Here is a 144,179-nt window from a genome sequence, read left to right on the forward strand (position 1 = left end):
CCATAGAGCAGTGACTTGGAACACCTATATATATTTGAGACCCACAATGAGAAAGCACACCCCATCACAATTTCAATTACATTATAGCCAGTGATCGTGCTGAGCGAAAAATTGTGGGTCCCAAAGATCCCTCACTTTAAACAGCTGGGGTCCTACTCCACTATCTCTGGGTCCTATCACATATTATGAGGGGTGAGGGCAGGCAGCAGTTGGGACAGTGCTGGGGGCAGGTAGCAGTTGGTTTTAGAGGGGGTTAAGGGCAAGCAGCAGTTGGGGAAGAGCTGAGGGTAAAGGCAGGGAGAAGTTGGGGTAGAGCTGGGGGTACAGGGGAGTAAAGACAGGTAGTTCAGGGGGTGGGTGGGGGGGCAACAGTGCTGGGGGGAAAGGAGGGGGCTAGGGGCAGGCAGTGTTGGGGGTAGGGATAGGGGCAAGGCAAGGGTGGATAGCAGCTAGTGCAGTACTGGAGGGCAAGGAGTGGGTTAGGGGCTTTCACTGGTATTGCACAGAAGGGTCCCACCACACACTGGCAACCCCCTGGCATTGCACAAATGTGTTCCAGAAAACACTTGCATTGCACAATAGGATCCTAGCAAACACTGGCAGCACCCTCGCACCACACAGAAGGGTCACAAAACACAATGGCACCAGCCTGGCACTGCACAGAAGGGTCCCAACACACACTGGTATTACGCAAAAGGGTCCCAGTGAACACTGCCAGCACCCTGTCACAAAACAGAAGGGTCCCAACACTCACAGTGGCAATGCAAAGATGGCTTCTAACACAGAGTGGAACCAAAAACAAAGCTCCACTACACACTGGGAGCACCCTGGCACCACACAGAAGACCCCCATCACACACTGACAGTCCCAGGTAAGACTAAGCCCATAAGTACCGGGCATGGGTTAACACAGGATGTGGCCCTGGAGAGGGGCTATACACAGTCCAGGTGCTTCTTCTTGGAGCCCATGACCTCGTGGGTGGTGGCCTTGCAGACGATTTAGGACACGGCGGAGCCGGTAACACTGTGCCATGCAGCGTAATGCGGTTTGTGATGCTCTGGCCAGACATAGTGGCTCCGGGCTGGGGTCTGACATGAAGAGGATGGGGCTCGGGAGGAGAAGGGGAGGATCCGGCATCACATAGCCACTAGCCGCGCACCTGAGAATGGAGGCCAGGGACACAGAGTCACACCGTCAGCCTGTGCTGCCCGTCATACTGTGCAGGGTGTCAGGGAACAGGAGCTGCTGGAGGAAAATGGCGGCACAGCTCCACCTCAGAGATCCGTGAGGAGAGATATAACAATTGCGTCATGTGACCGGAAGGCGGAGGTCTCAAACTACGATTGGATAAGGAGAAGCTGTCGCCCGTGGTCGTTGGTTGGGAAGATGCTGAGGATGTTATTGGGTCAGCTGCTGCGTCGCACACACAGCTTGTCCTGCAGAGCCCGCTCATTTATAAAAACGGAGGGCTTGATTCACTACCATACGCAACTGCGATAACGCATGCAATCGGGCGTTTGTTGCGTTGTGTATGCGTATGCTTCGCAGTGTGTGTGCTCGAACTAGCTATTGTGATCAGGACTGCGATCACAGAGGCTACGCAGACCCCTCGCATAGTGATTGATAGGAGCACCACTTGTGGGTGGTCATGGGGCAGTGGTGAGGGAAAGGCAGGCATGCCAGTGCGTTCGCACGACGCTGCAGGGGTGTGCATATATTATTCACTGCGATGCCACAGGCAGTGTGAGGTCTCATAGCATGCGTGGTTGTTGGCACTTTCTGACTAAGGTCAGAGCTTGTACAAGTGTGTGTGAGGCTGCGATGGTACTCGATTGTACAGATGGTTTTACGATGTGTGCAGTGTAAAGCGGGCGTCCTTATGTAGTGCTGAGTTTGCATTGCAATCGCAATGTATTAGCATACTATCGCAGTTGAACTGCGTGTGTACGCAATATTGCGTACTGTAGTGAATCAGGCCCTGAGTCCCTCACTGCTTGTAGCACGTAAATATTTGACGATCACTGTATAGCTACTCTTGTGCCTGCTGTCAGGAGCAAGTGTTTTGTGTAATATATACCAACACTCATCTATTAAGGTTTACTAATAAACTATTTATTTTATATTTAGAAATGACACATTTTATTCACAATTGGTATGCATATTTTAGTCTAGCTTTGACAATTATACCCCTTTTACACCAGAGCTAAAACCCAGGTTATTGCTGGGACTGCCCGGGTCGCGGCTCAGTGCAAAAAGGGTGCCTGAAAAATAATCCGGGTCAAGTGACCCGGTAATCCAACCCAGGTAGCTACCAGGGTCGGACCCAGGATGGACCCGGGTAATGGTGCAGTGTAAACGGTGCGACCCGAGTTATCCCACCTGGGTCATGATTGGTGGCTGTGGAGCAGTCACCTCCCATTTTTATATTTACCTCACAAGTTTAGCCCGGCAGAACCGGATTCAGTTTGAACGAGGCTGACCTGAGAATAACCCAGATCGAGGGTGCTGTGTAAACGGGGTCTGACCTGGGTCTGACCCATGTCTGAAAACCCAGGTCGAACCTGGGTTTTTGGTGGAAAAGAGGTATTAGTAACAAGGCCAGTGTTCAAAGGCAGATGCACATTTCTAACTATAGAGAACATCAATTGTTTACATCAGCATCTGTATTAAACCTTCATTCCAAGATTGTGAACAGCATTTGACAAAAGCAATTAAATATAAATCATATGTAATCCACATATTTTCACTCATAGGACTCCTCAGGAAAAATGTACTCTTCACAACAGAGGGCCCTAGCAGAGACTGGAGGGCTTTTCACCAATTATCAATTTGTGACATCCAGTTATTTAGCAAAGCCCTATAGAATATGGCAATGGTTCCCAAACTTTCTTGAATCACAGCACCCTAGAGTATCAGTATTTTTTCACGGCATCCCTAGGCCAAAGGTTTCTTCATTTAATAATTTTTCAGAATTTCTCAGTAATTCCCCTTTTACACCAAGAGTTAAAACCCGGGTTATTGCAGGGTTAACCTGGGTAGCTCCCCGATGTAAAAGGGCACAGGGTTGGATTCCCGGGTGAAGTCACCCGGCAATCCAACCCAGGTAACTTGCAGGGTTTAACACGGGAATAACCCATGAAACCCTGCACTCCAAACGGAGCGATCCGGGTCACTGTGACCTTGATCATGCCGCATGCCTGCCGATTGGCCCGGGTTCATTGGTGCTTGGAGATTATGTCATCTCCAAGCGTCCACTTCCACGCTGACTTCCACTTCTTTGCAGACACGGCTCCGTTGTGAACGGCGCCAACTCAGGAATATCCTGGGTCGGCGCCAGAGAAATTCCGGGTCTGATCCGGATTGGAACCCTGGGCCTGATTCAGGGTTCCCCTAGCCTAAACCTAACCTCCCAGGGGGGTGCCTAACCCTAAGTCCCCTCCCGGGAACCCTAACACTCCCCCCCCCGCACGGCTATCCGCGCTCGGCGTCCCTTAGATCGGGATGCCGGCGCCGGTCTCCCGGAGTCGGTAAAAGGACAGGCGTCTAGATTTAGATTAGATTCGGTCCGCCGGTCTCCCGACTGCATACCATTTGTAGTATTGTGGACTTCAATTTGAGCACCAGACTGTGACACACCTAAAGGGAGTTTGATTTCCTTTTTCGTCTCCGAACATTATTACCATTATAATTACCAGTTATTTATATAGAGCACACATATTCCGCAGCGCTTTACAGAGCATATTTTGGCCATTCACATCAGTCCCTGACCCAGTGGAGCTTACAATCTATATTCCCTACCACATGTGCTGTGCACGCACACACATACAAACTAAAGGTGCATACACACGGTCAGATGTGTCAGATGAATGATTGAACGATTTGAACGATTTGATGAACGATTTGATGAGCGATTTGAACTACGAACGATTTTTGACTACATTAAAATGAATAGAATCGTTCAAATCTAACTGCAAACACATCAGATGTCAGATATCGTTATCTGACAAGCGGCAACGCGCATCGTTCATCTGACAAACATGTCAGATATGTCAGATTTTCCTTCAGATGTATAAAATCGATATCGTTCAGATCTGAAGAAAATCTGACCGTGTATATGCACCATAAGGTTAATTTTTGTTGGGAGCCAATTAACCTACCAGTATATTTTTGGAATGTGGGAGGAAACCAGGGTACCCGAAGGAAACCAACGCAAGCACTGGAAGAATATACAAGCTCCGCACAGTTAGGGCTGTGGTGGGAATTGAACCGACGACCTCAATGCTGTGAGGCCGTAATGCTAACCATTACACCATCTATGCAGCCCCAATATGTCTCAAACATAGGTCTCATTAACTGCCCAATTTTGTTTGGAAGATAAAATACATTACAATCATTATTTATTTTAGTTCTTTAAAATAATCTGTCAGCATCGGGTGAAACAATACAAAGGCTTGATTTTAATTTGCTTTATCCAAAATCATCAGAAAAGGTGTGGTTACAGTAACATTGGAATGGTTGAGAGAAATACGAAGTCACTCATATCATACTTTATGGCTTGATGCCTGCACCAGATACAGTACATAGATAATGTAACAGCTTAGGAAACACTTCCATAAGGAAAGGAACAAATAAGCACAAGGTCACTGTTTACAGATATTGACATTAGCAACCATTGGGAGTGGCCGTCATACTGACTACACCTGTGCCAACACGTGTACACACAGAATGGATATGCTAATGATGGGAAACACAATGTTGGATAATGAAACATCCATTAAGTTACTTTTAAGCAATTGGAAATGTGGAATTGAAGACTATGGGGTAAATTTACTAAAGTGAGAGTTTTTAGAAGTGGAGATGTTGCCCAATAGCAACCAATCAGATTCTACTTAACATTTAACTAGCACCCTCTAGAAGATAATAGCTATAATGCTATAATCTGATTGGTTGCTATGGGCAACATCTCCACTTCTAAAATCTCTCACTTTAGTAAATTTACCCCTATGGGGCAGATTCAATTAGTCGCGGGATTTACCCCGCGACTAATTACCGGCCTAAATTCCCACGGTGCGGGGAAAAGCTATTCAATTAAAATCGGGACTCGCGTGAACTGCAGGAATCAATGTGTTATTTCCTCGCGCGCGAGGTTGATTTGGTCATTTTGACACGGATTTTACCTCGCACCTACATGAGGTGCGAGGTAAAAGTCCGACAGCAGGGACTCCCGCGCGAGGAATCCCCGCTAATTGAATAGGTCCAGCGCGGCAATTAGCCGCGGGGTAAATCCCGCGGCTAATTGAATCTGCCCCTATGATTCTGAAAAATCTATTTCACCCAAATCCCAAGCATTGTGTAATCAATGTTACATTTTGGGATCAATCCTATTCCTTGCGATGTTCTGGTGGGTGCGAGCCATCGTGACAGCGGCCACGCTTGACAGCAGCCCGTATTCGCTTAAAAGTGCTTGCAGCCCCATAGGGCTCAGAGCAAAAGTAAGCGAATTCAAGTTCGGAGCGGGCCGCAAAGGGTGCGAGGTATCGATCCGTTGCCGGCGTTTTAACGCTGTTGCAACGGCAACTCGCACCCTTCGCATGTAATTGAATTGCCCCCTTTGTATGTAATATGCTGTATTTTTATTCAATGCCATTGTTTGCATAAACAGTATGTATATTTTCATTTCTACTGTAAGCTCTCACTGTTTGTCTCACGTCTTATTCTATCTTTGAGCACTAATAAGTATCAAGCAGCCCTCCAGACCAGCATAGTTTCTCCTCTTTGCTTCTCTTTAGGTGCCCATTTATCAATAAATATTTGCGGCTTATTCCCCAAAAACACCCATTTTTGGGAGGTAACAGCAAATATTTAGTATCCCCCGAATGTATGACAGAGGGACCGCAGCAGATATCTCTGATACCTGCTGCGATCCCTCCATTCACGCCGGCAGCCGCAACCCACATAGGTTTTTATAGGGAAAGCGTTGCTGCCATATTTACCAACTTTGTAAGATTGGCCCCCGCAGGTACAGCGATCTGAAGATAGAGATAGCAGCTGTAGTCTATGGGCTACATATCTTAAAATTAGTCAGCAAAGGGTTCCCCCCGGAATGTATGCGATAATATATTCTAATGCTATGATCTCATCTTGCAATGCGATCATGGGGGGTAGTGTCATGCCCAGATCACATTATAAATGTGATCATTAATAAATGGGCCCCTTAGTAAGTAATGTAAAAGTAAGAGAAGTGCTTTCATACTGGTTACATAGCAGGTTTGTTAACTTGGATGATGATGATTTTGAACCATGTTGAGTAGCCAGCCATAGGTTAGCGGCTCTGTTTGTCCACATATTATGATTGTAAGTCACCAGCACTGGTTTTGCCTAACACATTGGGCTCGATTCTATTCAGCGCGAAGTGAATAGCCCTGGGAATCAGCTCCTGGAGCTATTCAATACACCACGCAGCTAAGCCCGACTAAGGGTTTCTTCTCTCCGGGGATGCGAGCAGAAATCCAACAAAAGTCCAGGCACAAGGCTGTTTTCTGCCCTTCGCGCCTGGAAAACAGCATCGCGTCGGGAAGTTAGGTCCGGGAATGCCCGTTCTCGCGCCTTAAACAGGGTGTTTAGTCGCAAGAACGGGCATTCTCCGACTAAACACAGCACAGAATTGAATAGCTCCGGGAGCTATCTCCCGGCGCAATTTACATCGCGGGCAATTGAATCAAGCCCATTGACCATAAATAATTTGATTTGTTCCTGGACCACCAGCCTGTGACACCCCTGTAAGTGCCCCGCGGCACCCCAGGGTTGCCATGGCATCCAGTTTAGTAAACACTGGGTTAGCCTACTGTTTGGGCTACATGAACACCTCCTGCTGATGCTTTCATATTATATTGTGAACTGATGCTCCTCCAAAATATATATGATTCCTGATGTTGGCACCAGGCAGGGCCGTAGCTAGGGTAGTGCGGCCGGTGCCATCGCACAGGGCACCACAGGTCAGGGGGTGCTGTTTGGGCCTGTCAAATTTCTGATTATTATCATTCTTGCTTGTAGCTTCCTCTTATTTCATCCCCAGCATCTCCTGGGCACCAAAAAGTCTAGTTACGGCTCTGGCACCAGGGCTACATATAAAAGGCCAAAAATGATCATGTTGTCCGCTACTTGTATTGTGCTTAGAAAGAAATGGAATGTTTATTTTGTATTCATTGTGAGAGATTAAAGTGTGTAAAATAATGACATAATAATAAATGTATATATCAGCTCTAGTGTAAATATGTAGACACACAGAGCAGTGATGTGTATTTAGCTCAGTGCTAGGTACAGGCAATCTATTTTCTTATCCAATTTCTCTACAATACTGAAACTGGCAGCAGTAACCCAGATCTAACCCTGAACACCGTGGCAGCTTGGTCTGCTGTAGTGTATAGCCAAATACGCTTATTGGAGCATTTTCCATCTGGACCTGTTTACAGATGCCTGTCGGTGTTCACTATCGTACTGTGCAATCGCGTACACATAGCTGAGCACAACGTCAGTGTATAGTTGTATTCCCTTCAACAATCCAACGGAGCAGCTATCACCCAGCAGTGATCTCTGCACTGCACAACACAGCACTGTTTATATATTGCTACCATCAATCACTCTCACAGTATTCCATGTTAGGCAGATGCACTGATACTGCCACATGGCAGAAAGGAGGATTATTATTAACCTATTGAATGAGTGCCAGCGGATGACTATACCAGCGCGGTGTCAGGTTACTCACTGTTGCAGTAGAGAACTTCCTGAAGAACTGGTTGGCAGCCCACAGCATTTTTGCACACAGCGTTACACACAGTGCTATATCCCAATTGTAGAAAACGCAGCAGCTGCAGATCCTATTGCCTTCCGAGACCCCAAGGGACTGCAGATCCAACTAGACCACACCCCCTACACATGTCACGGTCACGCCCATGTTGCTGTCTCTCCGTGCGGAGGACGGACACTACCTCCAGTCTGCCCTCCTTCCTCACTATTGTTCCTTGTAGCATTGACACGCCCCTTGCCTAGCGTTGTAATTTCACCTGACAGGTCACGCCCATTTGTAATGAAGCACGCCTCTATCCAAGACCTAGCTGCTAGCTAGCTACGTTTATTGGATGCTGCTGCTTGGACTGACTGATGCAACCACACTGATGCAACCGCTGAGGGCCGGTGCGGGTATACGTGGTGTTATCATAATCCACATTCAAGTCACATACACAGTATACATTTCTGTATGTTATGTTCAAACGTTACTCGTCTGTACGATGCAAATGTGCAGTATTGGTCTATAAAGATAACCTGCACATCTATAAATGGAATATTAAATATCATTTATTTGGGACCGTGCCTACTCTTGTAATTATGTAAAATTTATAATTCTCTATCTTTGCACTATAGGATGCTGCAGATATTTGTAAATGTTGATTTAAAAAAAAACTTGCTGCAGACATTTTTTAATTAAATTATTTAAATAATAATAATATTAACATTAATAGCATAGTATATACGATTGTGCTTTACAATTGGGAATATATTAACAGAGGCGTCACTAGGGTTGGTGTCATTCGGTGCTGTAATGCATGGTGACATGTCCCTCCACCAAAAAATAATAAAAATAGCAACCAAAGGACCTGATTCAGAGCCGAACGCTCTGACCAGAGCGCTCGCTCTGATTCAGGGCCCTCCTCCATGAAAATGGAGCGGCTTCCTGGCCGCTCGCATAGCTGTGGGTTACCACCCACAGCATATGCGAGCGTCCATGATGATGGTCTTGACCATCGCGACCATCGGGCTTGCGACGGAGACCCTGCGGTAGGGTCTTGCTGCCGCAAGCCCAGGAGTGATTTTGGCTCTATCAGAGACAAAATAACTCCCACTGACATAACTAGTGATGTCAGTGGGGCCGGCTTCAGACAGTAGGCGTTCCCATGGGAACGCCTCCATCTGGCAGGCACGCCCCCGGCACGCCCACCAAAGGGGGCGTGCTGTCAATCAACATCGACAGCACGCCCCCTTTGGTACGAGACCCGGAGCGATGGAGAGCCCGTCGCTCGCTGGATCTCGCGCATGCGCAGTGGGGGAACATCGACCCGCTTGCGAGCGTCTTGCGCTCGCGAGCGGGTCTGAATGACCCCCCCAAGTACACACACACACATATATATATATATATATATACACACACACACAGTATACACGCTAACAAATACACAAAAAAGTTAAAGAGTAGATAAATGATTTAAAAAATATATTTTTAAATGTTTAATGAATAAAAGGAAAAAAGCATTTTTTTAAACTGGAGAAATATCCATAAAGGCTTGGGGGGCCAATTTATCAATAAATGATATCTAAGCAGGGCCGCAACTGGGGGGGGGCTAGAGGTGCATGTGCACCGGGTGGGGATTGTGGGGGGGGGGGGGGGTGAAAAAAGCTGACTCAGCCAAAGAGGAGACAAATGCTAGAGGTCCTTACTGGACCTCTAGTGTGTGTCTCTTCCTTGGCGGCGGCCATTTTTGGATGGCCGTTTTCAGCAGATTCCATGCGGACTAGCCGTCCGCATGGACTATGCTGAAGACGGCCATTCAAAAATGGCCATCGCCAAGGAAGAGACAGATGCTAGAGGTCCTACTGGACCTCTAGTGTCTGTTAGCAGAGCGCAATGCACACAGCGTTCCTGGAAGTGCCGGCGGGAACGCTGGTGCTGCCGGGAGAAGATGCTGAAAGCTGCATCTTCTCCCGTGAAATCCCCTGGCAACAAGCATAAACCCCCCTGGAAACGAGCATGTAACCCCTGGCAACGAGCATGAAACCCCTGGCAACGAGCATGGCACCCCTGGTAACGAGCATGGCACCCCTGGTAACGAGCATGAAAACCCCTGGCAATGAGCATAAAACCCCATGGCAACGAGCATGTAACCCCATGGCAACGAGCATGTAACCCCATGGCAACGAGCATGGCACCCCTGGCAACGAGCATAAATCCCCTGACAACGAGCATGAAACCCCCATGGCAATGAGCATGAAACCCCCATGGCAACGAGCATGAAACCCCTGGCAACGAGCATGGCACCCCTGGTAACGAGCATGGCACCCCTGGTAATGAGCATGAAAACCCCTGGCAATGAGCATAAAACCCCATGGCAACGAGCATGTAACCCCATGGCAACGAGCATGTAACCCCATGGCAACGAGCATGGCATCCCTGGCAACGAGCATAAATCCCCTGACAACGAGCATGAAACCCCCATGGAAACGAGCATGAAACCCCATGGCAACGAGCATGTAACCCCTGGCAACGAGCATAAGCCCCCTGGCAACGAGCAGGTAATTTTAAAGTAATTAGAAGCCTTACTGTGGGATATAAAATGGTGTCGGGCAAATATGTAAGTGGCACTTTGGTAATAGGCATTACAGTGTGTGGCATAATGTGTAATGGGCATTATGGTGTGTGGAATAATGTAAGTCACTATACCAGGGACGTCTGAGTAGTGCACTGCCTTATGGAGGAGCAAGGACAAAATCCAGGTACAGGAAGGGAGGGGGCGCAAAATTGCTGCCTTGCAACGGGTGATGGATACCCTAGTTTCGGCCCTGATCTAGGCGTAATATTAGTACCCATGATCGCATTGCAGTATGCAATGATAGCTCCGGGATGTATGAACTAGCACCCACAGGGACAGGGGATCTGAATGGAGCCTAGCCCTGCGATGTGCAAGGAATGAAGAGACCGCATCAGTGTTAATAATATATATGGGCCCTTAATAACTGAAAATTGTGCTTACTTGGCATCCTTAGGTTCATTTATGTGGTGTTGAATGAACTTGATCATCTGTTCAGTCGTGCCTCTTTTGATCGCCAGCCAGCAGCTAATGGGTGAGGCTGCAGAGGCACGCATAGATAATGTGGGCAGAGGCACAATGTGGATAGGCAGCATACAGAGGAAAAAGGCACAGGAGCATAGATAGGTAGGGGTCAGATGGGGAGGAGGGGCAGAGTCACAGATATGGGGAGAGGGGGCAGAGTCACAGATATGGGGAGAGGGGGCAGAGTCACAGATATGGGGAGAGGGGGCAGAGTCACAGATATGGAGAGAGGAGCAGAGTCACAGATATGGAGAGAGGGGCAGAGGCACAGATATGGGGATGAGCAGAGTCACAGATATGGAGAGAGGGGGCAGAGTCACAGATATGGGGAGAGGGGGCAGAGTCACAGATATGGAGAGAGGGGCAGAGTCACAGATATGGGGAGAGGGGGCAGAGTCACAGATATGGGGAGAGGGGGCAGAGTCACAGATATGGAGAGAGGGGCAGAGTCACAGATATGGAGAGAGGGGCAGAGGCACAGATATGGGGATGAGCAGAGTCACAGATATGGAGAGAGGGGCAGAGTCACAGATATGGGCAGAGGGGCAGAGTCACAGATATGGGGAGAGGGGACAGAGTCACAGATATGGGGAGAGGGGGCAGAGTCACAGATATGGAGAGAGGGGCAGAGTCACAGATATGGGGAGAGGGGACAAAGTCACAGATATGGGGAGAGGGGGCAGAGTCACAGATATGGGGAGAGGGGCAGAGTCACAGATATGGGGAGAGGGGCAGAGTCACAGATATGGAGAGAGGGGCAGAGTCACAGATATGGAGAGAGGGCAGAGTCACAGATATGGGGAGAGGGGGCAGAGTCACAGATATGGGGAGAGGGGGCAGAGTCACAGATATGGAGAGAGGGGCAGAGTCACAGATATGGAGAGAGGGGCAGAGACACAGATATGGAGAGGGTCAGAGTCACAGGTATGGAGAGAGGTTCAGAGTCACAGATATGGAGAGATGGGTAGAGTCACAGATATGGAGAGAGGGGCAGAGACACAGATATGGTAAGGGCATAGGCACTGATATGGGGATGGGCAGAGGCACAGACTTGGGGAGGGAGCAAAAGCACATATATGGGGAAGGGGCAGAGTAAAGAGCAGAGCAACATATAGGAAGGGGGCAGAGGCACAGATATGGGGAGGGGGCAGAGGCAGGAATGGCAAAGAGGAGGACAGTGGGACAGACTTTACAGGAGAGGGCTGCGGTACCTCTGTGCACTGTGTGTACGACAGCGCTGTCACTTTCTATCACATAAGTATCTTCTTTTGTGCAGTGCACTGCATGCACACTACGTCCAGCCAATGGGAGCAGGAGAGGAGAGCTGGGGGCAGGGCAGCTGTACAGGGTGGCAGAGAAAGTAAGCTAGTGGGGGGGCTGAGAGGGGGGAACTGCATGTGAGAGGGAGGCCCAAGTCTCCAAACTTCCTCATGGGGTAGGTGCCGATGATCCTGGATCCGGAGGGGGGGTTGCGGGCAACGTTTGCGGGGACGGAGCCTGCAACCAGGGGGCGGTGCCTCGTATGAACACTGGCAGGCTGCTGTAGCAGGAAAAGAAAATTCCTGTGTACAGCAGCACAGTGATTAGTGGCCCCGTGGGCTGCGGGCCTGGAGCTATGGCTCCACCCACCCCATTGGTAATTCGGCATGCAGGCAGGAGTGTGTGGCTTTTGGTGTCACCCCATTGGAGGTGGCAAAGAGATGGCATTCCTCTGCGCGCATTTCCGGAAAGGGGGCGTATCCTTGCGGAACACCCCCAATTCATCACACTGTGGGCGTGCCCAGCACTTACAAATGTGCTGGGCTTCCCCCAAGCTCTCCCATCATGGCGAATAATTACCATGTGCAGTAATGAACCTTACACAGTATGCCTTACACAGTAATGCCCTTTATAACACATTATGCCACATGCAGTAGTGCCCTGTATAACACATTATGCCACACGCAGTAATAACCTGTATAACACATTATGCCACATGCAGTAATGCCCTGTATAACACATTATGTCACACGCAGTAATGCCCTGTATAACACATTATGCAACATGCAGTAATGCCCTTTATAATACATTATGCGACACACAGTAATGCCCTTTATAACACATTATGCCACATACAGTAATGACCTTTATAACACATTATGCCATATGCAGAATTTCCCTGTATAACACATTATGCTACACGCAGTAATAACCTGTATAACACATTATGCCACCTGCAGTAATGCCCTGAATAATACATTATGCCACATGCAGTAATGCCCTGTATAATACATTGTGCCACACACAGTAATTCCCTTTATAATACATTATCCCCAATTCAAATTACGCCACACAGCAGTCCCTTATTCATGTTATGACACACAGTGGTGCCCCTTTTACACAATGCTCAAATTAGTGCCCCTTATACACAAGAACCACAGTAGTAGCGCCCCTTATACAATGCCCACAGCAGTGGTGCCCCCCATGCAGTGCCCTCATTAGTAGTGCCCGCAGTAGTAATGCCCCCAGTAGTAGTGCCCCCTATAGTAGTGCCCCCTATAGCAGTGCCCACAGTAGTAATGCCCTCATTAGTAGTGCCCCCAGTAGTAATGCCCCCTATAGTAGTGCCCACAGTTATAATGCCCCCATTAGTAGTGCCCCCAGTAGTAATGCCCCCTATAGTAGTGCCCCCATTAGTAATGCCCCTATTAGAAATGCCCGCATTAGTAGTGCTCCCCTATAAAGCCCCCAGTAGTAATGCCCCTATAGTAATCCCCCCAGTAGTAATGCCCCCTATATAGTCCTGCCCCCAGTGCTGGTGCGTCTGAAAAAAAAAATGCAATTAAAATACAAACACAATACTTACCTTAGGCCCTGCTCCTGTGTCTGCTGCCTTCCAGTCAGACTGCGGCTCCACGGATCTATGGGAGAGACATCACGACGTCCCTCCCATAGTGGTCTCTGTGGGAGCTGGAGCTCAGGAGTGAGCTCCGGCTATCGGCTGCCGCTGCAGGGAGGGAGGCGGGTGCCCGCTGGTAACAAATCTCAGCGGGCGCCCAGCAAATGGAGCCTTCCTGCGGCGGCTAGCGGGGGGGACAGGTGCTGGATTATTTTTTTCTCTTTTGGGGACTCGGTGGCGCCCTCTAGGGGCCGACGCTCCGGGCGACGGCACTGTTAGCCCGCCCCTAGAACTGCCACTGAACACAGCAAAAGGGTTTGTTCAGTATAGCAAATGATTATGTTTTGTATTTGTTTTTTCTGTTATTTAACAATAGTTTTTAATGAGGTCATGCAATGTAAAAAGAAATGATAAGTACAAATTTATGCACAACAAATATATATATATGTATATGTATACATGGTTAATATATAAATACAAGGTATGATATATTAATTGTCCATAGTTTGCAGAAACAAATAAAAGGCAAAATGTTCAGCAAGGACTGATGTGGAGCTATGGGTGGTAGCCCAGGGAGTCAGTTGGCCCTTAAAAGCTGATGGTGGGATCGTGATCTAAAATGTGTATTGAAGCTGTAAGGTCTGCTGCTATAAGGAAGAGAAAGGAGGTCATCTGTCTGTCCTTTAAAATAATGGAAATCTAGGACAGAAAAAAACTCCCAGCGCATAACACCTAGGGGGAAATTTACTAAGATGTGAGTTCTATTAAGAAGCGATGTTGCCCATAGCAACCAATCAGATTCCAGGTATTATCTTCTCGATTCAGGAGGTGCTGCAGCTAGATACACTAAATGAGAAGTAGAATCTGATTGGTTGCTATGGGCCACATCACTTCTTAAATAGAACTCCCATCTTAGTAAATGTACCCCCTATACTCCTAAAAGACAGAGATAAAATTATTTTATCACAGTGATTTTATTATATAGATATTAATAATTTAATATCTGAGAACAGAATATATTTCATAGAACAAATAACTATACATAAAAAATTGTTCTAATTCAATCCTGATACTGTTATACAAACATGGAAAGAGTAAAAGGAGACAGTGCAGAATATATAGATAAAAAAATATTTAAAAAGTGGGATTAATTAAAAAAGTATAAATACTTGTTTCTTATTATCCCTTTAAAAAGATAGCCAAAAAAGTAGTTATATAGTCCAAAAAGTGAATATTGTTCCGTGGTTTACATGTCACGTGGTAGGTATTATGGGTACATTCCTGTAGTGTAACAGGTGTCCAATATTGACTTATCCTTAATAGGCTGTTTGTTGAAGTATAAACTCGTCTGCAACACTCACTGTCTATTCTAGCATACTCCAATAATATACATCCTATATCCCCAGTAGATCGATTTGCTACATGTTATTTCCTCTTTTTTTCTGTTAACTTTCTCTCCTTTCAGTCATCCTTCTTTATATATTATGACATCTGGTAGGCAGTCTGTACTACTGGGACTGGTCTTTTTTATTGTTCTATCAACTGTTTTTGTAATATGCCTTTTCAGTATCCCAGAACAGGGAATGCTGGCTCTTAGAATACCAGCACCGGAATCCTGACACCTGTCAGAATCTCGGCGCCTGCATCCCAACAGCCGACATCAAGAAGGTAAGTAGCGGTGTTGAGGGGAGGGTTAGGCACTAATGCGGAGGGTTAGGTTTAGGGTGTGGGAAGGGATAAGTTAGGTTTAGGCACTGTGGGGAGGTTAGGTTCAGGCACCGGGAAGGGTTATACCTACCGACAGGTGTCGGTATCCTAACCCTGTTGGGATGCTGCTGTCAGGATTTTGACACCCGGGATCCTGAGTCCGGGCATCCCGTACCCATCCCATTTTTGATAGACACTCTGTTTTATGTTATTTTTTATTAAATAAATCTTCTATGAATAAATACATTATTGGCAGTATTGCACTATAGATATATTTTCTTCTATGTCCATACATAATTGGAGTTCACAAGTGTATCCCAGATGGGTATGTGATGCACATCTGAACCTGTAATAGGGTACTTATTCCATTAGGAAGTATGATCAAGTGTGTGACACTTCTACTGTATCTGATATCTCTTATCCGAAGAAAGACACTTGCACCATCTAGTGGTTGAAGTGTTATACACATGGTGGATAATATATTATCAAACCAAGGGGGTGATTCAGCTGCGGACACAGGAGCTATCGCAGCTGCTAACATGTCTGTCACAACCATTTATTTTTATTAATTATTTATTGTTGAGTGTTGTTCTGCTGTTTCTGTAACCATGGTTTAAATTATCTGGTAGTTTGTATTTTGTAGTGAACAAAATCAGGCCATCAATTTGTTTGATACAATTCCCCTTCTCCCTTTACTGCAAAAGAAATAAGACCCCTTTTCCACTGCCGCTAAATCCTTGGTTATTGCTGTGTCAACCCAGGTGGTGGCTCAGTTACTAGAAAAAAATCCCCGGTTGACTGACCTGGTATTCTTTCCCGGGTCTTGAGCAGGGTTTTAGATGGGAAAGACCCGGGTAAGGCTCAGTGGAAACAGGTATCCCGGGTTATCCGACCCGGGACCCATTCACAGCATATGAAAAGCCGTATTCCCAGCACTTGGAGAGTATGTCATCTCCAAGCGCCGGCAGAGTTAAGCCCCGGCAATATCCCGGGTCCAGTCTGCGGTGTAAACAGGGTTCAAGCCACTGTGACACGGCTAAAAACCTGTGTTCAGTGTCCCAGGCTGGACCCGGGATTTCGATGGAAAAGTGGTATAATCTTGCTGGCTCTACTCCATAGAAATAGTGTTGTTGCTCTTTGGCTGGGCAATCTGCACTGATCAATCCTAAAGCAGCATCTTGTGTAAGAGCAATCACATTTTTGGAATTGTTTTTACACATTTTGGAACTTAGGCACACTTAAGGAGGGGGAGGTTAGGGGCACACTTGAGGAGGGAGGGTCAGAGAATCATTTAAGGAGGGGCGTCAGGGGAACACTTAAGGAGGGGGTTAGGGAAACACTTAAAGAGGAGGGGTCAGCATAACACTTATGGAGGGGAGGGGTCAGAGGCACACTTAATGAGGGGGGTCAAAGGAACATTTAAGAGGGGGGTTCATAGGCACTATCATCATTAGGGGGGTGCGGGGCGCATTGGGTGACACCATCCGAATGGGTGACACCAAAATAGCACTGCTGCTCTGCTATTTTGGTGTCACCTCGTGGGACGGTGTCACCAAACAGCCACAATGCCGAGAGTGGCAGGAGAGAGGCTGTGGGCTGCCCCCAGCAGCTGCCAGAGCGATGAGTAATGCCACTGTGTGCCGAGAACGGGGGGAGTGACATGCGGTCATAGCCCCAAGATTCGCACACTCAAAGAGGTGTGGCTTTGTGAAGCGAGGCCGCGCCTTCAGCGTGCGGGAGAGTCCTGCCTGCCACACTGGGTGCCACCAAAGTAAGTGATGCCACTGGTCAGAGGCACACTTAAGGAGGAGGGTCAGAGGAATACTTGGTGAGTGATGATGGCAGAGGCACACATGGAAAGTTCTGTGTGGTGTGTGCCTCTATTATTGTGCAAGCAGGAGGAGGATAATAAGCGATGAGAGCTGGGGACAGGGACACACAAGATGAACTGACTTTGCCAGACAGAGCTGCTGTTTAAAGTGAAGGCTCCTCCATGAGAGGGGTTCTGCAGCTTTCACATAAGTGAACACAGCAAACTGCTTCTTACCAGGGCCGTACCTAGGGGTGTGCGAGCAGTGCGTTTTAGGCGTGCACACTCCCTGAGGATACTCCGGGTATTGCTGTAATTCCCGGTGTTCGTGGACCCGCCCCTCCATATCACATCATATGGAGGGACGTGGACTGCGCCGAGCGCCGGGACCACTCGTTACAGCTCTGCTTCTCACTGTTTCTCCCTTTTTCCAGTCTGACTGTGAACAGGCCGGAAAAGGATGAAACGTGTTAGTCTTACCAGGGACTCCCACTGTGCGCACAGCGGGACCCCGACGGCGCATGAACACATGCAAGTAATCTCTTCTAAGAAACATTTAAGGTGCTCCTTCTCTATTGTTACTGCAATCTCATCGGCCAGGTATCCTATTTAGGAAAGGACACATTAACCTGTCGACAGCAGATGCAGCTGTTATACCTGTTTAACTTAGGCAATCAAGACACTCATTCTATTGTTCACTGCAAGTCTGCTGTAGCAAACCTAGCACACAATGAAAAGCAGATGTGTGGCATTCGTTTTACAGGTCTTTTCCTTTTTCATATCTATCTCCAAAAAGTACAATGCTTTTCTATCAATTATCTGTACTCATGGACAGTGTGACCACTTGTCCAATATCCAAGACAAACAATAAAAAGTCAGGCAACCGAGAAGTGGGTCTTTTCCATCTTGTTGTGTAACTTTTCTGATTTATGTTGCTCTACTGCTACTGTATGATAGACTTTTTTGGATATTATCACCAAGAATTTATAATATTCAAAGATTTCAATTTAGGCCCGTATTCAATTTGAGGCGAAAAGTCCCAGACTTTTCACCTGCCGGATTTTCCGCCTACATCGCGTGTTTTTGGAGAAAACACTTTCCGCTCGCGCCCGCTTTTCGCCGTATTCAATTTCAAAGGACGCGAAAACGGCACACAGCGAAACTTAAACAAGCGGAAAGTCCTGTCAGATTTGGGAAAATCAGCCTGACACCCCCAAAAGATACTCTGACATGGGGGTTCACTATGGTACCCACCCGATTTGGCTTGCTGAAGGTATTTGGTGTTTTTAAACGGGCTCAATAGCTGCTAAATAGCGTTTTTGTATAAGTGGTGCAGAATAGTATTCAGGAGTATTTTTTGCAGAAAATAACTTATCCCAGCAAATTTGGGGTACTTGAAAATGGGGGTCTGCATAAAGTGAAGTTGGAAAAATCATGAAAAATCCACCTGCCACAAGCACCTGCAATGAAAAAACACCTGGGGCATAGTTGGGGACCCCCCCCAGAGTCAAGTTCGCTAGTTTTTATCTTTGTCCCCCAACATTTTTTTTTCGCCCCCAAATTCAAAGTGATTTTTTTGGGGTGTCCTTAAGTGTTTTTGTTTTTTTTGACACAGTTTACCTTTGGGGGACTGTCTGAAGGCTGCACGGGGGTTCCCGCAACGTTGCACCCCAATTCTGCACTTTTTTTTTGCCTGCTATTCATAGGCGAAACTTTTTCGCCTGTTACATTGCATTGACTTTCCGCCTAGGCGGAAAGTCTTTCAAATTGAATGCGTAGTAAAATCCAAACAGGCGAAAATGACGTCATCGGCGAAAAAGTTTTCGCAAAAAACACGCAAATATGGCTTTTCGCTCCAAATTGAATACGGGCCTTAGTCTGATTCATGCTCGGATTAATTAGCAATTTGCTTACTATTGCAGTATTATTGCGGATATTTCACTACCTGCTGAATTGATTGCAATTTTCTAACTCATATATTATTGATGATATTTCGCCACCTGCTGGATTAATTTTATCTAAAATATATCACTATCCAGGAATAGCAAGGAAGTAACTGATGTATAAGCTTGACATTTGAACTTGCTACCTGGACTTATTGATGTATTATTTGACATATACATGTATATGTGATGTTTTGTTTAGTGTTTCGGGGTCAAGTTTTTAGCTACTATTGAGTAAAAGTTAAGTTTTAAACTACAGAAGAGTGCCCCCACAAACAGTTTCTTTTTCTGCCCCTTTGCTGCTAATTTCAAATTCTAGGGGAGCACCACTAGGAGATAAAATATCTGTACCCCATACTGAGGGTCATCTACCCATAGCAGGGGCGTATATATAATGGGTGCAGTGCACACGGGCCAGGGGAGACCATACCGCACACCCTGCACCCATATACTCTTTATACTTACCTGTCCATTGTCTCCAGAGTGCTGCTGGGCCATTTTCCAGGTGACTTGCGCATGCGCAGCACTGCTGTCTCCGGGAAAATGGTGCGGGCGTCATTTTCCCGCAGTCCTGCACATGCGCAGTAGATTCTGGCACTAAGACAGAATTTTCTGCTGCACCCACCGGCCTCACCATCAGTGGCACCGCTAAAGAGAGGAGGGGCCCGCACTGAGTCTACACACGGGTCCACTCCTCTCTTAAAACACCCCTGACCCATAGGGTTAGTATGTTTGTAGAAACCCTGGCTTAATTTATAATGAGCCTGTGCATGGACACATTCATACTTTGACATAGTTAAGCCTCAGCTTACGCAGATTACACAAAAATGGACGCAGACCTTGGTCTCAGTCTGCCTAAACGTAATTTGTGTTTAAGCAGACTGTGCTTGTCTTTTCTAGTGACTTATATGAAGATCAGATCACATTTTATGACCAAATTTATAGAGAAATCTAGGTAATTCCAAAGGGTTCACATACATTTTCTTGCCACTGTGGGCCTGATACAGAGGTGGACAGTAATGCCGGCATGACTGTGACTTTTTATGCAGCGCGACTGTGGCTTTATATTAATGCTGCTGATAAAATTCGTACAGATGCCCACTGGCTGCAGTGCTAATACACCGCTGTGCAAAAACACGCACCATTGAACATTGTACCAGCCTTATGGAGGCGCAGAATGTCCATATGAACATGGGCACCGAAATAAATGCAACTGCTGTTAAAGCTACAGTTGCTGACTGTGACAAGTACGAGTCTGGCAAGCCACCCTCCATTACCACCCAGACACTGCCAATCAATTAACACCTCCCTGCATCCAAATTCACACTGCATCCACCGGCAGTACCCATCGGTGGTATGCGCAGACTCTAAATAATGGCCACTTGTGTTCGACATCCACCTCTGAATATGGCCCTGCTTGTGTAATATCATGTCAGTACATGTCAGTGGGGCATGTAGTCAAAAGAACAACAATGGCAATGTGGCATAATATGTAAGGGGCACGACTGTGTGGCATAATCTGTAAAAGGCATTACTTTGTGGTATAATGTGTAAGGGGCATTACTGTTTAGTGTTAGTGGCATTATGTAAAAGGACATCTTCAGGGAGATAGCTACTATTTCAGGGAGTCTCCCAGACAATCAGGGACAGTTGGCAAGTACGGCTAGTGGTCCACTTCCACTGAGGGTGGAGGTGTGATAAAACATGTACTGAATCACAGCATCACAAATTCGATTTCTGGCACAAATCATGACGTTTGCTAAACGGGAGGTTTTGTCCTCCCTGAAATCGCCTCAGGACACCTGTGTTACGGTTTTGACAGGTGTATTAACCAGGTGTCTCCCGAATCCCGGGCTCCCCACTCCCCCTGAGCAGGACACGGGTCACATCACCATGCCCACCACAATTGCCCACTGGACCTCTATTCCAAGACATCCTGGATGAGCGGGGGACCTTTACAGTAGCGCTGATGGAACACAAATATATTGTCCTCCAAGCTCCAATGGTTATTATAAAAACGAGCAATGTGAAAACTCACTTCATTAGACTACTAACTAAAATCTGTTATAAAGACAACGTTGCTGGCATACACAGTGACTGGTCATTTAGAGACAAACCGCCCCGAGACGTGAAAGGAAATTATACGCCAGAAAACAAATATTAAGGTATTTTTACTGCACGCTAACTGCATTTGCCCGTAGTAAAAATGGCTGCAGATGCGCCTGACCGAGGGCCTGCACGTCACCCGCCTCCCGAGATTGAGCAAGGGGCGTGCACTGGCAGGAAGTCACGTGCAGCCGGGTGTCACAGGGGACAGAGGCGGGTGGGGTTGGTTGGTCTTGGTGGTCATCCATCGGTTGGACAGCGATGGCGGCGACTAACGATGCCGTGTCTCCGGACTGGGAGTTTGATCGTTTCGATGACGGCTCTCAGAGTAAGCGGCGGGGGGCGGGCATGGCTGGGGGTCACCTGATCTGTATTATGTATTATCCCCCCATAGCGGCTGCTGCTCTGTGCTTGTCTTGATGTCGCCGGGTTCTGCCTGTCACTTACCATGTACAGTTCTTGCTGCCTGCCAGCTCTGACCCCTGTAGGGTAATGTCCGTGTCATGCCCCAGGTACTGAGGCACTGTCTTATGCCTTGTACCTCCGAAATGTTCCACTTTTACTCGTGCATTCTGTCTTATTTGTGTTATCACCATATTTGTAGCTGTATCCTCACTGTATAGGTTCACTCTGACCATGTTTTATTTTAAAAACTGGGATCTCTGTTTATGTGACGTTTTATGGTAAATGTAAAAATAGTATGAGTGACAAATACAATCCAGTTTCACGTGGCACATTGGTCAAAAAAAACTTTTTAAAATTTTTTATTTCACTGCGATGATGGAAAAGTATGAGAGAACCATTCCTGATTAAACGTGGATATGAGAATGCACAAGGACAAATGCCCCACTGACATTGAGCTCTCCCTTTCTGTTCTCCCTCTATTGCAGCTGCTCTGTGAATAGAATGAATTTACATGCACTCTGCCTCTTAGATTAATTTAGAATGAATATTAATGGGCATGGCAGCCATCAGACCAATCAAAGAAACGTCTTTGTAGAGACATTCCAATTCTGCAGCTTGGATCTTATTTTTTTTCACTTGTGCAGCTTTTATCCTACAGCAGACTTGGGGCATCAACGAAGGTAAACACCAGCAGCATTTTTCATTTAATAACACTGTGATACAAACGAAAAATCCACTGGTACTTACCAAAACTTACCCCCCGGCAAGGTCCAGCAAGGTCCTCCGCTGGGCTTCTGGCAGCCCAACGCTGCCAGCAACGGGAGTCTTGTGTAATCCGCATGCGCGACTGTTCATATGTGCATGGGACGGGGACCCGACAGTGCCTGGAAGGCTTTGCTGAAGCCGGAAAGGCAGCACAGGGTCCCCATTGTCGTCAATGCCAACAGTAAAGCATCCTGAGACCATTCATGTGTGAGGGTTGCTTCTCAGCCAAGGGAATGGGATCACTCATAATTTTGCCTAAGAACATAGCCATGAATAAAGAATGGTACCAAAATATCCTCCAAGAGCAACTTCTCCCAACCATCCAAGAACAGTTTGGTGACGAACAATGCCTTTTCCAGCATGATGGAGCACATTGCCAAAAGGCAAAAGTGATAACTAAGTGGCTAGGGGAACAAAACATCAAAATTTTGGGTCCTTGGCCAGGAAACTCCCCAGACATTAATCCCATTGAGAACTTGTGGTCAATCCTCAAGAGGCGGGTGGACAAACAAAAAACCACAAATTCTGACAAACTCCAAGCATTGATAAGGCAAGAATGGGCGGCCATCAGTCAGTATGTGGCCCAGAAGTTGAATGACAGCTTGTCAGGGCGAATTGCAGAGGTCTTGAAAAAGAAGGGTCAACACTGCAAATATTAACTCTTTGCATAAACTTAATGTAATTGTCAATAAAAGCATTTAACACTTATGAAATGCTTGTAATTTTACTTCAGTATACCATAGTAACATCTGCCAAAAAGGTCTAAAAACACTGAAACAGCAAACTTTGTGCAAGCCAATACTTGTCATTCTCAACTTTTGGCTATGGCTGTACATACCATGTTGTAGTTTTATTGGTGTATCAGTGGTGCATTGAAAGTTTAAACATGGCTGTTCTTACAGATGGGACAACTTAATTTTGTACTTTTATAGTACAGGTTGAGTCTCCCATATCCAAAATTATGAAATACAGAATTTTTGGAGCGCAACTGAGATAGTGGCACCTTTGCTTTCTGATGGTTCAATGTACAAAAACTATGTTTTAAGCACAAAATTATTAAAAATATTGTACTACCTTCAGACTGTGTGTGTGTAAGGTGTATATGAAACATAAATGCATTCTGTGTTTTATATTAGGGTCCCATTCCCAAGATTTCTCATTATGGTATGCAAATATTCCAAAATACGGAAAAATCTGATATCCAAAGTACTTCTGGTCCCAAGCATTTTGGATATGGGAGACTCAACCTCTATAGCTCTCTTATACCCCTTTTACACCGGAGCTAAAACCCGGGTTTTTGAAGGGTTAACCCGGGCAGCTCCCTGGTGTAAAAGGGCAGAGGGTTGGATCGCCGGGTCGAGTGACCCGGCAATCCAACCCAGGTAACTAGCAGGGTTTAACACTGGCGTAGCACGTGAAACCCTGCTATGGGAACAGCGCACTCCGGGTCACAATGACCTGGAGTGCGCTGCTAGCCGGCCGATTGGTCCGGCTTCAGTGGCGCTTGGAGATGACGTCATCTCCAAGCGTCCACTTTCACTCCGCAAAAGCCGGGTCTATGCAGACCCGACTGCGGTGTGAGCGGCGCTGACTCGGTAATATCCTGAGTCAGCGCTGGCAAAATTCCGGGTCTGATCCGGATAGGAACTTTGTTCCAACTCCGGGTCAGACCCGGAATTTAGGTGGAAAAGGGGTATTAGGTGCTGTACAAAATAATCACTGAATAGCTATGGTACAGATGAGGTATGTATACCAGGTTCTCTGGCCCTTTTTTGTGAGATTTTTCAAATGTTTGGTAAATGCCTGAGTACTGATTCTTCTCTCCTGCAAGCTTATAATGAAACCTTCAATTACTTTTCTTTTTGTAAGAGTGTTTATTGATGCTACCATCAAATTTCCAAATGATGCTTCAGAATCTGTTTGTTTCATGCTCAGTAAAGCAAACTCAAAAACAGGAACTGCTGATTCATTTCAGGAAAACTGCTGGAACGAAGCACTTTCTTTTATTGCAGCATTAGCAATTTCCTTCTGTTTTAATATAAAAGAAAACTGTATTTAATTTTGATAATTTTTTTTAAGTCCATTAGCAAAATAACGTTTCAGTATTGAAAGAAAATGCAAAATTGTTTTATGACAAGTTTTTAATGTTTTTTTTCATAATTAAAAAGTATTCTATTCATTGTATGTTTAGAAGCTATGAGGAAAATTCTATTAAACGCGATGAACTTTGACGGCTTGACAACATTTGAACGTCGGCAATGGCGCCCTACATCATGCATTTTACCTTACAGCCCCATAGGGGTACATAGGTAAAGGCACGATGTAAGCCTACTACAGTATATGGGGTTTGTGCTTACTATAATTAGACTGTGAACTTACTTTGCATCTAGTTGAATTCACCCTAGTGTACGCTGTTAGTGTTCATTCACACCTATAAACACCTTAAAGACAAAAACTTACAGCTTGCTAAGGAAATGAACTGCATAGTTTAATACATACAATACTGTATGTTGAAACTAACAATGACCTCCAAGAAACACTAAATGTAAAATTTGAGCTAGACCAGGCCTGGACAAAGTAACTTGAAAGTTAGGAGTCCGCTGTTTTCTAATAACAAATGTGTGTGCCTTGAATAAATTTATTAGAGATAGTGTTACGCACAATGGCTGCTAACTGTATTATTATACCTTACAATGTACAGAAAATTATTGTTCTAGCCAAATTATCCAGGATATTATATACTGGATTAATGTGCCTGACACATTACACCCTAAGCTACACCAGTCTGTGTACAACACAAAACCTCTGTTTTTTCCCCCAGTGTTATATGCCGGTTTGTGCCCCAACAGAAGTATTACATGATGCCATCTAATGTCCCCGCAAAATCAATAAATTCTCCTGTGCCCCTTCCCCATTCCTGGAAAACGGTAAATTGTTGCATACCATCCTGTATCCTAATTCTACCCCGCAGTCCGTGTACTGCTGGAAGATATTAAAAAGGGCTCCCGACGTTTTCTTGCTTAAGAATACGCTTCCAGAGCTGCTGACTCTCCTATTGGAAACTCCAGTTCCGATTTCACTGACGATTGCTGCTTGATCGGCTTAGAAATGGAAGTAGTAATGGCGATGCACAGCCATGAACATTCTGGCTGTGCTGCCCTTGAATATTTGAGAGCCCGTCCACACGTGCATAAAGAAAGTACTGAGTGTAAATACACATATTAATCAGTGCACTGCACAGCAAGCATGCATGATTTTCTCCTTGTAAATAGAAGTATTTCAGCACTTGCTGATCCAAGATAAAATAATGCCCAACATCTGCGCTGTATCCTGCTCACACTGTCTACACACCGATTTCCTAGTCATAAACCCGGATGGTGTGCTCGATGTACTATATGAGGAAAAATTCTACATTTAGATACCGTTTAAATTATTATTATTATTATTGTTGTTGTTTAATCTTTGGACTGGAATGTTGTTTAATCTTTTGGCTTGGAGATTTCTTTAGTCCTGGATATGTGTCCGTATAGTAATGTTTTTATTCTTCTTTATAGAAATTCATGCCGAGGTACAGCTAAAAAGTTATGGGAAATTTCTTGAGGAATATACATCTCAGCTGCGGAGAATTGAAAATGCCCTGGATGATTCTATTGGTGATGTGTGGGACTTTAGTTTGGATCCAATAGCGCTAAAGGTTTGAATACTATGCTTTTCCTATACATACATCTGTGTTCCTGCTTAGATGCGAAAAGTATCGCGGATCGGGGCTTTTCGCATGCTCGGAACTTATCTCCAAATTCAATTCCAGACAGTTTTCTCCTACGCGGAAAGTCAATACAATGGAATAGGTGAAAAAGATTTGCCTCTGAATATCAGGTGAAAAGTGCAACATTTTTATTTTGGGGTGCAAAGGTGGGGAAACCACTCAGAACCCTTGGGACTGTGGAAAAAAATTTAGAACACCCCAAAAAAGTACTTTCATTTTGGGGGCAAAAAGCACAAATTGGGGGACAAGCATAAAAACTAACGAAATAGACTTCTTGGGGGTCTGCAAGGATGGGTCAGGTGTTTTTAGGATCGCAGGTGCTTGCAACAGGTGTGTTTTTCACGTTTTTTTAAACTTCACTTTAGAGACTTTAAAATATGCTAGCACCCATTTTCAAGTACCCCAAATTTGACTAGATTACTTATTTTCACCCAAAAATACTGCTTAATGCCATTCTTCACCACATGTGCAAAGACGCTAATAAGAAGCTGTTGAAAAAACTTAAGTACCCCAAATAGCTTTATTAGGACTGTTCGGAGTCATCTACATTGATCCCCAATGTTAGTGCATCTTTTTGGGGGGGTTCAGGCTGATTTCCCCAATTCTGACAGCACTTTCTGCCTGTTCTGAATTTTCTGCTTGTCGTTTTCGCGTGGTTTGTAATTGAATACGGCGAATAGCGGGGACGCGCGCGATAAGTGTCTACGTCCAAAACACGCAAAGACGGGCAGGCAAAACTTTTCTGCGGGTGCAAAACTGTAGACTGTAAAGTCACTTGTTGACGCCTTATAAATAATTATAATACTCACACACATATTATAATTTTGTAATGTTTGTATATTTTGTCATATGTTTGTGTTGATATTTTCAGTATAATGTACATATTATTCATCACCTCAAGAAGCGCTTAACTGTACCTAATAATTTTATTGCTCAGTGAAGGGGTGACCTGTTGTTGTGTTCGGGGGAAAAACAGAATTGGATATCAACCTTTAGGACAGACCGGGGAAGAACCTACACAAAATTGAATTATATCTAAGATCTATATCTGTGTTTGTGTATGTACATCATCTATATGTATTTTTTCCGGAGGTATGCATAACTGCCATGTATTTGTAGCTAAACCAGTCCTGTGGGGTGTCTACTTATACAATGAACAAAGACATCACGTTAGCAGTTTGTACCTGAAGACAGTTTTTCTTAAGATCCTAGAATAATAATGTATTTTTCTTACTATAGTTATTTGTAGTATTATTATTTGTATACAGTAAAAATATAATATAACGCAGTGCAGTCCAGGGAATATTGAATCAGTAACATCAGTCCTTGTCTTATTAGAGTTTACAATCTGTTACGTACCATAATAATACACACACCAGGGTCCAGAAAGCCAATTAATCTACCAGTCTGTAGTTGAACATACCAGAAACTGAACCTAGACTTATTTTATATGATCTATTGTTTCTAAACAGAGTTTTGAAATTTGGTTTCAAGGTATCATTGTTGCACCACTGCATTGCAAATGTGTCCATTAGAAAAGGTCGGCTTTCTTTGACAAACTTGTTTTAGACTCTTATAAAGATCAGGTTAATTTCCTGTTAGAAACTGAACGTCCGGTCATACCCTTTCACATGACTGCTTACTTATACCAGGATAAAGAACATATTCTCTTGGTATTTTTTGGGTGTGCTGAAATATGTGTCTTGCTATAGCTAGAGGGAATTCACCAACATCTGTTTATTGCTCCTAGGTCTATTTGTGAAATGTTTGGTTATTTTTCTCTCACTTTTACCTGCTTCGTTTTAGAGGCATATGACGGCAAGTTTGCAGTATTTAGAATTCAATATTTTTTTATGATTTTACTTTAGCTGGTGCCCTTCGAGCAATCTTCTCTTCTGGAGCTCATCAGGACGGACAACAAGGTATCTACAAAACCTTGCACATACTGGACACTATGACATAGCAAATATTGTACAATAGCAGTCTGGAGTTTGTTTTTTTGTAAATAACATATTGGATGGTAAAATTGTTGTCTGTTGTGCTTTAGCACAGATTTTTTTTTTTTAAAGTTGATATAATTTGTCTGTATTGTTACTGGCAGGCTATAATCATGAAGCACGGTTTTGTGCTGTTGAATAGTTGCTGTAATTTTTAACTACCATACGATACACAAACATTACGGGGGGTGCATCAATTGTTTGCTGCTGCCATCTAAAGAGCCCGGAAGCTATTCAATTGTTTTGGGCAATCAGCCCCAAGACTGAACTTCGGGCCTGATTCAGCAAGGAACGCAATTGCAAAGCTGCACGCAGGCATTTAACTATGATCTGTATTGCTGAGGTTCATCCTCAATCCTTAACTCAGTCTGCAGATATCAGGACCTGGATGTTTGCACTCTTGGCTTGAATTAGCTATGTACTGCTTGTAGCACACATTAATTTAATCATTGGCTGCTACGCAAACTATTTTGCAGCATGTAGTTAGCGCCTTATGTTCCATCACTGGGCGGAATTCAATTGTATTCGCGGCCCGCATCTCCCGTCTAAAGTGACAGGAGATCGCGGGCCGCTATACAATTGTCCAAGATGTTCGCGCTGATCGCGCCCATAGAGGTCAGGTTTAGCCGCGTAAAGCAGCTAAACCCGACCAAAGTGCTGGGCGCGATCGCAAAAGTGATGTTTGGGCGCCCAAACATGTCACTTTTCGCACATTTCAGCTCTCATCCCCCAGGGGCTGCGAGCTGAAATGTAGCGCCGGCAGCTCATCGTGCCCGACAGGAGGAAGAATTGAATAGCTCCGTCGGGCGCGATAGCGGCTATAAAGAATTGAATTCCGCCCACTGTGTGCTACATGCACATGTAGGGCAATGTTGGAGCAGCCAAAAGCAAGTGGTAAATTGAATTATGCTGGAGTACTGGCAAAAGTGGAGAGTCATAGAAATCTTTGTTTTAGATCTCAAAATATAACATGTTTTTAAGACCCACAGGGGGAGATGTACTAAGCTTTGAAAAGTGATAAAGTACAATCAATCAGCTCCTGACCTTTTTCAAATTCAGCCTGTAAAGTGATTGGTTGGTACATTATCACTCTTTACTTTATCACTTTTCAAGGCTCAGTACATCTCCCACAGTTTTGTGTGTGAAATGTGCTATTTTATTTTAATTTTTTTATTATTATTAATTGAAGCAAAAAAATCAGGAAAACAAATAACATAGGAATAGTAAATACAGTGCCACACAGGCAAGGATTTGACATGTTTTATTTAGAAGAAAAAAAACCCCAGCAAAAATATTATTTTCTAGGGCATAGAGCAACATGCCAAATATTTCAATTAATATTGTATGATTCCCTGTTAAAGTCTAATATTAGTAATTCTTGCTACACTAGACTACATTTCCAAATATCACTTCTTGGTGGTGTCACTTTTTGTGGTATAGACTAAAAACGTAATATGGTAATTTCCGACAACACAGGTGGGACGGGTAACTATTTATAAGTGCAAATTTTTAACGTTGTAACATTCTTAGGGGTCTATTTACTAAACAGTGTTAGGAGACAGAGTGAAAAGTGATAAGGTGCCAGCCACTCAGCTCCTAACTGTCATTTTTCAAACACAGCCTGTGAAATGACAGTTAGGAGCTGAGTGGCTGGCACCTTATCACTTTTCACTCTAACTGTCATTTCACAGGCTGTGTTTGAAAAATGACAGTTGGGAGCTGATTGGCTGGCACCTTATCACTTTTCACTCTCCTAACACTGTTTAGTAAATATACCCCTGAATGATTTTAAAACTGGCTTCTCAGCATTACTGTGAATGATTAGTTACAGCCTGTGCCATTTTTACCTTTGATGTCATGTGCATTATTGTTTGCAATTTACCAAAGTTGTCTGCTTTAGTTTACGGTTTCTTGAGTTTTATTAACTCTTTTTAGTATTTGTCACCTAATCATTTCTGCATAATGTGGTCATGTGGTTTTTTTTTTTCTATAGGTTTTAAATAAAGTCATAACTGTGTATGCCGCTTTGTGCTGTGAGATTAAGAAATTGAAGTATGAGGTACGTCATATTTCTATTGTGACTGTTGTTGTTGTTGGTCAGACATGGAGCGTTGCCCGCTTTCAGTTCTGGCAAGCTCTTTTTGGCTGTATTTCCCTAAGTCATACATTCACTTTTAACTGAATGGCAGTCATTCAGCTTGCTTGAAAAGTGGGATGTAGCTAAATTCCTTATAAATCCCCAACTTGTTTTCAATATGAGAGCAGTAACAGGCTATGAGATTAGAGCAACCAAACAGATCTTTGCCGTTAGTGACAATATTTATGCAGACAGCTCTGTCTGACTTGTGTGGGGGAAAAGCATTTCTTCAGTTAAGACTTTTCATCTAGTATCTGTTATGAGACCAGCTCATAGTCCTTTAGGGCTTTCTACATCTCAGCTGATGACATACACATGATTTCTTCTGCCCCAACTAAAGGCCCCCATACATCAGCAATTGATTGCAGCAATCGTGCAATTTGCAATCAATTGTGTATACAATTTTTTCCCTTTTACAATCGATTGTGGCAATTCTGCAATCTGCAATCGATTGAAAAAGGGATTGATTTTTATACACAATCGATTGCAAATTGCACGATTTGTGCAATCAATTGCTGATGTATGGGGGCCTTAACACTTTGGGAAGGAGGGGGTGGGGCTCTACTGATCAAAGATAGCAGAGAGCAACTAAAATCCATCTCAAGTGTAATTATTCATGTCTGAAAGTGCAGCCATTTTTTCCTGAGGATGCTGTGTGTGTTTGGTTGTGGGCTAACCACATTACTTCAGGGTCCATAGGGTATCCACAGGATACCTTGGGGTATAGGTGTGACGTCAGTCGCAGGGCACCAAAGAGTTAAGCTTTCAGCCTCCCAGGATGCACAAGGTCCCCCTCCTATACCCCGCCCCCGGGCCAAGGCACCTCAGTTTAGTTTGGTGCCCGGCCGGCGTCGGGTGCACCTGTCGGAGTGGGGGCTAGAAGAGCCCCTGAAGCTTTCTTCAGTGCAGCTGTGGCTGCACATCTGGATGTACAGCATGGACAGTCAGTCCTGACGTCCATGCTGTCTTCCCTACACCCCCGCCGGTACCAGAACGCTGGTACCGATCCGGGGATGCTGGTGAGCATCTGGGGTCACAGCTAGCGGTGACCCCAGATGTTCCGGACCATGGCCGGATCCAAGGGGGAGAAAGGTAAGCAGCGGGGTCCCGCGGTGGATCCCCTCTGGTCACATGGTCCTAAGTCCCCAGGCAGGGGGCTCCCTGGGGACTGGCTGCAGCGTGGAGCCAGGTACTGAACCTGCGCTTTCCACTACCCCCTGGGACAGCGGACCGCAGCAGAACGGTAGCGCTGCGGCGTCCCAGGGGTTAAATGCATGCCAGGGGAGCGCGCCTTCCCTGTCTCACAGCCGGCGCCTCCCCCGCTGCACACAGCCCTCTCTGCACTGTGCTGACTGGTCCTGTGTCAGCGCTCCTCCCCCAGGCCAGCTTCTCTCTGCTCCTCGGCGGCCATCTTCTCTGCAACGCATGGTGAACGCTGCTGGAAGCCTGGAAGGAAGCATCGTGGTCTGGGTCCCCCCGCATACCTCGCCTCCGCTGTGGCTCAGGTCTGTTTATGCAGCGCTGTGTCCTACCAGGCCCTGTGTCTGTGTAGTTGAGTGATCAGCGCTGTTAGTGCAGGAATTGTTATTTCTCTGCATTGCATGTGACTGTGCTAGCGCTGCTGCCTGTAACTTTATCTTCTCAAAACTGTCAGCTTTATTACTGTCCCTGTTCTTTCTGCTAAAGCCCTTGCAGTGCGGTGCTGCAGGATGGTCTCTCGCCTATTTAATACTTAATTGGTGAGAGGGGTCACATACGTGGTGCCATCATGTCTGAAAGTGATTTTCCCCTCCGGCTACAGTGTACCACGTGCAAAGTAACGTTAGCGGAGGGGGAGGGTAGCGCGGAGGGCCTTTGCCGGCAGTGTTTGTCCATGGCGCGGCCTATTACGGTTACAGCACCGGTACAGGAGCCGCCCTGGGCTTGTTTCGCTCAGGCGTTAACAGCTTTAGTGGGCCAGTTAGCTCCGCAGCCCGCGTTTACTCCGATGGGTTTGTCCCAGCAGTCTGTGGTGTCGTCACCCATGCAGGGGTTCCCACGACAATTGGTGGTACCCCACAGTCTCCCTATTTCCCCGCTCCCGGGTTCTCAGGAGCCAGCGTGGGTTAACTCCCTGACGAGTTCTGTACAGCACTTGTCGGATGTGTTGCAAGGGGAGTCTGTGATGCGGCCTCATAAAAGGCCGGTGGCGTCTCTGTCCGCTCCTTATGAGGATGACGAAGGGACATCTGATGATGGGGAGATTCTGGATCCTTACGATCAGGAACCTCTCCATACTAAGGACGCTGATGCTAAGTCCAAAGTATATATTCCTGGACTTATTCGGGCGGTCCGCACAGCCTTGGTGATTGAGGACGAAGTTCCCCCAGCGGCTAAATCTAAGTATGCCTTTTTCAAAGATGTGAAGGGCGATGCCACAGTCTTTCCTCTTTCGGGTCAGTTGGTGGACCATTTAGAGGAGGCGTGGAAACAACCTGGCAAAAGATACCAGCCGCAGAGACGCCTGGCGGTGGCTTATCCGTTCGCGGATAATTATTTTGCTAAGTGGGAATCCCCTCCACAGGTGGATTCTCACGTGACCCGTCTTGTCCGTAGTGCCACATTGCCGATGCCATCCATGTCCTCCCTTAAGGATGCTACGGACCGCAAGGTAGAAATCTGCCTGAAGTCCGCTTATTCCCTTGCAGGGGGGGCAGCACGGCCGGCTATGGCCATTTGCTGGGTTGCCAGAGCGATGGAGCGCTGGGCGGATTCATTAGAGGCTTCTTTTGAATCCGACTGTCCAGCCGAACAGGCGGAGTTGATTGGCAAACTCCGTGATTCGGCCACCTACATCAACGAGGCGGCTCTAGACATTAGTACTCTGGTGTCTAGAATTTCTTCAGCAGCGGTAGCTGCTCGTCGCACCTTGTGGCTGCAATCCTGGAAGGCGGACGCAGATTCCAAGAAAGGTCTGGAAGCGTTGCCGTTTACCGGAGAAGTTCTCTTCGGTCCGGATCTGGATAAGATTGTGGCCACGCTGGCGGCAGCCAAATCTGCTTGTCTCCCGTCGGCCGCTGCTCCTTCTGGTTCTGGACCATCGTCCTTTCGGTCATCTAGGGCCCAGGGCAGGCCCAAACCACAGTCGTTTCCTCGACAGGCTGGCCCTAAGAAATCGGTCAAGCCCCGGAAACAGGCATGGAGTACCAGACGTCCGGCCCCCAAGCCAGATGACAAGCCTGCGGCCTGACGGTCCGGGCCTCCCTTTGGGGGATCCCAGGGTGGGAGGCCGCCTGCTGCAGTTCTCCCGGTGTTGATCGTTCACTACGACAGACACTTGGGTTCTGGAGGTGGTCTCCCACGGGTACGCCCTCTCCTTCCGGCACAGACCCCCGGCTCGATTCTTCACCGCGGGTCTACCATCAGACCGGAACAAGGCTACGGAGCTGCGGAAGGTATTGCACACTATGCTCCAGGCTGGAGTTATAGTGCCTGTTCCATTCTCCCAGAGGGGCCAGGGTTTCTATTCAAAACTATTTTTGGTACAGAAACCCAATGGGTCATATCGTCCGATTCTCAACCTCAAAGCACTCAACAAGTCTTTGCGGGTCCCGAGGTTTCGGATGGAGACCCTACGGTCCATCATTCTGGCGCTGGAACCTGGGGACTACATGGTGTCATTGGACATACAGGACGCTTACCTGCATGTCCCTATTCTTTTGCGCCATCAAGAGTTCCTTCGGTTTGCAATCCGCAGCGACCACTTCCAGTTTCGGGCGTTACCTTTTGGCCTGGCGACAGCACCACGTGTTTTCACCAAGGTGATGGCGGTCATGGCGGCTTCTCTGCGGCTGCAAGGAGTCCGCATGTTGCCGTACTTGGACGACCTGTTATTGGTGGCAGGATCTCCAGAGCTCCTGTTACACCACTTGGACCTGACCATTGCACTGCTGCAACGGCACGGCTGGCTAATCAACTGGCAGAAGTCCACTCTAATCCCGTCTCAGAGGATTCTGCATCTTGGAGCCTTATTGGACTCGGGACAGCAAAAGATCTTCGTGACGGAGGAAAAGATCTCTGCTTTACAGTCAAGGGTGCGCAGTTGTCTGCACAGCCGCCGGGTGTCTCTACACTCGGCGATGAGGTTACTGGGCTCCATGGTGTCGGTGTTCGACATGGTGGAATATGCCCAGTTTCACTCCAGACCTCTGCAGCACCTGATCCTGTCAAAGTGGAACGGGCTGCCTCAGTCTCTGAAGTCCCAGACGATTGTGTTCACCCTGGAGGTTCGCCTGTCCCTTGCCTTGGTGGTTACAGACGACCTACCTCAGCGAGGGACGTCCGTTCTGGGTTCCAAATTGGGTCCTGTTGACAACGGACGCCAGTCTTCGGGGCTGGGGAGCAGTTTCGGGTCCACATCTGTTCCAGGGCAGGTGGACGCCGACAGAAGCGGAGCTTCCAATCAATATCTTGGAACTCCGTGCGGTCTTCAATGCTCTCCAGCAGGCACATCGGTTTCTCCAGGGTCACCCGGTACAGGTCCAGTCGGACAACGCTACCACCGTGGCCTACATAAACAGGCAAGGAGGAACCCGAAGCCGGGCGGCTCTCGTAGAGGTGTCTCGGATCCTGGTTTTGGCTGAGCGCAATCTTCCGGCCATATCAGTGGTCTTCATCCCGGGAGTGCTCAATTGGGAGGCGGACTTTCTAAGTCGCCAGGACGTTCATCCGGGGGAATGGTCCCTGCACCCGGACGTTTTTCAACTACTGGTGGACAGATGGGGTCTTCCAGAGATCGACCTCATGGCGTCCCGGCACAACAACAAGTTGCCGGTGTACGGGTCTCGCACAAGAGACGAAGGGGCGTCTCTGGTGGATGCTCTGTCCGTCCGGTGGACGTTCCGGTTCGCATACCTGTTCCCTCCGGTCTCCCTTCTTCCACGGGTAATCCGGAAATTCAAACAGGAAGGAGGGACGCTCCTGTTGATAGCTCCCGCTTGGCCCAGACGGCACTGGTTCTCAGACCTTCAGGGTCTGTCCGTGGACAGTCCTCTGCGGTTGCCGCTACGACCGGACCTCCTGTCTCAGGGTCCTTGTCGTCACCCGGACCTGACTCGGCTGTCTTTGACGGCGTGGCTGTTGAGACTGCCATGCTGAGGTCCCGGGGGTTTTCCAGCTCTGTGGTGCGTACCATGTTGCGAGCTCGGAAACCGTCTTCCGCGAGGATATACCATCGCGTGTGGCATACGTTCTTCCAGTGGTGTCGACCTAGAGGTTATGCACCGCGGGAGTTTCGTCTGTCTCGGATTCTCGCCTTCCTGCAAGCGGGACTATATCATGGGCTTCGCCTTGCTTCTTTGAAGGTACAGGTTTCGGCCCTGTCTGTCTGGTTTCACCGTAGGATTGCTACAATCCCGGATGTGCGCACCTTTATGCAAGGTGTTGTCCGCATTCAGCCGCCCTTTGTTCCACCTGTTGCGCCTTGGGATTTGGCTGTGGTCCTGAGGGATCTCCAAGGACCGCCGATTGAACCACTGGGATCAGTGGATCTTAAATGGCTAACAGCTAAGACTGTTTTCCTTCTGGCTATTGCTTCGGCCAGACGTGTTTCTGAGTTAGGGGCTCTTTCTTGTAGACCCCCTTTCTTGGTTTTTCATGGGAACAGGGCAGTACTCCGCACTCGGCCCGAGTTTCTTCCCAAAGTTGTTTCCCAGTTTCATGTTAACGAGGAAATCGTTGTTCCGGCCTTTAACTCACCGGGTCTTTCCGTGGGTGAGGCCTCTTTGGATGTTGTGCGGGCCTTAAGGACTTATGTTGACCGCACTTCTTCGTTTAGGAAGTCGGACGCTTTGTTTGTCCTCTATGGCTTCCGTAAAAAGGGTTGGCCTGCTTCAAAGCAAACTTTGGCAGCCTGGATCCGTATGGCTATTTCTGAAGCTTATCTTCATGAAGGCCTACCGGTCCCTCCTTCTCTGAAGGCTCATTCCACTAGGTCTGTGGGTCCTTCATGGGCAGCTCGACGTGGTGCCTCTGCAGTCCAGATCTGCAAGGCTGCTACGTGGTCCTCTGTCCATACCTTCGTGAGGTATTACAGGTTTGACACCTTCGCCTCTCAGGATGCTTCCTTCGGGCGGCGGATTCTCCTTTCTGCACAGGAGCGTCTCCACCCTTAAAGGATACTGCTTTGGGACATCCCCAAGGTATCCTGTGGATGCCCTATGGACCCTGAAGTAGAAAATATGAGATATGGTAAGAACTTACCCTTGTTATTTCTACGAAGTCCATAGGGTTCCACAGGACTCCGCCCTGTCGCACCTGTGCTGCAGATGGGCTTTGCTATGGTCACCGGTTTTCCGTCTCCCTCTGGTGAGAATGTGATTCTTGTATGTGTCCAGATCTTTGTTCTCTCTCTTCCTTCTCCTCCTCCGGCCTATGGCTTGGTAACTAACTGAGGTGCCTTGGCTCTGGGGCGGGGTATTGGAGGGGGACCTAGTGCATCCTGGGAGGCTGAAAGCTTAACTCTTTGGTGCCCTGCGACTGACGTCACACCTATACCCCAAGGTATCCTGTGGAACCCTATGGACTTCGTAGAAATAGAGATAACAAGGGTAAGTTCTTACCATATCTCATATTATAAGTTGAGAATTTTTCTCCTCTAAAAAATATAACGCACCCTTAAGTGTTGGTTTCTCCAAGGTATAAAAATTATAATTAAATTAATTTATAAAAAAACATGCCGTGATTTAAGGCCCCCACACACCTACGCGATTTCTAGACGATCACACGATTTTCAACTTGACGAACGTTCAGTCTTGTTGAAATCGTGCATTTTTTTCATCCGATGCACGCTCCGGTGGGTCCCTCAATCGTATCTTATGATTATATGTGCAACACATATATTCCATCGTATCGTGTTCAGAACGTGGGATTTTTTTTTTACATCCGATCCATCGTGTGGTAATTCAAGTCATTTCAATGACTGTTTGTCCCTATTCCCTTAATGAGCGCGTGAGGCACAGAATCGATCTTACGACAGATCCTGTGCTAAGAAAAAAAAGAAATGGTGACGACGGGACTGCAGGGTAATCTGATGTGAATCAGATCGGATGCTGATCGTGTAGGTGTATGGGCCACTTAAGAAAGTAACAATTGTCAAAAAAGATTTTTTTTTTAATATTTGACCTCTATATATTGCAGTATCAACATTTTTCATGTTACTATAAACAAAATGTTTTATAAATGCAATATCCCATTGAGATCCCAAGATAACATTTGGTACAGTCAATCCTACAAAAAAAAATTTTTTTTAAATGTATTCAGAATTTTTTTTTCTTGAAATATTTTTGTAAATGGTCGAGTCTGTGGCCTTGAAACATTGACTTGCTTAAACCTAGTTGTGTGATACATCAAATTAAAGCCTGTTATTTTCCGAATTTTTATATTTTAAAGATCTATTTTCTGGCCTTAGAAAACATTTTTATCTATATGATGTAAAAAAATTATATAAACAATATTTGAGGCCTTCTTTTATAGTGTTGTGTGTAAGGAATGAAAGTAAAAGAACAAGGCAAGGTCATTTTGGATTGGATTACTTGGATTGACCTGACTAAGCAAAAAAAGTGGAGTTTGTCTTTTATGCTGGAGTTAGTCTTTTTTTGATTGTTATCAATGTTTTAAATGTTTAGAAATTTAATTACTGTTTTTTTTTTTTATATGCAACAGGCAGAAACAAAGTTTTATAATGGACTTTTATTCTATGGGGAACCAGGTAAGCCCTCCTGTTTAAGTTATGCTACTGGTCATGATTATATATATAATATATATATATATATATATATATATATATATATATATATATATATATATATAATACTGTCCACCACAGACCTGTTTCATGGTTTTAAGATCATTGTTAATTGTGGCCGATGGTCTTACCTTACTACATTGTCTTTGGGAGGGGTGTTTCTGACTATTTATCCTACTGTCAGTAACTTGTCTAATGATCACTCTTATTGGTGCTACAGGCCCACCAGCCATCCACTGTTTGTAAGTGTCAACTGTGCATCAGATTCATGTCCGTAGGAGTAGGAGAGTAGTCGTTGCCACCTTCAGGCTCCTTACCACTTGCTGCTTAGTAGTGTGACTTACTGCAGCAGCACATCTTTTCTGGTGACTGTGGCTCTTTACTTCCTGACTTGCTTTGGATTGGAAGAGTGGATGGATTTGTGGTTTAGCTTTTATCTATAGGTCCCCCCACATACATAAATTTTTCAAGGACAGAGCAGAAACATAGCTCTTAAAAGCTGTTTCACATTTTACCCAATAATAGATTATAAAAGATCTATTATGTTATAATAGTATACCATGTTACGCACACGTTGGCAGTGGGTAATCCAGACCCCCCTTTTTTTTTTAACTAGTCCAGGTTGATTCTGATATCTCTCTAACCATACACAGCTCCTTCTTCTCCCTGGTTTTTACTAAGTCTGGCCTGGGAGAATCTTCCACCAAATCTAACTTCCAGGACTTTGGTCTCTGAACCACAGTAACAAATTCAATAAAATAGCAAAGCATAAAAATGTGTATATAATGTGCAAACATAAATTAACATTCACATTATTAAAAGATGGAAAACACATCTATATAACATACAGAAGGTGCAGACTGTTTGTCAATGAGCTCACCAGCTGGGAGAATAAAAAGATATTGAGGAAAATGTATCAAAATGAGTCTTGTAACACTTCAGCCGGCTGATAGATTGTGTCCACAGTGGGTAGAATAAATCACCTAGGGGCAGAGCTAGGGAAAGAATCATGCAATCTGCATCTATAAATCCGGGAGTAGTGTGTGTCCAAATGCAGCAGTGCCTTATAAGAGTATAAAGAAAGGGATCTGCTCACCCATAATTAAAGCAGTGTCTATATATCTAATCACTGCTCAATCAGCTCCCTTATTGAATTTGTTATTAAATCATTGTGGTTTCCACATAAAAGTTTTTTGGTTTAATTAGAACATGCAGCGCCACCTTGTTTTCTAGTTACTGTGGTTTTATGGTGAGCGATGTAGGCATAATCTCTTAGGTGTGCGGCAGCAAGTTTAGAGCTTGGTGTTTCTGGTGGTTTTTCTATCTACAGTATATAGTTTGCCTTTGGTCTCTGAAGTCTGGTGCCCATCATCAAATGTAACTCAAGAAGGATTGAAAACAGATCACCGAACAGCATTACTGCAACCCACTGCATCCAGAGCGCTTACAGCTCTCCTGCGGTGCTTTGCTGTTAGGACCCCAAAGGGGCAGTGAAAGGAATTGCGCATGGTTGCCCTCTGATTAGCACATGGGTAATCAGTTTGCAGCAACCATAGTATTACCTGACCCTTTCCCATACCCTTGCTCTTGCCAGTTTCATGAACACCCTGAATGGAGTTCCTGTAAGGCTTCCAGCACTACCTGCAGGACGCCTAATCACAATCATTTTTCAAATATTAATTTTATGAAAAACACTTAAGTCTGCCAGAGGTTCCCAAACTTTTTTGAATCACAGCGCCCTAGTGTATCAGCATTGTTTTCAAGGCACCCCTAAGCCAAACGTTTGTTATTGAGAAATTCAGAAAAAAAAGTATTGAAGTGAAGTAAATTGTACTTACCTGTCATCCTTAGGCTCAGTTATGTGGTGGTGGACAGGTTTGTGCTTCTGTTTTGTCAACATTTTTACATGACATTGACCATAAATAATTTGATTTGGTGCTGGACCACCAACCTGAGGCACCGTGTCCGGGGGCACCCCAGGGTGCCACAGCGCACATATTTGGAACCACTGGCATAAAGGATAATGTAATCATTTTTAGCATTTTAGCCCTTCAGTGGGTATAATCTAAACCTGCTCTAGGTAGTAGTCTCAGTTTATAGGAAGAGGAGTGTAAGGAAACTTGGAGAGAAATTTGGGTATGAGTTCAACTATTTGGAATTCTTGAGAGTTGTGTTTTTCCATCACTTTGAGTACAGTGCCTAAAATCTAAAAATGACCTTTCCCCCCCCCTGCCGAGACTACATATAGATTCTCCTCATGAAATTGTTTAGCAGAGCTCTTTGTAGTAAGTGTACAGGGTCAGCACTTGTGATCATGTTTGAGTGCATACCATCATTGCTGAGTACCAGCAATACATTTTATTCTGCTTACTAGCTTGTGGACCTTTCTGAGTAAGAGATGCCACCAATGCGCAGCGATTTTTTTTCTAGATGAGATTGAGTTATAATCATCTTGAATATCAGACAGGCTCTGTTTACTCTGAAAACCATTGATAATGTGCGTGGTGGTGCACTGTGTCATATATCTGTCTAGCATCCATAACCAATTGTGAAACAAAATGTTTATTTTGACTTTGTAAAAGAACTGACCAGAGTATTTCTAATTTCTTTGACTTGTCTTTGCTTTCAGTATTCACAACAGGGTTAAACTCATCTTTAATCATTCCGCCTATTGTTAGTTAACAAAAAGTAGAATAATGATATCTTCCCTATACTATTAGCTTCTGTTTTGTTTTTGTTTTTTAATTTATTTCCCCCATTACATTTGACAAATGTTAATGAATATAAAATGTATTCAAGCAAACATGTAAATGTCTAAGGGGTCTAGTTACTAAGCAATGTTAGGAGACAGAGTGAAAAGTGATAAGAAAGTGATAAGGTGCCAGCCAATCGGCTCCCAACTGTCATCTCACAGGCTGTGTTTGAAAAATGACAGTTGGGAGCTGATTGGCTGGCACCTTATCACAGACTTATCACTTTCACTCTGTCTCCTAACACTGCTTAGTAACTAGACCCCTAAGTAACTAATCAGAGCTATAATGCCGCACTTTCATATGCAGCCTTATACCACCTGTCTGTCTGGAATGGATTGCACTGTTTTCGCTACTTGTACAGTCTGCCCTATGGTTTGTTTTCTCTGATTTGAAAATCCTGAATTGGTTGTCACTGATATATTAATGTTTCTCTCCTGTCTTCCTTCCAAAGCTGCGGACTCCAGCATTGTAGAGGGTGATTCCCAAATCCAGATGGGGAGGTTTGTTTCATTCTTACAGGTAACTTTCCTTCCTGATAGGCCGATATCTGGCCCAAAGGGATGTCTGCTCTCTTTTAGCTTTTGTATTCATAGGCCCCTATCTATGTCTGCACTTTTATGTAATTTAAACATATATGGTGAAAAAATATATTTATATCGAAATAAAAAAAGAAAGTGCCATCTAATATGGTGAATAGTGTAAAAAATATCAACTTCTATAGTGCTGTAATTAGGGTCTTCTCTGAACTAGTCATCTTGTCTTATTGTTGCCACAAAGAAATATTTTGTCCATACATTAAAATAGAGTTTATCAATCTAATCTAAAAAGGTTTTAAGGAGGATACGAACAGGACAAATTATTTAGTAATATGCTGGGGACTCTTCATGAAGGTATGAAATAACTCTGTATAATAGCAAAGTCCTCAAACTTTGGCTTCCACAGCCTTAGAGTAAAAGGTGTGGTTGCTGCAAGTCACATGTCAGCAATATAGGGGAGCTCTGCGCCCATCCCCAGAAGCCAAGTCTCCAGGTTAGCTCCCATCCCCAGAAGCCAAGTCTCCAGGTTAGCTCCCATCCCCAGAAGCCAAGTCTCCAGGTTAGCTCCCATCCCCAGAAGCCAAGTCTCCAGGTTAGCTCCCATTCCCAGAAGCCAAGTCTCCAGGTTAGCCATAGAAAGGGATCCGAGAGTAAATGTGCGCACGGGTGAGCAAGATGTGCACAAGCAGCTATGCACCATGTAGATCTCATTGCCCAAAGTTATAGACCTGTATTCTGCTATTAGACCCCTTATATTTGCTGATCTTTATGAACATAATTCCTGATGTCTCATGCTTAAAAAGGTGTAGAAACACGCCATTAATCCCTTAAAATACTGGTGGTGGCTTACTACTAGGATTAGATCAGTGTTCATTTCAAATTTGTTATTTTTCATTCAAGATTTAAAGTGGAGCTACAAAGGATCTAAAACATATGTGAATGGATGCTTAAAGTGATGAATGGATATATTTACAGATTTGCTAACTTGCAGTCATATTGACAGTAGATTTTGAGGAATTGTGCAGTTTGATGGAAAGACATTGGTTATATGATGGACCTATTCCATATCATGCATGGCTAGAAACCTGCCAGCTATTGTACAAGTACATTTCTTCCTATGTAGACAGACTTTCCAAAAATAGTAATACATAGGGGTATGCAGGAGCAATTGTCTCATGAAAGCTGATGGGATGCTTATTACAGTATAAACAATGCATTTTGTGTTTCATCATCATCTGAAATTTATATTTGTTTATAAAAAAATAAATAAAAAAATCCTTATTGAATAAGGCAATTTTTTAGGCTTTCATTGAATTCCTCTTACAAGTAGCCAGGTATCCTTAAGATCATGCATTTGACTGCTATATGTAGCATTGCAGTCCTTTATCATTAGAGGTGCACATAAATTATATTAATGTGTAAATTAGTTTACAATACAATAATGAAGGCAAGACAGTCACGTTGCTTATAATATATAACGGTAATACATGATTGGTGTCTGGTATGAGTTATAAAGTAATACACATTTATGAGAAGTAAAAACACAAATGCGGATGGCTAATTGTCCTTGTAACTCCCACATACTAGCTGGTGGGATACTTAATAATAATTGGTTTCACAGAAGTAACAGAAATTGAGTGCAACATATAAGACACATCTGTGCGAGAATGTTTCACAGGAATATAACTGCTCACAAATGAAGCATGCCTGTGCCAATCAATACAAATCATAGGCACATAAGTCCCTCCTAAATTATTTTGCATTATCAATATGAACTTGTATGATTAACTTCTATCAATTGTATATTTGTGTTATTTTTTTTTACATTTATTATTATACTGTTACTTTGCATGTTTGCTCTGCTTTCTACTTTTAGTAATTTTTTTTTTTTCTTTCCAGGAACTATCCTGTTTTGTTACTAGGTGTTATGAGGTAGTGATGAATGTTGTGCATCAGTTAGCAGCTTTATACACAAGTAACAGGTAACTTTAGAAAAATTATGCTAGCTTGCATATTTACTTATGTGTCATGTACCAATTTAATATTTTCTACAAAGAAAGTGAGTGAAAGTAACTGAGCTATTGCCTGTATAACCACATGCAACAATTTACCCCTTAAGGATTAATCCACAAAAAACTAACTAAAGTATTTCTAGCATGACTGACAATAGCTGTGAAAATAGCCAATTCAATAATTTATCAAACGTTTATTTGTGACTAGTTTATTTAAACATTCTTTATTGAAATTAAAATGTAAATTTTAAATACTTTGTTGAAATTGCTTTTCTCTATCCTATGGGTGACATTTAGACCCTGAGAATAGTCGTCTTCAGGTTGTTGGCACTTTAAATTTATTTAAACGAGTGTTAAGGTGCCCACACACATAGCGATCTGCACTCGATCCCACGATGTGTGCGATTTCCCCTGAACTCTCCCCAGGCAGCTCCCCGGCAGTGCTACTAACAATTTGGAGTAAAAAATGTCCAATCTGATTTATCGTGCATCCAGTACATTGTGTCCCAGATTGGCAAATCTGCCCTACAGCCAGGCAGATCTGAAGATGCGATGTACGACGAGCGGGGACGCGCATTGGCATCGTGATTGTGAGTGGACACTCACGATTTGGCCATATTTTACACGATTTGTTGTTACGATTCGTCGATATTGGCCAAATGGGGTAAAATATCGCTATGTGTGTGGGCAGCTTTAACTCCCTCAATCATGAACCAATCAGGCTGGGCACAATTTTTTTGTTTTATGCTGTCCACAGGACAGGGTGTTTATTAGGCTGCTGCTGGCTGTCTAGTGTACTTTGTTATAATTTTATTTTTTATTACTCTATTTGACTCTGGCAGGGCTGAGCTGTCTGAGAACCTAACCTAAGGGTCCAGTCACAAACTTTATCCTGCTGCCACCTCACTCTTGTTGTAGCATGTCTCCTAGGTGCTCCATTCACTAGTGGCATAGGTAATGACTGCGGGACCCGCAATGACACTGCATCAGCAGGCATGAGCAGTGCCACATCACATTCTGAGGAAGTGGTGCAGAGTTATCAGCTATAACTAAGGGTCTGGGACCTCCAAAGCCCTGGGCTCTGCTTTGCAGATCGAGTGAATCAGTGTGTCTGATTCAGTACACTAGGCACTGAATCAGTATGAGGGTCCGTCCTCTAGGAAGTCCTGGGCCCTTTGAGTGGTGGATACCCTTGGGAGAATGGCACCTCTTCCTGATCATTTTGGAGCTATGCAACTAAAATTAATTATTAACATATAGTGCGCTGGTAGCTCCTGCTCTGCTCTACGTCCACAGCTGCATGGAGACCGCTCTAACTGGGCTGGGATTGCATATAAGATTGTGTTGGTATTCTTCTGGATTCACTTTTTTTTTTATTCTGTACACTATATGCTTTTATTCTCCTAGTTTCCAGGTAGGACAGCTAAAGGGAGTAATTCCAGGACAAGGACTGGCAGGGGCTACATCTGTCTTTTTACATTTGTGTAAAGTGTAACATTAAGTTGCCTTACGCTGGTTACACCCTATGCGATATGTGGATCGATCAGCCGCCGATGAAATATGGCCTAGTGCATCTGTATATGTGTACAGAAGATATGTCTGTGAACAATGTCATTCGCATAGGCCCTACAGCACAGCCGATGCCGATATAACTTGCAGATGGCTGTGTGAATGGGCGACCCACTGACCGCCAGTACACATGCTGCAGGGACCGTCGACTCTTGACAACTCAACTGGCCGGATAACTGGCCCTGTTGTTATGTCACCCAGACATATTGAGCGGTAGATTGGCAATTGTGTGTTGACTTATCAATCGGCAGCTCAGTCTGCGAATCCGTGGGTTGGTGGACATATCGGCCAGGTGTGTACCCAGCCTTAGAAAGGATTCTAGAGAACATCTCTCTTGCCAAGTCTCGGAAATGTCAGTCTTTTAAATTGGTCTGGTCTAGAGGAGAGTCTGGTTCCACGTGGTCCTCTCCCAAAAAAAGCAAGGTAGTGGAAAAATTAGATGTTGAGGATTGCGCAAGGTGGAATGTGGTAGATGATTTAGTGTAGGCAGTTTTGTAGGTGCTACACATTCAGAATAGCGAAGAGTTGAGAGAACCTGGCAGCACGTTTTCCTTTTTCTCTGCAATTAGCACCCTTGCTCTGTGCATTTCAGGTTACATGTAGATTGAAGACCCTTTATTTGTTGCCAAAAAAGGACATTGATAAATGGCAGTCTTAGGTCGGAATTAGCGACCTGTTTAGAACGGGTTGGGTATAAATGATCTACATTAAAAAGATGGATAATGTCTAGATAGACGCCAAATGGTAGACAGTGACAAAAGGTCGACATGGGTGAAGATAGACAGGTAAATAAAGGTTGACACAAAAATAGTCTGCACATATTTTTTTTTCAAACTCTAATCCTCCCCTTGGTGGCTAACCCTGACCATCCCTCCTAGTGCCTAACCCCCTGGTAAGTGCCTTACCGTCCCTCCTAGTTCCTAACCTTAACTATCGGGGTAAGTGCCTAACAGTCCCTCCTAGTGCCTAACCCTAAAAAAACCACTTCATTCAATGTCGACCCTTTGACCCTGTCAACCTTTTCTATTTGACTGTCTTTATTCATGTCGACATTTTGTGTCGACCTTATGTCACTGTCTACCTACTGACCATTTGTTGTCTATCTAGATATTGTCGACTGTTTTTTAGTGTAGATCTACTACACTACTGACTGGAACTCTTTAGAACACATCCAGGAGTAGTCTGAATATTTGGAAATCAGCTCTGGATGACTACCAAAATTCTGTAAATTAATAACAATCTGCAGTTAACCACATGGTGTCATGGCATACCATATCTGTATTACGCAAGGAACTTGTCCATTAAGGTGTCGGCCTTAATGATCATAATTGCATTGCTCTTTGAAGTTTGAGTGCCAGAAATTCAATTGTGAAATTTCAGATCATGTGTAATGAGCCTTAATGGGACATGTGAAACTGCAAGGTTTTTTTCTATGGAATTTCATAGCTTATCAGGGTTTGGAGGAGCAAACCGGGCCACCTTCAGGGGAGAAGGGCAACAAAATGGTACACTAGAGCAGGTGGAAGAGGGGCCAGCACACAGGAGGTGGTTTGGGAGGTGCAGAGTGAGAGACTGCTGTATGGGCAGGCTGTAGGCATGCGGGGTAGCGGCAACAGCAATGGTGCAGTTGCAGCGGTGTAGTGCAAAGGGGCATCAGTGGGCGACAGATGGCTCACCGGTACTGCGCATGCACCTGAGAATATAAAATCAACAAGTCACAGATGCGCGAACGCAGCAGTGAGATCCATCTATGAATCTATGTTCAAAATTGAATGTGTAAAATAAAAAAAAGGTGCCCCACCCCCCCCAAACACAACTAGCACCGGGCTTTTAACGGCCAGTCCAGGTTGTGCATAAATACAGGATACTAACGACATAGGGGTCCCCTGTACTTAAGCACAACCAGCACTGGGCTAGTCCGAACCAGCCCTGGATGCCAAAATACGCGGGACAAATGACGTAGGGGTCACTCGTACTTTGCCGCCGCCCACTAGGACTTCGCCTGGCGGGCGCCAACCCGCCAGGGTTTCGGCATCCTCACCTAGTGGGCGGCAGCCTGTGTCAGCTCTTTTTCGTGGCTGCCGCCCACTAGGACTTCTGGCGTCTTTGCCTGGCAGGCGTCAACCCGCCAGGGCTTCTGGCGTCTTCGCCTAGGGGGTGGCAGCCAATTTGCTCTTTTGCCTAGGGGTGGCAGCCTGTGTCAGCTCTTGTGCATGGCCGCCGCCCACTTGGACTTCCGCCATCTTTTTTTTTCTTCAGGAGTTCTTCTCTGCTCCCTCCCAGCAGTCAGACTGCCATGCTGCCTCCTCACGCTGGCTTATATAAGCCATCCGAGGGGGCGGGGTGATGACGTCCCGAGCCATGATTGGCTCGCGGCGGCCATCTTTGAATTTCAAAAATGGTGCTGAGGCGCCATTTTTGAAATGGGCGTCACTGCCGTACTCTGCATAATGGCTGGCAGGGACTGGATCCTCTCAGATCCAGGCCCGCCGCCGGGTCCCGATGCTGTAGCTGATGACGACGCGAGCCATCTTTGAATTTCAAAACTGGGCTCTGCTGCCGAACTCTGCAAACTGGTAGGCATGGACTAGATCCTCTCGGGTCCATGCCCACTGCCAACGCCTGCACCGCCGCCGGTTTATTTTATATTTCTGATTTCATACATTTACTGAGTGTGATATTTTTATGTAATTTACACTATTAAGTGCTCTTTTTGAAGTAGTTCAATTATTGGTCTTTTCAGTACCATTGAGTATTTACTAAAACAAGAGATATGGTAAGAACTTACCTATGTTATCTCTGTTTCTACGAAGTCCATAGGGTCCACAGGGTTGACCTTGGGGTATAGCTGGATCTGGATCCACGGGCACCACGCAGTTAAAGCTTTGCTGCTCCCAGGATGCACTTGGGTCCGTCCTCCTCTATACCCCGCCCCCGACCACAGGCATGTCAGTTGGTAAGCAGCCAAGGCCGGAGGAGGAGACTAAACAGAGAGAAGGAAGACTGGAACACACAAGAAACCATACTCACAGAAATGGGAGACGGAAAACCGGTGACCACCCACACAGCCCATTTGAAGCCAGGTGCGTCAGGGCGGGCGCCCTGTGGACCCTATGGACTTCGTAGAAACAGAGATAACAAAGGTAAGTTCTTACCATATCTCTTGTTTTCTACTTCAGGGTCCATAGGGGGTCTACAGGGTTGACCTTGGGGATGTCCCAAAGCAGTTCAACTAAGGGCGGGGACGCTCCTGTGCTGAAAGGAGTACCTGGCGCCCAAAGGATGCATCCTGAGAGGCGAAGGTGTCAAACGCATAAAACCTGAAAAACGTCTGAATTGAAGACCAAGTAGCCGCCTTACACAGCTGAACAGCGGAGGCGCCACGTCTAGCAGCCCAAGAGGGACCCACAGAACGAGTGGAATGAGCCTTAACAGAGGCTGGCACAGGTAAACCCTCCTGTGCATAAGCCTCACAAATAACTGAACGAAGCCAACGGGCTAACGTTTGCTTGTTGGCAGGCCAACCCCTCTTGTGAAAACCGAAGAGGACAAACAAAGAATCCGACTTCCTAGCCGAAGCAGTCCGGTCCACATAGATTCTAAGTGCCCGGACCACATCCAAGGAAGCCTCACCAGCAGAAAGATCAGGTGACTGAAAAGCTGGCACAACAAGTTCCTGATTAATGTGGAACTTTGAAACCACTTTGGGCAAAAACTCAGGACGCGTGCGGAGCACTGCCCTGTCCTGGTGAAAAATCAGAAAAGGAGGGCGACAGGAAAGCGCCCCCAATTCTGAAACCCTCCTGGCAGAAGCAATTGCCAGGAGAAAAATGGTCTTAAACGTCAGCCACTTGAGCTCCACCGACTCAAGCGGCTCAAAAGGAGGACCCTGCAAGACCCTCAGTACCACCGCCAAGTCCCACGGAGCCACCGGAGGCACGAAGGGAGGCTGGATCCTGAGAACACCTTGGAAAAAGGTGTAAACATCTGGCAGTGTAGCAATCCGTCGCTGAAACCACACGGACAAAGCAGACACATGAACCTTCAGAGAGGCCAGGTGTAAGCCCGATTGAAGAAACTCCAAGATTCTGGAAACCCGGAACACCTGCGGATCATAGTTTCTGGATTCACACCACTGAAAATAAGTGCGCCACACCCTGTGGTAAATCCGCGCGGAAGCAGGCTTGCGTGCCCTAAGCATGGTACCAATGACCGAACTGGAGAAACCCCTTGACCTCAAGACGGCTGTCTCAAGAGCCACGCCGTCAAAGACAGCCGACCCAGATCCGGGTAAAGGCAGGGCCCTTGAGACAACAGGTCCCGACGCTGAGGAAGAAGGTACGGAGCGTCGATGGAGAGGCACCTCAGATCGGAGTACCAAGGACGTCTGGGCCACGCCCGAGCCACCAGCACGAGCGTGCCGCCGTCCTGCTTGAATTTCCGCAGAACCCGAGGAAGCAGGGATATCGGAGGAAACAGATACGCCAGGTGAAACGTCCATTTCACCGACAGAGCGTCTACCAGACAGGCGCCTGCATCTCTTGTCCTTGACCCGTAAACGGGCAACTTGTGATTGTGACGGGAGGCCATCAAGTCCAGCTCCGGCAGCCCCCACCTGTCCATGAGTAGCTGAAACACCTCTGGGTGAAGCGACCATTCCCCGGGATGCACGTCGTGACGGCTGAGGAAGTCCGCCTCCCAATTGAGGACTCCGGGAATGAAGACTGCCGAGATCGCTGGAACGTGACACTCCGCCCAAGCAAGAATGCGAGACACCTACGACATTGCTGCCTGTCTGCGAGTTCCCCTTGGTGGTTGATGTACGCCACTGTGGTGGCGTTGTCGGACTGCACCTGAACCGCCCATCCGTGAAGAGCGGGGCCGGACGACTGCAGGGCCCTGTACACAGCCCGCAGTTCCAGGATGTTGATGGGGAGAAGTGCTTCTTCCGCGGACCAACGACCCTGAAGCGATAATGAGCCGGTCACTGCCCCCCAACCCCGGAGACTGGCATCCGTCGTGAGCAGGACCCAGTCCGGGATCCAAAAGGGGCGCCCCTCGACCAGATGCGCTGTCTGAAGCCACCAAGCCAAAGACTGCCGAACCTCCGGGGACAACACCAGCATCTGCGAGCGGATCCGGTGAGGTAACCCGTTCCATTCCGATAGAATCAGCCCCTGCAGGGGCCGGGAATGGAACTGGGCAAATTCCACCATGTCGAATGTCGACACCATGGACCCCAGAACTCTCATAGCTGAATGGACCGACAGGCGGCAACTGCTCAGGCAACTGTGTATCCGCAGCTGCAGGGAGGAGACCTTCTCCGGAGTCAGGAAAATCCGTTGCTGACGAGAATCCAGCAGGGCTCCCAAATGAACCATCCGCTGTGATGGAATCAGGGAGGACTTCTTCCAATTTATCAACCACCCGTGTGCTTGAAGACAAGCAATGGTCAGGTGGAGATGTCGAAGAAGCACCTCCGGGGAGCTCGCCAGCAGCAGAAGATCGTCCAGGTACGGCAACAGACGTAGACCCTGACCCCGAAGGTGGGCAGCCATAACTGCCATCACCTTGGTGAACACCCTCGGAGCCGTGGAAAGGCCGAAAGGCAACGCCCGAAATTGGTAGTGATGGTTCAGGATAGCAAACCTCAGATACCGCTGATGTGCCGGTGCTATGGGCACATGGAGATAGGCGTCCTGGATATCGAGGGAGACCATATAATCCCCGGGTTCCATCGCCAGAATGATGGAGCGCAACGTTTCCATCCTGAACCTGGGAACTCTGAGGTATCTGTTCAGAGACTTCAAATTCAGGATAGGGCGATGAGAACCATTGGGTTTCTGTACCAGAAACAGAGTAGAATAGTACCCCGTCCCGCGCTGAGACTGCGGAACGGGAACAATGACCCCTGCTTGTAGCAAGGATTCTATAGCTACCTGAATCTGACCAGCTTTGGTCTTGTCCAGAGAAGGACTCGTACAGAAAAACCGGTGAGGCGGCCTGAACCGAAAAGACAGGGCGTACCCCTGAGAGACTACTTCTCGAACCCAGGCATCCATGGTGGTATTGTGCCAACACTGGGCGAATTGGAGAAGTCGGCCTCCCACTCTGGGGTCCCCCAGAGAGAGGCCCGTCCCATCAGGCAGCAGGCTTATCTTCCTGCTTGGAAGAAGGGCGCCGAGCACTCCATGCTTGCTTCTTGGGCTTGGGTGCGGCCTTGGTCGCCGAATGTCTCGGGAAGGACTGGCCCTTGGCCTTACCCTGAACCCGAAACGACCGAAAGGCAGAGCTCCTCACTTTAGCCGGCGCAGAGGCCGAAGGGAGGATAGCCGACTTGGACTTAGCCAAAGTATCCACTATTTTGTCCAAATCCGGACCAAATAGTAAATCACCATTAAAAGGCAAGGCCTCCAGACCCTTTTCTGAATCTGCATCAGCCCTCCAGGCCACAGGGAGCGCCGAGCAGACACCGCTGCAGCCGACACCCTAGAAGTGAGCAGACTGGCATCCAAAGACGCTTCCCCAATATAGGAAGCTGCATCCCGCATCTGTCCCACTAACGCTCTCTGGATATCCGGAGCCTCATCAGGAAAGGTATCCTCCAAGGCATTGGTCCATGCCTCAATGGCTTTAGCCACCCAGGAGATAGCCATGGACGGGCGAGCCACCGCCCCGGAAAGAGAATAAATGGACTTTAAACAAGTCTCCACCTTCCTGTCCGTGGGATCCTTCAAAGAGGAGATAGACGGCAATGGCAGCGTTGCGCTTTTGATCAAGCGGGTAACGTGGGAATCAACCGCCGGCGGACTCTCCCATTTCCTGCAATGAGCTTCAGGAAAAGGATAGTTCGCCGCCAACCTCTTCTGTGGATGGAACCTCTTACTGGGTAATTGCCAGGCCGCCGCCATATGATCCGATAATTGATCAGACAGGGGGAACACAGTAGAAGTCACCTTGGCCTTTTTAAAATTAGGTAACTTCGACCTAGGAGCCGGCGCATCATCCTCAACATGTAGGATAGCCCGCACCGCCCTAACTAAGGCTGGAACATTAATGGAGGACTTAGCTTCCACCTCCTGCCCCATGGCATCAGAGTCAGAGTCCTCATGGATTTCTCCATCATCTGAGGACACTTCCGAGTCCGACAACTGTGCAGCTAGTGAACTCACAACCGGACGTTTAGACACCCTTGGTGGCACATCACCTTGCAACATGGACTGAAACGCCGAGGATGAAGCCGCCAGACTCTGTACGGAGCTGGAGAGAACATCCACCCAAGGCGGAGGAGCCGTCGGAGCAAAACTCTGCAAAGGCACTACAGACTGACGCGTCACTGGGGAAGACTGCACATACACGGACAGTCCCGAGCAAGGACCCACAGTCTGGGCCCCGGGGGGAGACCGCAACATTTGTGGAACACCCGGGGAATGGGGGATGGTGGGCTGCGGCAATGCCCTAGAAGGGACCGCTGATGGGACCGATAACCGGTCCGCAATAGACGCCAGCACCTGTGAAAACATCGCCCAAGGAGGGTCCTGTGTTACAGGGGGGTTGGAGGGGCCCGGTACCAACTGGCATCGCCCGCACAGACCATCCTGAGATAAGTCCTCCCCATCAACGCCAGCAGCACAGCGTCTGCAGGAAAACCGCACAGGAGCCACAGAGCGCTCAGTCTCCTCATCAGACATGATACCGTAAATCACCAGAAATACGTATCACCAGAGGAATTACGGTTTTAACACCCGCGCACTCACCAGTATGCGACACAACAGCCCAGATATGGTACCGTGTAGTACACAACAGTATGTGACTGACCCCACAAATACGTGATTTATATAAGTGAGGGTCTCAGAAAAACGCCCCTCCCCCACACACCTGCCGGGCTGTAGGAGAAGGAAACGGATAGTTATAAGCTGACAGCAAGGAGAATAAGTCACAGACAGGCAGCACTAGCAATAGTCACATACAATGCAGAAAAGTTAGTACTCACTGCACCTTCCGCTACAATCAACCACCCAGATTCAGTGTCTGGGAGGGCTATAGCGCTGTGTACACTGTCCTTTAGCAGGGGAGAGGTACACAGGGGGACCGGTCCACTTGATACCGCCTGGGAGTCTGCGATGCCTGCCAGTAAAGATGGCCGCGGGAGACCTCAGAGTAGGAGTGGCCGAGAGATAAGAGCAGCTCAGCGACGCCAGACTGCTAGTTGAAAGGCGCGCTGAGCTGAGGGGAGGAGCCGCTAGACAGGGAAGGCTGCCTCCCCTGGCTAGCAATTAACCCCCGGGTTGCCGGTCCCGCTACCAGCCTGTTACCCTGGTGGTCTAGCGGACACGCGGGGTATTCCTCAATAGAGGGGGAGCCCGCTGCCGCCGCTAGCGCCTCCGGTCTGTCCCCAGAGACGGGAGGCTTCTGACTGCATAAAAAGTATTCGCGCGGCGACCCGCGGCTTACCTGATCCCCGTCGCGTCCGGCAGCAGTCAAGGGAGTCCCCAGAGCCAGGCTAGTACAGGCTCTGGGGTCCCGCCGCGAACCCCAGAGCTGTACTGGCGTCGCGGCGCCAGCGGGGAGAAGGAGCGGCAGCGTGGACGTCCTAAAGGACAGTCTGATGCTGCCGCTCTAACAGTGTAAAAAAAGTAGAAAAAAATAAAAAAAATTCTCTTTTAAAATAAAGCTTAGGGGCTGCTCTTGCAGCCCCACTGCGACAGGGTGACCCGACTCCGGCCGGGCACCAACTAAAACTGAGGTGCCTGTGGTCGGGGGCGGGGTATAGAGGAGGACGGACCCAAGTGCATCCTGGGAGCAGCAAAGCTTTAACTGCGTGGTGCCCGTGGATCCAGATCCAGCTATACCCCAAGGTCAACCCTGTGGAACCCCTATGGACCCTGAAGTAGAAATGTGATTTAGTGTTTTTTATAGTTTATTTTGAGGGGAATCGGAATATACCCCTTGTTTTAGGAGCTGCTTTTTATGAGATTATACTGAATATCCATAGGTCTTTATTTTTGTGGTTTGCGTCTGAATTTATAATTGTATTTTGAGGACCAAACAGACGTGGGCTCAGGGCCGGATTATTTCTCGTCTAGTTCTGTTGGACAGGTTAATAAAAAAAACAAAAAAACTGTCCAGCTTTGGGATCTGGAAGTGGGAAGAATTCAATATTTTACTATACGTAGGGACTGATTCAAATAGCCACAAGGTTCCGCCAGAACCTCGCTTGATCATACTCTGTGGCTTCTTAATGTAGTAAAACCTTACTTATTGCTCACAACGCTCCTTAGAGGTGCAAGTGTAAATAAGCAATGTTTTACATATTGTACTGCCAGAAGTGTTAGCAAGGCTCCATCTGGAGCTTGTGGCTGCTTGAATCTGCTCAAAAAAATTAGTCTAGGACTGTTTGTTTTATTTTGCAATCACAAAATGCTTACTGACATATCTCTGTTGCATACTGCAGAAATAGGTTTAATATGTAAGATTTATTTTTATAGATTTTATAGTATTAATGACCTTCTCTGATCTCTTACAGGAATGAAACCAAGATCATTGAAACATCGGGAGTTCATTTTTTGGTAATTAACTTGTATGCAGTTTACACTTATTTAAAGAAAAAAAGATTTCATGCTCATTGGTATTGTTTGTTTTTGTCTTATAAAGTATACTTGTACTGTAGAAAACAAGGATGTTTCTCTGCATATACAGTCAGGTCCATAAATATTGGGACATTGACAGAATTTTCAGATATTGGCCTCTATTCACCACCACAATGGATTTGAAATGAAACAAACAAGATGTGATTTAACTGCAGACTTTCAGATTTAATTTGAGGGTAATTACATCCAAATCAGGTGAACGGTGTAGGAATTACAACGGTTTCTATATGTGCCTCCCACTTTTTAAGGGGCCAAAAGTAATGGGACAAACTAAACAATCCTAAATCTAACTTTCACTTTTTAATACTTTGTTGCAAATCCTTTGCAGGCAATTACAGCCTGAAGTCTGGAACGCATAGACATCACCAGACGCTGGGTTTCATCCCTGGTGATGCTCTGCCAGGCCTCTACTGCAAAAGTTCCTGCTTGTTCTTGGGGCATTTTCCCTTCAGTTTTGTCTTCATCAAGTGAAATGCATGCTCAATCGGATTCAGGTCAGGGGATTGACTTGGCCATTGCATAACATTCCACTTTTCAGCCTTAAAAAACTCTTTGGTTGCTTTTGCAGTATGCTTCGGGTCATTGTCCATCTGCACTGTGAAGCGCCGTCCAATGAGTTCTGAAGCATTTGACTGAATATGAGCATATAATATTGCCCGAAACACTTCAGAATTCATTCTGCTGCTTTTGTCAGCAGTCACATCATCTATAAATACAAGGGAACCAGTTCCATTGGCAGCCATACATGCCCACGCCATGACACTACCACCACCATGCTTCACTGATGAGGTGGTATGTTTTGGATCATGAGCAGTTCCTTTCCTTCTCTTCTCTTCCCATCACTCTGGTACAAGTTGATCTTTGTCTCATCTGTCCATAGGATGTTGTTCCAGAACTGTAATGGCTTTTTTAGATGTTGTTTGGCAAACTCTAATCTGGTCTTCCTGTTTTTGTGGCTCACCAATGGTTTGCATCTTGTGGTGAACCCTCTATATTCACTCTTGTGAAGTCTTCTCTTGATTGTTGACTTTGACACATATACACCTACCTCCTGGAGAGTGTTCTTGATTTGGCCAACTGTTGTGAAGGGGTTTTTCTTCACCAGGGAAATACTTATTTTGTCATCCACCACAGTTGTTTTCCGTGGTCTTCCGGGTCTTTTGGTGTTGCTGAGCTCTCCGATGCGTTCTTTCTTTTTAAGAATGTTTCAAACAGTTGATTTGGCCACATCTAATGTTTTTGCTATCTCTCTGATGGGTTTGTTTTGATTTTTCAGCCTAATGATGGCTTGCTTCACTGATAGTGACAGCTCTTTGGATCTCATATTGAGAGTTGACAGCAACTGATTCCAAATGCAAATGTCACACCTAGAATCAACTCCAGACCTTTTACCTGCTTAATTGATAATGAAATAATGAGGGAATAGCCCACACCTGTCCATGAAATAGCTTTTGAGTTGATAGTCCCATTACTTTTGGCCCCTTAAAAAGTGTGAGGCACATATTGAAACTGTTGTAATTCCTACACCGTTCACCCGATTTGGATGTAATTACCCTCAAATTAAATCTGAAAGTCTGCAGTTAAAGCACATCTTGTTTGTTTCATTTCAAAGCCATTGTGGTGGTGAATAGAGGCCAAAATCTGAAAATTCTGTCAATGTCCCAATATTAATGGACCTGACTGTATGTTTTATTAACATAAATGGCAATCTTAAGCTAGGTACACACTATATGATGTATCCTACGATACTTCGTTTCACTCTAGGTCCGGGTAGAGCGTCACACTTGGGGGTGTGCCTGGCACTTACGGACATGCTGGGCTGCCCCGAAGTGCTGCTGTCAGTGTGAATGGATTCCGGATGCATGCGCCCGGCATCCATTCACTGGCGGTGACCGCTACACCACAGTTTTCCCCACCCGTGGGACACTGCGACCCGCGGGTGGGAACGGCAAGTAGAACGTTTTTCTTTTTAAGCCACTGTCATTGCTCCTAGCAATGCACCGTTCAGATATTGCAAGCTGAGGACGTGCTAGCTGACCCAACTACACAAGTCTGTTACCTCTAGGAGCAGAACTGGCAGTGAGCATTTTTCAAAAAGAGCACCTAAACTAAAGACCGATGTTCTGTGCAGGTGTGTGCACCAAATTACATATGAAGCACCATCAAAGCTGTAAACGAACTAAGCACGCCAAGAACTTTAAAGTGCTTCAGGTTCCAGTTGCAAACATGGAAGATACAGCATCCAGGAACAGGAAGAAGCTACCTGAACCCGATCCCAAACGCTGATTCACACCCAATGAGGAGAGCTTTTTAGTTAGAGGTTTTTTTATATGCTCTAAATCTACAAATAATGAATAGTGTTTATTTAATGCAGTGCCCCTGCAGTACCTTTGGGGGAAGGGAAAGATAAGTCACAATATAATAAAGCGTTCCGCAAAAAACGAAAGAGTATTTTGTAACAAAAACCGAGCCCAGCATAATGAAAGAAATCATCCCCAGAACAATAGAAATAATTAATTAAATTGATGAAAGATCCTTTTGTCACTGAATATCTTTGTTAGACATGGGATTAAATGAACAAGGAGGGACCTGTATCCAGCAGTGGACCAGTGGAGAAGTTGCTCATAGCAACCAATCAGATTCTACCTATCATTTTATAGAATGTACTTGATAAATGCTCCCTTGAAGCTGATTAGTTGCTACGAGCAACTTTTCCACTGGTCCACAAGCTCTACCATTTTTACTGCATGGTACATTACCGCCAAGATGTTTAACACGCTATGATGTCAAAGATTTTCACATTCAGAGAACGGTATCCTTCAGAGTTAGTGGATAACTGCTGTAGTGCGGATTCTGGTGAAATTAAACAAACACCTAGGAAATTTAAGTTGGATAATGTAGAATCAATATTAGAAAACATAGAAGTCTATGGCAATGACATTTGTTAACATACAGATCAGACATTCCCTTTCATGCACGTAGCTGCAAAAACCACATTAGGTGGTAAAATATTTAGTCCATAAGGATTGGGAACATGCAGAGAAAAGCCAATCTAAGTCTAAAATAATTGAATGTATTTTTATGATAAAGAAAATATAGTGACTTGAAGCCTGGGGTTTCTTAACGTATTGGCTTGAATGTCCGCTAGAAGGTGGGAATCCACTTAGAGGATCGAAGTAGCTTTCGAAGAACTTCATATTATTTTAGGAACCATATTAATTTCAGGAATCACCATAGCCTCAGTAGCTAGAACTTTATGGATATTTAGGACAAGGTAAACAAGCAATACATGTCAAGAACTATTGGATTTATACAGAAAGGAATTTAATATCTATGTGAACCTTCTTTGGACACAATTGCTTTGTTAGCAAGATTTATGGCGGCAACAGTATTACCCAGAAGAGCCCTCAGGTTGTGGCCATGGGCAGCAGAAACACAATCTAAAATCCGTTTGTCCTTTTTTTTTTTTTTTTTTTTTTTTTTTTTTTTAAAGGAATAGCTGGCTTTCATGATGTTGAAATCCTCTGGAGTGAAAGCTAATTGATTTGCTACAAGAGTAGATTCAGGTTTTTCTCTGGCAGCAAGGCTGGGGGGACACTGGATCATGGGATTGCAGGTTGGGGCTGGAGATGGCACTTAAACTATACTGTAGCTTTAACCCTAAGCTCCTCCTCCAGCGACCCCATAATTCCAGTCTTTAAGTGCCTAACGCAGTAGGGCACATTTTGGATAGGCTGCTAAGCAGCCCTTGTTTTAGGTAGCTATTTCTGATTTATTTGTAATCTGTGTTTATTTTTCTGTACTTAGGATATGTGCGCTGCTTGTAGCAGCGCCTAGTGTGAGCTATGCAGCCACGGGAGGAGGAGTGCGCTCCAGTCTCAGTGAGAGACCACCTTCTGACCACCTTCTTTCCCCTTCTGAGAGGGGAGTAGCACTTGAGACAGGGAGAGTGAAGCATCGGAGCTTGTAGCTGCTGGCTTCCCCTGACATTGCTGCATCAGTGGTATAGTCCTGCCTGCTGCATAGATGGCTGCTGAGCTCGTGCCGTTTGGGAGCCTTGCATAGTGCAGTCCTCTTCTAAGCTCCTCTCCTCTGCTGCTGGGGGCCTCTCAGGAATGCTTAGTATATGACTGGGGAAAATTGTGTTATTATTTTCCTGTGTCCGGGATTTTGTTCTGCCTTGGACCGCTATATCTCGCGCGGCAAGGGGGGCTATGACGGACTACGCCAAACCCGTCAAGACAAAGAAAGTGGCTATGGCTTGTTTTATACTCGTGCTGAGTTTAATGTTCAATTGCCGGGTAGACAATTGGGCTGTCAGGCATGGTCTAGAGTTGCACAGGCGTCCAGGGCCGCCACATCTGCCCCTGGGGAACCGTCATGGACGCAGGCTCTGGGTTGTAGGCTTCGGATCTAGTAGATGCTTGTGGCCCTTCAGTAAAAGGAGCAGGCTAGGGCAGCAGCTGCACCTGTTTCCTTGTTGCATGGTTCTGAGTCGCCTGCTCCTGGTGGGGTGACTCGCCAATTGCGGTAGCCTCTGTGGGTTGGTTGTTAAGGTGACCTCTTAACACAGTCATAACTAGCGGTTTGATTCACCCTGGATCCGTACCTTAAAGCGCATGGCGTCAGGGTTTGAGGGGTTACACTTATTTGGACCGCTTTTTCTAGGATCCTCAGTTTTGTGTTCTCCACTAGGTGTTTCGGATTCTGATGGAGGGCGAACTAGCGCTGACTGTCACTGTCCCAGTGGGTGAGGACTTGGAGTCTTCCTCGCGTCATCACTGCGATGAGCCACTCCTTGGACTGTTTGAATGTGGATTCCCAAGTAGAGGCTGGGGATCCGTTCAAGCAACGGTGCAAGAGAGTTGTTAGTTTCCCTTCTGCGGATCTCCACTCTCATCGAGGAGGCCTGGCAAGCGCCGGATAAGAAGTTCTCAATTCCTCGCGATTTTGCTTGCCATCATCCACTGCCAGTGTCAATTTGGGAATTGCCTCCCACGGTTAACGTGGTGGTGGCATATTTGGCTAAGCACACAGCTCTTCCTGTTCAGTAAAAACTTGGAAGGTTGTCTCATGTCCATTTTCATAGGCTTAGGGGTCATTATCTGACTTTCTGGCATCAAGCAGGGTGGTTCGAGCTTTGGGCTGGCGAACTCTTTGCGGAGCTTCACAGTGATTCGTCCAGAAATTTCTTATTGAGGCCATGCAAGATGGGGTTCTGGTAGCTTCCAGGGTTTCAGCTACAACAGTCTCTACTTGTAGAGCCCTTTGGCTCTGCTCTTGCAGGACGGATTCAAAATTGTGTAGTTCCTTTGGAATCTCTTTTGATTGTCAGAATTGGATATTGTTATTGCTTGGGCTACCGGTGTGAAATACACTTTGCTTCCGGTCCCTGCCCCAATACAGGGGCCTGCGTTCTGTGATTTTCTAACCTTCTTTCAAAGGGGATCGTCCGCCAGGGGGTGCTTTTTCCCCAGTTGGGTATTCCGGCTACTAGTGACCTGTTTTCTAGTGCCAACCAGCGTTCGTAGGCCAGGGCTCCGCAGAAACCTAGTGCCTGACTGGGTCTCTCTCCACCCAGTCTGGTCGCCAGTCTCTGGGGCGCTTGCTCTGGTTCAGGAGCCGTTGGATGGAGTAGTCTTCAGACGCCTGGATGCTGGGCATCACTTCCAGGGTTTACATTGCTGACCTCCGGGTTCCGGCACCACAGCGGTGTTTTGCCAACGCCCCTCCCCGGGATACGGTAAAGAGCACCGGCCCAGGCTGTCATTTCTTTCCTCTCGGAAGACTTCATTAATCCACTTCCACTGCGGGAATTGGAACTGGGGTTTTACTCCACCTAGTTCCGAGTACGGAAGCCGACTGACAAGTGGATCTTGCTCCTTCCGGCCATTTTGAATCTCCGTCCCTTGCCCACCGGGTTGCGGGTGACTCATTTTCCGATGGACTCTGAGATCAATGACCGGCAGCATGTAGGCCGAAGACCGGTTGATCTCCCTGGAACTCAGGGACCCGTATCTTCACGTTCCGCTCTGCAGTCGGAACTGCGCACTATGCGTTCTAGGCCATAACTTTCGGTATCGCCACGGCGTTTACACCAGGCTCATGTCAGTAGTGGCGAGAGTGTTGTGCACGGAAGGTATCCCGTTCGGACCTTATTTGGGCAATCTTCTCGTGAAGGCTGATTCAGCCTCAAGGTTGCAAACTCTTAGATCGCATGGTTCAATTACTTCAGGATCGCGGCTAGATCCTGAATTTCGATTAGTCTCGCCTACTACCTTTGTCAGCGCCTTCAGGTTCTTGGAGTGGTCTTCAACACCTCTCTTCAGCAAGTTTTCTTGCTGGAGACAAGGCATGGACCTATGGTCCTTGGTCACGATGGTGCTGTCGGTGCCTCACCGTTGATTTTTATTGTGAATGATGATTTTGGGCACAATGGTCTCCACTTTCGAGACCATTCAGTACACCAGTTTCCACTCGTGCAAATTCTAGTGTGAGATTCTCCAATCTTGGGACGGAATTCTCCGCATCCTTATCCTCTCTGATTTCCTGTTCTCGCCAGTATCTCACTTGGTGGCTGGTTTCTGGTCATCTCCACCAAGGAAGATCTTTCATCATCCTGGATTGGGTCTATGTGACAATGGACGCTAGTCCTTAAGTCTTTTGGCCACTATTGGAGGACAGCTTTTCCAATCTTTATGCCTTATTTGGGAGCTCAATCTATCCTGGTTGGCCGGCTAGGTTAGTTTCAGTTGGACAGCGGCACGGCAATGGCATCTGTCACTCATTGGTGAAGGCAGCCATGATCCTTTTCTGGGCAGAGACTTTTTGGTTTCAACGTTCTCAGCTTGGAAAGCGGACTTCCTCAACAGAACAAGGTTTCTGCCGGAGGAGTGGTCTCTCCATGAGTTAATTAGGAATGTGGGTCTTCTATAGGTGGGTCTCATGGCCCCGAGGCACAAAGTTCTCCTGTTTGTGCGAGGTCCATGAACCCGCTGGCTTTCGCAGGGGACGCTATGACTGTCCTGTGGGGTTTTCATCTAACATATCTCTTTCTGGCCTTGATTACTCAAGCACTTCAGGGATCAACTGGCGTCTCTGCTCCGGACTGGCCTTGCAGGTCAGAGTACGCCGTCATTTTTAAATGTTGGTGGGTTCCCATTGGCGTCTTCCACTGAGACCAGACCTACTACAACAGGGGCCCATTTCTACACGAGGACCTGCCTAGGTTGGTTTTCACGGCCTGGCTTTTGAAATAGAGCTTTTAAGAGCTAAAGGTTTTTTTCACTCTTTTGCCTGCACAATGCTGCAAGCTTGGAAATCGGATACGTCACGCAACTACTGCAAGGTATGGAAAATCAACATCTTGTGGTGTGAACAGCGAGGAGTCCATTCCAGGTTTTCGCCTCTCTCATTTCCTGGCCTTTCTTCAAGGGGGCTTTCGAGTCGTTCACTTCTATTCGTCAATTTTATTTTTTGCCAGTACCTGTTAGCACTTTTTTTTTTTTGCAGGGCATGGTGGGTACTCAACCACCATTTAGTCTGCCAGATCTTAATCTGGTCCTATCTGCTCTCAAACAGCCTCCATTTGAGCCTTAGGTTTCAGCAGAGCTTCTGGTCGTATCTTGGAAGCCTGTTTTCCATTATAGCTGTTGCCTTAGCTGGTGGCTGTGTTGCAAAGCCGCTTTTTTTCATTTACCATGGCGATGCAGTGGTTCTCTGCATGGTTCCTACGTTCCAACCGAGGGTTGTTTTGGTTTACAATTAAACCTGAAAATTGCCTTTTCTTGTTTTTCTTTACTCAGTGACTTCCCGGAACCAGGATGATCTAGGTGGCCCGAGCTCTGCAGATTTACTTGGATAGTACATCTTTTGTCCGCCACACACACACTGATGGTTCTCTACGACACACTTCAAAATGGTTAGCTGGCTACAAAGCAGGCTGTTGTGTGTTGGATCCGCTCGGTCATCACTCGAGCTTATTCTAGTGCGGGACAACCGGCACCGCTTCGGGTATCCGCGAATTCCATGAGGGTGGTGACGACTTCCAAGGCAGTGCAACACGGAACAGTTCTGCCGTGCTGCTATCTGGTCCCCTGTCTGCACGTTTGCTCTTTTTTTTTTTTTTTTCACTTTCAGGTTTTTGCCTCATGCGTCACCCACTTTGGGCACAGTTCTCTGGTCAGGCAGCCGTTGAATGTCCCATGGTCCAGTGTCCCCCAGCCTTGCTGCCAGAGAAAAGAGGATTTTTGGTCACTTACCATTGAATCCTTTTCTCTTAAGCAGGCTGGGGGACACTGCGTTCCCTGTCTCACGCTCAGTTGTGCATGGTTTGGGTTCTGGACAGTCGTTTCCCTTCTGGTTTGTTATTATTTTCTGACAGTTTCATTGGGTTACTGCTACTTCTTTTACTGATACTCTATTTTTTTTTTTAAAGTAGTACTGGAATTATGGAGCTACAGATGGGAAGGGCTTAGGGTTAAAGCTAAGGTATTGTTTAAGTGCCATCTCCAGCCCCAACCTGCAATACCATGGTCCAGTGTCCCCCAGTCTGCTTAAGAGAAAAGGATTCAACGGTAAGTGACCAAAAATCCTCCTTTCCAGCCTCTCTCATCATGTCATCAGTTCAGAGACGCAAGAAGTTATGAACCATGAAGGCAGTAATACATACGGAATGTTCCTGCTACCTCTAGGCAAGCTCCTTCAGGCCTTCAAGATTGAATAGACAGACTAATCAAAAGAGCTGACAATCTCTTTTGTTAGGATCAGGGCCCTCTAACACCCGGGGACAGACTTGCACTCATTTTTGCCAACATTCCATTAAATGTCTTCTAGACATCATAATGTATACAACCTGACTCCATCAGACATAACGGTAGCAGATTCCTTACATAACAACCTACAAGCTTTAATCAAAGTAGGTGCAGTTGCACATGTTCTTTCACATAAGGGCGAAGGTTTTTAATCCATACTATTCCTTGTCTATAAGACCAGTTGCCTTTAGCACTTGCCTAGACTTGGAGACTCAACACATTTGTCACTGTCAAACAATTTCGAATGGAATCTGTGAACTCTGTCTCAACCGCCTAAAATCAAAAGGGGATTTTCTCAAATCCATAGATCTGCATTTACTTTCATATTCCAGTTCATTGCAGCAAGTATCTTTGGTTCTGGATCATGTGATGACACTTCTAAATCGCTTGTTTGACTTTCGACCTAGCAACATCACCAAGAACCTTTACATATGTGCTGGTGACATCAATAGCAGAGTTGAAAAGGTAGAAATTTGGCCATACCTAAATTATATTGTTACAGTAGAATCGGAACATGCTGTAAATGCCATGACAACGCCGGTGATAACCATCCTGCAGGAACATGGCTGAATTGTGAACAGGACAAAGTCACTTTGTTCCCTTAATTAAATGCATTTCCTAGGGATGCAAATAAATACCATACAGAACAAAGTAACTGTTGGAGTTACGGGATCTCAAAATACAGCACTTTGCGTATCAAATACAGATGCATCACTGGTCGCAGTACTTCAAATGTTGGCAATGTTTTCCTCCATAATAGGGCAAATACCCAGTGCAAGATGGCACATGCACAGACTTTAATGTATAAACGTTTGCTCTGCATGCCAAGAACTGCCACAAAATCTATAATCCAGTGTTTCCCAAATTCATTCCTCAGGGAGCACTAACAGTGCCTGTTTTCTAGGTCTCCTCACAAAATCACAAGTGAAATAATTAGCTCCACCTGTGAATCTTTTAAAATGTGTCAGCCAGTAATGACTATACCTGTGCACCAACTAGGAAAAATGGAAACCATGCTCTGTTAGTGCTCCCTGGGAAATGAGTTTGGGAAACACTGCTATAATCTGATGGCAAGATTCAGAATTAAGCACAGCGTATGTCTCTTCAGTTCCAGAATGGGTAATAATATATAGACCATTACTAAAGTCTGTGAAGCTCATTTCCTCACAATTATAACACAAGACTTACATCCACAGCTGCATTACCTACCGAGTCAGCCTTGTGGCAACCTTCGTTCCAGAGAGCCAACAGGGCCACACTCACTACCTGACCTTGTCAGAGAGAACGTGGAAGGCAGCATGATTAAGAAAATGAATAATTCAAGGCTGCCATTAGAAAATATAATTGAGCGCTTTCTAGCTAGGGGCTATAGAGGGTGGAAGCTCAGACTTCATCTAGATTATTTTACAGCACCTGAGCTCCTCAACTCATTTTTATTCCACGTGGTTCTTGGGTCCCTCAATGGATGGAAAAAAAAAACAAGATTTGTTTTGCGGGATGCGGTTATATAATCACAATTTTTTTTTTTTTCCATCTGCAACCCTTAAGTCCATAGATGAATCTCTTTATGTTATTGCTCATGTCTTAAAGATGGTACTTCTCTTGTAAATCTTATATTTTTGGAGTCCATTGTTATGTCAATCCCTGTTACTCCATTTCCCCAGACTATGTATAAGCATCTGGGGGAGCTGCTGACCGTGCTGCTGACTCTGGATGAAATTGTAGAAAACCATGCTACTCTGAAGGATCACTGGACCATGTATAAAAGGTTGGGCAAATATATTTCTTTTAAAACCATCCTAAATATATTTTTTCTAAAAAACATTGATAAATTCCTTACTGATTTCAGTTTCTCTTAATGTATTTTGTTTTGTGAGGACACTGGATTATGTAGCACTTTTATTCGATCAGCTGGTCAGCCTGAAGTCACCCTTATGTGCTGGCTGGAGGTACTTGCTATAGCAGTGAGAACCACTTAGACACACTACTGGAAATTGCAGGTGTACTTTAGTTTAAAAAGAGACCTATATGGTCATGCCGGGAATAATACAAGTATCACAAACTAGGGGATTTACTGCACAACAGATTACTACTCCAATCTACTGTGCAATGACTATTGTCTTCCCTGGAGAGCTGTGTTCATCCCTGAACCACACACTTCATATCTCTGCCAGCGGAGAGCAGACAACGTCCAAATGCCTCCTGCTTTGGCTAGTGCACAAAGCAACAAGGTATGTTTAGGATTAGTGTTACAATCACTGGCACCATCCTACAATTCTGGCACAATGAGGCCGTTGGCTTGTGGATATCTTGTAGTCTTGCAAATAGCCAGTGGCCAGCACAAGTCCTCTTGGTGCCTCTGGATGGCTGAGTGTCTTCAGGTTGCATAGAGCCCCAATAATCCCAGGTGACCATAGCATTTTAGGGGAAGTGTTGTTGAATCTAGCAGCACAAAGAGAAGCCATCTAGTGACATTTAATATAATCTAACACATCACCTTTCAGAATACATGCATTATAGTACATGGTGTCCTATATAGTACTCTGCAAGCGGGGATGCCAGGGGAGATAAACCTTTATTTGTAACATGCCCGGCACCCTGCTCTTATCACAGGCTCAAAAACAGCAGCCTGAAAGTTATGAAATGACTTCAATTATTTTTCTTTCATTGTATGTACACATTGGGTAATAGTCCATTGACGTGGATGAATGTGGAATATGTAATGAGATTTTTTTTGACCATTTTCTGTTCTCTTCTGTCCATTTTCTTCTTTTTTTTTTTTTTATAAAAGAAGTGGTTTGTGATATGCATTTTTAAATAAAGTTTTCCTGATACTCGTTCTCCATTTTCTTCATACAAGATCACTATTCACTGTTTTTTCATTATAGAGTGATGATTCAGGAAATTTTAAATAATGTATTTGTGAAAAGCCATTATGTCACATTGTTTGTTTGTTTTTTAAATAGACGTTTTACTCCTAGGCATGAGAAGTGCTGGAAGGAGTATTGAAAATGGCAATATATAAAGTTAGTTAATATAGAAAGACAGTCCTATGAGGAAGCAATCGGGAAGCCGACTGCCTAAATACCGGCAGCCGGCTTCCCGACTGTCTTATCCCGGCATGGGTGAAATGCCGGGCGTCTACATGTAGACGCCCGCATTTCCCCGACGCCGGGAGACTGGCGCCCGGCATCACGATCGTAGTGATGCCGGGTGCCGCGGGGGGGGGAGGTTTAGGTTTAGGGCACCCGGGGGGGACTTAGGGATAGGCACCCCCCGGGAGGGTTAGGGTCAGGCTAGGGGGAGGGAGGGTTAAGGGTAGGCACCCCCGGGGGGGACTTAGGTTTAGGCAGCGGGGAAGGGGGTGGTTAGGGTTAGGCACTTAGAGGGGGGATTAGGGTTAGACACTTGGGGGGGAAGTTAAGGTTAGGCACCCCTAAGGAGGGTTAGGGTTAGGGGGGTTAGGTTAGCAGATACTTGCCTATCCACGATCGGGATTTCCAGCGCTGTCGGGCTTCCGCTGCTTCGAACTCTGCTCCTGTCGGGCTGCCGCTGACGGGAATCGTATATCATACCCATTCCGTCCTATGAAGCTAGATCTCTTCCATTCTCTTTTATTGAAACCCCAGATATATTCTTTAAAAGGAAGAATTTTTTTTTTTTCTTCAAACGCCTTCAGTTGTTCCCTTACTTAACAAAATAGGATTCAAAGCCCAATTTTGTAAAGTTACTGTTAACTACACCATTGTCTGCATACATGTTGTATTATACTGTAAATCCGCGACTATTAGGCACATGCACCTGATTTAACATAATAGTCACAACATTTATTGGTAAAAATGCCTACAGAAATGTAAATGCAAAACTGTTCCTAAGATGGAAATAAAATGCAGAATCACTGCCTTGCCTTCTGACATAGGGGCGTATGCAGTTAGGTGTGAAAAGCCATGTTTGGCTAAAAAGTATCGCTGATTGCGGCTTTCGCCAGGCGGAAACTATTCGCCGTGTTCAATTTCACAAACTTTTCGCGTACGCGGAAAGTCAATGCAATGCAATGTAATAGGCGAAAAAGTTACACCTATGAAAACCCGGCAGATAAAAGTGCAGAATTGCGGTTTTGGGGTGCAAAGGTGCGAAAATCACTCTGCACCCTTTGGACAACCCCCAAAGGATAACTGCGTAAAAAAAACTCCCTAAAAAAAGAGGAACACCCCAAAAAAGAACTTTGAAAATGGGGGCGAATAAGTACAAAGTGGGGGTACAAACGCAAAAACTAGCTAAATAGACTTTTGGAGGGTCTGCAAGTATGGGGGAGGTGTTTTTATTGCAGGTGTTTGCTGAAGGTGCGTTTTTTGCGGCACTTAAAACTTGACTTTAGCGGTTTGTAACTATGCTAACACCCATTTTCAAGTACCCCAAATATGACAGGACTACTTATTTTCTCCAAAAAAACTGCTTAATGCTATTCTTCACCACTTGTGCACAGCTGCTATTTTGGAGCAATTGACAGCACTTAAGTACCCCAAATAGCTTCAGTAGGGCTAATCGGAGACATCTTCTAGAATGTTAGTGCATCTTTTGGGGAGTGTCAGGCTGATTTCCCCAATTCTGCCAACACTTTTCGCCTGTAAGAGTTTCGCCGGGACGCGTTTTCACGTCCTTTGGAATTGAATACGACAAAAAGCGGGAGCGAGCGTGATACTTTTTCGCATGCCGGACTTTTTGCCGTCATCGACAGTCTTGCATGCAAAAAAGTATCGCGGGTGCGAAAAGAATTGAATACGGACCATAGTCGGCAGCTTAGGTAAAGGCTAGTAAAATCTCTCTGGCTGATCTCCCGAAACTGCCAAATTTAGAATATTCTTTTTTTTTTTTAATTTCAATATTCTGTTTCCTGTCCTGACTTAAGGTGGCCATACACGGCACGATATAGGTGCTATATCGTGCCGTGTATGGGCACGATATCGTCGTGCATCGTACACGCATCCCCAGGTCTTCCTGCAAAACCATCTGACCTGGGATGCGATGTACGATCCCATTCAAATGGTGGAGGGGGGAGTCGGCATATCGTGCAGTAAGCGGGGACCGCACGAATGCCAGCAGTGACAGCACGGTCCGTCTGCTGACGGATCGGCAGTCGCACTACACGGTGCATCGCACCGTGTATGGCCAGCATTAAACGTACGGCCCTTAGGTTGATCAGTCGGTTTATAACCTGAATTTAAAACTTCTATCAATCTTTTTATAAGTACAAAATGAGCACAACTTTCTTCTAAAACATAACAAAAATAAAATATACAAAAATTTAAAAATATATTTAGTATGAATGCGTTGTATCTGGTTAAATATAGTGAAAGCATAAGTTACTTTGGTGGCCCATGAAGTTATGGTATTTCTATTTCTGCTGCTCTAAATAGCCATATTTGACCGAGCTGCATAAATGGTTGCCCACAATTCTTATTGAAACGAATCAGTGTTTAAAGGTGGAATGGACAACCATTTCAGAAATACAATTTAGGTGAACGTAGTCCTGCTAGTTCCTGAAGGTTGGGGTGCGCTCTTTGACTTATTGAGAATAATTAAATTCCGAGCAGTGTTTGCGATGTGTTGTAGGAAGACTCATAGTGGTGGTAAATGACCAATGTTGTTGTACTGTAATTCTGTGAGATAGAAGCAGCCGCACATCATGACAGAACACTGCTTAGAATTAAATTGGCCCCATGGTTTATTAATGTTGGCTTTTGTTTTTGTTTTTTTTAGTAAATAATGATACAATAAAATGTATGGCCTAGTTGTCAATAAGATGTGTCTAATTGTAGGACATGGTGTTTTTTTTTAAGCTTCACATGTTAATTGATTTTCGCTATTCTTGTTCCAAAGGCTATTAAAATCTGTTCATCATAATCCCGGGAAATTTGGGATTCAAGAGGACAAACTGAAACCCTTTGAGAAGCTGCTTTTAAAACTGGAAGGCCAATTACTTGATGGCATGCTTTTCCAGGTATGATGTCAGAGCGTGAATGAGTAATCGTGTTGTTACTGCTCAGTCTTGTTATGAAGACTTTGGGGAAAATGTAATGGCCTGCGAGATGCAGCTATCAGTGCGAATTTGGCGCTTCTGCCCAATGTTTCTTCTTCAGGGGTCCATAGGGCTCCACAGGGAGACACTCGGATATAGGTGGGACATGGAGGCCCGGACATCAACAGCAATAGCTGGATCACCATTATAATAGGGGGCTGCATTAGGCAGCCCATGCTTTTATTTTATGATTTCATTTCTTTATTTTCTATTTTTACTATAACAGGCAGGCAGCACCAGTCTGTCCTCCGGACGTCTGTGCTGCCGCCCGATCACTACGGTGCCGTGACACCAAGCCTGTGCTAGGGTCTCCAAGGGGGACTAGCTATCAGGCTCCCTGGACCCCAGACTGCAGTCCGGAATTCAGGGGACAGGTAAGGCGGTACCCCGTTCACGGGGACCTGCATTTTTGTGCTGTCTTACCTCCGGTCTCAGGAGGCAGACCGGAGGTGCTGATGTGGACACTGGTGCGCCCACGACTCCAAGAGACCACCGGGGCATATAATACACTGGCGCAGGGCATATGTAGAGGCAAGGGAACCCGATGGTTAACGTCAGCAAGGGTAAAAAACACTCTCCCTGCAGCCCCTCCCCCAGTCCAGGGAGCCTTTCCACTGCGGTCCTGGTGTTCCCTGGACTGCTCTAACCTCACCCTCCGACCCCTCAGAGACGCGCAGCAGCCATGTTATGCAAGCAAGTCTTTGGGAACACTGGGTCCAGCCTCCCTGTATATACCTCTCCCACAGGCTAGGTCATACAGCGCTATATCCTACCAGCCACTGTGGTCTGTATAGTTGATTTTAGTGCCCATTGCAGACACATAATGTTTTTCTGCATTTGCGTGTGACTTGTGCTAGCGCTAATCTCTACTTTCTATACTGTACAGCTTATACCTCTCCCTTTATTCTACTATACCCTGTCATACTAAGGTATAGGGGGTTCATTGTACCTCACATCTCCTATATAATTGTGAGGGCTATCACATACTATATAGCACGGTTGCACATTTCACTGTGCCATATAACACATACTGCAGGGTATTCACTGCACTCTATCATACTGTGTATTTTGTTATTCTTGTGGCTATGTCTGGCAGAGGAAAGAATAACCTGATGCTGCTGCTCCTACTCTGGTGTCTTGTTAGTCCTGCTCAGCGGGCTTAGCCACAGAGGAACTCATTCAGGATGGTCTTTGTTCTAATGTTACACAGCCCCAGGCCCCTCAGCCCCGGTGTCTCTCCTCAGGACCCACCCTGGGCTGCCTTTTCACAGATACTGGCAAAACTTGCAGACCACATAGCAGTCCCAGTGGTAGCTTCCCCTATGGGGTGGCCAGAGCAGGTACTCCCTGCACATCCTCTGCCTCCCCCATGGATAGACATACTGTCTACCTCAGAGTTTGGCTTATACCGCTCCGGTTTTCAGCAAATGCTGCAAAAAGAAAAGCCTTTACCTACTAAGCCTACTAAACGTGTCCACACAGTTATCTGATTCTGAGATATCATCTGGGGAGGCAGAACTCACAGATCTCTCTCACTCTGACTCCGTCTCAGAAGAAGAGGAGCCACCCTCTAAAATAAATATACCTGCTCTTGCAAGAACTGTTAAAACTATTCTACAAATAGAACAGGATGAACCCGCTCCTGAGAAACTCTTAAACGACAAAAGGTTGTTTTACCAGAGTTTCCTCTCTCTGACCAGCTATCCGATCACATTAGTGAAGCTTGGAATATGCCCGGTAAAAGGTTTCAAATACCAAAACTGTTCAGTTCCTTTTACCCTCTTCTGGGAAGTTCCTCCAGCAGTGGATTCTAAATTTACCCATTCATACTGCAACCTCCTTGAAGGAGACTACAGATAGATGTATAGAAGCTTGTCATGAATCCATATACTCTTTCAGGAGCTATTACTCGTCCTGCTAGTGCTACGGCCTGGGTGGCAAAAGCCATTGAGAGTTGGGCAGAGGCCCTAGAAGAGACATTTCCCTCTGATGCTTCAAGGGAACAGCTGTCCTACATATTTCACTTTAGAGATGCAGCCTCCTGCACAGGTGAAGCAGCTCTGGATACGGCTCTCCTGGCCTCCAGGATATCTGCCCATTCGGTAGTGGCCTGCCGTATTGTTTGCTTACGTTACTGGAAAGCAGATTCAGAGTCAAAACAGGCTCCAGAGTCTCTGCCTTATTCTGGAGACATCCTATTTGGTCCAGAAGTTGGTAAAACTGTGACTACTTTGGCAGCTTCCAAGACGGTGTTCTTGCCCTCTGCATATAATACAAAGCCTCGGACGTCATCCTTTTCGGTCCTTTCGCCCTCAGGGAAAAGCCAAGGGTCAGTCCTTTCCATAACATCAGCCAAGGCCTCCAAGCCTAGGGTCAAACAGGCCTGGGCTATCTAGACGTCCACCTGCCAAGTCTGAGGACAAGCCTACAGCCTGACGGGGCGGGCCTCTTCCTGGGGGCTCCCATGGTGGGAGGCCGACTTCTTCAATTCTCCGAGGTTTGGCATCAAACCACGTCAGATGCCCGGGTAAGGGAAGTGGTCGCCCACGGACACGCCCTCTCATTCCTGAGGTGACACCCCCCCCAGCAGTTCTTTTGCACAGGATCTCCATCGGACCCAACCAGGACCCTGCTGCTCCAAAAAGCCATTCAGTCTTTACTGAATTCGGGAGTAATAATTCGTATCCCCTCCTCACAAAGGAGCAAGGGCTATTATTCTACCCTTTTCTTAGTTCAGAAGCCCAATGGGTCTCATTGGCCTATCCTCAAATCTCTGAAAAAGTTTTTATCAGGGTGCCCAGGTTTTTTATGGAAACCCTCCGTTCCATTATCCTAGCTATGGAGCCTGGGGATTTTATGGTATCTCTAGACATTGAGGACGCTTACCTCCATGTTCCTATAGCGTTTTCTCATCAACAATATCTCCGGTTTGCTATACTACAGCAACATTACCAATTTTGGGCTCTGCCGTTCGGCCTTTCAACGGCCCCAGGGTCTTTACCAAGATCATGGCAGTTATGGCGGCCTCTCTTTGTTGTCAAGGGATCAGACTGCTCCCATACTTGGACGATCTCTTGCTGTTGGTCAGCTCCCCAGAAACAATTCACAGCCATCTGCAAGTAACCATTGCCTTTCTTCAAATGCACGGTTGGCTAATAAACTAGAAAAAATCTTCCCTAGCACCCTCTCAAATGATGGTACATTTGGGAGCCCTCCTGGACTCGCGAGTTCAGAGACTCTTCCTAACAGCTGACAAGATTTCAGCAATCCAGCTCAAACTATGCAGACTGCTCCACAATCGCCGAGTGTCAATTCACTCTGCAATGCAGGCCTTGGGATCAATGGTGTCCACCTTCGACATGGTGGTGTTCACCCAGTTTCACTCCAGGCCCCTACAACACTGATCCTCTCCAGATGGAATGGGTTACCCCATCTGCTCAAATCCCAGATGATGAGCCTCCCACCAGTGGTTTGCCTGTCCCTAGCCTGGTGGATACAGACTTCCCATTTGAACAAGGGTCGTCCCTTTTGGGTCCCGGACTGGGCTCTTCTCAACACAGACGCAAACCTCCGAGGGTGGGGTGCAGTAACCGGCCAGCACTCCTTCCAGGACCGATGGTCCTCAGTTGAGGCAGTTACCAATCAACATCCTGGAATTTCGAGCCATCTACAGAGCTCTCACTCTGGCCCAGAATATTCTAAACAATAGGCCAGTACAAGTACAGTCTGACAACACCACGGCTGTGGCCTACCTTATTCACCAAGGGGGCTCTCGAAGTCAGTCAGCAATGTTAGAAGTGTACCCCATTCTCACATGGGCCAAACGCAATCACCCAGCCATCTCCGCAGTGTTCATCCCGGAGATTCTCATTTGGGAAGCGGATTTCCTCAGCCGTCACGAAGTGCATTCAGGATGAATGGTCTCTACATCCAGAAGTCTTTTAGCTTTTAGTGGACAAATAGCGTCTTCCGGAAGTGAATCTCATGATCTCAAGACGCAACAAGCAGCTTCCAATTTATGGAGCCAGAACAAAGGGCCCCGACACGGCCTTCATAGACGCATTGTCAGTGCAATGGAACCATTTGGCATCTCTTTTCCCTGCTTCCTCGAGTGCTTCGAAAGGTCAGACAGGAGGGAGGCACAGTCCTGTTCATAGCTCCGGCTTGGGCCAGACGTCATTGGTACTCCAATCTTCAAAGGCTCTCCATGGGCATTCCTCTTCAACTTCTTCTATGAGTAGACCTGTTGTGTCAGGGTCCATGTCTACATCTGGACATAGCCCGTCTCGAGACATCCCTCCTAATGGCTAATGGTTTCTCCAGCTCTGTGGTCCAGACCATGCTCAGAGCACGTAAACCGGCCTCAGCCAGGATTTATCACAGAATATAGCATACATATTTCCAATGGTGTGCTCCATGAAACTGTGACCCGCAAGCCTTTAAGGTTTCTTGAATTCTTGCCTTGCTTCAGGCTGGACTCGATCTAGGTCTCCTTCTAGCATCTCTGAAAGTGCAGGTCTCTGCTTTATCTGGTTTCAGCGCAGAATTGCTACTATACCGGATGTTCACACCTTCATGCAAGGTGTTCTACGTATACAACCTCCCTTTGTCCTTCCTGTGGCTCAATGGGATTTGTCAGTGGTGCTCCAAGCACTTCAGGAACCTCCATTTGAATCCCTGGAATCAGTGGATGTCAAGTGGCTTACTGCGAAGATTCTGTTTCTTTTGCTTATTGCATCTGCCCGTAGGGTATCTGATTTACGGACGCTTTTATGTTGCTCCCCCTTTTTTTAATATTTCATCAGGACAGGGCTGTTCTTTGAACATGCCTGTGTTTCCTTCCCAAGGTGTTTACTCGCTTACACCTGAATGAGGGAATTGTGGTTCCGGCTTTTAATTCTCCAGACCTCTCGGCAGGTGAGGCCTCCATGGATGTGGTCCGTGCTCTGACGATCTACGTGGACCGCACTACTTCCATCAGGAAATTGGACTCCCTCTTTGTACTATATGGATTCCACAAGAAGGGATGGCCAGCTAACAAACAGACTATGGCCAGATGGATTCACATGACTATCTCGCAGGCATACACGCAGACTGGCCTTTCTGTGCCGGCTTCAGTATCTGCTCATTTTACTCACTCTGTGGGCCCCTCGGGGGTAGCCCAGTGTGGCGCCTCAGCTGAACAGCTATGCAAGGAGGCCATGTGGTCTTCCGTCCACACCTTTCTTAGATTTTATGCCTTTGATACATTTGCCTCTTAGGATGCTTCCCTTGGGCATTTGCCTCTTAGGATGCTTCCTTTGGGCGTTCTCCTATCTGCTCAGGACCATACCCGCCCTTGAACAACTGCTTTGGAACATCCCCAATATCTCCCTGTGGAACCCTATGGACCCTGAAGAAGAAAAGGAGAATTATGGTGAAACTTACCTTGGTTAACTCTCCTACTTCGAAGTCCATAGGGTCCACAGGGCTTGCGCCCTGATGCTCTTAGCTTCTATGGGTTTCTTCTCCTGGTCACTTGTTTCCTTCTCTATGTGATTCCTCAGTGTACCAGTCTTCCTCCTCTCCTATCCTGCTCCTGCCTTGGGCTTGTTAACAAAACAGAAGTGCCCTCAGGCTGTGGACAGGGTATAGGGGGAAAAGCTTGGCTGTTGGTGTCCGGTCCTCCAGGTCCCACCTACACCCCAGTGTCTCCCTGTGGAAGAAAGAGTTAACCAAGGTAAGTTTTACCATAACTCTCCTTGTTTATTGCAGCAATAATTTAATAAGCTGAACCAGGTTGGTTTTCCGTTTTTTAATTACTGGTGCTTTCAAAAGTCAGGCACTCTTGCTGGAATTGCACATATGGCTGCATCTCACAGGCTATTACATTTCCCCCTATAGGTATAACCTTTTACTAATAACTTATTTGTTATTCTCCAGAAAACACATCTTTCCCTCGATGTCTATGGTTTTTATACTCATGAGCGTTCTAGAATATCCTTGCAAGAATGTCTATAATGTTGAGGAAATGGCTTCTCATGTTCAAGGTGTATTATTGTTTTGACCCTTACACGTATCCTCTGGCATGTTTCACAGGGATGTGTTGAACAACAGTTTGACTCTTCCAATGGTGGTGTGTGTGTCTCAAAGAATGGGACATTTGCGGAAGAGTTTGCACATAACATTCGCACAATATTTTCCAATGTTGAAGTTAAACTTGGTAAGTTCTCTTTTCACAAGTAATGTGATCTGTTGGCTTCTGTTGTATGGTCTGATTACATTAACTGATCAGATGTTTTCTGTCTGCAGGAGAAGCCTCTGAAATTGATCAGCGAGAGAGATATGTGGGGCTTTGTGGACTGTTTGTCCTTTACTTCCAGATATTTCGTACAGTGGACAAGAAATTTTACAAATCTCTCCTAGATGTGTGTAAAAAGGTACAATATATTATTTAATATTTGAACCATGGTTTAGTAGTGTTCACAGATTCTTTCCAACAATATAAATGATATTGTGCAAAGCTAATTGAAGCAAAACTATTTAAATTTTACCTGCCACCATTTGCCTCATGCTTAGTAATATATCACTTCCTTTTTTTATTTTAGCATTGTGTGTAATATCATAAAAAAGTGTCATCGTCTCTTATTTATTATTCCCAAGCTTTGCCGAACCTAAGGCTTACCTATGTAACCTACCTAAAGGGGATATCCAATTAGCCCCGATATTTCGGGGGCGAAAAAACGGGGATTTTTTCCGATAATCCCCTTTTTTCACCCGTTTAGTTTTTTATCCCGGTATCCTCTTTGTTCGGTCGAACAAATAGTATATTTGGGCGAAAGCACACAGGTCTGTGAACTTCACATGGATCCAATTTGTTTTCACCATTGCAGCAGAGAAAACACGGAACTTTTCGAGGGTAATTTTTCGGGGCACATCAGGTCCCGAAAAAAAAGCCCCAGTAAGTGCTGGCGTCGGGTCGGACTTCGGGGCTTATTATATAGCCCCGGGGGACCCATTAGTGCCTGAACAATGTTCGGGGCTATTTGGATATCGCCCATAAAATGTATTTGCCTTGAGATCTCCAAGTAGAGTTTGTGTAGAGATGAAACATACATATTATTAATAATATGCAAAAAAATGTTAATGTGCATGTAAAATATATAACATATATAGTCTATAAAACATCAAGCAGGCTACCCTTCAAGTCAAAAAACACTTGATCAAGATGTTCTTGCTTTAAGATGAATCATTTACAGGCTATTGTCTTAAAGAAAACCTGCTCTAATATCTGTTTTGGTTACTTTTATGTTGAAGAACCGTCCATTCTACACATTATATGAAGCCACCAAGGGCACCAGATATATTGTAACTTAAATATAATTTGATCCCTACGTTTCATTTTACATCCCATAAACCCCAGCACCCAAAAAAGGAAACAAAATGCAACCTTCCCCTTTAGCAGTAGAGGAACACAGATATGATGGGTTATATCTCACCACTAGGAGGCAGGGCACTGACTTCTCTTCTTCCCTACAATGCCCCTGTTTCTCCTTCATCCACTAGGGGACACTGGAGCTTCATGACAGTGGGGTATAGACGGTGGGTTGAGTTGAGCCTGGCACTTTAAAAATCTACAAGTGTGACTGGCTCCTCCCCCTCTATGCCCCATCAGCCCCAGTTTTTAGAATGTGCCCGAGTAGAGCCGGTGCACAGGGGCTGTCTCCAGCCCTTAAGTATATATATATTAATTTATAAAGAAGAAACAAGAGGACAGGCAGACTGTTAGCTGTGACAGTCTGCCTGCATTGTGGGAGCCGCCAGAGAGGGGACCACACGGCTACTGCAGCCTGTGTCCGGTCACCCTATGGAGGGGAGGCTGCCTTTTGGCAGTGAAGGAGTAATCAGACTCAGCGGGGCCCGCCACAGCTAACACTGGCTTGTGTCCGGGTCCCCGCTCTCCCCTCACAGCCCAGCGCTCTGGCCGCAGCAGCCCTGTGAGTATGCACACCTCTCCTGTCTAGCAGGAGAGGTGAAAATAATTTGCTGGGGTTTTTTAACAGCGCGCGGCTGTCAGTGCCACGCTGGTGTTGCGGAAGAACACCAGCGCTGGCTGTTAGGTAGGCTCTGCAGAGGAAGCGGCGGTCCTACCTGTGCGTGCCGGTGCTTGTGTAAAGGCACCGGCACGTTAATCACTGGCGGCAGTCGTGCCGCTGGCCCCCGCGTGTGGCTGGGATGCAGGGCTATGCCGCGCGCATATAATAGCGGCGGCCATTGACAAAAGGGGGTGGAGCTTATAGGCCCTCCTCCTCTTCCTCCTTCACTGCTGGGCTCGTTTGGCGCGCTCTGAGAGGGAGTGGCGCCTCTGTAGAGCTAGAGCGGATCGGAGGGGAGAAGACTGAGCTTCTACAGGGGGTCTGTAATTACAGTAAGGTAGTTCACTACCTTCTGTTTTTTTTTTATTGATCTGCTCCTCCCTTATATTGCACTGTCTGCCCCTGTTACTGAGCTGCATTATTATTGAAATTCTGCTCCTCCTATACTGCTCTGTCTGCACCCTGAGTAGCATTATTATTGAAATTCTGCTCCTCCCTTATTGCTCTGTCTGCTCCCATACTTGAGTAGCATTATTATTGAAATTCTGCTTCTCCCTATACTCCTTTTGCACTACTGAGTTGTACGTGGTGTCTGTCTGTGAGTGAATGATGACATCCAGAACAGAAAAAGCTGCTTCACAAAAGCTGTTTGCCTGCAGTAAGTACAGGAAAAAATTTACCCATGCTCGCTCCGAAGGGTCTTCCCTGTGCGAGACGTGTGAAGCAGAGAGTGCTAGCACGCAGTCTGTCACTCCCTCCTTCATAAATAGTTTGGCAGGGGTCATGGCGGATCTTTCTTCTGAATTAGCCGCTTCCCGTAGGGAACGGGAGGCCGCCAGAGATCTACCTAGCACATCTCACCCTTCTTTTCTAGCAACAGAACCAGCGTGGGCTCAGAATTTAGTCCGCTCGGTGAATAGCCTTGCTCAGGTTATGGGTTCTGCGTCTAAAGCTCCTGAAGCTACGGTAAGTCGCTCATCTAAGAAGAGGGCTCTTCCGGCGGTTCTCCAGTCGGATGAGGACTCGGCAGCGGATCACTCGTCTCAGGAGGAAGGGGAGATGCTGGACGAATCAGACGTAGAGACTTACTCACAAGAACCTGAGGCAATGCAAGGTATTGATTCACTCATCCTAGCGGTGAGGGAAGTTCTTAAGATTTCTGGCCCGGAAGCTCCAGAATCGTTAGAAGACTCCTTGTTTGCCAGGTCACAGAAGATTGCTATCACATTCCCTGTTTCTCTCCAGTTGGACGAACAGATGACGGCAGCTTGGCAGAATCCGGACCGTAAATTCCAGATTCCTAAGCGTTTTTTCTCTCTTTACCCGTTTCCTGCTGAAAATAGAAAGAGGTGGGAGACCCCGCCACCTGTGGATTCTTCGGTTTCTCGGTTGTCAAAGAAGACCACGTTACCGGTTCCAGGAGCTACTACATTGAAGGAAACCTCAGAGCGGAGATTAGAAACCACTTTGAAATCCATTTATACGGCTGCAGGTGCTCTTCTCCGGCCGGCCTTGGTAGGATCTTGGGTCAACAAGGCTGTGGAAAAGTGGGCGGAACAATTGACTGAGGGTGTTAAATCCAACACTCCGTGGGCAGATCTGATTACCTTGGCAGAACATATTCAGGAGTCTGCAGTATACTTAGGAGACGCCTCCAGAGATATCGGCCAGGTAGGCTCTAGGATTTCTGCTTCGGCGATCTCTGCTCGCCGGGCACTTTGGCTTCGTGCCTGGCAAGCGGATGCTGAGTCAAAGAGAGCAGTGGAAGCTCTTCCTTTCACAGGCGATATTTTATTTGGTCCAGAGCTGGACAAGTGGATCTCGCTGGCCACTGGAGGTAAGAGTACTTTTCTACCTTCATCAGCACCTCCTCCGCGTCGCTCGTTTAGGGGACCTTCATTTCGTTCCTTTCGAGCATCTGCAAGATTTCAGGGACGATCGCGAGGTTCGTCTTCAGCGGGGCGAGGAGGCCGGGCTAGAGGACGTCAAGCGACTAATGCCCGCCGTCCAGATCCCAAGCCAGCAGACAAGCCTGTGGCATGACGGGCTTCCATCCCATCTCGGAGATCCGAAGGTGGGGGCTCGCCTCCAGCGTTTCTCGGAGGTTTGGAGATGGACTTCTCCAGACACTTGGGTTCGGAATCTGGTATCTCAGGGATACAAGATCGAGTTCGCTTTCACTCCTCCTGTGCGTTATTTTACAACAGGTTTGCCCGTCGATCCCTTGAAGCAACTAATTTTGCGTCAAGCGATCGAGAAACTTTTGCTGGCCGAGGTTCTGGTGGCGGTTCCCACTGCACAAAGACAACAAGGGTTTTACTCAAACCTTTTTGTGGTTCCGAAACCGGATGGGTCAGTCAGACCCATTCTGAATCTGAAATCCTTGAACCAGTATCTTTCATTTCACAGGTTCAAAATGGAGTCTCTCCATTCTGTCATTGCGGGACTAGAGGCAGGAGAGTTTCTGGTGTCGATCGATATCAAGGACGCCTATCTGCATGTCCCAATTTGGGTTCCTCACCAGGCTTTCCTCAGATTTGCCATCAAGGAAGCTCATTACCAGTTTCAGGCCCTGCCGTTCGGTCTCTCGTCAGCTTCCAGGGTATTCACCAAGGTGATGGCCGTCATGGTATCCCACTTGCGCTCTCGGGGGGTGACGATAGTTCCGTACCTAGACGATTTACTCATCAAGGCTCCAACGGCAGAAGTCCTTTTACACCAAGTGTCCCTTACACATCAGATTCTCATTCAACACGGATGGATTGTGAACTTCCAGAAGTCTCAGTTGATGCCGTCCCAGAGACTTCAGTTCCTAGGAATGATTCTAGACACTGTTCTGCTTCGTGTATTCTTGCCAAGGGACAAGGCCATAGCCATACAGGAGCTGGTTCGTTTGGTGCTCAGACCCAGGAAAGTGTCCGTGCATCTTTGCATCCGTCTCCTGGGAAAGATGGTGGCTTCCTTCGAGGCCATTCAATTCGGCAGATTTCACTCCAGAATTTTTCAACTGGATCTTCTGTCTCAATGGTCCGGGTCCCACCTACAGATGCATCGGCTGATGCGTCTGTCTCCCCGGACCCGCATATCCTTGCTCTGGTGGCTTCGGACGGAGCATCTGTTAGCGGGTCGGCGCTTTGGAATTTGGAATTGGACCTTGGTCACCACAGACGCCAGCCTCCGCGGATGGGGAGCTGTGGTTCTGGGCAGTCACTTCCAGGGGCTTTGGTCGCAGCAGGAGTCCCTCTTCCCAATCAATGTTCTCGAACTGCGGGCAGTCTACAGAGCTTTGATACAGGCTGCTCCTCTGTTACGAGGACTTCCGGTTCGGATACAATCCGACAACGCCACTGCAGTGGCATACATAAATCGCCAAGGAGGAACCCGCAGTCGTCTGGCAATGAGAGAAGCCAGTCGCATCCTTCTGTGGGCAGAAAGACATGTAGAGGTAATTTCCGCAGTGTTTATTCCGGGAGTCGACAACTGGGAAGCGGACTACCTCAGTCGTCAGGATCTTCATCCCGGGGAGTGGTCCCTTCATCCCGAGGTCTTTCATCAATTGGTTTGCAGATGGGGGAAACCACAGATAGACCTGATGGCATCACGGATAAATCATCAACTACCCCTTTACTGCTCCAGGACCATGGATCCGGCAGCGGTGGGAGCAGATGCTTTACTGATCCCTTGGCCATACAGCCTTGTGTACCTGTTCCCACCGTTTCCGCTTCTCCCTCGGATTCTCAAGCGGATCAAATGAGAGTCGTCCACCGTCATCCTAGTGGCTCCGGATTGGCCTCGTCGGGTTTGGTACTCCGATCTCTTATTCCTTCTGGCAGACGAACCTTGGCCTCTTCCGCTACGATCGGACCTTCTACAGCAGGGTCCATGTGTGTACCCAGATTTACGGCGGCTTCGTTTAACGGCGTGGCTATTGAGACCGCCATACTAAGAAGCCATGGTGTTCCTAGGTCGGTCATTCCTACCATGCTTAGGGCTAGAAAACCGGTAACATCAGCGCATTATCATCGCATTTGGAGGGCTTATATCTCCTGGTGTGAGGGTCGTGGATCTTCCATTTCCTCTTTTCATTTACCTCGTCTTCTTCTTTTTCTTCAAAAAGGCCTTGATGCGGGCCTACGCTTGAGATCGCTTAAAGTGCAGATTTCTGCTCTTTCTATTTTTTTCCAGCGTCGCCTAGCTCTGATTCCGGAGGTTCAGACCTTTTTTCAAGGGGTACTTAGAATTCAGCCCCCCTTTGTGCCACCCACGGCTCCTTGGGACCTGAATCTTGTTTTATCTTTTCCTCAGTCATCCACCTTTGAGCCTTTGCATGGATGTGGAATTGAAGTATTTGACTTGGAAGATGATCCTTTTATTGGCCCTGGCTTCGGCCAGACGAGTGTCTGAACTTGGAGCCTTGTCCTGCCGTTCTCCTTACTTGATTTTTCACGAAGATCGGGCGGAACTTCGTACCCGCCCTTCCTTTTTGCCCAAGGTGGTCTCGGGTTTTCATCTGAATCAGCCGATTGTAGTCCCAGCGTTGTCGGACTCTTCCGGGGATTCTCACTCTTTGGATGTGGTTCGAGCACTTCGCATTTATGTGGCCCGTACTGAGGGACTACGTAAATCAGAGGCTCTGTTCGTCCTTTATGATGCCAATCGGCGTGGCTGGCCTGCATCTAAGCAGACTTTGGCCAGGTGGATTCGTCTGACTATTCGTCAGGCATATGTTGCTTCTGCTCGACCACCGCCGGTATCCATTTCTGCGCATTCTACGCGCTCTGTGGGTACTTCTTGGGCGGCACGTAGAGGTGTCTCGGCTTCACAGCTTTGTAGAGCAGCTATGTGGTCTTCGGTTCATACTTTTGTACGTTTCTACAGATTTGACACTTTTGCGGCTTCTGCTTCAAATTTTGGTCGCAGTGTCTTGCAAGGGCGTTCAGCACTCTCCCCCCCAGGAGGGTAGCTTTGGGACGTCCCCACTGTCATGAAGCTCCAGTGTCCCCTAGTGGATGAAGGAGAAAACAGGATTTTGGTACTTACCGTTAAATCCATTTCTCCGATTCCACAGGGGACACTGGATGCCCACCCAGTGCTTCTTGCCTGTTATCAATTACTTGTTCTGCTTCAGTTCTGTTGCAGTTTTGTCTGTTTTCGTTGTGTGACTGTTTATCACTGCAGCCTGCTGTGTTCTTGCAATGTGTCAGTATGTTGGATTGTTTCTTTCCTGTTCTCCTTCTCTGTTCTTCAGTCTGTTCTCCGTCTCCTCTCGGGCTCAGTTCTTTAAAACTGGGGCTGATGGGGCATAGAGGGGGAGGAGCCAGTCACACTTGTAGATTTTTAAAGTGCCAGGCTCAACTCAACCCACCGTCTATACCCCACTGTCATGAAGCTCCAGTGTCCCCTGTGGAATCGGAGAAATGGATTTAACGGTAAGTACCAAAATTCTGTTTTCAATGCTCCTCTTCTGTTCTTCTACCAGTGTCCTGCACAGGTGATGGAAAAAAAGAAATTTGAATGTATTCTTAATTTGTCTTTCTAGGTTCCAGCAATCACTTTAACTGCCAATGTAATTTGGTATGCTGACAGTTTCCTAATCCAGAAGTTACCAGCTGCTGCCAAATTAATGGACCGGAAGAGTTTACATTCCATTAAGACTCAAAGGGAAAGTTATCTACAAACAAAGGCTCAATCCCTAACCAAGTGGGTCTATTTGATAACCGCAAACCCCTGTGCAACACTGTCAGTTTTTACTACACCCTGTACCATTTGCTCTCTTACCGAAGCCCTACCCATGTTTTCCATGATTTGAAATATAATTTATAGTAAGGTGACATTTAATGTCCTGACACCTGAATTCATTCCTTAACACAGTATTTTCCAAAGCTGTTCTTCATACACCCCCAACAGTTAATGTTTTCTAGATTTCTGTCTGTGGGGGCGTGCTGTCAATCAACATCGACAGCACGCCCCCTTTGATCAGACACAACGAGCGAAGGAAAGTCCTTCGCTCGTCGCGTCTCGCGCATGCGCACGACGGAGCTCCCTCCGTCGTGCGCATGCGCAGTGCACACAATCGACCCACTTGCGAGCGGACAGCCGCTCGCGAGTGGGTCTGAATCAGGCCCATTATCTGTTGTTGGTGTGTGAGGACCACATTTGGGCAAGACTGCCTTTTATGGGTGATGTGTTACTCACAGAGGCTTCATTTCATTTACTTAGAGTAAGGTTTTTTTTTATGTTGAACAGTGTTAAGAATAATTCTGTTCAAAATCCATAATGTAAGAAAATAACATGTTAAAAATTTAGCAGGATTGGAAAACCACAATGTCATAATCTATCTGCTTTGCCGCCTGTGCACAGAGTGGCACCATTGGCTCATGTGGTTAGCTCTGTCTACAATCTTTTAATTGGCTACAAGAATTTAGAGATTAATGATCTAAGCTGTGTCATGTGGAGAGCACCACTATCTACATTGTCTTTTTTTTTTTATAACATTTACAAAGAATTTGATGAAAGATAAGAACCACTTGCCCCATCTATTCTGCCCCTTTTCATTTATCCTTTTAGCAACTTCAACCCTATTTGCTCCTTACGTCTCTCTTAAGGATATTCTTAGCCTATCCCAAGCGTGTTTAAATTGTTCCACCGTTTTAGCTTCATTCACTTATCCATTGATTTCTGTTGCTCCAAGAGATGTCCAGTCATATTACGTGCTTGTAAGCTCTTGGATGATGAAGATGGAATCCATTTTGTCCAGAGAGCAGAAAACGGAAAAATTTGCTGAGGATCTGACCAACAGATGTAACATATTTGTGCAGGTATTTTATTTTAGCTTTTTTTCCTCAAAAATATTAGCCTAGCTAGAATAATTGATGACATCTAAGAGTATAGTTAAACTTTACACTGTGTTAAAATAGTGGCCTTGACAAACTTTTCAATATTGGAACTCTCATAAGACAGAATTGATACCACGGCCTATTGTGCTTGGACCTTGCCCTGCCCTTCCCTCACACATTGTCCTTACAATAACATTAGTTCTCTATTTCCTTTTATATTCCAACATTTCTGTTTGTTCTCCTGTTTCTTCCAGGGTTTCCTTTATGCCTGTGGCCTTAGCAACATCATCAAAACTACTATGAACTTGTACATGTCTATGCAGAAACCTATGACCAAAACATCGGTGAAAGCATTGTGTAGACTTGTAGAGCTTCTCAAGGTAGAGTCTTTATTTTCCTTCATCTGGCCATGTACATTATTGTATAGAATATTTGGCTTTAATATACAGTAGTTATAAAATTATATGTTCTATTAGTTATTGGTTTCTGAGGACAATTTTGATGTTGAAGGTAAATATATGTTATGCTGATCATATGCTGCGACATTTCAGCAGATGTAGTGCCGTTTGTCACTATGTCACAACTTGTCAGGTGGAAAGGGCCCTGATGCCCAACCATAATCTTATTTGCATTGATCAAATTATCCAGCATATTAGTTAATACAGGTGACTTCTGTTAGGCTGTAAGCGTGAATATGTCCCATCACTGTTAATGCTTGAAGGCCCTAAATAGCTGCAACTCGTCCTGTTTGGGCACCCAAGTTTTGTGGTCATACCGAACAATGATCTGGTAACAGCACGACCGGGCATTTTGTTGCCAGCTTTATAGTATTAATCTCTATATAAATATATTCCACTGTGCTAGTACTGTTATTGGTAATGTAAAATTATTCTATACAATTTACATGGTTTTCATGGTACTGATTATAGCAGTGGTCTGAGAATATATTGTCCATAGAAGCTGTGACTTTTCCATGCACTGCGACATTGTCCTATATAACTGTGTAACAGCTAGTGCCTGGAGTACTATATCCAGATTACTACATCCTCATCTTCACTAGATGGTATAATGGGTCATTAACGCTGCGTTTTATTATTCCTAATATTTTGCAACACTGTACAACAGTGATGTCAAACTCGGGCCATACAGCTGCAGTGGAACTACACATCCCAGCATGCACTGCCACAGTTTTGCTATTATGGCATGTTAAAACTCTGGCAGGGCATGCTGGGATATGTAGTCTACAACAGCTGGATGGCCACGAGTATGACACCCCTGCTGTACAATAATCATATTCATTCGTAGCTTACACTTCAAAGTCCCACACACACACTGCTGCACCTCAAAGCTGACGATATCGCATTCGGCGCCATGCATGTTAATGAAGGATGAAACGAGTGATCATTTCGTCCTTCATTAATCGCTGCAGTGTGTACCGGCAATCATGCCGGTCGCACAAGTGTGAACCTATCTTAAGGCTGCAGATGTACTTCAAAGTCTATTCTTCAACTCGGACAACGCCGGGTTTCTCAGCTAGTGACAATATACACCTCTCTGAAAAAATAGTCTATACTTTGGGCAGATTACATTTGCCACACCTAAACTACAGAAGGCAGATTCTACTCGGAGTCTATGGATGTGCAGGGAGAATTTGCCTACCGCCACAAATTGAATCCACCCCTTTGAGTGTCACTGAAATTGATGATATTTTTTCTCCAGGCTATTGAGCACACTTTCCACAGAAGAAGTATGGTGGTTGCTGATTCGGTGTCCCATATCACTCAGCACCTCCAGTATCAAGCTCTTGCTGCCATTGCTGTTGCAAAGGTAACATCTATACAATAAGCAAGAAAGTGTGTCTGTTTGTCCTTTATGCATGGCCAGAGTTTTGGACCTATCTCCACCAAATTTGGCATGGTGGTGTAGTTTGACCAGGATTAGGTCTTTGCCTAGGTTTGAACTTCGTCAGGGCCACACACTGTCACACAATCCCTAGAAATGAGGACACTCTTATATTACACAGATTCTGGGGTTACATTAAGTGGAAATTAGCAGTCTGCCAATAACCTGTGTGAAAGCTACAAAAGTATCGTTTTAAGCTCACATGCTGAGCAAGTGTGGACTCATGCAATTTCATATTAAATCCAGAGTTAGTCCTTTTTAAAGTGACCATATATATTAGTCAGCCCTCTGTGTTTGCATGCAATGGCGTAACTAGTACTTTGTGGTCCACATAGCAAGATCTTAAAAGGGCCCCCCCAGAGGTAAAGAAAACACATACATTATGCCACACTGTAATGCCCCTCACACTACACAGTAATGCCCCATACACATTATACCACACAGTAATGCCCTTTACAGATTATGCTACTTAGTGGTAGTGCCCCATATAACACATTATTCCACACAATAGTAGTGCCCCTTATACATAATGCTCCACAGTAATGCCCCTTATAACATTATGCCCCACAGTTATGCCCCTTACACATTATGCTCCCACCAAGCAACTTACCTCCCCGTGTCCCTCCAGCAGCCTCTCGCCTCCTCCTGTGTGCCATCAGCAGGCAGCAGGTGTGGATTTGGTGCAGGGCCGCCAGCTAATCACAGCTGGTACAGTGGCAGACATGGACAGACAGCGCCAGCGCAATTTGAATCTGGTGTCGGTCACGAGCCTATCGGGGCTCGTGGACCGGCAGCCAATAAGGAGCTGCCACTGCTGATTGGCTGCCGGTCCGTGAGCTGTGATGGCCTTGTGACCGGTGGCACTGTCTCTCCATGTCTGTCTGCCAGTGGGCCAGCTGTAACCCCTCTCTCCTCTTCACGGATGCTGGGAGGCCATCTTCAGCAAGGCTCTGCTAAGCTGACCGCCAGAGAACGTGCAGCTCCTCCTCTATACCGCACAAAGAGTGTGTCAGGTTATAGTAAGCATATTTTACCTCAGCTAGCTAGGTGTTGCTGTATTTCTGAACCTCTTTTTGTTTTGTTGTATTAATGCAGAAGAGAGTAATTTCTGACAAGAAATACAGTGAGCAGCGCTTGGATGTTCTATCTGCTCTAGTGCTGGCTGAGAATACCCTGAATGGCCCTTGCACAAGGCAGAGGAGACTTGTGGTTGCACTAGCATTAAGTGTGGGAACACAGATGGTAAGAGTTAATTGTGTGTGCAATAGTACATTACTATTGACTATTGTGTTGACTTTTTGCTCAGTGAGCATCTTAAACTGTGTTACAGTACTTGTGGTAATAATAAAAATGTTTGATTCTATTTAGCCATATACTCTTGTATCTTCTCATCTGCCCCACTAAGTGACAGCAGTTGTATGCTGACCTGAAGGCTGCTATATGTGCCTGCTGCCGCCTTGTTCTTCTACAGAAATATTGTTAGAGACGAGTAGAGATGGTTTTGAGGTGTTCATAGATGGAGTTCGCCTCATGCATTATAGCTATTCTTATTATATTTTATAGAAAACGTTTAAAGATGAGGAGCTTTTACCACTCCAGCTGGTTATGAAGAAACTGGATCTCATCAGTGAATTAAGGGAAAGGTAAAGAAATTAGATCAGTACATACGAGTGGCTCTCTATGGGTAGCATTTATTTGTGTGTTTAAAGTCCTGACAACAAAACCTACTGTATACCAGCATTTGTTCCTTATTCCTGTATTTATATTGATGCCAAAATATCTCCAAAAAGAGTGCTGTTTGGCTGATTGTGGGGTGTTTTTCTTTTCTTCTCCCATTGTGGATATATCTGTCATGTTTGCTTGTCCATGTTGAAGATCAGTGGAAATGTGATAGATGATGTAATGAGTGACAGCGCTGTGTTTTATTTCTAGAGTCCGGGCACAGTGTGACTGCTGTTTCCTGTACTGGCATCGGGCAGTATTCCCAATTTATCTGGATGATGTATATGAAAATGCTGTTGATGCGTCAAGGTTACATGTGAGTGAACAGTAGTTTGTTTTAAACAGTTAAAAATAGCTGTATACCCAATGTGGAAATGACAATTCCATTAATTTGACTTTTTGGTTTTATCTAAATTGTTTATATTCAAGATGATAATTGCTGTAAGTGCCTTGATTGCCACCCTCACTAAGCAATGGCTATATCCCTCCCTTTGTTGGCCATATTTCTCCTTCATCAACTAGCTGTTGCCCGTGGCTTCGCCCTCGATGAAATCGCTTCTGCCAACATATTTTTTATTTGAGGTGTTGTATTGCTTTGCATAGGGGCTCTGTCGCGTGAGTAGCCCCATGTGACTATTTGTATAGGACTCAAGGTGCTAAAGTCGAGTACACACTATACGGTTATTGGGCTGCTCAGCAGATAATTGTATGATCTTCCCGATAATTGTATTGTGTGTATGCTGGAGCATTAGCCGATAAACTACTTCAAATGCTCCTGCAATGATATGGCTACACGCCATTTCGGTCCAACTTCCCGATCACGTTGAAGATATGTAAAGACTGAGCTAAAAATTGCTCAGTGTGTACTCTTTTAGCTGTTTTGCTACTTTTGTTGCCAATTTTCTCTAATCCTTGAATAATTTATTGCTAGTTTTCGTCTAATCTCTTTTATGTACTATTTTTGTGAATTTTGCAATTGAAAGCACTTTGCAAAAAATATACGCTTCAGGCTTGTAAAACCTTAGCGCAAAATAAAGTCCTTAATGGGGAACCTCCTTACGCCACTCTATTGAATATCTGTCGCACTGAGAGCATAGCTAAGTAAGATCACATTTGGACGAGATGGGGGTCTCGAACTATCTGATTAGTGTCCTTGATATAATTCTAGCATTGGCTGCGTATTTCGCATGATGAGGGAACAGTAATAAATACAAGACTATTGGATTTTCTTTAAAGGGACTTTGGGGCTTGGTAATATCATGAATGCCAGGGTATGCATATCTGCTGAGTGAGGTGAAAGCAGTGGCCCCTAGGTTAGCTAATCACATTAATAGCCCTTTTGCTGCACTATGATTTGGTCTGCCTAGGGTTCTGGAAAATTTATATGAACTCTGCCATAGCATAATGTAAGCTAATTTATGTATTGCTATGCTGTCCAGACAACTTTGAGAAAGTGTGGGGGCCCTGGAAATGTCTAGGGGATGTAATCAGGATCCCGACGGTGACCATCCCGACAGTCACAATACCGGCAACAGAATACCGATGGTCAAAATACAGATGAATCCTGTATTAGGGTTAGGCACTAGGGGAGGGTTAGGGTTAGGCTGCCAAAGGGGATGTTTGGAGCTAGGCTGCGGGAGAGATGGGTTAGGGTTAGAATACGCACTAAAATTCATCTGGATTCCACTGTTGGTATTGTGACAGTCGGTATGGTCACCGCCGGGATAACATACCCAACCCTTGTCTAGTACCCATGCTGATGCATAATGTACTGTGTTTTAGCAATTATAATGCTGCATTTTCTGCTGTTAGTAATTCGTTTCCTGATTTCGATTTAGTTTTGCCGGGATTAAGCCTAATATCTTTAGTTCATGCAAATATGAGTCACTCTACAAATCACCTTGTATAACCCCCTACTTGTCTATGTGCAAACAGTGCTGAGTAATATGGTAATATCTCACATTTTATCTTCCCCCGGACTAGGTCTTTTATTTAGCAACTTCTCTAATGGCCATCCTACATGTAATTCCGATGGCAGCCATGTCAAAAGTATTAATAGACTGTTTTTCCCCGCCCCCCATGTTTAGTATATGTTCAGTGCGCTGTGGAGCTGTGTCCCTGCAATGATGCACGCCAGACACCTGGAATCCCATGAAGTGTTACTGAAGTGCTATGACAAGGAAATCATGGAAGTATTGACAGAAGTAAGTTCAGGCCACGTAGTTATCAATCCAGAGGCTACATAGGCAATGGGGTTATTTTAAAAATAAGCACATTGTCAGAGTTTAATACAGGTTTATTGGAAACTTATAATAAATATATATAGAGACTGATGCTATAAAGATCTGTTATAAGTGCTGTATTGTGAGTAACTTCTATCTGAATTTGTCCCTTCCCTTTATGGTGTCATTATGTATCTTGTGTGTTTGGCTCTAGGGGCCGAATTCAATTAGAGGTGAAAAGTGCCATCTGGTGAAAAGCGGAATGAATTCGCCTGAATTGCCGCAATGTTTTCTCCATGCGCATCTCCGCTTTTCGTCCTATTCCATGGTAAAACAGGCGAAAATGCGGATAGGCGAATGTAGCGTAAAGCGAAACTAGCGAAAAGGACATCTTTTTGAGGGAAATCAGTCTGTACCTCATAAAAAGGCTAAATTGACACTGGAAATCTATATAGAAGAGTAGTAATAGTCCTAATAAAGGTATTTAGTGAACTTATTTTGAGGCAAAGGGCTGTTATATGCATATGTGTGGAAAAAAATGGTATAAAGCAATGTTTAATCACAAAAATAAGTACCGTAGTTATAATTTGGGGTACGTGAAATTGGGTCCTACTATATTTTGATATCCCTAAAGTAAAGACTTAAAAAAAAAAATCGTAAAAATACACCTGCTGCAGCCTCCTGCAATCTCAAAACACCTGTCACATCCATATAGCCCCCCAAAATCCCAGGCTTCCCACTTTTTACCCATTTTCCAACACTTTTGACATAATTTTTTTTTTTTTTTCTTTTTTTTCTACTGATTAGTCATTAGGGGGGTGTCCAAAGGGTTCTGGATCAAATCCCCACATTTGCACCCCAAAATAGCGATTTTGCACTTCCAATTCACCTGCCTAAAGGTGGAGAAACTTTTTCGCCTATTTTTCCATGTAAGGTTTTCGCGTAGGCAAAAACGTCCTGGAATTGAATACGGAGAAAAGTTGAAAACAGACAAACTTTTCGCCAAACGGCACTTTTCACGGCTAATTGAATCCGGCCCTAGGTCTGTAGCATCGAGTACCATTCACGTGTCATGTGCCGTATTTACTGTTTGTCTATAATACAGTGTTAGCAGCTGTATTTCCTAGTGTAGTAATAGTTTTCTGATCATCTTTAGCTAAAATCTACAAGTGACATTGAATTTGTGTTGACTTCACATACAATCCTAGTAGGCTGGTTTACACAGAGCATAACTGTGACTCCGCTCTCTGGTCAATCCGTGTTCTTAAGTTTATATTGAATGCACATTTATGGTAATGGTTTATGCAGATTACCCTCCTATTTTAATTGTATTTATGAAACATTTTGTTTTTAGCATCTGTTAGACAAGTTATGTAAAGAAATAGAGAAGGATCTCCGTCTGTCCGTCCACACTCACCTCCAGCTTGATGAAAGAAATCCTTTTAAAACCGGTTTGAAGGACTTGGCCTATTTTTTCTCATTGACGCCAATACGCTTCTTTGACAGATTTATTGATATCAAAGGTAATGTCAAATATACCAAATGCATGATCTACTGTAACTAGACCAAAGCAGTAATTCTCTCAAACAATTGTGTAATCTGGTACTTGGTTTAATCCTACAGAATACTGTCATATTGTATTTAATAATGTATCTGATAGTATAAATCTATCTGTATATGTAGCATGGTGCACATAATACTATTTGGATCTCTTGTTTGCAGCCTACGTTACGCATTATCTGGATAAAACTTTCTATAACCTGACCACAGTAGCGCTGCATGACTGGGCCACTTACAGTGAGATGAGAAACTTGGCAACACAGCGCTATGGCTTAACGATGACTGAGCCTCATTTGCCAAGCCAAACATTGGAGCAGGTATTGTCTATGGAAAAAAAATGTATTAACTAGGAAACCATTATGATTTAAATATCAACAGTTTTGCCCCATGTACAAACTATACACTCTATAGTCTGCACCACAGGCAGCATTGGACAGTCATTGATAGCTCAAAATATCAGAGGAAAGTACCTGCTCACAGACACTGTCACATGCTGATGACAGTAGCGTTCAGACTGAATGCCCAGTGCAGCCGAGAGAGACTACCTGTCCTTTCTCTGATCCTTGCCTACAGTTCACATGGCTCATTATGGGAATTTTTTACCAAAGAACCTCAACACATTCCCTTCCCTAATACAACCTGGTTATTGCCCAAGTGCAACTGTTATCTACCTCACAATATCCAACCCTACTGAATACAGTTATCTAGGGATATAGTGACCTCACATTAAACTGTCAGCACAAACTCTGGATAACCGGTTCTGACTGTCAAATCCAGAATCTATGAATGGGCCATGTTTTAGGTATCCTTATGTAAGTGACTACCCAGTGCAAATCAGTTGTGTTGGTGTGTTTCCTGATGGTGGTCCTACCAGAACCATTCTAAACAATCGGTCCCATCAACTGAATAAAAAAAAAAGTACTTTCTCACGGTTTCCTCCCCTGTCCTATACCCTAGCATGGGTCTTCAACCTTTGGCCCTCCAGCTGCTGTGGAACTACAGATCCCAGGATGCCCTTCCACCATTTTAGCGTGCTGTTATATCAAAATGTTGGCAGGGCATGCTGGGATGTGTAGTTCCACAGCAGCTGGAGGGCCAAAGGTTGAAGACCCATGCCTAGTGGTTGTCTGGGAAACCTCAGCTTAGTTTAGTTCTGTGCAGTTGCATTATTATTTCTATTCTTTTATTTGCCAAGTTGGAGATTTACATATTAGCTTGAGCAGCTGGGGGTGGCTAGGAGGAGGGGGAGGGGGACTGCGTAGCTGCCACAGTGGGCATGTCCATCTGGTGAATTGTCTGGCCAATACTAACATTTATAGTGCCAGGGGCCCGACAACTCCAGCCATCAGGCCCATACTGTAAACTGGCTGTGTGGTAAGGTAAGGGCTCCCCACTCAGAGGTGATCCACTGGATCAGACTGCTCTGTATGTTGTGTTTTGTTTTGCATTCCGGCACCAGTCTGACTTCTGCACCGCTGCTTATTCTGAATGCAGGGTCTTTTGTGCAGTCGACAGCTACACTGGTTAATGCATTGCAGCTGGTGCTGTATGAGAGAGATGCTTTGCTGTCCATAGGCCCTTTGGCTAATATATTGCAGGTAGCATTAATGCAAGATCTGTTTTGCAGCCCAGAGCTGCTTTGGCTTATGCACTGCAACTGGCACTATATGCGAGATTTGTTTTCAGTCTATCATTACTGCAGTTAATCTGGACAATCTGCTGATCATGGAAATTTCTACCAGTCTGCTAGCAGACTCATGTTCTGGAGGTAGCCAATGGGGACACTGCATGCCAACTACCTTTACGCTCTTTGTGTTCTTTGGTAACAGTTGTCCTTGTTAGTATTGTTCTTGCCACTGGGGTATGGATGGGGAGGAGCCTGAGTTTCCCAGTTCTTAGTGCATAGGTTCCCTGCTCTATACCGTAGTATACAGACTCCAGTTCCCTAATTGGTAATGAGAAAATTATGTAATGTAAGCACAAGGACCCCATTATTGAAACTTGTATGCCTCACACATTTAGCTTGCTAACATAACACAAAGACAAATTAAAGACAAATGTTTCCCCTGGGAATACCTCCAATGTGCCAATGTTTCTAATCGCCCATCTCAGGATGGCCACATGACCTCTTATGGCTGAAATGATGAACAGATCTCTGCATTACTCATTTGTTCTATTTATTTTATATCAGGGTTTGGATGTTCTGGAAATCATGAGGAATATTCATGTGTTTGTGTCGCGCTACCTGTACAACCTCAATAATCAGGTATGAGGATGTTTCCATATCTCTTGATAGATGTATCCCAAACTGTAAGCTGTATTGGTATAAGTCACTGCAGAGTTACAAGGCTGCATGTAGAAGAGTGCTTTTATATGGACCATAGAAATCAGAGATGGTTTCTAACATAGGTAATAGTCATCAGTAGAGTTTTGTTGTATTTCTATCTGGCACAAGTATTTCTAGTATAACCGTAATGACATTAAAATTTGCCCTATTATACAGGTATTGTGTACAGGAACTACTTGTGTAGCTTTTATGCAACTTGAGCACAGTCAGCTGTATGGTTGATGTAATGTCCTGGTGCTGCTTTCCCTGCAGATCTTTGTAGAGAGGACCAGCAACAACAAGCACCTGAATACCATCAACATCCGCCACATTGCCAACTCCATTCGTACGCATGGCACTGGGATCATGAGTACAACTGTAAGCATTTCTTATCTAGAAGTGTAAATGTGTCACTGTGGTCATCATTATTGTTTAGGTACTTCTAAACTAATTGCCATACTATTATTTTGGTGTATAAGTAACTTGACCATATACTGTACCTGTACTGCTAACAGCAGCTTAGTTGCAGTGTGATTGGTTATGAAGTGCAGCTCTGGTACATATTGTACTCCTTTTTGTCATCAGCCTTTCACAGATTTGGGGTTGGCTGTCCGCTCAACTGTTTCTGTGCCGCCCTCTTTGTATTAGTCTGGTACCTGGAAGCTGAGCAACTTATAACCTGTTTGGTCTCAATCAGCAGTGTGGTAGTATCCGTGGTAATTGCACAATGTTCTCTCACTGATAGAACGCTAGATTTCGCTCATTATGCTAAATACAGCAGGATAGACCTGAGAATGTGACCAGAATAATAGGCGATTCTTCTCCTAGCTTCTACAGAGCTCATAGTGGATGTTGCCAAGTCCAGACTGTATCTCTTCTACCTAAACACATCAGTGTATGTTACAGTATATTTACACAGAGCGCTTTTAGTTTGATTGTGTACCGTGTTTCACAGTACAGTATATCTTGTTTACTGCTTTCCAATAATAATCATTAAATCAGCACATAATATATAAAAGTACAAGTTAGGTTATGTAATCATGACTAAAGAACCTTAAAGTAAGTTAAACGCTACTTTATCCTGTTCCTTAGGTTAACTTTACGTACCAGTTCCTACGGAAGAAGTTTTATATATTCAGCCAGTTTATGTATGATGAACACATTAAGTCCAGATTGATAAAGGATATTAGATATTTCAGAGAAGTTAAGGACCAAAATGATCAAAAGGTAATTACAAATTTTCTGTGTACATTTTATTGCTTCTGTAGCATACATTAAGGATTGGTGCCCATTAATAGTAGTTTAAAATATTCAGCTGTTTGCCATACATTTATTAAATAGTTTTATCTGCAAATCTAATTTTGCTTTTGCGTATAACATTTTTAGATATAATTAATTTGCTTTTCTAATATTATTCCGTTACTCTTGTTATTTCTTTCATTGCTAGACTTTTAATTGCTACTAGATTGTGTTTCTCCCTGTTATCAGCATTTATGCTGTTGCTATTGCATAGGGTCTCTGTTAGATAACATGTAATGTTGTCTCCTTATTTGTTTGTTCAAGAAGTACAACTAACTTTGCAAAAATGCCGTCAATGTAATGCGTGTGTGATTCTTTCCTATAGTATCCTTTTGAAAGAGCTGAAAAATTTAATCGTGGCATTCGGAAGCTTGGTCTCACGCCTGATGGACAGAGTTATCTTGATCAGTTCAGACAACTGATTAGTCAAATAGGTGAGCAGCAACTAATAAGTACATTGTTACTAGACTCCCCTGCGACTGGTGCTGGTTTGGCTTAGAGGCAATGGGGATAACTTACCAATATTACACAGAATCCCAGGAACAGACATACAATTAGTTTTTGTCTAGTTAGTATATGTTTGGTTACTGTTTAGTTTAAATTATTATGCACCTAGATGTCATGTTTTTTGTAAGTGGGCTCTAATGAGCAAAGTGACCTATCCGCACATGTGGCCTTGCCTATGCATCTTTCATTAGAATACATCACTTGGTTATCTTGCTCTAGACAAAATTGAGACTTTATCAATGTGTCTTTAGAATGTTCTTAAATATTTGCTTAATTATTTACATAAACATTACTGGAGAATTCCTGAGGCTAGTGATAATTTGCAGCCCATTTACCTAGGCCTCTTGAAGTTGATCATTATAACTGTTATTTGCAGGCAATGCTATGGGCTATGTCAGGATGATCCGGTCTGGTGGTCTTCACTGCTGCAGTAATGCAATCAGGTATAAATGGTCGGTTTTAACTGGCCAAATATCTTTAAAAAATAAAAAAAACGCCATGAATGAATCTTTTCAGTTTTCTAGTGTCTGAAATTAGTTACAGGCCTTGTGCATTGGTATTTAGAAAATCTGTTTTAGACAAGAGTTTACTAGCACATGTCTGCCAGGGAAACAAATGAAATGCTAAGCTTACATTCTACTGTTCTCTGGTCTGGTGTGACTCTTGTACCATTGTTTGCTGAATCTAAAAAACCTGCATTATATTGTCAGACAGCCACAGACTAATGCACAATGTTTGGAAGAATTTTGGCTTCCGGACCACCTGGTTTTTTTTGTTACCGGCAGTTGAAGTTTGCAGGATAAGATATAGCACAATAATACTTTTGCTTTTAGTTAGCAATAAAAATGACCTGTAGGCTTTAGTTTCTCTAGGAGCTTGAAGTGGAAGGTCATCTGCCTGTAATCTCAGAAAAATGTAAAACCATGGCACAGTAGACTTACTACCTCTCATATCTTAGAACTTGAGTAAGCCCTTTATCAAGGAAATCTAACGATGAAATTCAAAAGACAGATGTTTTCTAATTGAAAGGTAGTGTCCATTTGTGGCAGCCCAACTAAACCAGCATTTGCCGAACTCGAAGGCCATGAGACATGCTGTAAATCATCTACATATGTACAGATACTTTCTAAAAATCATGCATCGGTGGGTCAATCTAGATAGCTGCGAGTAAGTGTGGCAAGTCGCCCCCTTCGCTATTTGGATTGACTCCCTAGATATAAAATTGTTATAGAATGCAACCAGACAGCGTCATGAGAAGAGTGTACCTTCTGCTGCCTTACCTGTTGGTGAAGCAAGACATATGTACTTATTCCCACTGTGCCGCCATTTGCTTTCTACACTGGAACTAGGCTGATCCTACTGCACTGACCATCTGAGAGGTTCCTGGATATTAGATCACACTTCTTTAATGTGTTTTGAACAAAATGCGGTGTAAGAACAGAAGCCGTTGTATCATAATGCGGGGCAGAGCACATTGGGGCTAGGAACACCTACAGGAGTGTTAAGGCATGTTTGAAGTTATAACATTAAATCATTCAAATAGTTATGAGTACATGTGATATATGGGATAGTTGTATTCTAAATGATCAACTAAACCAGGCCTGGCCAACACGTGTCTCCAGCTGTTGTTAAACTACAAGTCCTTGCATACCCTCCCACAGATCAGCTCATAAAGCATGCTGATACTTGTAGTACTACTGGTTGGCTAGGACTGAACTAAGCAATTCCTTCCTTTCTGTCTGTGTTGGTTTATTTCAGTATGAAAACAAACATCTACATTGTCCTAACACTGTTAACATACTGGGAATAACAAACCTAATTTGCTTTCCCAGGTTTGTCCCAGACTTAGAAGATATAGTCAATTTTGAAGAGTTGGTAAAAGAGGAAGGTCTTTCTGAAGAAACGCAAAAGGCTGCAAGGTGAGGTAACAACTTTCAAAGACTATGATGACTTAACAGCTAATTGACTATCAAATGTTTACTCTGTTGTGTACACGACATTTTGTCATTATATTTGTGTTCTCTTTCCAGACAGCTAGACTTTGTTCTAAGCGATCTAACGCGGAATTCAGCAGAAGGTACAGAGTATTTCAAAATGCTAGTGGACGTGTTTGCTCCTGAATTTCGCAGTGTAAAGAACATTCACCTTCGCAACTTTTACAGCATTGTTCCACCACTGGTGGGTAGCGAGTGCTATTACATCTTACTGCTACCTCTGCGTTATGGTACTGGTAAGCCGGGAGAGAAATGGTAGAATATCTGCTACCTGGCCACATAAGATGTATGAAAGAGTGCCTCAATTTGAAACAAAATAATCGCCCAAATATGTTCCTTCATCTTTATGGGTCTAAAACATAGAGCTGAACTGATGGCTTGCTCATAGTGGAGTAATGAGAGCCTTCTGTTAATTTGCTGTCTTTTTTTTGGCCATCCATTTATGACCCGCTATAATATATACAGAATTGGAGATATAGTTTGCCTGTATACCTTAAGCTTTGGTACAATGGTAAACGATAAGGGCTTGTTTGAGCTAGCGCAGCTTGTTCTGGTTGTGTAAAAAGTTCATCATGTGTGAGGTAGAACTAAGAGAGGTCATCATGGATGAAAGACTTTAGGAATTATTTCCCTAATTTATAATCTCTTTTAAAAAATATATTTGTAGTTTATTTTTGAACACTGCTTACAGCACTTTGCTAAACTGAACCATTATTACAATTATGTTTTCTATTTAGAGAGTGTGTAGAAAGATTAGTGTTATAGTAATATTATTAAATGTGTAATTAATATTTCTTTTTAAATACTCTGATGGAATTTAATTATACTTTATTTGAATAATATAGTCACACATGAATTCATTCTGTTTAATGGTAATAACATTTTCTGTTATTTTCTGTAATGGAGGAGTTATTTTGTGTTTGTTTTCTTTATCTGTCTCTTCCAATCCAATTTCTTTGGGATCTATTTATAATGTAGTGATAGCCCCTTTTTCTGTTGTTTTGATGATGCCTTTAACGTAGTTTCTAATCCCTATAGTCTTTAAGGCCTGTGAACTGTCTACATTTCATTAAACTGCCATAAGCTTATCTTATCCTTGTTGACAAAAAAATGACACCACCTCCTAGTGCTGTACCTCACATATAGCCGCCAGAGGGGAGATAAATTGTACCTCCCCTGGCATGATGACATTATGCTCCTGATGGGTGGGCTTAAATACAATTTTAACATTGCACTGCCACAAATCCTATTCTTACACTTCTGATGAGGGACTTCATTGTGGGCTGGAATAGCTTGCCTCACTGTGGTGCAGATGTATGAAGCTCTGTGAAGTGATAAAGTGGAGAGTGATAAACGACCAACCAATCAACTCCCAACTGTCATTTTTCAAACACAGCCTGTAACATGACAGTTGGGAGCTGAGTGGCTGGTTGTTACACATTTTGTAGCAACACTTAAATATGCTGTTTTATAAATAGACCCCACAATCCCCCTACATCAGGAGCATAACGGCGGTGTGCAGTTGATAGTTTAGTTGGTGGCTGGTGGCCTAGTAGAACCAGCAGGGGGTCAGTATTTGCAAGTTACTGGTTTTAAGATGAATCATAAACTAGAACTAGAAAACTTCTCCCAAAAGCTTGGTGAATCTCATCCTGTATCTGTATACATAAGGGTATAGTAGAAGCCAGCGGAGAGTTCTGTGGTCATATAAAAGCAACAGAGTGCTCTTATACAACTCAGAGAACATGCCGGGGCACTAAGGCCACTGTTGAACCATTTTGGAGGAGAGGAAGATTTCTATAAAATATTGCTGTAGATAACTTTTAAGAAACTTCTTTCTTCCTTTCAGACCCTCAACTTTGTTGAGCATTCTATTAACTGCAAGGAGAAGCTGAACAAGAAAAACAAAATTGGTGCAGCTTTTACTGATGATGGGTTTGCGATGGGTAAGCTAGATATGTCAGTGACATGAAAACAATCAACTAAGTGTTATATATGTTATATGTATATCTTCTAATATCTATCACTACATCTGCTAATACATTCTTTTACAACTCCTACCGGTTTATCAGTATTTAAACCCCGTTGGAGATACTTGGTTAATATGAAAAAGGGATTCACAAATACATCAGTAAAAACTCCCATACCTTGACAGAACTTTAGTTCTATGTTCCCTTTAGCTTGCAGAGCCTATGAAATCTATTACTGCAGCTAGGGTTAATTGGAGAGCAGCTATTTTGGTCCTGTGGTGTCCTAAGACGACAAAGGAGAGTAAACTTTATATATACAATTTACATTTTGCCCTAACATTAGACCAAGTCACAAATGTAAACCTACATAAGGTTTTAACCCTAACCTGTAACTATAAGGCAGGGTTCAGTTCTAAGAATAAAACACTAACCCCTCACAGACTAACTTGTACTAGTGGAAACATGTTTGCGCTCTTCCTATGTTGGGATACAGTCCAAAGTTTCCCCTCATGTTATGCTAAAGGGAATTAGGCAGCCAGTAATGTTATTTTTGTACCTTGACCCCACTAATGTAAGTGTCCCTGACTTTAGGCCTTCATACATATGCCTGGACCTCTCTGCAGTGTCTTTAACCATGGAGCTTCTTGTTCTCTAAAGAAGTGCCTGTCCTGCCTAATCCAAGTGTCTTCAGGTGTCCTAAGCATCCTCTCCAATATATTGGTGGATGTTAATATTGACTCTCTGTTATTGTCCTATAATTTGTTTGTATGTGTTCTTCCCTACAGGCGTTGCTTATATCCTAAAGCTTTTGGACCAGTACCAAGAGTTTGACTCCTTGCACTGGTTCCAGTCTGTAAGAGAAAAGTACCTTAAGGAGAAAAGAGCTGTCTCCAAGCAGCAGAATGTGCAGACAAATAATCAGGATGAAAAGCTGCTTCAGACAATGAACTTAACACACAAGAGACTGGACATTTATCTGCAGGTACAGTAGTCATGTTACTTTGACTTTTATATAGTCTACTTTGAAACACAGCATATCCTGTATATGTTAAAAGGCAAGTTGGGGCCAACTTATCAGCAATGCCTTGTGACAGCAGGAAGGAGCACTCTACTTCTACCAGGAGAGTAAGGTTATGAGGAAAACATTACTCCTTGGTAGAGTCCAGTCGGATCCATTGAAAACTCTGCAATTTACTTGCGAACTCTCACCGCTAGTAGGTAGGAGCCCTCTGCTCCATTTACAGCCAAAGAGAAAGACATAAGCAGTACAAAAATCTGGTTTTATTGTCAATACCTGTATGAGATTTTCACCCCGTGCTTCCGGTATTACATATGTAAATAGGTTGGGCTAAATTCCACATCTCTTTGTATGATAGCAAACGAAAACTAAAAAGGTTAGAATGTAATACATAAGTAAACATGGTGAAATAGGTAAGGTAATGAGAACATTAGATTGGTTCTTGCTTCTATGTGTTTAAAGGAGTTGCTTGTACTGTGCAACTAATTTACTCCATTTAACCCTTTAGGAATTTGAGTTTCTTTACTTCTCACTGAGCAGTGCACGGATATTCTTTAGAGCGGACAAAACAGCAGCTGAAGAAAATCTGGAAAAGAAAGAAAAGGAAGGTGTGTATAACGTGTGCAGATACATGATTTCTCCAGTTGGACCATTTTTAAACTTTTGTATGTATGTACATATAATATACATGCATACATCTCCCACTGTACACCTTAAGCCAGGGGTCTTCAACCTTTGCCCTCCAGCTGCTGTGGAACTACACATCCCAGCATGCACTGCCTTAGTTTTAGCATGCTGTTATATCAAAAAGGTGGCAGTGCATGCTGGGATGTGTAGTTCCACAGCAGCTGGAGGGCCAAGGTTGAAGACCCCTGCCTTTAAGCAAAAGAATGTGGCAGGGGCGTATTAAGAGAGGAGGGGGCCCGAGGGGCGTGGCCTGATCTTTGAGGAAGATGGACGCTTGTAGCCTGAGCTCCTGCTGACTGAGGAGATTACTCAGCCCAAGGCACATATTGGTGGCTGATTCCTACTCCCCTTACTCGCTAAGAGATCACTCATCACCGGGCACGCGAGGTCCGCGGAATCGGGCAGTGAGTATTAATGCTGCCGCGGGTGCGGCCTCCGCCCGCCTTGCAGACCACGGCCTTGATTTCCGACCGCGTCTATAACTTCACTGCCACCCCGACCATATATTAATCACCTTTTTAGGTATCTGTGACCCCCCCCTCTTTATTTGATATATCTTTTGCTAAGTGTCTCCACCGTATGGAGAAATGTTTCCCTCCGCTGATGCCAGGAAAATCAGGTCAGAAACAATGGGGAGACAGACGCAGAGATTCCACCATGGCTGCTGTTATTGAGCCGCAAGTGAAAGATTCTAACTTACAAGCTTCCGACTTGATCGCTACTAAGCCTATATATTCCAACCCCGAACAGCCTATAAGTTATGCATCAATGGTGCAGGCTATAAAAGACACAATGGGTCCGATGTTGCAAGATCAAGCAACCATTTTTACACAGGCTATAGCAGACATTAAGTCTAATGTTGCACGGGTGGAAACTCTTGTGGACACAATTGAAAATAGAGTGGGGGTCAACTTCCATGACATACAAACCCTCAAGAGTAAATGTGAAACGCTGGAAAAATCTAATTATCAACTATGCAATAAGATCGATGACTTAGAAAATCGTTCCAGGAGGAACAACCTGCGACTAGTGGGACTTCCTGAATATATCAAAGGAGCTGCCTTATACCATTTTTTACGTCAGACCCTTCCTGAATTGCTGGAGTTGAATGATATTAGCTCTGATTTAGTAATTGAACGAGCGCACCGCCTAGGGCCGGTCAGAGATACAGGTTCAAATAGACCTAGAGTGGTCATCTTCAAATGCTTAAATTTTGCACATAAGGAAGCCATCTGGTCAGCTTCTCGTCGCAAGCGCAATCTAATGTGGGAAAACACCAAGCTATTTTTGTTTCAAGATTATTCTACCGAGGTCACCAGAGCCCGTAAAGAATTCAATCCAGTATGCTCTCGGCTGATTAAGGATGGTCGCAAATTTGCGCTATTGTTCCCTGCACGCCTTAGATTGTTTGATGGCTCCTCATATCAAGATTTTTCCACGGCAGTGGATGCAATGGCATTCCTATCGGAAGAGGGTGACGCTGCTCAAGCAACCCCACCCGTCCACTCTGCCTCTTCAGTGGGGTGGCTTAGAGACTTTCTTCAATATGTCAATGAAAGGTGCATAATGAATATGGTAATATAAATGTTTTTTCTTTTACTGGTGTATTTTAACGCTCTTCTAGCTATTTATGTTAAATGTCAACACCTATATCATAGGGTCGTGGCAGGCTGAAAGTATAATATGTTATATTGTTTTTTCTGTTCTTTTTTCTATTTCTTTGCCTGAGGTTTTGGGTATTGACGCTAATCATATCAGAGGTTTTCATGCGTTGCCTGAGGGCTTCCGTTATAGATTACCTCCCTTTGGAGGGTAATTATATGTATCTTTATTTTGTTATTATTTTTTTGAATGTTTTTCTTTTTCTACTTTCCCCCCCTTCTCTTCTCTTTCCACTTGCTAACCCACCCCTCCCCCCCCGACTTGATGAGGATGATGTACTTAGTATGCAACATGAATCTTTTAAAAATATTCTAGAGTTTATTACTGCTAATCTTATATATGGAATAATTTTTGGTAGTGCTGCTAGTGTGAGACCTGATTTATCTCCTACACAATGGGCTCACTGAAAATTGGCTCGTGGAACCTGGGCGGGTTGCATTCTCCTATTAAAAGGAAAAGAGTGTTTACTTATATTCGCAAACTACGCATTGACCTGATGATGTTTCAGGAAACCCATCTATTAGACCCTGAAATAAATAAACTGAATATGTTCCAATATAAAGTTATGGCCTATGCCTCTTTTACTTCCAAAGCAAGAGGTGTGGTAATATTAATACATAAAAAACACTCCTATGTGACACATTCCTCTGTCCTGGACCCAGAGGGTCGTTTTGTAATAATTGATGTGACTATTAATGGTACTAGATACAGATTGTGCAATGTTTATGCCCCAAATGTATATAACAGACCTTTCTTCCAAAAAATTCTTAATAAACTAAACTCGCCTCCTGGGACTAAGCTTATAGTGGGAGGAGATTTTAACATCATATCGTCTCCAATTCTAGACAGACAGACAATTAGGACCCGTCCAATTAAACCTCCTAAACTTGGTATTTCAGCTTTTGAACAACAATTAGATCTTCTAGACATATGGAGAACGCTACATCCACTAGAAAAAGAATACACATGTCTATCAGCTGCTCATGGCTCTCTTTCTAGAATCGATTATTTGTTAATCTCGACTAACCTTTTTCCTAAGGTACAAGAGGCGCATATTGAAACAATCTGTATCTCTGATCACACACTGATTCGGGTCACTATTAATGAAGAAATTGACAAAGGCCCTTATAGACAATGGAGATTTCCCACACACTTGGTCAACTCAATAGAGTTTAGATCCATGCTAGAGTCCACCTGGCAAAACTATAAAAATAATAATGAGGAACACAGGCTCACGAACCCTACCCTGTTCTGGCAAGCGTCCAAAACAGTAATAAGAGGCGAAATAATATCTTATGTGAAACAACATACGAAGAATTATTATAATTACCATAAGGTCCAACGAGAGCTAACTGACGCTTTCCAAACATATAAATTGACTCTTTCTCCCATACACAAAAGAAACCATGATAGATCACAATATGTCTCAGATTTTAAATTCCACAAATTCGGCAACAAAACAGGACGTCAACTTTCCAATTTATTACGTGGCCCTCGTACAACAAATATCATTCAATCCCTAATAGACCCAAAAGGTAATAGAATTGACACCGGTACACAAATATCCGAAACTCTTAGGACATTTTCTTCAGATCTTTATGCAAACAGTCAAATAGACTACACACAAAGAGAGAGATTCTGGGAGCAATTACACTTACCCCAGATCAGTCTAGAAACCGCAAAAAATCTATGTACCCCTATTACGATATCGGAACTCTCTAGAGCTATACGCTCTCTCAAACCCAATAAAGCTCCGGGACCTGATGGCCTAACTGGAGAGTATTTGAAAATTCTCTTCCCCCAATGTGGAGACACTCTATTAGAAATGTATAATGATATACTTCAAAATAAGTCTTTGCCACTTTATTTTAACAGCGCTATTCTTAAATTGCTCCCAAAACCAGGAAGAGATCCTTAACAACCAGGGTCTTACAGGCCTATCTCTTTACTAAATTCAGATTATAAACTTTTTACAAAAATTTTGGCAGATCGTCTTAAGCTATGCCTACCAGCGGTAATACATACAGACCAAACAGGTTTTATCATGGGTAGACACTCAGTAACCAACATTCGGAGAGTTATTCGATTGACACTCAGTAACCAACATTCGGAGAGTTATTCGATTATGCAGGGATTAGAACTCAGGGAGAACCGGGGGACGCCTTTGCTTCTCTCTCTGGATGCCGAAAAGGCGTTCGATTTACTAACCTGGGATCATCTTTTCTAATCTCTAAGACGTTTTGGATTTCCTGATAATTTTATAAATTTAATTTCAGCTATTTATACTAGTCCAACAACCCAGATAGCCTGCAACGGTTATCTCTCATCCTATTACGATAGGCAGGGGGACGAGGCAGGGATGCCCGTTGTCCCCCTTGTTGTTCGAATTAGCACTGGAGCCTCTGGCGGTCACTCTGAGGAATGATGAGCAATTCTCTGGTATCAAGATAGGAACAGTGGAGTCCAAGTTGGCTCTATTTGCGGACGACATGTTATTTGTCTCCCATCCAGACACTTCTATACCCTCAATTTTAGAAAATATTGAACGCTTTGGATCCTTCTCGGGATATAGGGTAATTTTTCACAAATCTGAGTTGTTGTATTTAGGAACGGATCTCCCTTCTATCCTTCCCACTGTTTGTTCCCAATTTTTAAGATCGCAGGACACTTTAAAATATTTGGGAATTTACATTCCCAAAATAACTACTAAAATATACAACTGTAATTTTTCCCCAACACTTTCGAAAATCAATAAGCAATTAGAGGATTGGCGTGATCTTCCTTTGTCACTGATGGCAAGAGTGGCGGTCCTGAAGAGTATAATCTTTGTGAAGATTGCTTATTTGATTCAAATGCTTCCTATTGCCGTTACCCAAAACGATATTAATGCTTACTCAAAAGCAACCTCCAAATTTTTGTGGCGTGGCGGAAAAACTAGAATAGCTCTAGCTTAAGCTTCAGGGCGACAGGGGGAGGAGTGGTTTGGGTATTCCAGATCTGAAGGCCTTTTCAACAGCTGTATTTTTTAGATATGTGTTAGATTGGTGTTTTGGACGTAATGTCTATACGGATCTGTCTTTAGAAACAGAACTACTTTCTCCTTTTGCTCCAAGTGCCCTTTTACACAAATCCTAAACACAAACTCCCCAATCTAATTTTAAATAATATAATTTTTCGTGACACCTACAAGGCGTGGTGGAACATCAACCGGAGACTCAACCGAAACGCTTGCTCTACTAAATACAACACTCTTTGGGGTAATCCTATGTTTAGCCCAAGTTTAGATAACTCCCACTTCCTTGTTTGGAAGGCTAAAGGTCTTGAGAAAGTCAAAGATGTTTTTGACCCAGGGGGCACTTTTCTTCCGTTTCAAATTCTTAAAGATAAATTTAATCTTCCTAACTCGCAATTTTTTATGTATCTCCAAGTCAGACATTTTATTCAACATATGCCTCCTGCTTTGACAGACCCAGGTACAAAAGATGCATTAGATTCCATATTTATGTTCACAATGCAAAATAATTACTAAACTAAACTTTTGACAACTGAATTCACTTCATCTAAAGCAAACTCCCTATGGCATAAATGCGCGGTGAGATGGGCAGTAGATATTCCCACAATAAATTCTCCTGAAATTCTTTTAAGTTATTATGAGACCACCTTGAAAATTTTACACTCGGCGCGCCTACAGGAAGTCCATGTGAAGATTTTACACAGGGCATATATTTCACAGAGTAGCAGAGCCCATATGGTATTAGATGAGACAGGACAGTGTGTGAAGTGCAAAGCCTCTAAAGCCACCTTCTGGCACAATATATGGGAATGTGGGCACATCCGCAAATTCTGGGATAAACTTATGTGCTTTATAAATGATTTGCTATCACTACGTCTACTAAAAGATCCCTTAGCTTTCATTTTTGCGAATTTTAGTAATTGGAATGTGTCCCCACATAATGAGAAAACTGTAATTCCGCTCCTTACGACAATAGTGACGATCGCTAAGAAAGCGATTCTCATAAATTGGACGGTAAAGACCCCTCCTTTTCTTGGTGATGTTAAATGCATGTTACTTCAAGTACTCTATTTTGACCGGCGTGACACCCTCCCGGATATAGAGAAGGGTGTAGAACGTTCCAGAGAAAATGGGGTTTTTATATTTCACATTTGGATAGTACCACTCAATCCCATATTAACAACATTTTTGAATCCACATCATGGTACTTGCACCAAAAACTGGTTTAGCTCATATATTGTGTCTGTTTTCCTTGAGAGATTTGGAAGAATTTTGTTCAAATTTTCTGTTTCTACTTCAGGGTCCATAGGGGGTCCACAGGGTTGACCTTGGGGTATAGCTGGATCTGGATCCACGGGCACCACGCAGTTAAAGCTTTGCTGCTCCCAGGATGCACTTGGGTCCGTCCTCCTCTATACCCCGCCCCGGCCACAGGCACCTCAAGTTTTAGTTGGTGCCCGGCCGGAGTCGGGTCAACCTGTCGCAGTGGGGCTGCAGGAGCAGCCCCTAAGCTTTATTTTAAAAGAGAAATTTTTTATTTTTTTCTACTTTTTTTACACTGTTAGAGCGGCAGCATCAGACTGTCCTTTAGGACGTCCACGCTGCCGCTCCTTCTCCCCGCTGGCGCCGCGACGCCAGTACAGCGCTGGGGATCGCGGCGGGACCCCAGAGCCTGTACTAGCCGGGCTCTGGGGACTCCCTTGACTGCTGCCGGACGCGACGGGGATCAGGTAAGCCGCGGGTCGCCGCGTGCGGCGGCCCGCGGATACCTCAATGCAGTCAGGCGCCTCCGGTCTCTGGGGACAGACCGGAGGCGCTAGCGGGCTCCCCCTCAATTGAGGAGTACCCCGCGTGTCCGCTAGACCACCAGGGTATCAGGCTGGTAGCGGGACCGGCAACCCGGGGGTTAATTGCTAGCCAGGGGAGGCAGCCTTCCCTGTCTAGCGGCTCCTCCCCTCAGCTCAGCGCGCCTTTCAACTAGGAGTCTGGCGTCGCTGAGCTGCTCTTATCTCTCGGCCACTCCTCCTCTGAGGTCTCCGGCGGCCATCTTTACTGGCACATCGCAGACTCCCAGGCGGTATCAAGTGGACCGGTCCCCCTGTGTACCTCTCCCCTGCTAAAGGACAGTGTACACAGCGCTATAGCCCTCCCAGACACTGAATCTGGGCGGTTGATTGTAGCGGAAGGTGCAGTGAGTATAACTGTTCTGCATTGTATGTGACTATTGCTAGTGCTGCCTGTCTGTGACTTATTCTCCTTACTGTCAGCTTATAACTATCCCTTTCCTTCTCCTACGGCCCGGCAGGTGTGTGGGGGAAGGGCGTTTTTCTGAGACCCTCACTTATATAAAACACGTATTTGTGGGGTCAGTCACATACTGTTGTGTGCTACACAGTACCATATCTGGGCTGTTGTGTCGCATACTGGTGAGTGCGCGGGTGTTAAAACCGTAATTCCTCTGGTGATACCTATTTCTTGTGATTTACGGTATCATGTCTGATGAGGAGACTGAGCGCTCTGTGGCTCCTGTGCTATTTTCCTGCAGACGTTGTGCTGCTGGAGTTGATGGGGAGGACTTATCTCAGGATGGTCTGTGCGGGCGGTGCCAGCTGGTACCGGACCCCTCCAACCCCCCTGTATCACAGGACCCTCCTTGGGCGATGTTTTCACAGGTGCTGGCGTCTATTGCGGACCGGTTATCGGTCCCATCAGCGGTCCCTTCTAGGGCGTTACCGCAGCCCACCATCCCCCATTCCCCGAGGGTTCCACAAATGTTGCGGTCTTCCCCCGGGGCCCAGACTGTGGGTCCTTACTCGGGACTGCCTGTGTATGTGCAGTCTTCCCCAGGGATGCGTCAGTCTGTAGTGCCTTTGCAGAGTTTTGCTCCGACGGCTCCTCCGCCTTGGGTGGATGTTCTATCCAGCTCCGTACAGAGTCTGGCGGCTTCATCCTCGGCGTTTCAGTCCATGTTGCAAGGTGATGTGCCACCAAGGGTGTCTAAACGTCCGGTTGTGAGTTCACTAGCTGCGCAGTTGTCGGACTCGGAAGTGTCCTCAGATGATGGAGAAATCCATGAGGACTCTGACTCTGATGTCATGGGGCAGGAGGTGGAAGCTAAGTCCTCCATTAATGTTCCAGCCTTAGTTAGGGCGGTGCGGGCTATCCTACATGTTGAGGATGATGCGCCGGCTCCTAGGTCGAAGTTTCCTAATTTTAAAAAGGCCAAGGTGACTTCAACTGTGTTCCCCCTGTCTGATCAATTATCGGATCATATGGCGGCGGCCTGGCAATTACCTAGTAAGAGGTTCCATCCACAGAAGAGGTTGGCGGCGAACTATCCTTTTCCTGAAGCTCATTGCAGGAAATGGGAAACTCCGCCGGCGGTGGATTCCCACGTTACCCGCTTGATCAAAAGCGCGACGCTGCCATTGCCGTCTATCTCCTCTTTGAAGGATCCCACGGACAGGAAGGTGGAGACTTGTTTAAAGTCCATTTATTCTCTTTCCGGGGCGGTGGCTCGCCCGTCCATGGCTATCTCCTGGGTGGCTAAAGCCATTGAGGCATGGGCCAATGCCTTGGAGGATACCTTTCCTGATGAGGCTCCGGATATCCAGAGAGCGTTAGTGGGACAGATGCGGGATGCAGCTTCCTATATTGGGGAAGCGTCTTTGGATGCCAGCCTGCTCACTTCTAGGGTGTCGGCTGCAGCGGTGTCTGCTCGGCGCTCCCTGTGGCTGAGGTCCTGGAGGGCTGATGCAGATTCAAAAAAGGGTCTGGAGGCCTTGCCTTTTAATGGTGATTTACTATTTGGTCCGGATTTGGACAGAATAGTGGATACTTTGGCTAAGTCCAAGTCGGCTTTTCTCCCTTCGGCCTCTGCGCCGGCTAAAGTGAGGAGCTCTGCCTTTCGGTCCTTTCGGGTTCAGGGTAAGGCCAAGGGCCAGTCCTTCCCGAGACATTCGGCGACCAAGGCCGCACCCAAGCCCAAGAAGCAGGCATGGAGTGCTCGGCGCCCTTCTTCCAAGCAGGAGGATAAGCCTGCTGCCTGATGGGACGAGGCCTCTCTCTGGGGGACCCCAGAGTGGGAGGCCGACTTCTCCAATTCGCCCAGTGTTGGCACAATACCACCACGGATGCCTGGGTTCGAGAAGTAGTCTCTCAGGGGTACGCCCTGTCTTTTCGGTTCAGGCCGCCCCACCAGTTTTTCTGTACGAGTCCTTCTCTGGACAAGACCAAAGCTGGTCAGATTCAGGTAGCTATAGAATCCTTGCTACAAGCAGGGGTCATTGTTCCCGTTCCGCAGTCTCAGCGCTGGACGGGGTACTATTCTACTCTGTTTCTGGTACAGAAACCCAATGGTTCTCATCGCCCTATCCTGAATTTGAAGTCTCTGAACAGATACCTCAGAGTTCCCAGGTTCAGGATGGAAACGTTACGTTCCATCATTCTGGCGATGGAACCCGGGGATTATATGGTCTCCCTCGATATCCAGGACGCCTATCTCCATGTGCCCATAGCACCGGCACATCAGCGGTATCTGAGGTTTGCTATCCTGAACCATCACTACCAATTTCGGGCGTTGCCTTTTGGCCTTTCCACAGCTCCGAGGGTGTTCACCAAGATGATGGCGGTTATGGCTGCCCACCTTCGGGGTCAGGGTCTACGTCTGTTGCCGTACCTGGACGATCTTCTGCTGCTGGCGAGCTCCCCGGAGGTGCTTCTTCGACATCTCCACCTGACCATTGCTTGTCTTCAAGCACACGGGTGGTTGATAAACTGGAAGAAGTCCTCTCTGATTCCATCACAGCGGATGGCTCATTTGGGAGCCCTGCTGGATTCTCGTCAGCAGCGGATTTTCCTGACTCCAGAGAAGGTCTCCTCCCTGCAGCTGCGGATACACAGTTGCCTGAGCAGTTGCCGCCTGTCGGTCCATTCAGCTATGAGAGTTCTGGGGTCCATGGTGTCGACATTCGACATGGTGGAATTTGCCCAGTTCCATTCCCGGCCCCTGCAGGGGCTGATTCTATCGGAATGGAACGGGTTACCTCACCGGATCCGCTCTCAGATGCTGGTGTTGTCCGCGGAGGTTCGGCAGTCTTTGGCTTGGTGGCTTCAGACGGCGCATCTGGTCGAGGGGCGCCCCTTTTGGATCCCGGACTGGGTCCTACTCACGACGGATGCCAGTCTTCGGGGTTGGGGGGCAGTGACCGGCTCATTATCGCTTCAGGGTCATTGGTCCGCGGAAGAAGCACTTCTCCCCATCAACATCCTGGAACTGCGGGCTGTGTACAGGGCCCTGCAGTCGTCCGGCCCCGCTCTTCACGGAAGGGCGGTTCAGGTGCAGTCCGACAACGCCACCACGGTGGCGTACATCAACCACCAAGGGGGAACTCGCAGTCGGGCAGCAATGTCGGAGGTGTCTCGCATTCTTGCTTGGGCGGAGTGTCACGTTCCAGCGATCTCGGCAGTCTTCATTCCCGGAGTCCTCAATTGGGAGGCGGACTTCCTCAGCCGTCACGATGTGCATCCCGGGGAATGGTCGCTTCACCCAGAGGTGTTTCAGCTACTCGTGGACAGGTGGGGGCTGCCGGAGCTGGACTTGATGGCCTCCCGTCACAATCACAAGTTGCCCGTTTACGGGTCAAGGACAAGAGACGCAGGCGCCTGTCTGGTAGACGCTCTGTCGGTGAAATGGACGTTTCACCTGGCGTATCTGTTTCCTCCGATATCCTTACTTCCTCGGGTTCTGCGGAAATTCAAGCAGGACGGCGGCACGCTCGTGCTGGTGGCTCCGGCGTGGCCCAGACGTCCTTGGTACTCCGATCTGAGGTGCCTCTCCATCGACGCTCCGTACCTTCTTCCTCAGCGTCGGGACCTGTTGTCTCAGGGGCCCTGCCTTTACCCGGATCTGGGTCGGCTGTCTTTGACGGCGTGGCTCTTGAGACAGCCGTCTTGAGGTCTAGGGGTTTCTCCAGTTCAGTGATTGGTACCATGCTTAGGGCACGCAAGCCTGCTTCCGCGCGGATTTACCACAGGGTGTGGTGCACTTATTTTCAGTGGTGTGAATCCAGAAACTATGATCCGCAGGTGTTCCGGGTTTCCAGAATCTTGGAATTTCTTCAATCGGGTTTGGACCTCGGCTTACGCCTGGCCTCTCTGAAGGTTCATGTGTCTGCTTTGTCCGTGTGGTTTCAGCGACGGATTGCTACACTGCCAGATGTTTACACCTTTTTCCAAGGTGTTCTCAGGATCCAGCCTCCCTTCGTGCCTCCGGTGGCTCCGTGGGACTTGACGGTGGTACTGAGGGTCTTGCAGGGTCCTCCTTTTGAGCCGCTTGGGTCGGTGGAGCTCAAGTGGCTGACGTTTAAGACCATTTTTCTCCTGGCAATTGCTTCGGCCAGGAGGGTTTCAGATTTGGGGGCGCTTTCCTGTCGCCCTCCTTTTCTGATTTTTCACCAGGACAGGGCAGTGCTCCGCACGCGTCCTGAGTTTTTGCCCAAAGTGGTTTCAAAGTTCCACATTAATCAGGAACTTGTTGTGCCAGCTTTTCAGTCACCTGATCTTTCTGCTGGTGAGGCTTCCTTGGATGTGGTCCGGGCACTTAGAATCTATGTGGACCGGACTGCTTCGGTTAGGAAGTCGGATTCTTTGTTTGTCCTCTTCGGTTTTCACAAGAGGGGTTGGCCTGCCAACAAGCAAACGTTAGCCCGTTGGCTTCGTTCAGTTATTTGTGAGGCTTATGCGCAGGAGGGTTTACCTGTGCCAGCCTCTGTTAAGGCTCATTCCACTCGTTCTGTGGGTCCCTCTTGGGCTGCTAGACGTGGCGCCTCCGCTGTTCAGCTGTGTAAGGCGGCTACTTGGTCTTCAATTCAGACGTTTTTGAGGTTTTATGCGTTTGACACCTTCGCCTCTCAGGATGCATCCTTTGGGCGCAGGGTACTCCTTTCAGCACAGGAGCGTCCCCGCCCTTAGTTGAACTGCTTTGGGACATCCCCAAGGTCAACCCTGTGGACCCCCTATGGACCCTGAAGTAGAAAACAAGAGATATGGTAAGAACTTACCTTTGTTATCTCTGTTTCTACGAAGTCCATAGGGTCCACAGGGCGCCCGCCCTGACGCACCTGGCTTCAAATGGGCTGTGTGGCTGGTCACCGGTTTTCCGTCTCCCATTTCTGTGAGTATGGTTTCTTGTGTGTTCCAGTCTTCCTTCTCTCTGTTTAGTCTCCTCCTCCGGCCTTAGCTGCTTACCAACTGAGGTGCCTGTGGCCGGGGCGGGGTATAGAGGAGGACGGACCCAAGTGCATCCTGGGAGCAGCAAAGCTTTAACTGCGTGGTGCCCGTGGATCCAGATCCAGCTATACCCCAAGGTCAACCCTGTGGACCCTATGGACTTCGTAGAAACAGAGATAACAAAGGTAAGTTCTTACCATATCTCTTGTTATTGAATTATTAAAAGGTCTTTACTATAGATGACTCAGTCCTAGAGACACTTAGAAATACGGGTACTTATCTCCCCCCCCCCCTCTATTCTATTCCCTTTCTTCTTCTTCATTATATATATTGTCTATTCATATTTAATTTAGTTTTTATACTATTGTATTATTTTGTATTATTTAGCTAAGGATATAAATTGTCTTTATCTAATAGAATACCAGAATCTGGAAGTTCTCTATCATTACAGTTTTTATGTGATTTTTGAGATTGGAACTTCTTTTAGAGTTCCTTATTTTTTGCATTGTTTGAACTCATTTGTAATCAGTCTGAGATACTTGGTAATAACTGTTTATTTCCTGGTCGTCTTTTATGTCTTTCTGTCAATGATCAGTATGTTTGTATTTACTCAGTCATATTTAATGACTCCTTTCTGTTCTACCTACACGAGTATTTTGTTACTTCTTTGTATTTTTTCCTGTCTGAAAAACTAAAATAAAAAGATATTTGAAAAAAAAAAAAAAGAGAGGAGGGGGCCCGTGTGCAGACTCCATCCAGGGCCCCCTCATCTCTACCAGGCAGCCAGCAGGGCACTGAGTGCAGCTGTAGACTGTGGGCACTAGTCTGTACCAGAGTCTACTGTGCATGCGTAGGTCCCCAAGGAAACGGCGCGTCAGCCATTTTCTCAGCGATTACCCTACTGCGCATGCAGAAAACATCGGAAAAATGGCCAAATCAGGTGATTTGTACAGCGCTGCTACCGCCGACGTGGGTCTCTGGAGAGGTAAGTAATAAATAAATGGGTGCAATGTGGGCCCCCCTGGACCCAGGGGCCCATGTGCACCGCACGCCCTGCACCCATTATAGATACGCCTCTGGATAATACCATCACTCTGCATGGTTCAGACCAGCTATCATGTCATATCATATTCCATAACATATTTGGGTGAATCTGTGGCATAATCATTTTCTGCCTTTACATTAATATGTTTAAGACTGTTGTTTTAAGCTTTTATTTTGGATTTAAATATTATGTCACTAGTTTTTACTGGTTTATGTAACCTGACTTTTTTCCTTTTGTTTTTATAAAGAAACATCTAAAGCAAAGGATGATAACCTTCCAGTCATTTCCTCTGCCTCAGACACGGTTATGAAATGATATTGCTTTGGAACTCACCATGGAGCTCTAGAACATTGTCTGACCTGTCGACTTGGAAGGTTAATTACTCACAAGTGGTAAATTCAAGGGGCTGGATACAGACATTGCACTTCACACTTGAAGAGTGATCACTGCTTGTCCCAGATATATCGTATATAACGGTGGCAGTAGCAGCACTTTACAGATGCATGGGAAATGAGCACATCTGGATGTTTCACCTTTTGTGAAAGCCACAAACAGAGGAGAACTGAAAGCCATTTAACAATGCCTGTAAATGAACTCAACATATATGACCGTTTTTGTGCAGTTTGATATCACAGATGATAGAAATAGGGTAAACGTCCCAGTATCCAGGATTGACTACCACAGGCTCTAGATCTTGAAATAACAAAAGCCGTGCATACCAGAAAAGTAGAAGTACAGTAAATTTACTTGTAAACTTATATTAATGACATGGGAAGGATCTATGTATGTATATGTGTAAATGCGCCCTTTTTGTACATCAAATATTGTATATGTCAAATATTCAGATGTAAAAATGTATAAAATACATTATTTCAATCTGTCATGTGTCCTCTCATCCGTTCTCCTTGCTGGTGCTCTGCATTATACAAATAAAAAATGTAGGAAACAGTACTGTGCAATCCAACAACAGGCAACATTTATAGTAACACTGCTTTATCAAAAATAAGAGTACTAGAATACAGAGTTTGAGCAGACTTAGCCTAGGTCAAGGGTATTCAACATACGGCCCTCCAGCTGCTGTCTAACTACATATCCCAGCATGCACTGCCCCAGTTTTGCTATTAGGGCATGCTAGTATGTGTAGTTCTACAGCAACTTATGGGCTTCATTTTGAATATCCTGGTCTAGGTTATACTAATGCAGGTAACTTGGCAAACTGCCTTCCTTGCTACTAAAGGTGCGTATCCACTTGCCGATGGGGGTAACGACAGTACGATAACAACATTGTCATCGTACAGTTGTTCCTCACTCTCTGTAGAGCCTACCCTGATATGTCGTTCTGTGCAGGCGCCCGCCCTCGTCCCCGAACATGGCCAATTTGTCCTTATCGGTAGATTGACTGTCATGTTCAGGCGATGATTGATGTCGGAAACGATCAGCGAGAGCGGACATTGCTGGTCGTTTCTGACATTATACTGCCCCATTTATGCACGATCAATGAGCGATTGAGCTATTACAATGTCGTAATCATTAAATGGCTCTGTTTAATCGGCAAGTAGATAAGTGGCTTTAGTTAATGATTAATGTACTAGTTGTGTCTTAAGTCTGATATTATTGAGATCAGTTGGAAATTTTATGAAAACATATTTGACAGTATGAACAATTATTTTTGCAGTTACCTTGCTGTTAAATCCATTTTTTCTGAATCCATTTTGTGGACACCGATAAAATTGGGATTAGTTTGTGTTCCGGCTGCTCTCCTTTAGTTACCTCCACCAATAGGTGCTCAGTTTTGAAACTATCGAATGCTATGGGAGTGAACTGAACCTAAACAATCAGTCAAACCAAAACAACACTCAACAGAACAAAGCAAAAAGTGGTAAGAAGAAAGCAGTGTCTCCCAATGGATTCAGAATATGTATTTAACAGTACTTACAAAAGACCCAGCTTACGTTGGGGTTGTTTCAGAGCTGTCCCTTGGGGAGGGTACTATGCTCGGGATACACTCACTGATTAAGTAGAGTGGGCCGCAAGGTGAACCGGAACAGTTTTACTAAGTTCTGGTGGAAGACGCAATGTATCTGGCCACCGTACCTTTCGTTGTCAACTATCCTCTCTTGTGTTCGTCATAAGTAACTGAGATACTATGACTTGTATGATCTATCTACATATACCTGCACAGTGTTCTTGCACTTCCCAAGGCTAGATCTAGCCACAGAGTAGTCAATATACTGGTTCACATAGAATGTGAAACCACCTTGGATTGGACTGAAGGCCTGATTTGCAGTATAGCTCTTTCCTCACAAAAGACCAGATATGGTAATCTACAAGATAGGGCAAACAAGTCAGAGACCTCTCTTGCAGAGGTAACAGTGCAACAGAGTGTAGGTTTCATGGAAAAGCCAACGGAACATTGGAAGGTTGAAAGAGGAGGGCCACTGTCTGCTACAGAGAGTCAGGAGAAGAGATGCAGAGATTGCTGTCACCTGGTTTTTGAGACCTGCAAGGGCAAGAGTCGTCCACCCTCTAGAATAAGTTACAGGTATGTCCAGTGCTCCCAGGACTAAAAGATGTGTACTGCAATGTCTATTGTGTGGGTTACAATAGGATATAAATGGAAAGTGGTGATGTAGCAGTTTTCAAACAAATGTTTTTTGCTTGGCAATCCAGGTCAGAGCCACTAAATGTGGAAAATGTAAGCCTATATCTAGACTTATGCTGATATGCCTACAATCCATGGAGGTATGATGTGCAATCCAAGTAGTTGCAACAGTAAGCATGGGTTTCCACTTTAGGAAATAGAGGGTAGCAATGTAGGTCACTACAAGCAAATATGTGGGTTTTGTATATAAATAATACAGTAGTAAATCAGTGTGTGGACAGACTGGGGAAATAAGTTACTAAATGGTGGGGTCATGTTTGATGATAAATCCTGTTTGTAAGTACAGGGCTGGTGAGCCCAGTTTAAAGCAAAGTTTTCTGGTTTCAATATAAAGATGGTGCTGCATGAAACGCAGATTATTTTTCTGTGGTTTAGTCTACACCGCGCACTGTGGTGAACTGCAAAAATGTGTAAGACCAAAGACCTGGTTCCTTACCATGTAGTGATAGGGCTAGATTGCCGGTGGTCATACCCCCTTTTCCCCCCTAATGTCTGTCTCAGTGTGAACATTCAACAAAAGGCCACCAAGATAAGGGAAGCGCTGTGGTTACAATTTTTGCTTGTTCAAAGTGTTAGGCTAGATTTCCTCAGGCCCAGGCAGACCAGAATGCTGTCTGTGTGACTTGTAAAGCAGAAGGTTTGCTTTCATGGTTGTTGGGGGAGATGCTTCTAGGGACATTGAGACCCCAGTTTAGTCTAGCATATTAGCTTCTGCTGAGGTGTGCAGGTTCTTCCTCTGTTCCAGCCCTAACACCTTTACTAATGCCATTGCTCCCTCAGATTGCAGTGAATTAAAGCTCTCCAGCTCCTCAAACCCCCCTTTATCAGCAGAGCTACCCTGGGCTCAAGGTATAGCTTGATCGGTACAGGTATTGATTCAGGCGTCATCCTTCCTGGAAAGTCTCTGTCAAAAACACCAGCATACAGGAATTTTTAGATCTTGTAGACTTTCGGGCTTATTCAATTAGCCGCGGGAGTTCCCCCCCGCGGCTAATTGTCGGGCTGATCCAATTCAATTAGGGGGGATTCCTTGCGCGGGAGTCCCTCAGACCCTGCACACGAGTCCCCGCAGTCGGACTTCACCTCGCACCGTAAATGCCGCGTAAAATAGGCCTATTCGGCCTCGCGCGCGTGGGAAAAACACTTGATTCCGCAGTTTTTGCGGAATCAGTGTGTTTACGTGCACGAATCCAGATTTAACGACACGGGGAAAAAGCTATTTATTTGAATAGCTATTCTCCGCGCCGCAGGAATTTTGGCTGGCAATTAGTCACGGGTGAACTCCCGCGACTGATTGAATATTCCCCTTTGTGTCAGAATATTCTTTCCCAGAAGAAGATTATCATGAAGCATCTGATAATGAGGATGATCCAGGGGGTTGAATCTTTATTGGCTATGGATAAGCAGGTCCTAGACATATAGGATGCAGAGGCTCCAGATACTGACTTGTTTGACTTAGAAGATCCTTTGGTTTTCCTTTATTAGTGTTTCCTGTCCTCAAGGCACACTAACAGTCTGGGTTTTAGTGATATCCATGATTGAGCACAGATGGTTAACTCAAAATAACTAAGGTACTAATTAACACACCTATGCTCAAGTATGGCTATCCTTAAAATCTGGACTGTTGGTGTGCCTTGAGGACCGAGATTGCGAACTTCTGTTTTAAGTGATGCTTAGGGCCCATGTGAGACTAACTCGGGTGGTGTTACAATCCCATTGTTGGATCATCAATGTTCCCAAATCCAACCTAGTTGCATCAGAAGATGTGTTTCCTAGGAATGATCATCAACACCGGTTTGCAACATGTTTTGTTTTTTTTCTCCCCATGACCAGACTTATTTCGTGTAAGCTGTGGTCCGGTCACCTCTGCATGAGACATCTGAGCATGGTGGTTTCCACTTTTAGAAGCCGTACAGTTTGGAGAGTTCCATTCAAGAGAGTTTAAGAGGGAACTTTTCTTGAAATGGAGCAAGTCTCTCCATCTCTATCAGATTATCTCCGCAGACATTGAAACAAACAAATTGTGTACTTCCAGGGCACTGCTCTACAAAGGGTTGCTGTATCTTAGCAAAAAAGGAACCACCTATTTCCACAGATCAAAATTATATGTACAAAAAAACTAGTAAGTAACTCCTGGCGTCAATATATGTATGTCCAATAATAAGTCTATGGGGACGATTCAGTTCTTTTATCGGGTCTTAACTATTGGGTGCCCAAAACTGAGCAATTAAATTGTTGCTCCATTTTGGTGCATGTGTGCGCCCGACGGCATCGGGTTTAACCGCGCAGTGTGGCTAAACCCGTACTACTTTGAGCGCCCAAACTTCAGTTTGGGCGACCAAAGTGCTGATTTATTGCACATTTATGCTCGCCACCTCAGGAGACGGAGACCAGAAATGTGTCTATGCTACTATGCATGGAAGAATGAAGCAACAATTGAATTGCACCATCAGGCACCCATTAGTTAAGACGCCCGATAGAAGAATTAAATCGCCCTCTTACAGACTTTAAGCGTTGTTTCGAGTGGAAACAAAGAGTTCAGGAGTGCAGCAACAACGTTATATGAATGACACAATACACACACAGTTTTAGTTAATAAAATTATTTATTTGTACTTAGCTATTCAATTATTCCTGATTATATTCAAATACAGCACAATCGCATCTGGGAGCCTTGCCCTACATGGTAGGCCTGACGGGTACACCGTCTTTTCTGCAGTCAGTCTGGATTCCGCGAGTTAAGGCTACAAACTTCCGTATTTCACACCTAATTATAGGGCTCTTAAAGACCTGATGCTATATGCCTTATAAGCTCATAAACATTAAATTAAGTATTAACAATAGTGGGTAGCATTGCCTCAAATATGGTTATTGCCACAGTATTATAACAAGTGACATTTATATGTTCAAGGCTCCTTGATAAAAGCATATAATATCATAATCTTAGATGCAACTAGTCAAAATATGTAATTAAATTAATTCCTTTGATAATCAAATCAAAGGGCACCTTCTAATAAAACACTACAATATTTGGTTAACATAGTTGAATATTAGTATCAAACAGTGTAGCTAAATTAGTAGAAAAGCTTTCTAATGATAATACAATCACTAATATATACATTAAAAGTACTCTGAATAGTTTAACAGCAAAATGGTGCAGCAGCCACTTTGTTTGTACCACCTGTCACAGGCATCCACTAAAAAAACCTTTGGATTGTAGAATCTTCTAGTTCAGTGTTCAAGTATTAATGATCATGTAAAGAATACAAAGAAAAAAACACCAGTGTATTATCATTGTATATAACACCCAGTGTTGAGAATAGGAAGGTGGCCCTTCATCGTGAAAAATAAATCCCATATGGTATTGCCCTTTATCTAAAATAGTATGTAGGAATGTGTCTTTCTAAAATAATGTGATTCCATGTATTCTCACTGAAAGTGTTCTATGAATAAACCAATCTAAAATAGAAAAAAAGGCTTCCAATAGTGCATGAATTATTTTTTAAAAAAAATTGCTAAATTCCATTGTACAGATTGACTGACTCTGTACAGTATAGAAGTTTCACATATCAAATTAATCAGTGCAGTTTCCTGCCCCCAGATTCCAGAACTTGCTCAAATGATCTGCAATGGGGATGTCCTAAAGCAGTTCCCTTAAGGGTGGGGATGCTCCTGAGCAGAGAGGAGAATCCGCCGGCCAAAGGAAGCATCCTGGGAGGCAAAGTATCAAATACATAGAATTTGATAAAGGTACGGACGGAAGACCAAGTGGCTGCCTTGCACAGCTGTTCAGCCAAGGCGCCATGTCTTACCGCACACGACAGTCCGACAGACCAAGTAGAATGTGCTAGGAACAGAGAGATCAGCCTGTACAGTATATAGACTTGAGCAATAGTTGTATGCAGCCAGCGAGAAAAAGTCTGTTTGCTGGTCAACCTCGTTTATGAAACCCATATGACACAAAGAGCGAATCTGATTTCCTGATGGAGCTGGTATGATCCACGTAGATACTTAGGGCACAAACCACATTCCGGGAAGCTTCACCTGTAGACCGGTTTGAAGACTGAAAATCCGGGACTACAATTTCCTCATTTATATGGAAATGGGATACTACCTTCGGAAGGTTTCGCGCCTTAGTACGAAGGACAGTTCTATTTTGATGAAAAATCAAATATGGAGAACGACATGACAGTGCTGCCAAGTCAGAAACTCTACGAGCTGAGGAGATAGCGAAAAGAAAAGGTGTGTTCGCTGTCCACCATCTTATCCAAGGGTTCAAATGGGGGAGCTTGCAGCGACCTGAGAACCAAGGTTAAATCCTATGGTGCTACCGGAGGGACAAATGGAGGTTGCAGTCGGAGAACCCCCTGCAAAAATGTTCTTACATCTGCCAGGAGCGAATTTCTGCACTGGAGCAAAAATCTGAACCGTCAAGGTAGCCAGACGCAGACCTAAGTCTAACCCAGCCTGCAGAAAAGCAAGTACTCTTGAAACCTTGAAAACCTTAGGGTCATATTTTGTTTGGGAACACCAACGAAAATATGAATGCCAAATCCTGTGATAGATGCGGGCTGAAGCAGGCTTCCTTGCCCTCATTATCGTCTGGATCACAGAAGCAGAGAAACCTTTGGCCTTTAAGACGGAAGCCTCAATAGCCACACCATCAAAGCCAGCAGCGGTAAATCCGGATATAGGCATGGACCCTGCACTAGCAAATCTAGTCGTAGTGGAAGTTGCCTGTCTATGGATAGACATGTCAGAACGGTGAACCAATGTTTCCTGGGCCAGGCCGGAGCTATTAGTATTAGCCTGACGCCTTCCTGCTTGAACTTTTTGATGACTCTTGGGAGGAGGGATGTCGGAGGAAACAGGTATGCCAAACTGAAGTTCCACCTCACCGCCAGAGCATTCACAAAGACGGCTGAGGGGTCCCTCATTCTGGAGCCGTACCTGGGGACCTTGTGGTTGTGGTGTGATGCAATGAGGTCTACGTCTGGTAGTCCCCACCTATCCACCAGTAGTTGAAAGACGTCCAGACGAGGAGCCCATCCTCCGGCGTGTAAGTCGGCTTCCCTGTTGAGGCCTCCTGGGATGAATATTGCCGAGATTGCTGGAAGATGGCATTCTGCCCACAGCAGAATGTTCGCCACTTCCCTCATGGCTGCCGAACTTTGTGTACCTCCCTGATGGTTGATGTAGGCCACTGTGGTTGTGTTGTCGGACTGAATCTGGACAGGCCTGCCATGAAGACGGTCCTGCGCCAGACTGAGCACTCTTGTGCACTGCACGAAGCTCCAAGATATTGGTAGGCAACTTTCCTGAGTCATCCACCTTCCCTGAAAAGTGTGATGCCCTGCCACCACTCCCCATCCTTGCATCCATGGTGAGGAGTACCCAATCTGGGAGCCATAACAGACGACCCATGTTTAAATGAATCGTCTCCAACCACCAAGCAAGGGAAAGCCGAACCTCTGGCGAGATGCGGATCATCTGAGACTCTATCCGATGTTACTGACCATCCTAATGAGACAGAATCCATTGCTGCAGGGACCTGGAGTGGAACTGGGTATACGCCACCATATCGAATGTGGATACCATGGAGCCCAGCACCTGCATTGCCAGGTGAACTGACACACTTTGCAGAGTAGATTGCGCACATGAAACTGTAGTGCTGCAATCTTGTCCTCTGGTAGGAGAATCCTCTAGCCCAGAGAGTCCTGCAGCACCCCCAAGTGCACTATCCACTGAGTTGGAGAAAGAGAGGACTTTTTCCAATTTATTATCCAGCTGTGCTCTTGTTAGCAGACAATGGTCATCTGTAGATGACATTGTAACATCTCCTGAGATTGTGCTAATATCAGGAGGTCGTCCAAATATGGCAGTATCCTGACCTCTTGTCATCTGAGATGAGCCGTCATCACTGCCATTATCTTGGTAAATACCCAAGGGACTGTGGCCAGCCCAAGGGGTAGAGTCTGAAATTGGTAATGTTGCTGATCTACCACCATTCTCAGAAATCCTTGGTGATATCATGCAATCGGAACATGCAGATAAGCATCCTGTATGTCCAGGGAGACCATAAAATTTCTAGGTTCCATTGCCAGCATAATTGACCGTAGGATTTCCATACAGAATTTGGGCACATGGATGAATCTATTGAGACTCTTCAGATTCAGGATAGGGCGATGTGACCCATTTAGTTTCTGAACCAAAAACAAAATTTGAATAATAACCACTTCCCTGTTGCATCACAGGAACAGGGATTATGACTCCCGACCTCAGGAGGGCCCCAATAGACTCCCGGAATTCTGAAGACCTGACTGACCGGGTCTAAAGGCAGGGTTGTACCAACACACCTTTGAGGGGGGTTGCCTCAGCAACATGATGGCATAACCCTGAGAGACCACCTCTCGAACCCAGGCATCTGTCGTGGTCTGATGCCAGGCCTGAGAAAACTGTAGGAGTTGGCCTCCAACCCTGAGACCCCCCCCCCCCCCCAGGGAGAAGCCCGCCCCATCAGGCAGTGGGCTTACCGTCCGGCTTGGAAGCAGGACGCTTGGCTGACCAGGATTTCTTGGTCTGCCATCTCCTGTGGGAATTATCCTGTCTAGAGGAAGACTGTCCCTTTGCCTTACCCTGTGGGTGAAAGGACCGAGCTGATGACTGCCTATACTTAGGGGTAGTCGTAGATGGCAACCCTGCAGAGTTAGATGTTGCCAGAGAATACACTATATCATCCAGCTCTGGTCCAAACAGTACCTTCCCCACAAAAGGCAAGGATTCCAGGGGGCTGTCTTGGAACCTGTATCTGCCTTCCAGGTTTTTAGCCAAAGGGTTTTTCGAGCTGCAACTGAAGCTGCCGATACCCTAGAAGCTAAGATACCTGCATCAATGACCACTTCCCCCATATTATATATATATATATATATATATATATATACACACACACACACTGTGTGTGTATGTATGTATGTATGTATATATATATATATATAGCTGCTTCTAGCATCTGACAGAGGGAAGACAGCTGTTCTCTGGTAGTATTAGGCATGCTATCCTCCAGAGACTTCGTCCATTCTTCCATAGCCTTGGCTACCCAGGCTACAGCCATAGCTGGCCTGGTAATATGGTAATAGCTCCAGATAATGAAAACCTTTTTGGGTTTCAGTTTGTGACGGATACTTGGGCGTCACAATTACGAATCTTCCTAGGTCGCTGGTTTCACGAAGCCGCAGGGCCTCCCCTGTTTTCTTGTTGGTGCCCTCAGCTCTGAAAGTGGTCTTTGATATTTCTCTCCAGCGGGGTTTTGTCGCTTGGGGTGGCCAGTGCATGACCCTTACTGACCTGTGGTCTCACCCGTTCTGTGGGTGCCTTGTCCATTGCTCTTACAGAGCATTTGCTTTTTGGGCATGACAGTCTCCACTTACCGACCATTCATTGGGCTAGGGTCACTCGTGGGAGTTCCATTGGGTACATCTCCAGCCTTGTAAGGGTTGCTCGGCACCCCTCTAGTCTAGGTTGCTGGTGCGGTCTGACTGCACTCCTCACTCTCATTCTGTGACTGTTTTCTGGTATTCTCCTCTAGGTCCGTTCCTGGGTCTCTCCTGGATGGGCTTGTGGTACCCACGGACATAAGTCCCCTGGACTATGGAGCCATGACGCTGCCTTTATGACTCTAGGGCCGTTGGGTAGCTGTCCCCAACGGCTCGAGCACTGAGCCATTTTTCTGCCTCTCTTGAGGGCTGGCAGGTTTTGCAGTCGGTCAAACAATTGCACAGTGGCAAATGTACGTCATTCGGGAGGCCCTAGAACGCTGACACTCTCACCGGTAATAATGCCTGTAATGTGATAGGGGACTACGGATTCCCTCCCACGGCAATGGTCTCGCTATTCAGTAGTCTCTCTGGCATTCGTGGTTAGGTCCTCAGCGAGAGGATCTTAGGGCCTCTCGGCACGTTTTCAAGACTTCACAGGGTTGTCTGTGAACAGGGTATCTGCTAGTTTCTGCAGAGAATGCCTTGACTGTTCTGTGCAAGTTTCGGCTAACATGTCGGTTCTGCCATCCACACTGTTCCCTACGGTTCTCCAGGCGTGTAAGCCTTCCTGTATACAGGTAATCCTGGAGGCGCCAGGCTGGCTTCACTGTCATGATGTGGGGCCATTCTCAGGCAGTTGGTATGTCCTGGATTGTTGCTTCCACTTCACCCATTCCTGCCTGAACATGGTTCATTGTTTCTACACAGGGACCTTCCTCCGTTGGTTTTCCTGATCTGGCCTTAGTGACCTGGGGTTGGAAACCTTATGTCTCTCGTTTCCTCTGAGTTGGGAAACTGTGTTTTTGTGGGTGGATTACAAGTTTTCACTTCTCCTTGGCCTACCTTCACTGAGTTTTGGAGGCAGGTTGACTACTTCATTTTGTGACTATACTGGCTTTGGCCCAGTCACTTTATTTCCGGTGGCATGTGGCCTTTCTTCCGAAGATACAATTCCTTTTTACTAGGTATGCTGCTTATTCAGACACTGTTTCATCTGCAGGTGGTGCTGTGGGCTCAGGCGGCATGGGTGTTGGAGCGTTCAGCGGATCTTCAGTTAGTTGCTTCTGAGCTGGTCTTCTTATGGCTATGGCCTTCAGTTGGCGTGGTTTCGTGTTGGCGTTCCCAAGCCACCTTTTTTCTCCTCTTCCAAGAAGATGGTGGGGGAGCTCTGTACAGTCTTTTACACAAGCCGACTCTTATTTCGGCCTTTCTTCCAACAGGAGGTTGTCTTTCTGATCTTTTGTCCTTCGGCGACTTCCTGGGACTAGGATAAGATGGCTTTGCTAGCTGGGCTGTACGCCACACTGTTCTCTGCGGCTGTGTTTGTAGCACATTAGGAGGTTGGCTGGCTACTCAGCAGACCCCTGCGTATTGGATCCACTCGGGCATCACTCATGCCTCTTCTGGAGCGGGGCGACCGCCACCACACTGTGTGTCAGAGCCTTTTGCCAGGGCATCTGTTTTTTGAGGGGCAGTGCAACCCAAGACCAGCAGCACAGTCCTTTGTACAGTTCTCTGGTCTCCTGTCCGCACGTTTGCTCATTTTTAGTGTTCAGGTTTCTTTCCTCTGGCGGCACCCTCTGGGGTCATACAGTTCTCCGGTCAGACTGCCTGAGCGTTCCCTTCCCTTGGGGCGGCTTTAGAACGTCCCATGGTCCAGTGTCCCCCAGCCTTGAGGATAGAAAAGTAGATTTTGGTACTTACCGTTGAATCTAGTGTCCCCCAGCCTGACTCTGAGAAAAGGATTCAACGGTACCAAAAATCCTCTTATTTGAATAAGTAGCTGTAGTTGTGCAACGGTTAAATAGCATTGGGCAACAAATTTGACGCTTGGAATCCACAGAGGGGGTTAACTTACATATGAACCATTTGCGATTGGCCTTGCCCAACAAGGTTTTTGGGCATGAAATAGGGTGATAAAGTGGGCACAGGCACCAGATTTTTTATATTTGAATAAGTAGCTGTGGTTGTGCAAAGCCTAAATAGCCTTGGGCAAGAACGTTGACACCCAACATCCAGACAGGGGGGGTCACTTACATATGAACCACTTGCAATTGGCCTTGCCCAACAAGGTTTTAGGCATGAAATAGGGTGGTAAAGTGGGCAAAGGCACTAATTTATGCATTTGAATAAGTAGCTATAGTTGTGCAAGGGTTAAATAGCCTTGGGCAACAAATGTGACACTTGGAACTCACACAGTGGGGTCATTTACATATGACCCATTTGCAATTGGCCTTGCCCAACAAGGTTTTAGGCATGAAATAGGGTGGTAAAGTGAGCATGGGCACAAGATTTTATACATTTGAATGAGTAGCTGTTGTTGTGCAAGGGTTAAATAGCCTTGGGCAACAAATTTGACACTTGGAATCCACAGAGGGGGTTAACTTACATATGACCCACTTACAGGCACAGAAACAGACAAATCTCAGGTGCACAACTCCAAATTATTAATAATATATATAAATGCAATAACATTTTGCAATCAGTAGAGCAACTTTGGTTAATTTTTGGGGTGTGGGTCCCCCTGGATTGCGTTGGTTAATCTGTCTCAGGGCACCGCATTATAACACATTTTCCTTTATAACACATTTTAACCCTTCACTGTGTGTGTTTAATATATATGTACTTCACTTTTTTATTTTCATTCTTTATATGCAGCTGCAGCTGCTCCTAACTATCTCTTTACACTGACTGCACTTTTCTTACTATGGTGGTGCCCTGGGGCGGCTTGGCTGGGCCAGTTTTTGGGGGGTCCTGCGCTCTGGATTTGAACCCTAGTATGTTAGGGACCTACCCGAAAGAGGTTACCTGGATATAGTGGGTAGGCCCATAAGCTTGGCCATGATTATGCTAAAAACCTCTACTGATTGCAAAATGTTATTGCATTTATATATATTATTAATAATTTGGAGTTGTGCACCTGAGATTTGTCTGTTTCTGTGCCTGCAATTAGTCTCATCAGGTAGCACCTCCCATCATATATATAGTCAGGTTGTGCAGTCCAGAAATCTTTCCCATATGACCCACTTACAACTGGTCTTGCCCAACAAGGTATTGGGCATGAAATAGGGTGGTAAAGTGGGCACAGGGACCAGATTTTCTATATTTGAATAAGTACATGTAGTAGTGCAAGGGTTAAGGGGGCAGGGTTAGGATATCGTGATGAATTCCTAAATTCCCCCTGCTGGGGGTCTGGGGGGTCGGCGGCTGGCCGGGAGGCTTACCTTCTTTTCCGGGGGGTCGGGAGCGGGACCCAATTTTTGGGAGGCTCCGGACCAAATCGGGAGAGTAGGTAACTATGGTCTTAGTCCTGCATTGTATTGTACTGTATGTTACTCGTTTCTTGTTCACTTATTTATGTACTTTGTAAGGTGCTGCGGAACACTTGTGCCATATAAATAAAGGATAATAATAATATATACAGTACTGTGCAAAAGCAGATTGGCTGTGATACATTCGCATACTATCGCAGTGTGATTTTTTTTGATACATCACAAGGATCTATCAAAAATTGCATGCGGAGACAGGGCTTGTGATAAAGCTCTGTCTCTGCGGATACACTTCACATACTTTTCACAGCAAAAAAATACTGTGAGTAATGTGTCCGTGCATGTGCTTCCGCAAGCTGCAGCTACCTCCCGCGACCAGCCCCCCCTCGGCGCACGATTGCCCTCTCCCAGCTTACACTTACCTGATCGGTGTTCCGGTGATGTCCTCTCTCTGGGGCTCCGGTCAGCTGGTCCCCGGCTCCTCCACTGCTCTATGCAGCAGCTGACCAAGGTCACAGTGCAGGAGCCCGGAGACCAGCTGACTAGAGCCCCAGTGGACCTCACCGGAGCGTAGATCACTGGTCCCTGGATGTAGGTAAGTGGGGTTTTTTTAACTATTTTTTTTTATATGATCAGCTGATCACAGGGGGCTGGCTCTGTACTGGCTGACAATGTCATCTGAAGGTGGCGTTATTATCACCGGGGTTCCCCCCCGTATTTTTTCACAATATATTTTTTGTAAATCTCATCAGATCACATTTCCCATTACAAGTATGGGAAATGCACCCTGATTACTAAAAATGTGAATTGAAGGGATTGTGGTAGTTTTTCATGAAAACGAATGTGAAAACGGTGTGAAAACACTCATTTTCACATCATTTTAGTAAAAATAATGTTAATAAATAGGCCCCTTAGGCAGGTGTGGAAAAATTCTGCAAAGTAAGAATGCTTTCAAAAATAGAATTGTTAATAATTTATTGTTTTTATTAATGATCAAAATGCAAAGTGAATGAACAGGAGAGAAATCTAAATCAAATCAATATTTGGTGTGACCACCCTTCAGCACAGCATCAATTCTTCTAGGTACACTTGCACACAGTTTTTCAAGGAACTCGGCAGGGAGGTTGTTTCAAACATCTTGGTGAACTAACCGCAGATCTTCTGTTGATGTAGGCTTGCTCAAATCCATCTTTCTTCTCATGTAATCCCAGACAGACTCGATGATGTTGAGATCAGGGCTCTGTGGGGACAATATCATCACTTCCAGGACACCTTGTTCTTCTTTACACTGAAGATAGTTATTAAATGACATTGGCTGTATCTTTGGGGTCGTTGTTCTGCTGCAGAATAAATTTGGAGCCTATAAGACGCCTCCCTGATGGTATTACATGATGGGTAAGTACCTGCCTGTATTTATCAGCATTGGGGACACCATTAATCCTTACCAAATCCCCAACTCCATTTGCATCACTGCATAAATGCCTACTCTCCCGGGAGTCGCGGGAGGCTCCGGATTTTTCGGGTAACCCTCCGCACCCCCAAAAGAGTAGGCAAATCTCCCACATCCCGCCCACTTCCTAGTGAAGTGGACAGGATGGGGAGATTTTCAGAGACATTTGTGGGTCCGTATGGAGGGGGCGTGGCTAAATGATGTAAATCATGTAATTTAGCCCTGTCCCCTCCTCACATACCCACAAATTGTGGGGGTTTCCTGTAAATGGGGCTGGCCTAATGCCAGCTATTGTCTGGCCACGCCCCCGAAGATGAAAGAAGCAGGTCCTCTCCAGTTACTCCCAGAAAGCTACCCTGCAAAGTCGGTAAGTATGCTTCACTGTTGCCTGCAGACACTCATTACTGAATCGCTCTCCAGCCCTTCATCAAACAAACTGCCTTCTGTTTTAGCCAAATATTAAAAATTTTTACTCCACCAGTCCAGAGCACCTGCTGACATTTCTCTGTGCCCCATTTCCTATGTTTCCTGCATAGTTGAGTCGCTTGGCCTTGTTTCCACATCGAAGGCAGGGCTGCCAGCCCATTACGCCAGGTACGTGGCCGCATATGGCGCAAAGCTGTAAGGACGCAGTGTCCGGAGTCCCGCAGCTGTCCACCACATATGCTGCCGGTGCCGCCAGTGCTGCAGCCGCGGCCTGAACACTATTGGTGATTGACAGTACAGCCTGTACTGTCAATCACTGACATTGTTCACATCCAGTGGTGCCATGATGACCACCGCCTCTTTCAGTTCCCACTGTCTTAAGACCATCCCACTGTCTCCCAGAATGCCTGTGTGGCGCACCGCGTGACGTCATTGCGGCCGCGTCTGGCATTCTGGGATGCAGGGGAGAGAATTAAAGACATAGAGCAGCCTGCAGGACCGGGACACAGAGGAGATGCCTTTGCCTGGAGGGACGCACAGCAGGTGAGTTACTGAGGGAATGGGAGGATTTGGAGGTGGTGAGTTGCTGTGGGGGGATTGGGATCAGGAGGCAGTGAAATGCTGAGGAGAGGGGGGGAAGCATTACATGTGTGTGGCATAATGCATTATAAAGGGCATTACATGTGTGGCATAATGTTGTAGGGCATTACATGGGTGGCATAATATATTATAAAGGGCATTACATGTGTGACATAATATATTATAAAGGGCATTACATGTGTGTGGCATAATGTATTATAAAGGGCATTACCTGTGTGTGGCATAATGTATTAGAAAGGGCATTACAGGTGTGTGGCATAATGTATTAGAAATGGCATTACAGGTGTGTGTGGAATAATGTATTAGAAAGGGTGATCAATTGGGGGATGTTCCGCAAGGACACACCCCTTCCCGATTGGCCACGCCCCCTCTTTGAAAGCTGCTTGCGCAGAGGAAAGCCACCTGTAAAGATTTTTTTGCGGAGTGGGGGGGCAACTGGGAATTTCCGCCCTGAGCTCCACATTGTCTAGATCCGGCCCCGAGTACCGGCACGGCTGAATGTGGAGGAGAGACCGATCTCGTGACCGCCCCGGCGTTAAGTCCAAGGAGGAGTTCTGGGCCCAGGTAAGAAAATTTAAATATTGTGGTCTGATTTGTATATTAGTCATCCACTGGCTGTCACCCTCTCCCTGACACCGACTGCTGTCACCTCCTTGTCATCGACTGCTGTTACCTTCTCCCTGTCCTCATTCTCTCCCTGTCACCCATTGCTGTCACCCTCTCCCTGTTACCAACTGCTGTCGCTCTCACCCTCTCCCTGTCATCACCCTCTCCCAGTCACCCACTGCTGTCACTCTCACCCTGCTCTCACCCTCCCCGTCAAACTCACCCTGTTACCAAGTGATGTCACTCTCATATGCATAACGGGTCTGCGAGCCCACACAGAGACTGCCAGCAGACTGTCAGTGATTGACAGTCTGCTGGTGGTTGTGGGCTGGGAGGGGGCAGCGATGGCCTCCGTTTCCTGAAACGGAGGCGTGTCGCCGCCGTTGGGGGGGGGGGGGAAGAGGCCAGGATTTTCATCAGCTGACTGAGATTTCCTGGCCTCTTACTCTAATCTGCGGCGGCCGGCTGCGGGACCACATGTTCCCGCAGGGTTGGACAACGCAGGTCGGATACGTAATGCAGAAGGAGGTGTAATGCGTAATTTAAAGGTGTAATTTATGACTGGTGGTACTAGTTTTGATGATTTAAGCCCTTCTGCTTGTAGAAGAGGTACAAAAAAAAAAAATTGACTCCAAAGAAAAATCACAGATCCCCGCGGAAAGTCCAATTGTGTCTGCGGTTGCCATATGTGAGCCTGGCCTTTATAGTAATACTGTACCACCATTTGTGTGCCTTCTGATGTAGAAATCGAGGATGCTTCTGTGGAATTGCACGAGGAGGATGAGGAGGATATTTATCTAGTTGGCAATAACAACAAGGATGATGAGGATGTTATTGATGATGAGGATGTTTGATGGCGAGGATCTTTGTGTAAAAACTGTAAATCAGGCAACAGTTGTTGTTGCCGATGGTGGGAAAAATCCCATTGTTGCCATGCTTGGGCAAAGGACCAAAAAATCCACGTCTCATGTGTGGAATTATTTCCACCCAAATCTGGACAACTCTTGCCAATCCATTTGTGACCATTGCCAAGTAACAGTGAGTAGAAGTATGGACCTTAACCATCTTGGAACCTCATACCTGTTAAGTCACTTGCAGTACATTCATCAAATCGGAAAGGGTATTGAAACTTTGGGGACAAAAAAAAAAGCAATCAGTCCAGTGTCACCAAGCTGCTCCCTTCTATCTGGATCCAAGCACCTGCAATATCCAACACCTGCATCATCATCATCAACCTCCTCATTTGTGATCGGAAGTAGTCCTGCATCCAATATCATAAGGACTGACTCCTCTCCTATCCGTTTTTCCTCAGAAGGATCCTTGAGTGTTACGCCTGGTGCTGCTGTTGCTATAAGTGGATCTTCATCCCAGAAGGGGACCAGGAAGAAGACTACTTTTAGTAGGTCAGGAAGTTCAACCAAACAGTTGACTGTCACACACTCCTTTGCATGGTGAACAAGTATGACAGCAAACACTCAGCTGCACAGAGGATTACTGACACCAGAACAGCTAGGCTGGTATTAGATGTGCGTCCAGTGTCCGCCATTATTGCAGTGGTTTTACCCAGTTAATGGAGGTCCTGTGTCCCTGCTACAATGTGCCTTCTAGATTCCACATCTCTAGAATAGCAATTCCCAATCTGTATAAGGGCATTAAAAAAAAAAAAATGTATTAATGTCCTCTGAATTGCCGTTGTGCCCACTGTCCTCTTCACCACAGATATGTGGACAAGTGGGACAGGGTAAACTAAAGATTACATGATAGAGGTAATACACCTACCCAGTGGGCTGTCACTAACAGTGCAAACAGCAGCAGCTAACAAACACCAGCTCATTCAGAGGCCAGGCTACTCTGTGTATCACCGGTTTCAGTATGAGGCATACAGCTGAGAACCTCTTAGAGAAACTCAGGGAGATCATTGCAAAATGGCTTACCCCACTTGGACTCTCCTCAGGATTTGTTATTTCTGACAATGACAGCAATATTGTGCAAGCATTACATGTGGGTGAATTCGGTCACATCTCATGTTTGCTCACACAATTAATCTGGTGGTGCAACATTTTTAAAAACATGACAGGGACATACAGGAGATGCTCTCGGTGGCCTGAAAGATTTCTGGGCATTTTCAACATTCAGCAACTGCGTGTCAAAGATTGCAGCACCAGGAAGAACTGTTGAATTTGCCCTGCCATCAGCTGAAGCTAGCGGTAGTAACTAGGTGGCATTCTACCCTCTATATGCTTCAGCGGTTGGAGGAGCAGAAAAAGGCCATCCAAGGCTACACTACGGCCTATGACATAGGGAGAGGATCGGGAATGCACCTTAGTCAAGTGCAGTGGAGAATAATTTCCATGTTGTGCAAGGTTCTCAAACCCTTTTAACTTGCCACACGTGAAGTTAGTTCAGACACTGCCAGCTTGAGTCAGGTCATTCCCCTAATCAGACTTTTGCAAAAGCAGCTGGAGAAACTGAAGGAGGAGCTGAAATGTAGTGATTCTGCTAAGTATGTGGGACTTTTAGATCAAGCCCTTTCTTTGCTTTGACAGGATCCAAAGGTCGTCAATCTCTTGAAATCAGATCACTATATTTTGGCGACCATACTTGATCCTAGGTTTAAGGCATACCTTTGTGTTTTTCTTTCTGATGGACATAAATATGAAAAGATGCAAAGAGCTGGTGGTGAAAAAATTGTCAGCTCAAGCGGAACATGACACGGAGGCATCTTCTCCTTCAGTTTCTACAGCTGCCAGGAAAAAACTAAATTTTCGTAAGAGACCCAGTGGTGATGCAGATCAGTCAGCAAAATCTAATGTCATCTGGTTGGGTCTGCAAGAAATGCCTACAATGAGTGACATGTCTACCGTGACTTTGTCTGATATGGTCACCATTCAGAGAATGATGGATGACTATTTTATGGATAGCATCCAAATAGGCATGTCAGACAGTCTGTTTCACTACTGGCAGGAAATATAGGCAATTTGGAGTCCCTTACACAAATTAGCTTTTCTGTACTTAAATTGCCGACCCCCCAGTGTATACTCTGAAAGAGTTTTCAGCGCAACCAGGAACCTTGTCAGTGATTGTCATAGGAGGTTACTTCCCAAAATGTGGAAAAGATGATGTTCATAAAAATGACTTACAAATTCCACGAGGAAGACCTTTACCAGCACTTAAGTCCAAAAAAGACATTAGCGTCTGGATCTGTAATGGTGGATTCCAGCGGGGACGAATTCATATTGTGTGTAAAAGAGGGGGATGACAATGACAATATTTAATCTAATGTATTGTAAAGCCTGTTTGTGTATGGGATCATTGCCACCAATGTCCACTGCGCATTGGCAGCTTGTTTTGTGGGGGGTCCAAACAAACCAATCACTTCAGCCACAAGTGGCAGTCCCTGTCACTGAAGTGATTAGTTTGTTAAACTGTGAATGTCCTGTTTCATATATACAATGTAAGGGTGGGTTGGAGGGCCCAAAGACAATTCCATCTTGCACCTTTTTCCTTTCCATTATGTGCTGGTTGGGGCATTGCTGCCTGACATTTTAATGTTATGATTTATGAATGTCCAGAAATTGTAATGGCCACAGACAGCATCTCCTGCATGCCCCTTTCATTTTTTTACAGAAAATTCTGAACCAATTCGCACAACAGTGACATTCAGCCAAGGGTTCTCAGCCCTTAAAGGCTGCTACACAGCCCAAAGGCTGCATCCTGCTTCATGGCCCAAAGGCCAGCTGTCGTGACTCCTCACCAGCCCTCAAGGCTGTAATGGCCGCAACTTGCCAAGAGTTCCAGGCCTCAAGGCTGTTGCAGGACTAATCATAGCTCTGCATTCCACTACTACTCAGCCCGGAGGCTGCATCAACAATTAACTATCAACTATCAATTCTTCAGCCAGGGGCTGCACCAATTATCAATTCTTCAGCCACGGGCTGCACCTATTATCAATTATTCAGCCAGGGGCTGCACCTATTATCAATTCTTCAGCCAGTGGCTGCACCAATTATCAAGTATCAACTCTTTTTACTTCAGCCAGTGGCTGCGCCAACTGTCAACTATCAATTCTTCAATCCTCAATGGATACCCCAACCATCATCTTTGCACAGTCCTCAACAAACGAGTGAACATAAATGTTATTGAGGTTAATAATACTGTAGGAACAAAAAAAGGCCCATTTTATGTGATTTTTAGCTGTTTTTATGATTTTTTTAAGAATAAATCCAGATCCAAAACCGAAAAACAAAACACGGAGGTGAGATTTTGGCAAAACATCTCTAATTTAGATACAAAATTACATATCTCAAAGGTCTCTAATACAGAGACACTTGCATGATGACATCAGTTGATACAGTGGCTGTATATACAGTATGTGCCGTAAATATAATCAGTATAATCCAGTACTTTATTTTAGATCCAATTATTGGAAAACAGTCTAGACATAAACCATGGCTTGTATCAGCCAAATTAACCCCTGATTTCCAGTTGTATGTCTCAATTGTGATTTGGTAAAGAATATATGTCCGGCTGTAAAACAGTCAAAGGCTAATGTAGCCAAATAGGGAAAACTTACTTTGTTTTCCCTGCGATAGTTGTCTCACCACAATCAGAGTGACTTTAGCCTGGATCCTGATAGACAGCAAAGTGGTTAGGCAGACCGCGGCTCAATCGTGCAATTCTGTGTAATAGTCCGGCTCCCCTGCAATGCTGTCAGAGCATCTAAAATCAAAGAACCAATATTAAACAGTGGTAAACAAAAAAATATCAAAGGAAAGTTAGCTGCAGAAAGACAAATTTCACTACATGTAGAAGCAAGGAAAGGCTAAGGTCTTGGCTTTTGTTTATGGCTGGTGGTTCTGCCTCTTATGATGATGTAAAGCCTTCTCCCTGTAGAGGTATATGAAAATTTAAATTGTTAAGGCACATGAACCAACTGTGCGTTCAGAAACATCACAAATCCCTGAGGAGAGTCTAAGTGTGTCTGCGGGTGCCATGTGTGAGCATGACCTTTCGAATACTGTACTCGAAGAGGAGCCTCCTTCCTCCATCTATGCACCCTCTGCAAATGTGGGGATGAGCAGCACAAGTCAACATGCTGACATAGAAATCTAGGATGCTGCTGTGGAAGTGCACCATGATACGGAGGATAATTGTGTATCTGACGCTAATAAGGATGTCATTTGTGTAAAGCAGGGAATCCTGCATTCGCCACTGGCAGCAAAGAAAAATGGATGGGCTAATTTATTAAAGCGCAGTGTAATACCCCTTTCACATCGCAAACCTGGCTCTGACCTGGGATTTTGAAACACGGGTCCAACCCAGCTGTGACCCGGGTCAGACCCCTTTCATCCTACACCTTCATCCAGGGTTATTCCCGGGTCGGCCCTGATCACACTGAACCTGGGTCAGCCCTGTAAATCCCTATGGATGTCATTAAAGATTTACTTTTTCAGGCTCACAAAGATAAGATGACAAAAGGGAACACAATGGAGAGATGGGGACTGCTCGCAGCATTGCAGGAATCATGGCTGATGGATTACTACTGTGTAGCCTGAGTTCATGAGTGTTTGTGCTTTACTGCTGTTTGATTCAGCCAGTAAGACCATAATGTAGCTTCTGGCAGCATAGTGTACAGTTCACTTCTTCATGGGATGTAGTTAATAGACTGGCGGACGCGATGCCGCCAGTCTAAATCCCGACTCGTCCTGCTCAACAAGGGACTTAGGCATCACCATTTTGATGCCTATCTTATCTTAGTCCCAACGCCAGAAGAATGACCCCCACCATCCCAATGCCTGGGCATAAGACAAACAAAAATTCACTTCTTATGTGTAGAATTTATATTTACCCAAATCCAGACAATAATTGACACGCCATCTGTAGCCTTTGTAAGGCCAAAGTAGAGGTAGGGACCTTAGCCATCTAGGAACCTTCTAGCTGTTACAGCATCTGCAGTGCATCCATCAAAAGTTTTGCCAAATTCAAAAACTTTGGCTAAAAAAGTAACAAGCAGTCTATCATCAGCTAGCTCCCTTTTCTCTGCTAGATCCAAACACCTGCCATCTTTACCACCAACATCTTCATTAACAATATCCTCAATCATGATCAGAAATAGTCCTGCATCCAAGTTGATAAGGCTAACTGAGTCTTCCTCTATCCAGGATTCCCCAGAAGAATCCTTGAGCGCTATGCCTGCTGCTGCTGGGAGTGGACCTTCCTCCCAGAAGGCAGTCACCCAGTTGCACAGCAGATCACTGACACCATAACATCTATGCTGGTGTTAGATGTGTGTCAAATATCCGCCATTAATGCAGTAGGTTTTGGACAGTTAATTGAGGTCCTATGTCCCTGCTACCAAATCCCATCTAGATTCCACTTCACTAGAAAAGCAATTCCCAGCCTGTACAGGGATGGTAAAAAACTTAATTAGTGTCCTCCAAATGCCATGTACCCACTCTCCACTTAACCAAAGATATATGGACAAGCGGAACAAGGCAAACTAAAAGATTACATGACTGTAACAGCCCACTGGATAGGTGTATTGCCTTCAGTGGCACCAACAGCAGCAGCGGCAGCTTCTAAGAAACAGCAGCTCATTCAGAGGCAGGCTACTCTGTGAGTCACCAGTTTCACTAAGAGGCATACCACTGACAAACTTTAAAAAAAAAAAAAACTCAGCCGTACCCTGCTTGGCCTCTCTGGATTTGTGATTTTTGACAACACCACCAATATTGTGAGTGCATTACAGCTGGGTGAATTCCAACAAGTCCCATGCTTTGCTCACACAATCAACTTTGTGTTGCAATTTTTTTTTATTTTACAGCGCCATGCAGGAAATGCCCTCTGTGGCCCGAAAACTTTCTGGACATTTTCGCCATTCAGCAGGTGCATGGAGAAGATTGCAGTACCTGCAAGAAATGTTGAATTTGCCCTGCCACCAGTTGAAGCAAGAGGTAATAACCAGGTGGAATTCCACCCTTTATATGCTTCACCGGATGGAGGACCAGCAAAAAGCCATCTAAAGCTACACAATGAGCTAGGACCTAGTTAGAGGAGGGGGAATGTACCTTACTCAAGCTCAGAGGAGAATACCTTCCATGTTGTGTAAGGTGCTGAAACCCTTTGAAGTAGTCACCTGCAAAGTGAGTTCAGACACTCAGCTTAAGTCAGGTAATTCCCTTAATTAGAGTATTGGAAAAGCAGCTTGAGAAACTGAAGGAGGAGCTGAAACAAAGCGATTCTGCTAAGTATGTTGGACTTGTAGATCAAGTTCATGATCCAAGGGTTGTCAGGATCTTCCAATCGGATCAATACATTTTGGTGACCGTGCTTGATCCTAGGTTTAAGTCATGTTGTCTTTCACAGATCTAAAGAGATGCAAAGAGCTGTTGGTAAACAAATTGTAAGCTCAAGCAGCACGTGATGCAGCGATGGCTCCTCCTTCGGTTTCTCCAGCAAGTGCAGCTGGCAGTAAAAAAACGACACTTTCCCAAATGAGTCAACATAACCAAGTTTTGACATCTGGTCGGGTCTAAAAGAATTGCCTACAATTAATGAGACCTCTACCATGACGCCATCTAATATGGTCACCACTCAAAGAATGGTTGATGACTATTTAATGATAGTGTCCAAATAGGCATGTTAGACAGTCCGTTTCACTACTGGCAGGAAAAAAATGCAAATTGGAGGCCCTTGCACAAACTGGCTTTGCTCTACTTGAGCTGCACACCCTCCAATATGTAATCAGAAAGAGTTTTCAGCACAACCAGGGACCTTGTCAGCGATCGGTTTAGGAGGCTACTTCCTCAAAATGTGGAAAGGATGATGTTCATCAAAATTAACTACATATTCCACGAGGAAGACCTTTATCGCCAATTACATCCAAAAAATACAGAATCACCTGAGGCTGTAATGGTGGATTCCAACGAGGACAAATTGATCTTGTCTAAAGATGATGTACACACTGATGAGGGTGAGGAATCGTATGATGATGGTGACAACAGTAGAGCCAGTTTGTGTACATAGAGATCATTGCCAGCAATGTCAGCTGCCCATTGGTAGCTTGCCACAGTTGGCAGTCCCTGTCGCTGAAGTGATTGGTTTGTTAAACTGTGCATATCCTGTTTAATATATACAACATAAGGGTGGGTGGAAGGGCCCAAAGACAATTCCATCTTGCACAGTTTTTTTTTATTTTGCTTTATGCACTGTTTGGGGCATTGCTGAACAATTCAATGCAATGATGTCAAGCATCAATAGACTGAATACCCCGATTAAATTCACCTATATGTGTAGCAAAAGTACAATTAACTTTTTGGATGTACAAATTAACGTCACTGAGGGATCGATTTCCACGTTAGTGTTTTATAAGGAAACAGACAGAAATACACTTCTTTTTTGTAATCTCTTTTTATTTATAATTTTTGATGATGTTTACATAATAAATATTAACATACACAAAGAATTATTTGAATAATCAACAATTCAAATATATCAAATAATATATCCAAAAACTAAAAACTTCACAAAAATCCACATCAATCAAATTTTTGATTTGTTACATAAATACATAAAACAAAAAAATATATACAATAAAAGGAGAAAAGAGGGGGGGGGATTAAAGAAAGGTAAACTACGGTATAGTTTATCACTCACGAAAAGCCAAAATCACTCCATACTGGGCATCTGTCTATGAAATGCAGAGTACCAAGTGCCCCAGGTAGCATGAAACTTATTCACTGAATTGTGAAGGAGTGCAGTGATATATTCCATAGAAGCCAAGTACCATATTTTATTTAACAATGAGGCTATTGCCGAGGCTTCAGTTTGTTTCCAGTTTGTGGTGATCAACAGTTTGGTTGCATTATAGATATGACCACAAAGTTCTGAGGTTTAGAGAGAGAGCCAGTAGGTTTGCATAAAAGCATATGTAGAGGGTCTCTAGGGGGAGAAACACTGAGCACCTTGCACACCAAAGATGTGACTTCGTCCCAATATTTGGATATCACAGGGCAGTCCCACCATACATGTAAATAGGAACCGATTTGGCCACATTGTCTCTAACATAAGTCCGAAGACCCTGGGAAAATCTGATACAGTTTTGCAGGAACCATGTACCAACGAGAATAAACTTTGAAATAATTTTCCTTAATATTCGTGTTAATGGAAGACTTAGCCACCTATTTCCTGATATCTGCCCAGTCATCATCCTCCAAGCTAATCCCTAGGTCTCATTCCCAGGTCTGTTCAAATGGTTCCCTAAATTCAAAAGATGAGGGGCTAACATCGAAAACAAAATAGATATCGATCCCTTGCAGCCAGGGTTGTAAATGCATTTGCGCTCGAATGTGGTAGGTTCTCATAATTTGTGAGGTTTGCTGAATGAGTGAATGAAACTGCAAATTTGTAAGTATGCAAATTGAAAATTAGAAGATAAACCATATTTTTCACTCAGGTCTGCAAAATCACCTAGAATATGCATAAATCTAGTTAACCCAGCTGATATCCAAGGATGCATATAAGAGTACACACACCCCAATGGGAAGTGAGGATGGTGCCATAGTGGGGTCAGGGGAGATGGATATGATGCCAATTGTAGGCATTTATTTAGTTTATCCCAAACTTGTAGGCCAGCCCTTACACAAGGAACTTCTCGAACTGAGGGGGTCATTCAGACCCGCTCGTGAGCGGCAGTACGCTCGCAAGCGGGTCGATGTTCCCCCACTGCGCATGCGCACGATGGAGGGAGCTCCGTCATGCACATGCGCGAGACCCGGCGAGCGACGGGCTCTCCATCGCTCCGGGTCTCGCACCAAAGGGGGCGTGCTGTTGATGTTGATTGACAGCACGCTTTGGTGGGTGTGCCGGGGGCATTCCCCATGGGAACGCCTACCGTCTCAAGCCGGCCCCACTGACATCACTAGTGATGTCAGTGGGAGTGATTTTGGCTCTGATAGAGCCAAAATCACTCCAGGACTTGCGGCAGCGAGACCCTACTGCAGGACTCCAGGACTTGCGGCAGCGAGACCCTACTGCAGGGTCTCCGTCACAAGCCCGATGGTCGCGATGGTCAAGACCATCGCGACCATCATCATGGATGCTCGCTATAGCAGTGGGTGGAAACCCACAGCTATGCGAGCGTCCATGAGGACGCTCCAAAAAAAGGTAGGAGGGCCCTGATTCAGAGCGAGCGCTCTGGTCAGAGCGTTCAGCTCTGAATCAGGCCCTGAGGCTGGTCTCAAATTAGGGGGTAGCCAAGGAAGGGAACTAGCCGAATGGGTGCCCACCAGTTCATATTCAAGTATTACCCATTTCCTACTCCCCTCTTCCAAATGATGTAATGTGGCTCAGTTGTGATGCAGAAAAGTATCTATCAAAGATGGGAAGGTCCAAACCACCATTATTCATTGATTTGGACAAACAGGTCCTACTAAGTCTCAGTTTTTACCTGACCACGCGAAAGAGCCACATACTGATTGAACCTCACGAAGATAAGAGGTCGGAACCACAATTTGGAGCGTCTAAAATAGGTATAATAACATAGGAAGAATGGACATCTTAACTGCATTAACATGACCTGTCCATGAGACGCAGAGTGGAGCCCATATGGACAGATCCTGTTTAATTAATTACAGTAGAGGGATATAGTTAGCCTGAAGTAAATGTTCATATTTTTAAGTAATAGTAATCCCTAAATATCTGAAGGATTTAGGTCGCCACATGTAATCAAAATTAGTCTCTAAAAGCTTCTGTGATGGAGGAGGGAGGTCGAATGCCTAGGCCTCCGATTTGGTGCTATTTACTCAACGCCCCCAGCAGCTACCATAAGTGTTTAATTCGGCCTGTAAATTAGGGAGCGAAGTCATAGGTGATGTCATAGTAAGCAGTAAATCGTTTGCAAACAAGGATATTTTGTATTATGAGCTTCACACAGACACCCAGGATTACTCAGAATTTTAGCCACAAGAGGTTCTATACTCAAGGCATAGAGCAAAGGCGAAAGTGGGAATCCTTGTCTTGTACCATTACCCAAAACAAGAAATGGTGAGGAGAGGCCATTAGTTGATATTATAGCCGATGGTTTACAGTATAGAGTCTTGATAGCCGACAAAAAACTACCACAAAAAATGTACGTTTGTAGAGTATGAAACATAAAAGGCCAAGATAACCTATCAAAGGCCTTTTCTGCATCAAGTGACAACACTATGGCTGGTATCTTACGTTTTTTTATGTAGGAGATCAAATTAATCGTCCGTCTGGTGTTGTCTAGTGCCTATCTCTTGGGAACAAAATTACTTGGTCAGCATCAATCAACTGTAACAAGTACAAGTTCAGTCTATTGGCCAGGATCTTTGCGAACAGCTTTATGTCCGCGTATATCAAAGATATTGGCCTGTAGTTAATCTGACAAGCGGGATCTTTCTGTGGTATGGGAAGTACTAAAATAGTAGATTTGAGAGAGTCAGGATGAAAATGTTCCCCCTCCAATATCCTATTATAAACTACAATCGGGTGAGGAGAAAGCAATGCAGAAAATGACTTATAGTACACTGAGGGTAAGCCATCAGGGCCAGGAGCCTTAGAGGATTTCTGTGATTTCAGAGCTAATTGCAACTCCTCCCCAGTGACAGGCGTGTTCAAGTTTGCCTTGGCTGTGTCAGAGAGTTTAGGAAGTCTACATGAATCAAGATACTCCTGCGCGACTGAAGAAGGAGGGAGCAATGTCCGTGGGGACCTTGAAGGTTATATAATGCCTTATAATAATCGTAAAAAGAGCTGTTAATTTCTACAGGGTCATAGGTAATAGCTCCCTGGTTTCGAATAGCTGCTATAATTTGGGAAGCTTTTCTAGCCTTCAACTGTGATGCCGAGTATCAGATTTGTTACTTTTTTCGTAAAATTTTTGGTTTGCCCACCTTAATGACTTTTCCGTCTGTTCAGCCAATACAGATTGCAGTTCACCTCTGACACACTGCAGTTGCCTAAGCACCGAGGGAGAGTGGCAGCGCTTGTGGGCGTGTTCCAGCTGCTCTAGTTGCACAGTTAAGTCATTAATTTTTTTAGTTTGTTGCTTTTTTCTGTGTGAAGCGTATTTGTGAGGTTCTGGTTTTGTTGTGGGCCCGGGGTAGCGATAGGAGCACACACTGATGCAGGTTTAAATGACAAGCTGGAACTTTAAATGAGTGGTTTGATAGACATGAATATGACAAAAAGTAAAGTCCAGATATAGCACTAAGTGCACTTGGGAGCTGTGGTGAAGTAATGGGAAAAAGTCCAGTTAGTGACAGGCAATGAACAATGTCCAGGAAGTGACTGGTTAATAGAGAATGTTCATGTAGTGGCAGACAATGGGAACTGTCCAAGTAGTTACTGGTTAATAGAAAAATGTCCAGTTGATGACATGCTGCAGAAATCAGGTGTAGTGGCTGAAATGAAGAATGCAGGAAGGATTATCCAGCAGAATGTCAGTGGAGGCAAGGTGCAGGGTGCACAGCAGACTCAGGTACTCAGACAAGGGGAAGGTAATGGAGGATGCAGGGTAGTCCAGCAGGGTTGGAGCACACAAGCAGGCATGCAGGTAGCGTATCACAGGAAACAGGTGGTGAGCACAGGGAACTCTCTATCAGCTATGCTGAGAAACACGTTGCAATGGCAATGTAGTGAGGCTCTGAACCTCCCTAAATACCAAGTGCTGTGCCGTGACTGGCCAGAGAGAGCATGTGACAAACCAGGATTGGGCGATTAGGTCACGTGACCGGAGGCAAGATGGCGGCGCCCATGCCGGAGCAGAATGGAAGCACCACCAGGCCTCGCCAGCCTAAAGTGACAACATGCCCGCACAGAACCATGCACAGCCAACGCCCCTCGCCAAACACCAGCACCACCGCCAGACGCCCCCTGCCATAGTGACCTCACAGGTAATACCCGCGACCACCATGCTGAGAAACTCTGGTCGTGACAGTACCCCCCCCC

General features: G+C 45.4%; 2 protein-coding genes across 2 annotated transcripts in view; one reads left to right on the forward strand and one right to left on the reverse strand.

Moving 5' to 3' along the window:
- The window catches only part of ALDH1L2 (aldehyde dehydrogenase 1 family member L2), a 97,361-nt gene extending 89,386 nt beyond the window's left edge, over positions 1-7,975 (reverse strand). Inside the window, exon 1 of the mRNA XM_088454348.1 lies at positions 7,766-7,975. Coding sequence (XP_088310474.1) covers positions 7,766-7,813 — 48 coding nt within the window. The 5' untranslated portion in view covers positions 7,814-7,975. The remainder of the gene's footprint in view (positions 1-7,765) is intronic.
- Positions 7,976-21,505: 13,530 nt separating this feature from the next.
- On the forward strand, positions 21,506-115,536 carry WASHC4 (WASH complex subunit 4). Its single transcript, XM_088454353.1, has 33 exons — positions 21,506-21,655; positions 26,052-26,191; positions 28,132-28,185; positions 30,254-30,319; positions 38,099-38,144; positions 41,385-41,452; positions 43,369-43,451; positions 54,577-54,619; positions 65,178-65,281; positions 69,394-69,514; positions 75,671-75,794; positions 75,884-76,011; positions 83,207-83,367; positions 84,359-84,485; positions 84,758-84,883; positions 86,223-86,330; positions 87,501-87,647; positions 87,969-88,048; positions 88,338-88,443; positions 90,215-90,331; positions 91,704-91,872; positions 92,072-92,226; positions 94,101-94,175; positions 94,509-94,613; positions 95,328-95,462; positions 95,860-95,968; positions 96,418-96,484; positions 97,874-97,960; positions 98,072-98,219; positions 99,885-99,981; positions 100,791-100,987; positions 101,532-101,631; positions 114,908-115,536. The coding sequence occupies exons 1-33, from the start codon at positions 21,589-21,591 to the stop codon at positions 114,973-114,975; spliced, it is 3,528 nt and encodes a 1,175-aa protein (XP_088310479.1). The 5' UTR covers positions 21,506-21,588; the 3' UTR covers positions 114,976-115,536.
- The last annotated feature ends 28,643 nt before the right edge of the window (positions 115,537-144,179 follow it).

This window comes from Taudactylus pleione, unplaced genomic scaffold (genome assembly GCF_031769625.1).
Source record: "Taudactylus pleione unplaced genomic scaffold, aTauple2 ptg000040l, whole genome shotgun sequence".
Taxonomy (NCBI): Eukaryota; Metazoa; Chordata; class Amphibia; order Anura; family Myobatrachidae; genus Taudactylus; species Taudactylus pleione.

Bases quoted from the DNA above. Each gene is read 5' to 3' on its own strand.
- WASHC4 (XM_088454353.1), top strand. From the start codon at position 21,589: ATGGCGGCGACTAACGATGCCGTGTCTCCGGACTGGGAGTTTGATCGT. The intron at 96,485-97,873 runs GTATAAATGGTC...TTGCTTTCCCAG, and splicing joins TGCTGCAGTAATGCAATCAG to GTTTGTCCCAGACTTAGAAG. The intron at 101,632-114,907 runs GTGTGTATAACG...GTTTTTATAAAG, and splicing joins GGAAAAGAAAGAAAAGGAAG to AAACATCTAAAGCAAAGGAT.